At 39.1% G+C, this 121,896-nt stretch overlaps 9 protein-coding genes across 16 annotated transcripts; 4 read left to right on the plus strand and 5 right to left on the minus strand.

Moving 5' to 3' along the window:
- Positions 1-10,663: 10,663 nt before the first annotated feature.
- hpdb (4-hydroxyphenylpyruvate dioxygenase b) lies at positions 10,664-15,231 on the plus strand. The gene is made up of 14 exons (XM_061729920.1): positions 10,664-10,682; positions 10,849-10,875; positions 11,033-11,095; positions 11,429-11,533; positions 11,867-11,909; positions 12,352-12,434; positions 12,546-12,635; positions 12,743-12,846; positions 12,957-13,034; positions 13,619-13,781; positions 13,860-13,931; positions 14,017-14,139; positions 14,355-14,471; positions 14,562-15,231. The coding sequence occupies exons 1-14, from the start codon at positions 10,680-10,682 to the stop codon at positions 14,670-14,672; spliced, it is 1,182 nt and encodes a 393-aa protein (XP_061585904.1). The 5' UTR covers positions 10,664-10,679; the 3' UTR covers positions 14,673-15,231.
- A 462-nt stretch (positions 15,232-15,693) lies between these two features.
- On the minus strand, positions 15,694-24,840 carry LOC133451249 (histone-lysine N-methyltransferase SETD1B-like). The gene is made up of 18 exons (XM_061730220.1): positions 24,806-24,840; positions 24,756-24,762; positions 24,448-24,600; positions 23,942-24,040; positions 23,586-23,856; positions 23,382-23,494; positions 22,995-23,271; positions 21,492-21,664; positions 21,301-21,411; positions 20,630-20,750; positions 20,431-20,544; positions 19,217-19,940; positions 18,951-19,087; positions 18,489-18,655; positions 18,279-18,404; positions 17,964-18,083; positions 17,609-17,746; positions 15,694-16,034 (listed from the first exon to the last, which is right to left on the minus strand). The coding sequence occupies exons 1-18, from the start codon at positions 24,838-24,840 to the stop codon at positions 15,861-15,863; spliced, it is 3,060 nt and encodes a 1,019-aa protein (XP_061586204.1). The 3' UTR covers positions 15,694-15,860.
- A 1,237-nt stretch (positions 24,841-26,077) lies between these two features.
- LOC133451598 (calcium release-activated calcium channel protein 1-like) lies at positions 26,078-30,969 on the minus strand. Its single transcript, XM_061730807.1, has 2 exons — positions 30,626-30,969; positions 26,078-28,490 (listed from the first exon to the last, which is right to left on the minus strand). The coding sequence occupies exons 1-2, from the start codon at positions 30,737-30,739 to the stop codon at positions 27,942-27,944; spliced, it is 663 nt and encodes a 220-aa protein (XP_061586791.1). The 5' UTR covers positions 30,740-30,969; the 3' UTR covers positions 26,078-27,941.
- A 2,188-nt stretch (positions 30,970-33,157) lies between these two features.
- On the plus strand, positions 33,158-46,419 carry kdm2ba (lysine (K)-specific demethylase 2Ba). 4 transcript variants are annotated; one of them, XM_061730812.1, is made up of 10 exons: positions 33,158-33,303; positions 36,998-37,222; positions 37,388-37,531; positions 38,346-38,432; positions 38,783-39,070; positions 39,198-40,009; positions 40,166-40,329; positions 40,409-40,570; positions 42,700-42,918; positions 44,749-46,419. In XM_061730812.1, exons 1-10 carry the CDS (start codon positions 33,250-33,252, stop codon positions 44,811-44,813), a joined length of 2,220 nt encoding a protein of 739 aa, XP_061586796.1. In that variant the 5' UTR covers positions 33,158-33,249; the 3' UTR covers positions 44,814-46,419. The 4 variants fall into 4 exon arrangements, with proteins under 4 accessions (XP_061586796.1, XP_061586792.1, XP_061586794.1 ...); XM_061730808.1 differs by having other exon boundaries at positions 44,708-46,418; XM_061730810.1 differs by having other exon boundaries at positions 38,792-39,070; positions 44,708-46,418.
- A 4,498-nt stretch (positions 46,420-50,917) lies between these two features.
- rnf34a (ring finger protein 34a) lies at positions 50,918-61,136 on the minus strand. 2 transcript variants are annotated; one of them, XM_061730813.1, is made up of 8 exons: positions 60,962-61,136; positions 59,324-59,542; positions 55,732-56,118; positions 55,341-55,403; positions 54,443-54,644; positions 54,244-54,273; positions 53,971-54,012; positions 50,918-52,715 (listed from the first exon to the last, which is right to left on the minus strand). In XM_061730813.1, the coding sequence occupies exons 1-8, from the start codon at positions 60,965-60,967 to the stop codon at positions 52,528-52,530; spliced, it is 1,137 nt and encodes a 378-aa protein (XP_061586797.1). In that variant the 5' UTR covers positions 60,968-61,136; the 3' UTR covers positions 50,918-52,527. The 2 variants fall into 2 exon arrangements, with proteins under 2 accessions (XP_061586797.1, XP_061586798.1); XM_061730814.1 differs by lacking the exon at positions 53,971-54,012.
- Positions 61,137-66,350: 5,214 nt separating this feature from the next.
- On the plus strand, positions 66,351-70,536 carry c9h5orf34 (chromosome 9 C5orf34 homolog). The gene is made up of 11 exons (XM_061729921.1): positions 66,351-66,619; positions 67,425-67,514; positions 67,594-67,929; positions 67,999-68,255; positions 68,339-68,431; positions 68,660-68,780; positions 68,881-68,972; positions 69,079-69,148; positions 69,258-69,355; positions 69,433-69,491; positions 69,624-70,536. Exons 1-11 carry the CDS (start codon positions 66,410-66,412, stop codon positions 69,803-69,805), a joined length of 1,608 nt encoding a protein of 535 aa, XP_061585905.1. The 5' UTR covers positions 66,351-66,409; the 3' UTR covers positions 69,806-70,536.
- A 2,323-nt stretch (positions 70,537-72,859) lies between these two features.
- On the plus strand, positions 72,860-100,674 carry LOC133451601 (rapamycin-insensitive companion of mTOR-like). Of its 4 annotated transcripts, none has more exons than XM_061730815.1 (38): positions 72,860-72,915; positions 73,041-73,088; positions 75,451-75,548; positions 78,871-78,935; positions 79,198-79,329; positions 79,501-79,564; positions 80,085-80,211; positions 82,170-82,339; positions 84,637-84,704; positions 85,108-85,175; positions 85,273-85,355; positions 85,646-85,733; positions 85,894-85,984; positions 86,078-86,144; positions 86,336-86,416; positions 86,614-86,714; positions 88,254-88,419; positions 88,787-88,888; positions 88,976-89,022; positions 89,117-89,252; positions 89,346-89,545; positions 89,685-89,811; positions 90,909-91,073; positions 91,287-91,363; positions 91,479-91,557; positions 91,672-91,781; positions 91,862-91,949; positions 92,060-92,152; positions 92,247-92,353; positions 92,473-92,702; positions 93,307-94,405; positions 95,055-95,135; positions 95,693-96,000; positions 96,098-96,304; positions 96,394-96,546; positions 98,442-98,565; positions 98,735-98,873; positions 98,971-100,674. In XM_061730815.1, the coding sequence occupies exons 1-38, from the start codon at positions 72,867-72,869 to the stop codon at positions 99,049-99,051; spliced, it is 5,319 nt and encodes a 1,772-aa protein (XP_061586799.1). In that variant the 5' UTR covers positions 72,860-72,866; the 3' UTR covers positions 99,052-100,674. The 4 variants fall into 4 exon arrangements, with proteins under 4 accessions (XP_061586799.1, XP_061586801.1, XP_061586802.1 ...); XM_061730817.1 differs by having other exon boundaries at positions 95,741-96,000; XM_061730818.1 differs by lacking the exon at positions 95,055-95,135.
- A 798-nt stretch (positions 100,675-101,472) lies between these two features.
- npc1l1 (NPC1-like 1) lies at positions 101,473-112,628 on the minus strand. Its single transcript, XM_061730823.1, has 21 exons — positions 112,421-112,628; positions 111,104-111,265; positions 110,041-110,952; positions 109,615-109,908; positions 109,288-109,511; positions 109,086-109,186; positions 108,538-108,710; positions 108,085-108,213; positions 107,585-107,767; positions 107,370-107,484; positions 106,977-107,242; positions 106,802-106,891; positions 106,521-106,711; positions 104,835-104,962; positions 104,585-104,714; positions 104,434-104,489; positions 104,190-104,340; positions 103,780-104,011; positions 103,405-103,518; positions 103,078-103,240; positions 101,473-102,971 (listed from the first exon to the last, which is right to left on the minus strand). The coding sequence occupies exons 1-21, from the start codon at positions 112,460-112,462 to the stop codon at positions 102,766-102,768; spliced, it is 4,062 nt and encodes a 1,353-aa protein (XP_061586807.1). The 5' UTR covers positions 112,463-112,628; the 3' UTR covers positions 101,473-102,765.
- A 2,822-nt stretch (positions 112,629-115,450) lies between these two features.
- Positions 115,451-121,385, minus strand: nono (non-POU domain containing, octamer-binding). The gene is made up of 2 exons (XM_061730824.1): positions 120,894-121,385; positions 115,451-118,357 (listed from the first exon to the last, which is right to left on the minus strand). Exons 1-2 carry the CDS (start codon positions 121,268-121,270, stop codon positions 117,415-117,417), a joined length of 1,320 nt encoding a protein of 439 aa, XP_061586808.1. The 5' UTR covers positions 121,271-121,385; the 3' UTR covers positions 115,451-117,414.
- Between the last annotated feature and the right edge of the window lie 511 nt (positions 121,386-121,896).

Below are 121,896 nucleotides of genomic sequence, written 5' to 3' on the forward strand. Positions count from 1 at the left end.
AAACACCCACAGATATTCTACTAATGTTGATATTTCAATGTACCTACACTATTGTTTTCAGGATAGTATTTGGTTTCCTTTATGAACATTTATATAAAGAGCCTTTATTTATGGACTCTTTTCCACGAGGATGCCAGTTTCTTGGACGAATTAAGAAAAACATGGCGAGAACTGGCAGGATTATTAATGAGGAACTCTGTTTTGATGCCCAGTAAGAGACTGACAGCTTTGTGATAAGAAACTGTACAGAGGATTAAGGCTTACTATGTACTGTTAATGACATGAAGTGTCTGGGTGCGAGTAGGAGCCCAGCAACAGTCTAGACAATAGAGCCTCTGATCCATCAAAACAAGTCAGTCCACCCTGACACAGAAACCTGGAAAGAAGCCGTTTTCCCATTGCCAAAAGTGCCCTCCCTCACCCCACCCCCTCCCACTAATGCCATGTTTCAGTACATGCCTGCAGCCCGCATACCTTTGCGTCAATCTTTTCTTTCTCACTAAAAAACACCTCCCATCTCCTAAAGTATGAGATCCTTTCAGAGATCCTTATACCATACTTACTGAATCAAACATTCTTTTACAAAGATGGATATTTTGAAGCGTACTGTCCCTAAAATTGGATTGATTATTATTGGTGCCAGCTATAATATGAGAATAGCACCAAGAATGGGCATGGTCTATAACTTATAAGAAGTTTCAGGAAAAAATACTGCTATTCCCTCTAGAGGCCGAATGTTATCAACAGTCACTTACAAATACTGTGATATTACATGTCTGATCGTACCTTACAGAGGCCCAGGGGGATGCAATAAACACCAACTCTGCAGACTCCCTCCTTAGCCTTTACCCCATATGATGACTGTAAATTGCTACCATGTTAAGGATCACCACTAAAATCAGCTTGTCTCAGTAATCTGTCTAGCTGAACCTGGAAGTGGCCCCTCGCGAAAAACTGTCCTGACCTTGAAAACAATGGCACCAGAATATTAAGGTAACCGCATGAGCTGAGCATTTCCACTGTAATACTGTTATCTTTTGGCACATTTCAGGAGGTGATTAGGAAATCAGGGCTTTCAAATGGATTTCCTCAATAGTGCCTCAATGTTGTTCATTATTGGTGCACCTCACCTGTTACTGTGGTTCTACATCTATTAATCCACAATCAAGCAAATTGTAAAATAAATGAAAGTATATCTTCTTTGACAACGGCAAAAATAATGATAATAATAATGCCAATCTCAACATCAGTTGAACAACATGTGGCAACAATACAGTATTGTAAATCACTGCGTGATGCAGAACCATCTTCAGGAGCAATAACTCACTGAATCTTTCCTTTTTATGCATGACTGTTAGCCTCTTACATCACTGAGGAGGAATGTACAATGTTTCTTCAGTTCATTGAGATTTATGTGCATTTGTTTCTACACAGCTCTCTCAAAGTCTGAAAACAAGAGTTCAGCCAGGCGGAGGTCTGGATGTTGGCCTGGGTCATTTCAGCACTTCAGTTCTTTTCTTTCTCTGTTGTGCATTTGCTGTTGTGCTTTGCATGACCCTTTTTTTGACTAAGCTTTAGTTGTCCAACAGATGGCCTCACATTTGATAACTGTGTACTCTGTTATACAGAGGAGTTGTCCAGGTCGCCTCTGCGCCTGTAAGCCGCCCAGGCCTTGTGGCTGCAGAAAAAGTCCAAATCACCAATCCTCCACCGTTGTGTTTGACACTTGGATTATTCTGATGCACTGTGTGTGGCTTTTACCAAAAGTGGTGCTGTGCACTATAGAGACACAATGTCCACTTTGGTCTTGTTTGTCCATCGAACGTTGTTCTGGAGGTCTCATCGATGTTGCCACGTTGTTTCACAGGACAGAGGAGTCTTTTTCCTGGAAACTCTTCCAGAAAAGACATACTAGTGCACTCTTTTTATATTTTTCTCCTTTTTTTCTAATTGTTTGATGTCTTTCCTCTTTAGGATTATGTTCAACACACACGAATTCTCCAGACCAGCATTATTTTCCAGAGGTGATTACACTTGCTGCCAGTAATCAATTAATCAAATACATTTACACTAGCACCTGGCCGCACCTTTCACTTGTTATTCAAATGGAGGGAATAAAGGTGTACTTAGTTTTTCACTCATTGCACTTGAAGGTTGACTAAGTTTTTGTTGAGAATTAATTTAAAATGACACAGTGTAATATGTCATGTGATGTAGTTAATCTGACATTGTATTTACCTACTCATGAGCCTATCTATCAATCTGTCAACTCAACTTAACTCAAACTTTATTTATAGAGCAGTTTAAAACAACTGAGGTTGACCAAAGTGCTGCACAGTTTAAAAACCCATATAACCCATATATATAACCCATATAAAAAGGCACAAATTACATAGATAAAATAAATAAAAAAATAAGATGAGTAAAAAAATAAAAGAATACAATGAGATAAAAAATAAGAGTAAGATAATAAAAAATTTGAACTAAAATAATAAAATAGAAATAATAAGAAATAAGAAATAAAATTTTGCCAAAATCCACTAAAACTAATCGAAAGCCAGGGAGAAAAAGTGTGTTTTTAGAGCTGATTTAAAAACGATCCTGCAGATCGAAGGTGAAAGGGCAGGTTATTCCCAAGTCAAGTGCAGCCTAGGGGGGTAAGGGGAGGGAGCTAAGATGAAAAAAACAAAGTTATATAAATACACAAAAAGACATTAAAACACAATACAAAAGATAAAACAGTTAATCAAGTAAAACAGTCAGTATGCATGAAGGAGGACTAGAGGCAAGTCCAGGAGTCGGTTGTACTTAATAAAAGATGTAGTTTGAAGGTGGAGATGGAAGTGAGAACAGAAAGTTTAAGGGTTTTATGTAAGGTGTTCCAATCAGAGGCTGCAGCGAACCAGAAGGCATTGCGCCCAAAGGTGGTGCGGACTTTGGGGATGGAGAGACTGATGAAGGCGCTGGACCTTAGAGTGCGGGCAGGTTGTGAGAGGTGCAGAAAAGAGGAGAGGTAGGGAGGAGTAATGCCGAGGATAGTTTTATAGATGAGCAGGCAGCTGCGCTTGGTACCAGCTGTAGGCCGTGCAAGAGTGGTCCAGGTCAAAATAAAGAGAGTTACAGTAATCCAGTCTGATGTGAATAAAAGCATGGACTACAGTCCCAAGATCTTTTTGTGGGAAGTATCCTTTTACTATTGATAAAATCCTTAAATGATTAAAACAGTTTTTTATGACTGAGCTGATTTGCCGATCATATTTTAGCCTATCATCAAAGATTCTTTACAGAAGAATTAATGTTCTATCCATCTCTATCTATCTGGATTATACCAACCGTTGGTGAATATTGGTAGGAAGGGCCAAGGTCCTTCTCTATGGTGTTTACTAATGAGCCCTGCTGCTGCTGGATATCGTTAGGCGAGGGATGCTGCTTCCGAGGATGGCTTGGTTTGGCCAGACCTGAATGTGCTGCGTGGGCCTTCACCCCCCCTCCGGATATGGTTGCTCAGGGCTCATCATCCCCTCTACACAAAGGTTCTCTTCACAACCTTCTCTATCCCGTCCATTGTGCGAGGCCTGCTTTAAGGCACATGGCTCCTGTGACTGTTTCAGGCCTAAATACATCTCCTGTCACTGGCTGCTCCCAGTGCCAGTTCAGCTGCCGAAGGCACTCAGGTGTTCATCTCAGGACCAAAACAAGCTCTACCTATACCCAGAAGAGTCAACCTCTCCTGAACACTGGACATTTTGTTTTTCAGTCTTCACCCCTTTCTCACTTTCACTAGAATCAAAACAAAAAACTAGTAAAGAAATATTTTATTTTAAATGACCACGTTTTTGCATAAAAGAACTGAACAAATAAACATTTAGACTCTTCATATTAGCAAATAAGATAAGTTGAAGGTAAAAGCATGACAGCAAAATCATTGTAAAATTGCTCACTTTCACAGTAAGTAATTTCATCACTATGTTATTCAGTTATGCCGTAACAGAACCTGCACAGAGTAGTACTCACTGGAGAGATACAACACTGCAGATATTTTGAAAGCGGACACCCTCCTCTGACTTTCAGACTGCTGAAACTCAGGTGATCCATCCTCTCCCATTAGTGATATTGTGTAATTTCATCAGTGGCCAGGGCATTAACACGTCTTCAGTGATTAAAGTTGGATTAACACATGGCAGAAAATTGGAATGTGTGAATCAACAAAGGATAAAAAAAAAACACATCTGTACATAAAAAATAAGTATAAATTGGACTGTTGTGTCGTTGCTGCTCTTGCACAGCTGCAAGTGTTTGTCAGACGTGAAACTGCTTTATCATTTGTGGGCTGGAGCCCTTTTAAACCCATATAACGAAACTCCTGCCATCTGTCGGTCAAGTTGTGTAATTACAATTTTTCTCTCAATGGTCATGGCAGTTGTACATCTTGCAGCTTAAATTTTTTTTTGATAATGATTACATAATATTTTCTCATTTGTTTGGTTCTTGTTGGAGTGTAGGTAAACTTAATCTCAAACTGACCACCAGGGATTTTATTCTTAACTTGAACAAAAACTGATTTAACAAGGTTATTACAGACTGAAGACACAAGTACAGTAAACAAAGTGTTTTCCATTTCACACCTGAGCATGTAAATAATGCATTTAGGTCGATTAAAATGGTAGCACTTTACAACAATTCATAAAATGTTGCATAATTACAGACTAAAAACAAAAGTCAGATTTTCTTTTAATTAAATTTGGTAGCAATAAAAAAACAAAATATTTTCCTCCAAATGTAATCAGATTTGCACTTAACTTGTTGTTTGATGCAGTAAGACTCTGATGCAGTAAGAAAGTAATGTAATAACTTAACCAATAATGCTTTAAAAAGAAGCCTGGTCTGTTATTGTTTTGTTTTTTGACAATAACCGGTTACACATGAAGCCAATCACCCAGATTTCACGAAACATTTACACAACTAGAACTGGAAATTCTTCCCTGAAAACCCATCTCATTAGATTATTATTATTTTATACAATGAAAACTGGTAGACATAACAACCTCACTGCTCTGTGTTGTTGTCAAAATAGTCAGTTTGTAATGTCCAGTCAAAGTTATCTGTAAAACACATATACATTAGACATTTTTCTTGCACTAAATAAGTTGTAACTAAAGCTGTAAAATGAATGTACTGAGGAAAAGCATGCAAGGTAACTGAGTTGTGGTACAGTACAAGTAGAAAGCGACATATTTCTAGTATACACAAGTGTCCCAGATGTCTACTGAAGAAAACATTTGCCATCAAGGACTTACAAGATGCTTCATTATATAATATATATATAATTATACTCTATCTTCAATTATAAGTGCAGTTAACCAGAATAGTTATTATTGGTAAAATATGCATTGGTACAGAAAACATAAGTAACATGAAAGAAGCAAAAAGATTTTCTTTGATCGATGTGTCAACGTTGGTTTGTGGACCTGTTTTTTTCCCAGGTTACTTTAAAAAACTTCTGCCCATCAAAGTCATTTTCCTGTTTTAACTTTTGCCTGGACTGGCTTCTTGCGCTGATGCAGTGGGGGGCGAGCTGGGGGGAGAGGATTGCGACTCTGAGAAGACTTGTTCTCTGGTAGGGAGAGCACATGACCTCTCAGCTGGAATCGACAGCTTTCACCTTTCCAGGAGCTCAGTGTTTCAGATTTGGCTCGCGGGCCCGTGATGATGGGAACACAGGTCTTGGGAAGGATGGTGGTCATGGACCGAGTCAGGATCTTTCCTCTTCTGGAGGCCAGAGAAGATGCAGCCGAAGAGTTTGGTTTCTTTTCTGCAGTTATGCTTTCTCGTTGTTTATGAGATTGTGTCTTGAGACTGCTGGACTGGCAGCTCTGCATTTTACACTCCATGTCTTTCAGGGCTTGGTCCGTGTAGGCCTGCATTTCCTTATGTACAACAGTAATCTTAGCTTCAAACTCATCCTTTAACGCTTTATTACTCACCTCAAGCTTTTCCTCAAAAATTGCAAGCAGCGCCTCCAAAGTCAGATTCATTTCACTTTTGTTGTCATCCTCCAGCATGTCTGCTTCTTTCTCCTCTTCTGCTTTGGCATTTTGGTTCTCAGTTCCAGTGGCCACCTGCAAAATCTCTGTCTCCCTTTCTTTGATTTTTTGCACAAGCTCCAGAAAGCTGCTCTTAGGTACACACACTTGTGACCTGATCTGCTTACGTACCTGGTGGAAAACAGATTGCATCCTTGCTTGCGTCTCTTTTTCAGTCTTGCCGCTGTCCTCCAAACTTTCATCCTGCAGTCTGACAGAAGAGATTTGCTCTTGTACAGCTGCAGCATTACCCTGTTTCTCACCATTCACCAGTATTTCTGGGCCTGTTTTAGAGGAGGCTGTGTTCATTTTTGCTTTTCGTCTTGTCAGCTCTTTTGTTGCCTGAGTGTGAGCTACTACGATTATGCAAGTAGTGGAAGCAAGGGACAGACCCAACTGACTAGGGGGGGGTGGCTGCAGAGGCTGAATACCAGGGGAACACCAGGCTTGCAGTTGCGTAAAGCATCATAATAACATACACTGTAGTGAAAAAAACATTGCGAGTTAAGCCAGTTAAGTAAAGATAATATACCAGCATACAGGGATTTTCTAATTAAAACAAATTAAACACTGGAGAAATGCTCCAGCAGAGCAGTGCAGCACTGGAGTGTCTACTCCTCAAGTTCTCATACACATGGACAAAATTGTAATGGGCAGTTGAAGAAAAGAAGTCCACAATGGTCACTGAAATAATTTGAAGCTCACAAAAGTAATCATAAATGATAATTTACTGAAAATTGGCTCATGAATCAGACATTGCTTTTGAAAAGTTGGTTCAACAGAATCATTTGAACAGAACAAACTGATGTAACTGTTCTGGACGAAGATGACGGGACCTTCAACTTGATATTTTGTTGCACAAGCTTTTGAGAATTAATGCAAATTTCTGTAACTCAATGAGGCTTGTGCATCCGTAGTCATGTATTTTGGTCCACTCCTCATGAGAAAACTGTTTCAGCTGTTTCAGACTGCATATTTGAACTCTTTCTTCCGATGTTCAATAGAATTTAGATCAGGATGGTCAAATTATTTTCATTTTTTTTTCTAGAGGTATACCAACTAATTTACACAGGCTATTTTCATTAGTTAGTTTTATTTAAATGGTTCTTTGCAGTACAATTCAAAAGCAATGTCTGATTTTCATTAGTCGGTGTACAGGTATTTATTATTATTAATAATTTGTTCATTTCAAGTAATTTCAGTGACCATTGCCAGGTATTCCTCCTTTAATCTGTGGTACCAACAAATGTGTCCATGTGTGTATCTAGCTGTGTAAGGCTGATGTAATTAATGTGATCCACCGTACTGTGCTCATCTGTCTGCATGTGTATCGTTGCATCCAATGACAACAGTGAGCCGGGTGGTAACAGCTTGAAAAACAAAGCTCTCCGGGGACGTCTGCAATGGGAGCGCTGAAGGGGAGGGCTTCAAACTCTCAAGAGTGATTAGTGAGCTGCTTTTGGAATGCTACAACACTGGACCGCTTTACACACAGCTAACTATGGCTTTAATGGAGGACACAAATGAATCATTATTTACTAATATACTCTTACTTATATTAAGTAACAATGAGTAGTAAATAGTTTAATAAATATCAAATGTTCATGGAACAAATCTGAGACAAATATTTGATTAATCAATACCTACTAATGAAAAAACAACAAATGTGGTGACAAAGGTGACAATTAAGTAATGATTTAGTAATGATAGAGTTGTTAATTATTTAGGTTCTTTGTAACTCTTTTTAACTCAAATCAATACATCACAAACCAGTTGTTAGATGGACAGAAGGCAGCACCTCTCCCTCACCATTCAAATATAAACCAAAACAAATCATTTCTTGATCCTACATTAAATAAGGATAGTGTAATCTGTAATCTGCTTTTATTATTTACTCTGTGGTTATTTGCTATAATAATAATAATAATAATAATAATAATAATAATAATAATAATAATAATAATAATAATAATAATCATAATCATAATAATAATCATAATAATCATAATAATCATAATAATCATAATAATCACAATAATCATAATAATCATAATAATAAATAACAAAAACTGGCTACCTGAATATGTTGATGTCATCTTTGTTGATGTCCCATATATTTAATTGTTACCTGAAAATGCATAAAACAATTACTTTTAGAGGTAAATAGGATAGGTTTAGTCTCAAACGTTGTGTCTGAGGGGTGGGGTTTACTGCACAAGGTCTTGGCAGACATAATATGCTTGCATATGTGCTTGTATCCATGGACACATTTAGTTTCATCTTAAACATCTACAGGTTGTTCACATTGCTAACTTGGAAAAGATTATTACAGAAACAACAGTTTTTGAATGAAATTGCAGTCTAACTGCTTTACCTTGCTCTTTGGGTCACAGAGTTTTCTGTTTGCTTACACGCTAAATTGATGGGTATACATTTAATATTTACAACATTTACAACATTTTGTCACACATGCTGCTGCTAACAGTTAACTCAGCTATCAAACTGCACTTTAATGTTACTACTGTAAACTGGTCAAATGTGACCAAACAAAACTAAATACAAAAGATCACATCACTATAGCATGACTTGCGATCTCAAAGTTTACATTCCTGACAAAGGACCACTAGATATTTATGCTTCTTACCGACAGGCCTGGTTCACTGCAAACGCAAGCTGCTGTCATCTCTATCTTAGAAAACTGGACAGGTTGCGCACCCCTTCCTCTACCAGCAGCCATCTTATCTGATGTCCTCCTGTGGCTGATGGTGGCTGGGTTTGTTTTTTTTTTAATCCACATCTTCCCATTCCCTAAATAGTATCATTTTGTAGGTGTGCTCTCCATGTAGTATGAGTTCTTCTTCATCAATGCTTCTCCACTCTTTTGGAGAGGCTGCTGTTCACCTTCTCTAAGTCTCTGGAGTTTAGAACCTCCTCAACGATGTTGTTACAACATATTTAAGGCATATTTCTGTGTAGCAGCTGTTGATCCAGATGTAGGTCCAGGTGTACTGTAGGCGGCGTGGAGTGGGGGTGCAGGGATGGAGTGGAGGGATTCTAATATTAGAGGGATAGCTAATATTCTGGATCATCATTAACACATTTCTGCTCCATCTTCCTCATCTTGAACCATGTCAGCAGCCAATCTGCAAACAGCCGTACTCGGGAAAAGCCGAAGCACAATAACATTTTCAGATGCACATCAGTATGCATACACATACATACAAACTTATTTTAGGGCCTTGGCTAAGTCCTCTAACTATGATAGAAACAGATACCTAAAATAGAATATGTCAACGGCTTGCTGGCTATTAATAATTAGTTATTATCTTTTTATGAAATACCCATGAATACACAAAAACTAAAACATTTGCTGTACATTTGGAATATTAAATGACAACATACATTTATTTTAAAGATATATCATAGAAATGGATGAAATATTTGAAATAACATAGACAGTGGCTGTGGATTGCACTTCTGAGGAGTTGTGATACAAAAAGGATTTTCATTAAAAAAGCAAGAAAAGAAAAAAATAAATAAGCATGCATGATGATAAAAAAAACCCAAGTCAATTGAAAAGTACCTGGATTCCTGAATGATGGTATTAATTTATTGTAAAGATACAGAACATAAAAACTCAGTGAGGTCACTTTTGACTCATGCTGTGCATCAAAGGGTTAAGACTTTAAAACATGGGTTTTACTGTGTGGATACTTTTTGGTGCTACAGTGGTGCTTCTGAAGACATATCAGTGTACTTGATCTCCTCCGTACGAGGTGCATCAGCAGGTAATTGAGCCTGTATGTGACTCAGGCTGTGATGAAACAGATATAATATCAGCTAGTATAGAAGCACACTGTGTCTGTAATTTCTATTTGTTAAGACAGTGGTCTCCTTCAGATTTATTGTTGTCTAGTACAGAAACTACACTGCAACTTTTAACACCACTTGTATTTTTGATACACCACTACTCAAGATACCAAGTGAAGATGACGGAATGATGATGAATTAATTCTCCACTCACTGGAACGCGATCTGTGGTACAGCATTGATGAGATGGGGGCATTTCAAGGCATGTGAGGGTCTGCTCAGCCTAATCCAAAGAGCCAATGGGAGACCAGCACCAGTGACCCTCCTCTTGCCACTAAACAGTAACATATGGACCCAAACTTTTCTAGAAAAATGACTCTATAGCTCTGTGTGCAGACAGATTTTCTGTTTTCATCTGCAATGTATTTTGAATTTATTAATAATTACATCTTATTATTGATAAACCACAATGAAGTTAAACAAAATCACCAATTAAGTCTTCTTTATGACCAAAATAAAACTTAAAGCAGGTTAGTAGTAGTAGTTAGTAGTATCACGCTGACAGTGAAGGACATGATGATAAATTCAATTAAACCAATGATGAGCAGATGTGTTTTTCAAGTAATCATTGTATAACAGCAAACGTGCACTCAGCATCAATACTTGCTCCCCAACCAATACCAGCTCCTCATTGGTGGGAGTGGATCTAAAGACTTCCACCTCTGCGTTTAAATTCAGAGGTTCACTGTAGGCTTCATCCTGACAGTCAGGTCAGATCACTGCAACATGGTGAGTTATGCTTCACTTATGAACTGGATTTAATGTCATCTTTTATCATTTTTACCTGTCACGTCAGGACTAGGGAGGGCATATTCATGCCTGGATTACAGTGAGGATGTTTTTGTTTTTAGTGCTTTTATTTCTTGACTTATGATGATGTGATTTTTGATTACAGACTACATACACAGACAAAGGAGAAAAGGTAAATAACTGAGTCATATGTGTTATTATTGTGTAATTGAGCAAGATCAAAAATAGGTTTTAATGTTTATTTTGTTTATTTCATTTTTGTTTATTTTCAATATCTTTTCAACAAAATTGTCAATTAGTGATCCACTTTTTGTTCTTTTTCTGTTTAGCACGAGCAGGGCAGGTTTCTCTGCTTTGATCATCTAACCTTCTGGGTTGGAAATGCAAAGCAGGTAAGTTCACTCAGGACGGCTCAGTGTTCTCATTTTTAGCCAGATACTTCATCGTTGTACTCAGGAATGTTGTTGATTCTCCAGGGGGGGGTTACAACAGAGGTACAACACCAAACCACCACAGACTAGTTTCCCAGATCCGGTGACCACAGCACAAGCTGCATCAGAACCAGTCACCAGGAGATGGTGCTACTAGACAGATAGATAACCCCCAGTTTTGTTTTGTTTTTTTGTTTTTTTGCCAACAGTGTTAACTTAGCTGTTTGTAACATGTAATGTAATTAGCCATTTCATGCTGCTCTCCTATTTAATGATAATCAATGTCTCCAACAGGCCGCATCATATTACTGTAACAAGCTTGGATTCGAGCCACTGGCTTACCAGGGTTTGGAGACTGGTAGCCGAGAAGTGGTGTCCCATGCCATCAAACAAGGCAAGGTAAAGAGCCCCACAGAGAAGACAGACAGCAAAGGTCATCTCTGAAACAAGAAGAGTGATGGGATCAACAGAAATATCACGTTTTACCAGAGCAACAACGAAGCAAACACATAAAAGATTGTTTTTCACAAGATTGACAGTGACTTTAAGGACTTCACCTCATTAAATTGGTTCATTCATTCATTTATTTAGCTAATTTATAGATAATACGCTTTTACGTAACGTCCATCAAACTCAACTGGCAGCTTTGCACAAACACAGTGAGGTGTAAATTAATGACAATGGAAACAGCAGATGTTTTCATCATATTCCTGTGTCCGCTGTCCTTCACAGATCATCTACGTGTTGTCATCTGCCCTCAATCCTGGAAATAAAGGTACAGTATTGATCAGCATCTGCAGTCTTAACATGGTTGAAGCTGAAATAGTGACTTTCTTTCTCAATAAATGCTGTGTACATGATCTATGATGTATCAGTTCCCCATAATTAAATGCATTAGTTTGAGATGGCAATGGGGGGCAAGTATTTCCTAGAAGGCATATCACAACATTTGGTTGTATCATTTATTATATTTATATTTATATTTATATTTATATGTATATAACTTTGTATTATTATGACTTACTTGTGAATTCAGATTTATAGCGTTAGTGTCAAGAGAAATGTTACATTTTAAAGGATTTGTGGTAGGAGCATGAATTAGCATAACTTTGTAACAACTTGAAATATAAATGCTATTTTCTATCTGTGTTACAAGTTAAAAACTAAGATTAAATATAAAGGCAGACTGTGATGCTAAAGAAAGCATCTTTTCTCAGAGATGGGGGATCACTTGGTGAAGCATGGGGATGGAGTGAAAGATATCGCTTTCACAGTGGAGGACTGTGACTTCCTGGTTGAGGTAGTGATACAGTTTTTATGTTGCAGCTAACTATAACATTTACATTTAATTACCATTTAATTTTTTTTTTGCACGTATGAATGGTGTTGCTTTCATATGTTCCACTCACAGAAAGCCAGAGAGAGGGGGGCAGTTATTATAAAGGAGCCTCACACTCTGGAGGACAAGTATGGCAAAGTCAGGCTGGCTGTGCTTCAGACGGTATGAGCCATTCTTCACAAGAAATATTTGAGTTGCTATTTTGTTTTCAATTGTGGAATAAATTGCCCTAAACCACAGGATTGTGTATTTGTTGTTATGTGCTACAGTATGGCGACACCACACATACATTGGTGGAGAGAAGGGGCTACAGCGGGTTGTTTCTGCCAGGTTTCTGTCCTCCTCTGTACAAGGATCCCTTTCTAGTAAAACTGTGAGTAAAAACCTTATTTTATTAGTTCAACAATTACATGCCTTTTTCTCAATTATGGCTGATCTTTTTTTTTTTCCTTTTTGTGGAATTGCACTCATCTCTCCATGCAGGCCGAGTGGAAAATTAGACTTCATTGATCATGTTGTGGGAAATCAACCAGATAATGAGATGGTTCCAGTGGTCGAATGGTAATGGATTCTTTAATTCTAGTTTTTGTACAAACCGATAATAATCTGTCGAGGCCATTGTGTTGGGCTGTGGTCTGCAGAAGTCTTGTCAAGGAGTGGGCGGTGGGGGGAGTTTAAGTGTGTGTGCATGTGTGAGTCTTACATAACCTTTTGGCACGAGTTATGAGTCAGCATGACTATGCAGTTTTAAGACAGTCTTTGTGGTTCTCCACATCTGGATCGCGTTACTAGCACAATGTAGCAAACAAGACATAAAAAGGTTAACTAAGGCAGTTTTCTAAAAGAGCAATTCATAATCCTGGAAAAACAGAATAAATATTTAAAGCTGTGAAAAATGTATTTCAATTTTTCATATTTCAATAATGGGTTTTATTTCCGACATAAATGGAAATTAATAATAATTGGACGTGAAATTATTCAGAACACCATATTTATAGAATATGTATTCATTTCAAGCCCAGTATAAAGGGACATAGGATTATTTTTTGTCAAGTGGCACTCTAGGAATTATATTCAAATTTTGTATGAGATTTTAATTCACGTTATTGTCACTCGTAATCTATCGGTGGTTCATTATTTGACAGGTATCAGAGGAACCTACTGTTTCACCGTTTCTGGTCAGTGGATGACAAGCAGCTTAAGACAGAGTTCAGTGCTCTGCGCTCCATCGTTATAACAAACTACGAGGAGACAGTGAAGATGCCCATCAATGAGCCCGCCATAGGGAAGAGAATGTCTCAGATCCAGGCATGTGCTGATCAAACTGATTAAATTAAAAGACGTCTGGAGAGGCAAAAATATATAAAAAGTTTTGTTTACTTAAAGGAATATGTGGAGTACTACGGCGGTCCAGGAGTGCAGCATATTGCCATGAACACATCAGACATCATAACTGCTGTAAGATCATCAAACACAGTGTTGGGGTTTTTTAAAATAAGGCATTACAAAGATACTAAAATGATTATGTTTTCCTCGTTTGCAGATTCGGAATCTTAAGGAGCGTGGGATGGAGTTCATGGCAGTGCCAGACACCTACTACGAGCAGCTGAGAGAGAAGTTGAAACACTCAAAGGTCAAGATCTCAGAGGATCTGGATGTACTGCAGGTCAGATCTACTAAAGCATTTGAACAAAGCTGGTGCACTAACATTCCAGAAAGTAATAACAATCTTCATAAGAATTAAGTATCATGTTAACTCAGTCCAAGCCTCATTAACACAGTTTGAGGCAAAATGTGCAGATATTAGCAACTTAATAAACAGAACAGCAACACAGCTCTCTTAACTCATACATTTTACCTTCTGACTTTACCCTGATCCAGGAACTAAAGATCTTAATGGACTATGATGACAACGGCTATTTACTTCAGATCTTCACCAAACCAGTCCAGGACCGGCCAACTGTGTTCATGGAAGTCATTCAGAGACACAATCACCAGGTAGTTCAACTTATGAATATACAATCTGTTGCATATCGATACTTTAATTTTCTGCCAATACAGTCGTGTGAGTTCATGTTGTATTTACAGGGTTTTGGTGCAGGAAACTTCAAGGCTCTCTTTCAAGCTATTGAAGCAGAACAGCATACCAGAGGGAATCTGATTGTCCTGACACCAAATGGCGTTTCAAAGGACATGTGAACTCATCGATATATATTCACTTCACAGCGCTCAAACAGTTCAACAATGATTTACGACCAAAAGTACAGTCTGCTCAGGGTCCCGTATCAGTGTGCTAAACATTGATATTGAGATGTATACAGTAAGAACACACTAAGTATGACAAGTTAAATGATTTTTTTTTTCAGTTGCATTAATCATTTCCTTTGTGTAACCTTATCTTATTATGTCTTCTGGCAGTCATGATATTATGATATTGTTTGAGTTTGTATCAACTATCAAGAGAATATCACAGTTTCCCCACAAGATTAACAGGAAAAACATCATTACAAGCTTGACTCAAGCAAAACATCATTGAACCTTTCATCAATGAAAACATTTCACTAACTTTTGGAGACTGAAGTCATCATTCTGTTCCTCATACTGGAATAAATACTTTAAATTGTGCTGGTTGGTTGTCTCTTTAACTTTGATGTATGAGCAACTGTAGTATTTTGTAATGTTTTATGTTTAACCAGGCTTTACAGGTGGTACTGTACATTATTATTTCATAACCAACCTCCATATATTAAATAATATCCACACCTATGTAAAGTGTAATTTATTTTTATTTCTTAAATGTTTTATTCCAATTTTTTTCCCATTTTATCACCCAGTGCTTCTACCTAAGCCAGTCCTGGGTATTGCTCTCCCTCTGCCAACCCCGGGAGGCCCTGCACTGAGCTCAGGTCTCCTTCTTATCCTGAGGAGTGAGCAGGCCGCTTCTTTTCAGGGTGGGTCTTCTCCGGCCGGACATAGCGTGTGGAAGGATCACGTTATTCCGGCCAGATCCTCCCCACCCCATCAGAGGGGGCAGTGTATAGCCCAGGACTGTGTGCATGTTTTTATGAGGGTAGCTCACATTAGCTACCGAAGGCAACATGGGGAAGTAAACCCACCCTCAGCACCCACAGCGTCCCCGGCGACCTTCTAGCTGTGAGACGGCTGCACTACCAGCTGCGCCACTGTGCCCCGTAAAGTGTCATTTATTACAGTTTATCAAGCTATGATCTTTTGAGTGACACCAATGTGTCTGCAGTTCTATCCTGAGCTCCTGCAGGGCTTCCAGTTATTGACGGTACAGTTTTGATCAGTACCAAAGAATATTTAGTTCAGAGTGCACCTCAGGCCTCTTTGGCTGTTGAAATGATTAAGGCATTTGATGTGATATCAGTTCAAGGATCCTCTGCAACTGTTTGCACCGCACAGACAAGGAATCTTTGTGTCCTCAATGGGAAATTTGTAGTCATATGTAATCTCTTCATTGACGCTTATTGGCTGCCGGGAGTAGATCACTATTTTCTTCTGGGACTCCACAGTGATGATCTTTGCGTAGCAGTTAGGCTGTAAGACAAAAATATACAAATGTGTCATTTTTATATGAGAAAGTAAAAGTATACAGCATTTATTGATCATATTCAGAAATAAATCTAACTACAAATGCATGGAGTGCTGCTGGGTGTGAGAAACAAAAAAAGTATACTCCAGGTGCTCTTTAGCATTGGGATCAAAAAGATTGAAAAAAAAAAATTTAGAAGGCCTACATGGCCGAAACATGTTGTCATTTTTTTACTTTTACAAAGCCATGATTAAATAAAGGCTTTTTATATTTTTCTATCTTCTTGAGTGCCTCGGTTTTTTTAAATCATATTCAGAAATAATTTAACCCCTTTTAGACGCTGCTGTTCATAAATTAGACAACAACTGAATGCCTTAATGTCAGGTTTTGATGTCACTCCGGGTGCTTTTCATTAACTTTTTGTGTTGGCAATCTGTCAACATTAGTCAACATTAGTCAACATTAGTCTGCCTTTGTCAGTCATTACTTGGTCCACATAAAAAGTCTTTCTGATAGGACCCACCCCTGAGATTGAAGCGCAGCATAGGAGAGAACCGGTGCAAATCATGGCCATGCTACTCACTAGGTGATTAAAAAGCTTTCCAGGAAGTGGTTAGGATACATTAACACGTTTTTCAAGTTGTGGAGATGAATGCATGCTGTATCTGTCTACTTGTCAGTAAAAAGAAAAACTCTTATTATTAAGAGTTATTAGACTCCTCTAGGATATGCAGGTGTACATGTACATGTCTTCAGGCTGTGTAGGGAATTTGACATGCTTCTGGAGAGAGAGGCACAAATCTATACAGCTGATTGCTTCAAAAGAACAATTTACTGTAAAAGTAAAAAAAACATCACGTTAATACTGTTTTTTAAATTCAGCTGTTAAGTTACTGGAGACCACCAACACAAAATGCTTTCTCCTTTATGCCTCAATATGTCTTTAAACTCAGTGTACAGTGTAAGAAAGTGGGGCATCGCCAAAAACCATCTTCCCCTCTGACTTCCTCAGCCTTGTTTGTAATAGAATTCATTGAGGAAGTGTCACAATGCACTGCACACAAGTTATTTTCTTGAGTGGACAAAACTACACACGGATGATCTTGCACAGATTTCCTTGCACTGCACAACATAAAGAAATGAATGGGTTCCACAGTTGAGCGCATCGCCCACCGCATCCTGTCTCAAAGGCCCTTTACTCTGTGAACGCAACCTCAGTTTGGTTTTTAAATGATATTTTTAAACTAAAGTGAGACAGCCACATGAGCGTTTCAACTCCATGTCAGAATTAGTTGCACACGTGATGCACGCCTGAAAATGAAAGAAATAACCTTTGTTACAGATTACTGTCATAATGACTGACCTAATACACATCTAGGTATTTAAGGTGCGGTAGGTAGGTATTTAAGACTTTAGCTGCATAAAAGCTGATACCAATGACAACAAAGACAGCGTTGCTTGCTGTTCCATCTCTGTCAGTGAAATATGATTGTATGTTATTGCTTTAATGGAAAAATTATAGTATTAATGCTTTGTATCTCATGTATGAAAACCATTTCTTGGTACAGTAAATACTCACATTACAGCTGTGATTGATAAACCTGGATAAATTCCCACATTTAGTGGCATCAATGATGGTGTCTTGATCAATACGAAACAAATAGCTGCTTCCAATGCCCTCCTCTTCATACCTCTGCTCCCTCATGTCAGCAATGACCTGAGGAGAAAGAAGATCACTCAGCGTTTTCATGGAAAGTGTCATCAACACCACTACATTCACACTTGGAAAATACCAATAAACACCATACACCTCTAGAGAGAAACAATCAGAGGAGAGCAGTTTGTTTAAAAGATCATCTATGGCATCTGTTGTCAGAGGAGCTTAGATTATTAGTGTAATAATTGTCGTTTTTATAACTTTATGTTTGTTATACCTGTCTGATGATTTGGCCCACATATTCAATCACCATTTCATCTGCCGATATCGGCTCCATAGCAAACAGGCCCCACTCGTGGATGTGACTCCTGCTGAAGCGTATCCTCTTTTTCCGAAACTAACAAAAGGACATATAAAAAGATTTAAGCCACACTGAGACGTACCGATTTTCAAACACAACTTTCGGTCAAGTACTACAAATGTTTGAAGACAACTGGCTTTTTTACTTTATCCTAATATAGTAAAAACAAAAAATGGATTCACTGGACCCTTTACAGCTGAGTGTGCTTATCTTCAGTAGAGCCTTTCTTACCTTCAGCTGGTTGAACTTCACCAAGTCACTATCACAGTTAAAAGAGGACAGCAGGCGGCGCTGTTCAGACCTAAAGTCAGATCCTGCTCTCAGTGAGGATGGTTGTTGCACTGGAATACACATTCCCTGCTGACACATAAGTTGACACTGAATGAAATAAACTGAACAGTGACATCATAACATTTTCCCCTCTTCTTCTTGTCCTTCTACCTGAGCACTTGTAGATGGAATTTCAGTGGAAAGCTTTGTGTAATTGAGGAGCTTCATTTTATCCTTCCTGCTGATTTTGTAGAACCCTTCGCTGCGAGCAGAGCCAGTCCTGTGGACGAGCTGCCAGAAAGCGTGCTCTTCCCTCCTCTCTGCCGGGACCTTAGTCAGTGGTAATTATTAAGGAAGTCAAGCATAAAATATGATAAACAGTGCTGTGCTTTGCTCAACTGAGATTGTTAACATTGTGGCTTATGTGTAAATAAATTTTGAATTGCAAACTTCTTACAATTTCTGGTAGTTAACCTTTTTCAACCTTTTTGATCCTCATACTATATGCATGATGCAGCATTACAGACGAAAAGAACCGAATCACTTTTTTTCTTTATTAGTTACTAAATTTACTTACTATGAACTCACTTTGAGCTAACTACATTTTAACATAAATCTTGCAAAAAAAGATATGAGGGTGAGGTATCCAGCGGGTGTCACTGAGCCAGCCAACAACATCATCCCCTTCTTGGAGCCTTTCATAAGTAGACTTCAGAAACCTGGCATCTTCTTCATCCAGGCCCTCCTTCCAAACGCTGTGAAGGATTCTCCTGTTCTCGCAAAGTGAACACCACCTGTGAGGACAACTTCTAGACACGAGGCAGGGCCTGTTTTTTTTAAATGACCTCTGCCGGTGGCAGGCTCTCCTTCTGTGTTTTAACCTTCTCCACATTTTTTGCCTCAGTAATGATTTCTCTTCATCCAAAAGACCTGGCATATTCTCCAGTCCCTGCAGGGGCTTTGCTCTCACACCTGAACTGATGGACACACCACTCCCATCAGCAGAGTCAGATGAAGATTCAGAGAGGCTGCGTGGAGAGGATACTGTGATGGGAGAACTTCTGTGAAAGTTATGTAACGTGGTTTTCCTCCTGTGGACTTCGGCTCTTCGGGGTAAGATAACGTCTCTTCCAGGTGTCTTTGGAGGTGTGATGTACGGGACGCTTGAAGGTGGCGGAACATGTGAGGGACACAGTGTGTTATCTTCTGACACGGGTCCTCTGCCAGGGGTTGTTGGAGCTCTCCCTGAACTGTAATTGATCAATAAACTCTGTTCTTCCCTCCCCGGAGTTCTAGGCATTTCCTCATCTAATAGGTATGAAGCAGGCAGGAGATCAGAGTTGGCGGGAAGAAGTTCACTATTTGCTGAGGAGGGGGAGAAGACTTCATTGACTTCATCTGACTCTGCACTTGCCAGCTCAACCACCATTCCTTTGCCTGGTGTCGGTGGCCGCTCCACTTCCTCTGAACTTGGAGATGTGGGTTTGCTTTTAATAAGAATATCAGGATCACTGTCCACCAAGTAGCCAGTAGGAGTGGGAGGCCTCAGGTTGTCTCTGTTCACCAAAAACTCTGCTGTCCACTTAGGGCTCCCCATTTCTACATCAAGTTCTGGCTCCAGTGCTACAACAATTAAAAGAAACAACAAATACATTAATAAAGTAAAACATATATACATAATAACAGATCTATTAATAAACTCTTTGAAGAGACTACAGGAATAATCAACAGTTTAATGCATTCTGCTTACATCCAACAATAGCCATGAATGCCAAATTTGGGGAAAAAAACCTTCTTTTATACAAGAAGCTGAGCAAATTACCTGAAAACCCCACAGGTGACCCAGGTGGTAGGCCCCAAGTTTCAAGTGGTTGGAGCGCCATTAAAGCAATGGTGTCGCAGGGGTCGTGCTGACAGGATGTATGGTTGTCTTCTGTTTGCCCACTATGACATTTGTCTAACCAGTTTTGCAAATCTTGATCCAACTGAGCACCAGGGGTTAAAGGAGCTGAGGGGGTTACAGGGGGCTCAAGCTCCAATGAGTCTTCGTCTGATGATATCAAAATACACTCTTCAGTCCTTTCATCTCTCGCCACTTCCTCATCTTCAGTACCGAGGTCAGAGGCGGTGTCCTCATAGCTCCCAGAGTAGAACGAACTGGAAGATTCAAAGTCTGACGAGTAATCACTTTCCTCTGAAGAGCTGCTCTCTGAAAAAACCTCTGTTGCTTGAAAAAGAAAGTGTTTTTTCCTATTAAGTATGCGAATAATCGTTACTGTTTAATGTTGCCATTGTATGAATATTTAACATACCAATATTTAAGGACTGCTCTATATCAGTTGTTTGACGGATTACAGTCTCTTGATCCTTCGACTGTTCTTGTGTCACCATTTCTTCGCCTTGCTGATTATCATCGTCGTCATCTCCGTCAGACTAATAAGAGCAGCAATTATATTATTCATACTCCAAAAATGTCAAGTGGGAAATCTGTAATATTCATTATTAACCCTCTTGAGTACTCAATAGATGACTGATCAACATTAAAAAGCCCAAACTGCAGTCGTGGCTTAATAGTCTCTACCTGGTTTAACATGAGAGTGTATTCTTGAAGAGCATTATCTTCTTCTTTCTCTTCACTGTCATCATCACTTTCCAGCTGAAGTGGTCTTGCATGCCTGCGTTTGGCCTTCTCAGGTGCAGATATCACTGTATCATCTTCATGCTTTACATCTTAGACGAGAAGGAGAAAGCCACCCCACAGTTTAAGTCTACATAACTAAGTTAATGTATTGTGGAAAATTGTGAAATACATCAAAAGCACCAACCAAGACTTTTGTGAACAGAAGCAGACTCCTTTTCTATCTCCTCTGATCTTTTTCTTTTTACCTGCATAACGATGGATTATTTACATGTCATGAAATCTGGATTCACTCAGCCGCAAAATGATTGCATGTGTTAAGTGCCAGTCAAGAGAATATTTTACCCTGAAGGATGGCAGTGGAGGTTTAGTGTACTGCCCACTGATGCGATTGAGAGGATTCATGAGTTTGAGCTTGTCTTCCACACTTGTAACTCCACTTTTCAAAGGAGAAACCTGTATTTTAAAGAAATACATCATATATTTCAACCAAGTTTACTTCTATGATATAACCACAAGACAAAACCTTAACTCACCTTTGCTTTGTTCTCCTGACAGTCCCACCAGACCTCATAAGCCTTAAACGCAACCCCTTCAATCATTCTACGTATAATGTCCTTCTTAATGATAGATTTTAGTTCGTCCATGAGGATTTCCAAAACTTTTTCTACTGTGATGCTATGAAGATTCCCCCGAGCAGGAGGGTAGTCTGGTGGTGGAACAAAAGGGTTCATCCTGAGGAAAGGTGGGGCAGGCCATGGTGGATGAGGGAATGAGAAAGGTGCACTTGTATGCCTTACAGAAATCTCCTTATCTTTGGACCCTGCAAGTTGCACTGGTAAATGGTACATGTGCACAGGAGGCAGAACAGGCGGTGGTACCATTAAAGGAGGAGGGGGCAGCAGAAAAGTTGGCGGAGGAAGAATGGAAGGAGGTGGTGGAATGGGAATGCCTGGACATGGTATCCAGCCTGGTGGTGGGATGGGGATCCTGCCATTTGGTAGGCGAAGTGGGACTGGTAGAAGAGGTGGGGGAAAGGAAGGAATTGAAAAAGTTGCTCCTGGAGGTTGTGAGCATCCAACTGTAAGTGCAGGAGGAGCTGGGGGTTTAATGCTTTGAGCGGTGCTACTGAAAGAAGAAATGGACTGAAGGTCAGAGACAGAGGATATGTTTTTGGTTGGTGTTAGAGATCTGGAATGTCTGCTACTGAAGCTCCCCCTATCCTCATCCACTCCATGAGACACCTGAGAAAAAAAAAAAATTTAACAAATATTTGTATGTAGGACAAGATGATAGCATGATGATCATCATCACAATCTCACCATGGTGTCTCAGACAAATATAACTAAAGAAATCTGGAAGAATTACCTTTGAACACGATAAATGAAACCTTTCTGCATCTTCTTCATTGCTGGGAGACTTGGAGTTTGTTGTATTGAACAAACTATTTTGATTAGTTTCATCCTCTTCATTTTCAACGAGCAACCCTGGATCGGTGCCCACCACGTCACTGCAGGAGCGTTTCCGGCTGCTTACAACTGAAGATGTGCAAGACTCATCTGAGATAGTGCCATTGAGAGAGGGGCAAGGTGAGGCCGGACTGTCCTGAGAGTGTGTATCAGGCTCTAAAGTCTCTCTGTCCAAGTGTGGGAACTTAGAAGTCTGACTATCTGTAAACAAACTTTCAATGCGAGCATCCAAACTCTCTACCTCTCGCTGGTCTTCAGGGTGCGGAAAGGTTGCTATAGTCTGCCGATCACCTGTGAAATTAATGCTAACAATGCTGAAAGAGTTGTACTTTTGAGGTAAAGTAACAGAAGTAGAGTTATCCGCATCTCCAGATGCTTGCAAGGGTGAAGCAATGCTTGGGGAAGGCTCTTTGTTTACAGAAGATTTTGCGTTATGAATCCATAACCCAAGCTGATGACTGTTTGTTTCTTTTTCAGTCAAGAGGTGTGAAGAATGTGGCTGGCAATGATTCGAAATTAGGCTAACATTGGAAGCGTGCCTAGATCTCCTTTTAAGCCTTGCAGGTTTACGACGAAAGAAGTCTTGTCTTAAAGGTTTTTGAACACTAAACGTAGAAGGCTCCCCCTGGAGAACTGGAGTCGCTTGAAGACTGGAGTAACAAGAGTCCTGGGAGAGGGGAGTTCCACAATAGAGAGGAGTGTGGGGGGTTCCCTGAGACTGTGGCGTAAGCCCCAAGCTGCAAGGCGTATCCTGCCAAATACTGGAGTAGGCTGTGTCCAGAGAGAGGGGTGTAGAAATGCTGGCGGGGCTACAGACACTCCCCTGTCGCTGCGTGGCTGAGCCACCCTATAAAGGATGGATAGCACAGGTAAAAAGAGAGAATCACTTAAACCAAAAACCTTCAGTCAGTAGCAGAATGATAGATAGATTTAAGACTTTCATAAACTGAAGTTTACCATCAAACTGTCAACTAAGCTTTGAAGAGCCTGGTCACTGCTTGTCACTGGTAACGTCCATGGTGTATACAGGCCACTAAGGAGGAGTTGGAGATACCGTGCCCTGTTTTCACCTGAAAAGTTACATTATTAAGCTTGAAAGCACCTAATTCAAGAGCATCAATATTTATATCCCAGTAAATAAAATGACAATTCCACTTTTACCTTTAGGATCTATTTTCACATGAATGATATTTCCCATCACGGAAACCTGATGCAGATGCTGCACAGCGTCTTTTGCGGCCCTCACTGTGTCAAAGACAACCTTTGCAATCCCCCAGTGCTTCTTGTTCCTTGGATTGTAAAATATTTCCACCTCTTCGATGTTCCCATATTTCTTGCACATATCAGTCAGAAAGGTCTCCCTCACATTATCATTCAACTTCAAAAATGTCACTTCCCTGGGAGGAACAGGGCCCACATACCATTCATCGATCTGGAAAGAAAAACACAGATAAACAACATGTATTAGTGTTTCTTGACATCTTAATAGAAATTACATTTATAATTATAAAACTCACCTTAAATTTAGGAACCAAAAGTTCAGTCTTGTTGTGCTTACTCCACAGACGGCAGATGCGTGGATCTCTGACGACGTCCACAGGAAACAGTCCTAAATCCTCCACCTGGTAAAGGAAAACCCCTCATAATATAGTATTTATTTTATTTATTTATTATTTATTGGATCCCCATTAGTCCGCATAAATATGAAGACTATTCTTCCTGGGGTCCACATTAAATCATACAATTAATCAACAATACAGCATTTGTACAAAGAATTACATAGATCAATTAACCTGAAAATATTAACATAAATTTCTCAGTGCATATGAACAAATACTAATAATAATAATAATATGAACATTGAAAAATTAACATGAATGGATTCCTTTAACGTAGTTTTCTAATAGACTATTGAATAGTAATAATAATATAGTATGATCATAATATCATAATATAGTATGAAGTTGTGAAGAGGGGATGTATGACCTGTTATCGATGAAGCAATAATAAAATATTTACTCACGGGTATGTTAAAAACCTGTCCATCATATCGGCAGACTTTATACAGCCCCTTTGTCAATGCAGGATCAATAATCAACTTGCAACTTTTCCAGTCCTGAGGAAGCGGCTCTCTTTCTGCACTTTGTTTTTCGCTTTCCATTACATTCATCAAAACCTGGAATAAAAGCAAAACAATAAGGATAAGCTTTCATTTATTACCACGCTAAATACAGCTAGTCATCCATATGGATTTAACACGCCCCAACAGGTGATGGAGAGCAACACCTGTATCCTCGTCTAAAAGATTACAGGAAGCTAAACAAAACGTACCCAAATGCTAGGAAACAAAGACAAACAAAAGCAGTTCTTATTTCTCATACCATGACCGAAGTTTCATCCTTTGAAAGGGCAACATTGTGGCAAAACCGTTGAGATTATCCGTGTTGCTACACTTTTGTCGCGCAGGTTGGATGCTGAATCCATCCGCCAGCACCGCGGAGACGAAATATAGATCCTTTGACGGTGCGGAAGAACATCAAAGGTCCTAAGTGAAGGGTTGGTTTATAGGTGAACCAACATTTTCTACTTAAGTTCAAGATATTAACAAAAAAAAAGACGCATTGAGCATATATGTAAAGTGATATTTAAAAAGTAAAGTAATCTAAAAAAATATTGTATTAATCCCCGAAGGGAATGGACCACCTACATGATAAATATTAATACTGGAAATAAAATCTTTCAACAGTACTAACAATATTACACACAAAATTATAGGTAATAAATTCAATTACATTTTATTTATACAGCATCTATTGCAATACGGATTGTCTCTAGGGGATTTTCAGAGACCCAGAACATGACCCCAGAGCAAGTAGGCCTATTAAAAGGAACCCTACGAATCCCTGCTATGAAGAAGATACATAATAAAAACAAGTCTCTAAGCAATTTTAGCACATACTGTACAAAGAGAGTTAAAAGAGCATAACAGGATATCCAGCAGCGAATCAACATAACTCTAGGATGGCTCAGGCTTACCCCAGCTAGTCTTAAGTATTAGTTTTGTCGAAAGCAAAAGTTTTTTAGCCAATTTTTAAAGATAAAGATGTTTTTCCCCTAAACCAAAACTGGGAGCAGTTAGGCTGAAAGCTAAGGGCTTTGCCTATAATTCTATTTCTATCATTTCACAGTTCACCATTGTCTGGAAATAAATTACATTCTAGTCCTGACTCAAGTTTCATTTGTGGTCAAATGTTTTTTTCAGTAAGTGTGAAGAGGCCAGTAAAAAATATATGCACTATCGTATTTGAAGTACTCTAAAAACAGGGATAATGTGGATGAGTTATTCAGAAAGGCAGTAAAGTGTATGCTTCTGGTTACAATTCTGCAGGGAAAAGTCAGAGAAAAGGAATGTATGTACCTTTCAGTGATGCATGCCTATGACTCACATCGTAAGCTACATTCAAGCCAAATGGTTAGGCATTATCTTTGTGGTTTTCCTTTTACTGCCACTGCTTGAAGTACTCTGTATTACATTATAGTATCGTGTTTCTACACAAATAAGTTAAATATGTCTCATTCTCAAATATAAGGAAGCATCCGGTTCACTCAAAAGATGCAGATTCAGGAGCCATGAAACACACGGAAGAAAGATGTACAATATAATATTTAATGAAAAGTTACATAAGCTGTGCTTTGACACATACAATAACATTCATTTGAATAAATAGATAAGCCACGTAAATAAACCGAAGAATCATGCCTTCACATGCATTGTTGAATCTCTGAAGACAAATGCATAGTCTGAATGTACCTTTCTGGTTTTGGTTTGTATTTTTGGTTTAGATGAGGTAATGGCCCTTTTGTTACGCATTCTTTAGACTGATCGATACTTGCATTTATGAACCTTAAATGTAATATCATTTGTTTCAATAATAATAAGGTCTGCAGGCTTGTCCCATTACCATGGTTGCATATGTTCATTGGGTGAATAAAAGATACAGAAATGACACTGCAAAAATATACCATTATGTTGATGTAAACACAGAATGTAACAACATTTAAATAAGTTGTGGCATAACAACGAGTAATTCAAAATGCCCAAATAAAAATGTTTCCTGTCAAATATTTAAATTTAATCTTGTCAAGCAACATATCTGGGGATGAACAATATACATTTAAATGTTTTTATGACATTAGCCCCTTTCACACAGAGATTCCGCAATATTGGTGTAAAGAAGTCCTGCCAATACGCCGCCTTTGTTGGTTCACATACAACGCCGGCATAACGCCGCTCCCGTCTGTAAATTCACACAGCATGCCGGCGTTCCGCAATCAGAGGCGTGACGACAGTGTCAGCGTCTAGTGGCATGCCGGCATGCCGGCTGTGTCATTCACACAGACCCCGTTTCGGCTCTGTGACTACCTCCGCTGCCGGCTTATTGGTGGGGCCACTTGGCCCCCACATTCCGCCTCCGTGACTTTCACACAGAACAGCGAGGCGGCTTAAAGGCGCAACGTTCCCGCCTCGAACTGGCTGTGTGAAAGGGGCTATTATCACATCTCCCGGAGTTGCATTAAAGACAGTAAAGAAAATAGCAGAACCCAGGTAGAAACAGTATAGTAATGTGCCTAAAAAAATAATGAAAAAAAAAAAACTTTCTACACCTAAAAAGAAAACCTATAACCTACCTGATGTGTAACCACACTCACGGCTGTAAACTACAAAATGGAGTGAAGAGTTATAAAACTTTTACACAACATTTTCAGTACTGTCATGCTTTGTAACAATTGTGCAAAAACACTTTCTTCACACATGGAACTGTCAAGAGCTTTGAGTACGTTTGAATCAGAAAGTATCGTGAAAGCGAGCCAATAGATTACTTTTTTTAAAGGAAGAAAAATAAGTCTGAAACAAACCACAAAGCCTAAAATGCTCCAAAAGAAATTCACAGTGCTTTTGATTCAAAGTGCTGCAACAGCCACCCAGAAACGCAAACTAATAAATCTAAATAAAGCTGTGAAAAAAAAAAAACTTGAAAAATTTCATACAGTGCACAACCACTAAATTTGCGTTTGTAAAATACAGACAGGCTTTTTCAAAACCATAATTTAAAGTCTGGCCTTGTTACTTACATTCAAATCATCACTGTCTCGAGTTGGTGTAATTGTTCAACTGACCAACAATTAGACACAGATATTCATTACTATACAGTAGGCAAAATTTGGCTCATTTAATAGTTGCTCTTATGGAAAAAGTAAAACAAATGGGTTAAAAAATGGCTATTAATGTCTGAGACCAAAAGATTTTTGCAAAACATCAAGTCAAAACTGGGTTTGTGAACATGCAATATCTAGAAGTGGAACAAACTGAAACATGCAATACTCATCAGATTAAACTCACATCACTGCACATCTGAGTGCATTTGCTGAAAACAAAAGATAAAAAAGCTTTTATGGGAGATTTCCCAATGGAGGCGCTACTGAACGTCCCTGCTGTTGTATCCTCACTGGTTACAATCAGGGGAAATGGACAACGGCCTTGAGGTCATCATTCTCAACCCTGTGGTCCAACTGGCTCTGAAGCCGAATGACCTGCTCCAGCTCTCGGATCTGCCGGTCCGTTTTATGACTGACAAGTGTGCGGTAAAAGTGGACAGCGAAGACAATGAACACAATTCCAAATGGCACCATGATGCAGGTGGAAGCAATGGCTGCTGCCTCGCCAGAACTTATGGTGCCGTTATTTTCTTCTGTGGTGCTTTTGAGAGGTAGGAACTTCACCCAGCACAAGAGCATCACCTCTGTCAAGAAGAGAAGGGTGCCAATAACTGTGGAGAAAGCCCAGGCAAGTTCTATGTGGCGATGCATTCGCTCATGAGGAGACTCGTTCACAGAGTTGAGGTTGTGCACGTTGCTGACAGCCTCCAGATTAGGGAGGATGCAGGTGCTGATCATCAAAGCAAAGAGATGCACTGCAACCAGAACTGTAGTACAGGCACTGAAGGCTATCAAAAGCCCTGGAGGATACTTATGATCCCGTTCCAGCTGCACCTCCACCATGGCAACCTAGAAAGACACATGACAGGACAAGTGTAAATATCTTACAATATTATTTATATTAACATTCATAAGACAATATTCCATGATCAATGAATTTGAAAAGAGATCACAGTTCTAATATAGCTCTGAAGTGAATACAATTTTCACAGGACCTTAGACAATTGTTATTATTATCATTCATTAACTTGAGAAAACAATTGAATTAATGGCATAAAGCTTTTTTCTCAGGACACTAGGTAATTATATCTCATTACACATTTTCCTTTCGGTTTTTTTAAGCATGTTAAATTAGACTGATTTTACAAGGAAAAAAAATGTCTAAAAAAATGAATACCTTATTCATTTTATGATACCTGATTTTACTGTAGCTTGCCAGATGGAGCTCAATAATTGACACTGAGTCAACTCACAAAACATGAGGTCTGTTTGCTGAAGTTATGTAATTAAATGTTCATTCTTGTGTGCAGAAAATAAAACACAATTAATGATGCAAAAAAGAAGACCATCGCTTCTCCCTAAACTAAACCCAAAACAAAGCTGTCCAGAAACTCTCCAATTAAGAGATCCCACGAATACTGTACAAAATTTCTATCCTGGACACAGATTAGACTAAATTTGAATTTTTGAGAGGCATATATATGCACAAAATATTTTTTTCTTTTTTTTTGAAAGAGAAAAAAAACACTGCAAGTCAAGACCCACATCCATGGCCACTGATGCATGGTGGAGGCAGGATCATGATTTAAGACTGCATTAACTACCTGTGACCTGATGCTTATGCATGGAGATACACAGCTTTCGCCAACAGCATACATTTAAACCATCAGCAAAATGAAAATAAAATGAAGATTTCAACTAAACTTGAGACAGGCTTTAAAAGGGGCAGTTCTTCCTGTTGAACAAGTTTTTAAAGGAGAATAAGAAAAGCTTTCTCCAGTCTGTTTTGTACATCATTTCTGTTGATGAAAATTTCAAATTTAGTTTTAGAAAATTATGCAAGTTTTGCAAAGGAAGAAATAATAAAGATTTTTTTTAAACAAATCTGTGTATAATCTCAGTCTCTATTATCATCAACATCACTCATAGTATTGCAATATCATCATAAATACTGATGTTTATCCAGCATCTCAAAAGTGGGCTCAAAATAGATTAATTTAACAAAAAAGTGACAGATTTAAAAATAAAAAAAATAAAATTTAAAAATAAAATTGCCAAGTAGTTTAACACACACAAGGAATAAATAATATTAAAAGAAAAACATGTTCAACATGTTGGTTTTAAAGTGCCGGAGTAATGAGTGATGGGGGGGGGACATGGGACAGCTGGAGTTGACGTGCAGGGTTACTTTGTATTACATACTTTGTATTTGTATTACAGTCACTGTTTAACAGGATCGACGGGTCATTTCTGTTCTCGGGTCACCTCCAAATCAAAACCAGAAAAATGTCAGAACCCTTTAACGCGTGCACGCCGCAATGCTTGAAAACAATATTCTGCGTCACAGGGGGGGTATAGGTAACTTTGACGGCCTAAAGGCTGATTTATGGTCTGCGTTACACCAACGCAGAGCCTACGGCGTAATGCTGCGTTCCATTTACCTCGGAAGTCGGAACTCGGAACTGGGAATGACATCACAGCCGAGTTATCAGCGTTCCAGTTACAAAGTAGGTAAACAGGTTTGTAGTTCTCATATACCACATGAAAAATGTAAATTACACTATAGCAGCATATATATGCCGAACAATACTTGTATACGACTGATTTAGTGTGACCAAAACTAGAATGAAGTGCTACGAATTTTTACAGAGCTCTCTTCTACTGTTTAACCGGGGCAGCCATCTTGGAATGGTAACTCGGGGGTGGTGAAGACTCTCCCACTTTCCCAGTGGGAAATCCCACTTCGAGGGGCGTTCCAGTTGAAAAATCCAACTGGGAACTGGGAAATCCCCACTTCCGAGGACAAATGGAACGCGGCATAAGTTACGCGGCGACACGCACCGTACTTTGCGCGTCGCCGCGCATCTACGCCGTAGGCTCTGCGTCAATTTAACGCAGAACCACAATTCACGCTTAAAAGTTTCGTTATGACGGCCTAACACACTGTTACCACCAACGTCCGAGTAAAAACAGAGCTGACTCACCATGGCGAAACCCGATAAGAGAGCCGATGTCCGGCTGGTGGCTTTGAGCTTGGCTCGGCTCAGATACAGCTTCCTCCACGACAGAGCCTGCAGGGAGTGCTCGTTCAAGCTCATTCCGAGAGTCCTTTCACTGCAAACAGGAGTTTTGAAAATAAACTGCTGCAAGCTGGTTCAATAAAACAGCCCGGAGGTCGACGACAAAGTAAGAGCAAGATAAATTTGATTCCAATCTGTCTCAATCTCTAAAAGACTTGAGAAATAAGTTGTGAAATTATGTCAAAACTTTCTCCGCAACAGCTGACAGTGAAACTGTGTAGAGGAAACATGACATACCCACAATCCCACACTCGTCACAGCGCTGCAGCAGTTCACTCCTTCCTGCCTGCATCCTCTAAGATTAACATATACAGTAGTTGGCGTCTTCTACTTAAAAAAAAAAAAAAGCATGATTTCTTTAGTATCCCCCCAAATAATACTAACCACTTTTTTGAAACTTTTAGGTTTCGTTTAAAGATTTATTAATTCAGGACTTATTAAATTTAAAGAAATAGTTGAGTTACAGACGTTATTAGTTATGCATAGGGGCAAAAAGAAGATTATTACCAAGTAATCTACAGCAGTTGTTTGTTTTTTCAAATCCAGAAGTTATAGATCATAGAAGGAAATATAATTTCAAACATCAGTATGCAAGGACCACTCTCAAGCAGATGTGTACATCGGTTGTGGGAGTAAAACTGTGGAACTCTCTACAAAATGATTTAAAGGAATGTACAAATTCACTTAGGTTCAAAAAAATGTATAAAGATAAAATATTTAAGTTATATGATCATGAATAGACTGGGAATTAAGCAGTATTATTAATATCTGTGGTTGGTTCTATTTAAGTGTATATTTTTGTAAATATTGGTTACATTGACTGTTCTTTTTGTTTTGGTATTTAATAAGGGGCAGCAGGTAACATAAGACTTGTCTTCATCCTGCTCCTTTTCGGTCATGGGTGTGTAGATTGACCACCATGCACGAAACGAAATAAATAAATAAATAAAAAAGAGTAAAATATTAAAAAGCCATTCAAGTGCATCGGCACAGCCAGAAGAAAAGTAATGTAAGACTAAATAAATATATTTATTTAGTTATTCACATGGATGATATACAGTACAGTAAATTTATCTATTTCACAATTTAAAGGTAAATGTAGTCCCCCAGCGTCACAGCATACGCTGAAAACAACGCACAATCATAAACAGGGTAATCAACACTGGTTTGCATTAATAATAGTGCATATGAAAAGCAAGTGTATATTATGTGTGGGGACATGTTTGTGTGCGATGTATAGCAGATACTTTTGAGCTATGTACCTCTCATTTTGTAAGCATCTATTCCAGTTGGATAAATATTGTAGAAAAGTTCAGGACAATATGTTGGACTGACTGATTATTGTGGGACACAAAATGAATACACTAGCGCTCATATAATGGGGTATGCATGCTGGGAAGTTATGAATCTGTCCTTGCACATCAATTATATATTTTCTCTTTTGAAGACTTGTGATTGCAAAAATATGTTGATGAAAATCAATAAATAATCCAAAGTGTTCACCACAAGAGGATAGTTTTACAGAGTGAACTAAGCCTTTTGCATTTTTAAACACTGGGTGGTGCTAGTGGAAATCATTATCAAAGACTACATATCATGGTATTACACAACAGACGCGCAGGAGCACACACACACACACACACACTTTTGTATGTATATATATATATATATATATATATATATATATATATATATATATATATATATATATATATATATATATATATATATATATATATATATATATATATATATATATATATATATATATATATGTGTGTGTGTATATAATGTGTGTGTGTAATACGAGCAACCATTCTTCTATTGTAAGACCGTAAGTTAATAATGTGATCCAAAATGCTTAATTGATCAAACAAACCTTTGAAAAACGTTATCTGTCACTGTGACTACCCACCTGAAAGAAAGAAAGAAAGAAAGAAAGAAAGAAAGAAAGAAAGAAAGAAAGAAAGAAAGAAAGAAAGAAAGAAAGAAAGAAAGAAAGAAAGAAAGAAAGAAAGAAAGAAAGAAAGAAAGAAAGAAAGAAAGAAAGAAAGAAAGAAAGAAAGAAAGAAAGAAAGAAAAAACGATAAAACAGTAATAACAAAGACGGACATGAATAGGGGGGATCCCTCTTGTTGCATCCATCAATATTCACTTCCTGTAACATTGATGCTGCATTCAAGTGACCCATAAAAAGCCCTTGCTAAAATTACGTTATGGCAATTCGTAATTTGTAAATTGGGTTAAAAAATATTTCAAATCTAAGTTATGCTTCACACCTTGGTAAATTTACATTAACAACCGGTTTTATATTTTTACGTCCGTCAAGTTTTTGCTTTTTTCGTACGTCTGTGTTGTAGAGGAGGGGAGGGGCGGGTGTATTTAAGTGAGTGGGATCATGGCGTTTCCCGTGGCCCCGGAAGGGAGCACGGCGAACACGGCAGCAGCTGGTGTAGCGGGGAGGAGGAGCTGAGCCGCAGCTCGTTCAGCCATGTTAGTTTCTGTTCACAAACGATGAGAGGACAGTCATGGCCTTGTCACTGAGCGGAGACGATGAGGAATATGAGTCAGAGTCGGAGCAGGTAAACGTCTTTACGCTCTATTTTGTTACATTTATGTGTTCCGGTGCATTTTCTCAAGCTGTGCTGTGGGGAATGGTCATTTTGTACACGTTTTTCCCTCCGCTTACAGTAGGTTAACGTCAACACCCGCTCTTCTGTGTTTATCAGTCAGGTTGAACGGAGATATGTGTCTTTTTACAGCTTAATTCTCAGCCTACTTGGTCATAAAACATGCATCTAGCTGTATATATAAATTCCCTGCTGGATTTTAATTTTCTGACCACACACACCGCATAATCTGCTCTTTACTCCCCAGTCATGTTAGCCACAACTGACCCATTTTGTACTGACCACCTCTTAATACTCAGGAGCCTCAGCCAATCACAGATCTAATTCTTTGCTGCGAGCAGAAACCTCGATCACCCACCAACTTGTGATAGGACTAGTCTCCAGCCTTGCACTGCTTTCATCCGTGATTTCCTCGTGTGCACTAACCTGCCATATTGAACATGCCTTTTCTTGTGATGCATTTTCTCACACTTCTCAAACTTGTCCCACCACTCTGCGCCTTTAAGACGGCTTTAGGCAAAATGTTGTTGAGGCAGGGACTGGGAGGGGGATGGGGAGAAGGAACAATGAAGTGGCTCTACTTCTGAGGTTTGGTGGTCCAGTGGCTCCCAATACAAACTGAGGTGCACAGATCCCCGCAAAGCCCCGGGCCTGAGATTAACAGTGTTTTGTCCCACTTGTTTTGTGTCAGGAGGAGCAATATCTGCTTATTTAGTTAGCTGTCAAACTAAACTCAGTGTGGTTCCTTGGAGCAAAGTTTTTATCTGTCTTGTGGGATCAGATCAGCAGCATGAATGCTATTTTATCTGCTTAATAGGATGCATTAGGTTATTAGAAACGTGGCTTTAACCGTTGAAAGAAATATGAGAAGTGCTGATGTAAGAAGAAACCACATCATTGTGATTGCACAATATTTATATCCACAACACCCACCAACAGTACATCACCAAAGATGATATTTTGCAGCCTTATGTTCAGACACATGGTTGAAGATAGTACATGCTGTTACGAGGAACACTGTAGATGAGCAGCAGATGATGAACCTTGTGACTTTCTCCCACAGAAGTCCGCACTGAAGTTGAGTCAGAGGACTGTGTCAGCATATAAGATATGTTTTTGTTCACAGGCCTCTGCAACCAATCCCAAATTCCTGACATATTGTTGCAGAGCTAATGTAACGACACGTCAACAGATAAAAGTAGTTTCTTTGGAAAACAGGTTATGCAAAGTGGCTCTGGTTAAATTGGATCTGCGGTTTTTCTATACTAGTTTTTGGTTTAGTTAGACTGAGGTATCTATTGATGTAATGACAGGTTTTTCACCTGGTGATGGCAGTTTTTTTTATCTTTTAGAAATTTCTTATATTCTGAAGACTGTCCACTTTGTGTGCCTCTGTTGTGCTCCATGCAGTTGTGTACTAATCTTTTATGAAATCCCTTTGAAGAACATCAATAGATGTGCTTGCAATGCCAAACACATACTATCATTAAGGGGACTCTTTACTTTTAGGAAAAAGAAATACCCACTCACTTTGAGGAGGTGATTTGTCTAATATATAGCACTTGTACCGTACTTCCCATATTTTCATACGGGAAGTACAAGTAAAATAAACACAGTTTCATGTATTTGGCAATTCCACACCTGGACTACAGCCTTTCCTGGCTGATGTTGGGCAAGATGAGGCATCCACCCTGGGTGTGACCACAGTCCATCACAGGGCAACATCATGGGCCAACAGGCCAATAATGCGTTCTTCATACTCAGCAATGTCAGTTATGTGTTGTGATCAAAATGTTGCACATACATAGAAATTACCTCCTTATGAACTGTGCAGTTCTGTCTTTACTTTAATAAGGAGAAGAAAAAAAACATGTCCATGCAGATCAGGAGAAGTTGCTCATGAAACCACTTGTAAAGTATCACAGCCACCATTACAGCATCTTCTCACATTTAAAAAAAAAAAAAAAAAAAAAAATTTAATACTTTTTATTTTGTCTTTTTCAAGTTACACAGAAAGGAAAGAGAAGGGAAAAAAAATTATAATAATAAAAAATGATAGGAACAATCATAACATAACTACCTGGGGGAGATGTAATATTTTGCCATTCTTTTCTTTCCCTTCTTTAAGGGCATGGCTGGGATTTCACCTTAAATGTAGATCATTTTTGCCACTTTTGAGCAAAATCCCTTCCTCTAATTCTCAAACAAAAAGTCAATTTTTCCATGGCGATCTTCTCACATTTTAATTGTCTTTGGCAGTAACAGAAAAAGATTGAACTATTTTGGTGGAATAACATAGTTTAAAAAATACATAATACTGATGATGGCATCATAATAATATGGTTTAATCCCATTCACACTTACTGTAGCAAATAATTCCCCCCGGTATGTTTATCGCGTTGTCGCTGTAAAAAACAGAAGCGCAACTACATGTTTATGGATCTGTAATGAAAGTGCTGAACTGCAAATGTGTGTAAAGAGAAATGGAGGTGCTTGTAGAAAGTAGACATGGTTAAAAAGGCGCTGCCTACCAGACTGTGAAGGCTCTCTAAACAAATAGGAAGGTGTTATAGAGATTTGTCATAAGTATTAATGATTTCTATTTGAGCTTCTTTGTCACTATCAAAACTTACACAACTGGTTTATCCTCCTATTCCTAGTAACAGTAGTAACCAAGATTGTGGTAAACGTGCTGTTTCCTGCTTTTTTTTTCCCATTGTGTTCTACCTGTTATGCCTGTCCATAGTGCTGATGCAGTTTTTGTTTTTCCCCAGAATGTGATTAAATCAAATGTTTCATAATTATGAATATGATCTGGGAGCTATATTCATTTCTTAAATGAAGACAGTCTGTTTTTCTTTTTCCTCTTTCTTTTTTAACCAGTGATGAAGTAAAAATAAATCCCACAAGGAAATTGTTCATGGCTTCAAAGAAAACTATAACGCCCCCTCCTGTGAGCTTATTTTTAACCATCTCTCGTAGTCCTATATTCAGTTGCTACCAGCAAGGCAACTGTGTTGCCAAGGTAACCTCTCCTGCTAGAACAAGAGCAAATGTGATGGTCTGTGATTTGTCTTATTCTCATATTGCTTTTTAGTCCTGCCATGGCAACAGGGAAGACTCCTAAGAATAGAAGAAATTCACAGATGTGATGTGGTTAATCAAATTCACTATACTGAACAAAATGGATTTTCTCAATCATTCCAGTTTCTCAGTTGTGAAACTCTGTGGGTATTCGACTTCATGTTTATCCCTATAAATTGATTTGCTATATTCATATTTTGACTATAAATAAAAGAAATTCATCAATTTAATTAAAGAAATTATTATAAAAATTGTTCTCAAAATTCTTTTGGAAAAAGGGAAACAGTTTCAAGTATCTAAAATGTGATTACTTACAGTTTTAGGTTGTTTTTTGTTTTTAAATATCCGTTGTGTTTGTAAGCCCATTTCTTAAGCCTTTTTTTTTTTTTTTTTTTTTTTTTTTTTTTTGTCTTTCATCCAGATTAAATTCAGCCTGTCCCCTCACTCACTAATGCATCCTTTCCCAGTAATGGCTGACACATTTGTTGCAACCAGACACAGATGTGTTGCTGTCCAGTGGCATGTCTTTTAATTTTGACAATTTTAACTGTTTGTCTTCCAGCAGCGGGCAGCCAACCGGCCAAAGCCCAAAATGGGAACGTCATCAACAGTTAAGCTGGCGTCTAACCGCAGCACGTCTGGAGCCAGGCGCAGGAGGACACGCTGCCGTAAGTGCGAGGCGTGCCTCCGGACAGAATGTGGAGAGTGTCACTTCTGTAAGGACATGAAAAAGTTTGGTGGACCAGGGCGCATGAAGCAGTCCTGCATCATGAGACAATGCATTGCGGTGAGTCCGTGGTTAAAGGATTGTAAAAAATATCCATCTTCAAAAGGTAGCATAACATAATAAAACTTTTCCTTTTTTAAAGAGCGTTTTCCACTTTTGTAAATAAATCCCAGGTTTTGTTAGAGGTTAAATAACGTGATGTTACTCTTTCACTTCTGAATGCAGCCTGTCTTGCCCCACACAGCAGTGTGTGTGGTGTGCAAAGAGGCGGGGAAGGAGGACACGCTGCAGGATGATGAGGACAAGTTCAACTTCATGCTAATGGAGTGCTCTATCTGCAATGAAATTGTCCATCCCAACTGCCTGAAGGTACAGAAAGCCAGATTGGTAACAGTTTAACAGCTCTGCTCCTTCAAGTCATTCCCACGGTGACTCACTGTGTTATTTTGCCACAAATTCCAGCTCATTGTAATGTTAGGGAAATGACTCAGGCAGTTGGACTGCAGTCAGTGAAATTAACTTGATGTGGGAATGGTGTTTATACAAAATGATGATCATAGTTATTTGATTCCTAAGTTTTAGTGGCCACTAAAATGAAACCACTAAATCTGATTAAGCCTGTAAAATGTGTATTTAAAAAAAGACAAAAATGCATCATCGGCAAGTAGACTGCACCAGTCCTGAAGGCATTTAGTTAGGGTTAATGTTTTGTTTCATCCTGCCGTAATTGTTTTGCATTGCAACAGCCAAGGATTATAATGCCATCAATATTTTCTGTCATGCTACTGTTTTGTATTATGTTAATGTGATCTATGAAACTGGATCATAGATTACAACACACACTGTGGAGGCTACTGTCTTTTGCAGGACTTTGAAGATAGTTCTTTATCACTGTTTTTTCTATTTTAATAATGCTGAAGGGATTGGTGACTTCATGCAGTACTTGTTTATTTAGGTGTTTATTTAGGCTAGGCAGAAATATTTAACTGCCAGCACGTCTCTGTTTAATAATCCATGCTGGAAGCATTAACTCTAACTGACATTCAGTTGTGCCTGACATGCACACGCCACAACAGTCACTTTCACTTCCCTCATCTTGTTTGCGTTACACACTGGGTGTGGGACTTTGTTAAAGCTTGTTGTTTTGGTTGAAATCCTGCTCATTTTCTCTTTGGTATTCCAGGTCAACGATGCATCAGGAGTGGTAAATGATGAACTACCAAACTGCTGGGAATGTCCAAAATGCAACCATGCTGGGAAGAGTGGAAAAGTGAGTTAAGATATGTGTGAAAAAGGTGGCCTGAGTTAATTTAGTGCTTCCTAAGTTATGTTGGGCATATTTCATAAAATGACACATTGGTTACTGCTGCAGGTGTTTCATTGCAGTTGTTTTCCCCTTTCTTCTGTGTTTAATATATATCTGTTTTTATATTTGATAATCGGCTTGCTGCTTCCTGTGTTTACTGTTGTTTGCAAGAGTAATTCACACATAAGTCACAGGGCAGGAAACCACTGACATAACTTATCTTTTGGTTGTTAGAGTGCACTTAGTACGCAGTTGGTTTACCCTGTCGTTATAGGCTAAAGATATAAAGTTGTCTTGCAATTTTGTCCCCTTTGGCATTAAAGCAAAAAAGGGGTCCGGGCTTCAAGTATGCCTCCAACCTCCCTGGCTCTTTGCTGAGGGAACAGAAGATTGCCAAAGAGGAGGGTGATGTTCCCTTGGCAACCAAAAAGAGACCCGACAGGGAGGAGACACCCAGGTACAGGCCGGAGGATGCTCTCCACCGACAACCACCACTGCTTTCCCCCAGCAGCCTGCCACGGCCCAGGCCTGAGGACAAACTGAGGAAGAAGAGGAAGCTGTTTGATGATGAGGAGGAAGGAGAAATTGGAGTGAAGAAGAAGGTTTGTACACACAAAAGAGTGTTTTTTTTAAATTGTCTTTAAGCAGTATGGATGAAACTGTTTGGAGTAAATTGCACTTATATCAAATTAAGATATGACAGTAATTACACTGATTCATGTCCTACAGGAAAAGACGGATGAACTGTATTTTTCCAAACTTCACCAAATCAAGACAGAGGAGGAAGAAGATGGGTATGAGGAAGATGATGACGAAAGAAGGGAGTCTCACTACCGAAACAGTGTAGACAGGAAGGTCCGGCTTGGAGAGACTGAAGAGGAAGGGGATTACAAGGACCTTAAGAGTGACTCTTTAAATCCATCCAGTAAAACCCCAGTTGGAGACAGTGACCAGTCTCATTGCAGCTCTCCACAGGCGGGACCCAGCAGCGAGGGTGGAAGCGAAACGCAGGAAAAAGGTCCCCGTCCAAAAGCTCGCCGTAAGCGGCGCTTGCCTAACAGAGACCTGAGCCGAGAACTGAGCAAAGCACTGAACCAGGAAATCCAGAAGACGGAGGACTGCCTGGCCAACGAGAACCGGCAACCTCTTAAGGTGGAACCGGAAACGGAAAACGAGGAACCTAAGAGGTTGTTCCGCAATTGTAATGAACTTGGCGATCAGAGGTCCCACCTGAAGACCAAAGAGATGAACGGAACTCCATGGGAACTCCGCCACTTCTACCCGAGTCAGATCACTCCACTGGGCTTCAACCGTAGCACCCCAACCACCCGGCCCGTGCCCCCACGATCCCCTCCCAAATGCATCCAAATGGAACGGCATGTTATTCGGCCCCCGCCGATAAGTCCACCTCCTGATAGACTGCCCCTGAAAGATGGAAAAGCACATGTCATACAGCGTGAGCTCTGGATGAAGATATTTCACCATCTCACACACCAAGAGCTCTGTGTCTGCATGAGAGTCTGCAAGACATGGAACAGATGGTAAATTGCTAGCACATGCTTAAAATGTTTACAGTTAAGATGTTCAGCATTAGATATGCAAAAGGAAATTCCTTTGGGTTTGACTTGGTATTTATAGTTAATCTGAAGTGGTCATCTTTAACTTGTTACATGATGTATGACTTTCTCTCTGGTTAGGTGTTGTGATAAGAGACTTTGGATGAAGATCGATCTGAATCGCTGCACTTCCATCACTCCACTTATGCTAAGCGGGATTGTTCGCAGACAGCCAGTTTCGTTGGACCTCAGCTGGACTAACATTTCCAAAAAACAACTAAGTTGGCTCATTAATAGATTGCCAGGTAATAACTCTGCATAAGAGAAAAATGTGTCCCTTTTTAAGAGTTGTATCAGCATTTTAAAATGCTGCTGTACTTTCAGGTCTGCGAGTATTGAGGCTCTCAGGTTGTTCCTGGGCTGCCGTATCTGCACTCTGCACCTCCAGCTGCCCCCTGCTTCGCACCCTAGACGTCCAGTGGGTGGAAGGACTCAAAGATGCACAGATGAGAGACCTCCTCTCACCTCCCACAGACAACAGACCAGGTACAGCACAAGCAAAGGTTGAATTTAATTTCTGCCCTCCATGCTTGTAATGAGTGGTCGGCTGTGTGCCTGGTGGCACCCTGAGTAGCACCACCGAAGATCAATTCAATCTAAACTCGCATTTCCATTGTACTTTCGCAAAAAAAAAAAAAAAAAACTCAACTTAACTGTTTTTTGCATAAGAGTAATTGTCATAAATCTTTTTATCTTGTCCTGTGAGACTTCTCTTCAAAACAACTAAAAAGAAAATCTCAACATTGAAGAAGATGGACAAAAACATGTTTAGTCTCTGACAAATTATTGCGATTGTCGCTACCGCTGTTGAGAAAATAGTCAGACGATGAAGGCAGCGGATGATCATTCAAATTACTACTCAGTGGCAGAGCCCTTATGTAATGCATAATGATTAAGTAGTGTTATAGCACAACTATTATAAATGAGGCCAAAAACAGCTGGAAACTAGATTTTGATTACTTTAGGTTGACCGTCAACGTCGCATCCAGCGCTGCCAGAGATGTGGAAATGAGCAAAAAGGGTTTCCATTACACTTTTGTCGATTACACCGGTTTTCTTGTTTTGGTATTTGGGTTTTGTGCAAATCTAGGGGTTATGAAAACAGAATTTAGTATTACTTCTTATAAATAGATTGCAAAACTCAGTTAAAACAAATAACTGTACATTTTCAGTCTCAGGGCTCAGCAAGTTCATAGTGGGACGAATATGGTAAGACAATGACGATAAAGTAGACAATGCTCAAATGAAACTAATCCTAACCCCAGGTGAATCTTATTGGAAAGTGAAAACGGAGGTAAAAAGGGAAATTTCAAGTCTTAGAGAGTTGCTCACCACAGCAAGAAGGCCTTAGGCACAGGAAGGTGGTCTTCTAATACTTAACTGAGTCATCCAGAGAAATGGGTATAATTATTAGTTGGCCCTGCTCAAAAGCTGCCTTAAATTCCTCTCATTGAAGTGAATTTTATTTAGGGTTGGGTGGAATGAGTCATCTAGGCTTTTCTTTTTAATGTTGTAATAAGAGATTTAAAGTGCTGCTAAATTAAAACTATTTTTTTTTTTAATAAAAATTAATTTTATTACAAGGACATTCAAGTCTTCACTTGCTGAAAAAGATTTCACATTATTATGCCTGAACATTATTTTGTTATTTTTAAGCATTGGTATTTCCCACATTCTTCAGCTTTTTATTTTTCTCAAGACTGCCAGGTTTATATATTTTGAGGCTGGAAATGCAAAAGTAGCTTCATGTTGTCAACAGTAGGAATGGGAATATATCGGTGCCACTATAGATTCTCCTTATTGATCCAATTCTTTATTGATTTGTTTATCAGTGCTAGACAGAGGTTAAATGTGGAAACAACACCTATACAAGGGGTTTCTTCTTCTTTTCCCCACCAGGCGATTTAGATAGAGGAGAATGGCCTACACGGGTTTTGAGCCTCAACAAAAACTGCTTTACTGTCTTAACTTTGAGAAAGAATACTGCCAGCAAGTCAGTAACATAATATATCTGCGTGTTAGAGCTATCTCTACTGAAACTACAACTACAGCTGAACACAAATGAGCCTGTCACAGCATTGTTGCATGTCAAAATAAGTCTTATCTTGTTTATTTGTTAAGCACGTATTCAGTACTTGTTGACACTAATAATGGAATTTGATAAGTTTAGAGATGTATGACTCAAATTCCTCATGACATTTGGATCCAGATCTGAGGTGGAACCGGTTTTTGATTCTCGCCTCAAATAAACTGCCCCCTTTTTTCTTTTTATAAATATGCAAGGGTTTTTTTTTTTTTTTTCGTTTTTTTTTTTTTTAATCTTCAAAGACTGCAAATGTTCTTCCTGTTAGAGTTTCCTGTAGGTGGTTGTAAATTGTGGATCAAACTTTTCCAGCTTATACCCAACTTCATGGACATAGTCCACTGATCAGAAAACCTACTTTAGATTTAGTGCTCACAATTAAAACTTCAAGAATAAGACTGATTAAATACTTATTTGCATATGTATGTGTGTGTATCTAAATCTTCCCTTTTTTGGAGTATGCATCTTCCTATCAATATATATATATGAACTGATTAGTGTCTTCTTTTTTTTTTTTTCCACCAACTAACAGGCCAACTGGATAACTGCTGCAAGTTGCGCAACATAGAGGACCTGCGACTGGCTGGGCTGGACATCACTGACCTGTCCTTGCGTCTCATCAGTCGACAGATGCCTTTACTCTCCAGGCTGGACCTGAGCTACTGCAACCATATCAACGACCAGTCTGTCAACCTGCTTACAGCAGCAGGGACCACGACCAGAGACTCCCTCACAGAAATCAACCTATCAGGTGAGACCTGTGGTCTGAGGAGTGGAGTAACGTAACTGCAGGCAACACAGTTATTAGATTCTACAAAAGGTAGCCCCCAAAGTCAGGAGAGTTGTCTTGGTCATGCCAGAACTGCTGGTTTTTGTTTTTCTGTTTTGTTTTGTCTTACTTTTCCACCAATTAGAAATGCTTGGTCTTCAGTGACATGGTAGACAATCCTTTTTTAGTTGTTTAACATGCCATCAAACAAAGTGTAACTGTGGTCAACACAGAGGGAGAAAATAGAATATTTTTGATGTTAATGCACTGCAGGAGATAAACTAGTTATTTAAATGTAGTGGGCTGAATATCATTCATCACGGAAATAAACATCAGCAATGCATGCAAAAGATAAGAGCTAAGAATCTGATCTCTGATCAAGGAAAGTCAAAGAACTGTATAGAAATCACATTTTTATGTAATATAAGAAATAACCTTTCAACAAGCTTTTTTTTTTTTTTTAAGACTAACCCCAAAAAACTTATTAGTATTCTTAACTGAATGAAACAGCATTTTCTTAGTAACTTGTGTGGTCAGCAGATGCATGATTTATGTGCATACAACATGCATAAGTCCAAAATGCTCAGTATTTATTACTAATTTCAGGGGTAAATTATTCAGAATTACAAAAAAAATAAATATCTAAAACAAAAAGTGAGTATGATAATTACGGGACATTCTTAGTGACTTTTGCCTATTTATAAATTCCTGAAACTGGGGAGCTAAAATTGGGGAAACTGTTATAATGGATAAAACTTTTGTACAGATGAGTGGTGCTTTAACAGAGGAAGAAGAGGGACACTTTTTTTTATTTTTTTTTATTTTTTAAATTCAGATAAAAGTCAAAATCATGTGTCGTCTAGTATTTTATTAGATATAAAATTCCCATGTGTGCAACCTTTTTGGAGAATTGGCAAATTAGTAAGAACGTTGATGGGCCAATAGCTTTTGAGCATCAGTTGGACAGAGACCAGCGCTCCAACATCTGTACATTTTAACTCCATGAAAAAGCACTGGAAGACTCTGTACTGTCTGTTTCACGGTGTTCATGCAAAAACAAACATAGATGCCCATCTGCTTTGGATTAAGCTGCCAACTTAACATTTAAAAGATCAAAAGGATGTCCAAATTTCTTCTAAAGTATATCAAAGCAACAGCGCTTTTAACTCTAACATTGCCAAAAGTTATTTAATCGCAGTCGTTATGCATTAACACAGCCTTTACTTCAGATAAGTTAGAGAGCCAGTGCAAATTTTAGCTAAAGTTAATTCTGAGGTCATCTCAAAGAGTGGAGCCATCAGACTGAACTGGACATATTTAACTCCCATTTGAATATTTTCCCAAGTAAAGTTGGTCCTTTTTTGTTCCCCAAAATGTGTAATTTGTAAAACTGTAAGCAACGCTGACAGTTTGTCTGATTTGGTAACAGTAACATAGGGGGGCGGGACTTGTCGATAAGTTAGGGTTCTTAAACTGAACTTCTGCATTAAAACAATGACCTAAGATAAAGAAAAGGAAGTCCTTCCTTTCTTTTTTTTTCTAGTTCCCAGTTGGTATAAGAATGAAACAACAAAACTGGTAGTTGTGTTAGAGCTGTCATCAAGCTGTCTTCACACCAGCTCAAGGTCTTTATTTTTTTTTTTTATTTATTTTTTTTTTTAGAAAAAATTTCTATGGAGCTGCTGCACGTTTTAAAACGGACCAAATTTGCCCTCAGGTCCAGGTTTCAATAGACTTCCATCTGATTGCTGTTCTCTTTGTTTTGTTTTAGTTTGTAATCGAGTCACAGACCATTCCTTAAACTTTTTCAAGCGCTGTGGAAGCATCTGTCAGATCGACCTTCGCTTCTGCAAGCAGGTGACCCGGACGGCCTGTGAAAGGTTTATCGCAGAGATGTCTGTGAGTGTCCCATTCAATCTGAAAGAGGACAAACTGCTGCAGAAGACAAGCTAGTTCCTAACATGACAGAAACCAGTTACAGACTTTCTTTGCACTTAATGGAACAACTGGTCCTGTGACGAGTCTCTGAATCACTGTCATAATAAACTGATGTGAGAGAAAGTTCTGGAAGCAGATCTTGGACTCTAACGTAAGGTGATGCATTTTCACGGGACGTAAAAAAAAAAAAAAATTAAAACGCCATGCATGCATTTCTGTTAAGACTGTACTTTTATAAAGATGTGGTTGTAATTGACAATTGAGTTATTTTTATTCTTTAAAAAGTTAAGAATAGTATTTTTTTACAAGCATCATTTCATAAGTTTAGTGTCTCAGGAGTTGTATACGAGAGATCAATATATAGGTGAGCCTGTCTGATATAAGAAACAAAAACTGTCCTTCATTTTGCTGTCACTTAACAGTGTCTATGTGCCAAAATCTGCATTTGACATGCCATTTCAGTATCAGACAAAAAAATTGCATGTAATCTGACTAAATTATCATAAATACTTTTTATGTAGAATGTATATCTGTGATAAAATGGTAAACTTCATAATTCTGACACACTTATGTTTTATATTGATATTTTTAAATGTGGAGTACTTTTGTTGAATAGGGTTTTCATCAATATTTCAACATAATTTATTGGGTTTTTTTTATTTTTTTTTTATTACAATTTGTATTTATTCATTTATTCAATAACTTGGCATAGGTGTTTTACGTGAGTGAAATAATGCAAATAATTTAACGGACTGCTTTGAGCCTGTTGCAGCATGCAGCCAGTGGGGTTCAACACTCAAGTCAGTAGCAGGAAGTTTGCAGTCACAACAGACCTAACACTTGACTTTTTTTAACGCAGTCAACCCCACTCATCTGGTATTCTATAGAGGCAATTAATTCTGACTTTTGCAAATATTTGCATAAATCTACAAATATGCTCCATTACATAATGTGTTGTATTTTGGGTGTTGTGCTGTAATCTATCGCCTCAGGTGAAAGTGATGTTTATACTTGTAAATCCAAAAATGAAGTGCTAATAATGCATTAAAAAGGATTTCATTTGTACCATCATTGAATCTTGGATTTTCATGTTGGTGTGAGTTGTTTTACTAATCAAGGTTAAAAGGTTGCCATCTCCTCAAATATTCAAATCCCCTACTATCCCCTTTCTAATGAGGTGCATTAATGGGAATGCTTGAAAATTATATTATCAGTTTATAAGAAGTATTTGGCAGCAACTACAAGTGTATTTGAATAGAGGAGGTAATTATTTATTATTTATCTTAGTTGTGCATTCCTGCAGTGAAGGATGCATTTCTCTGAACTGAGAGAACTATGACAACGTCAAACAAATGTACGATACTGTTGAACAGCAGTACCAAAGCAATGTCTGGTTTTCAATGTCATTTTGGTAAATGATGATCGATTACTGAATTTTTCAGTTTCCATTTGACCAATGTGGGTTTTTCCCTCTTTAATGGAGGGGTACCAACTTTATTTTTATTTTATTTTTTAACTTCTCAATGCGTGACTTTTTTTTTTTTTTTTTAAACATTTTGTTTGTTTTTTTTCCTCCCCTATTCCTTGGCTTCTTGGTATTTGCACTTTAGTCCTTTTTTTTTTTTTTATTAAATCTTGGTTCCTCAAATTTGCCTTACTGTGTCAGCTGTTGAGACAGTCATGTTAAGTCAGCAGAATTGTACTGTGGTGTGCAGAACTGCAAATATATCTGAACAAGTGTGTTGTATTATTTTTGTTTTTAGAAATGTAATCCATTAGGAACGAGCAAATCTATTTATATGCATTATATTATTGCTTGTGTTTCTTTGTGTGAAAGTCTTCTGCTTTCATGAATGGAGAAATACAATGATTCTTCAGCAAATCCGTATTTTAACATACAGCTAAGTGAAGCTTTTCCTGCTTATTCTTCCAATTAGTAGATCTACACATTCCAGATCAGGAGACTTTGGAAAACTACCCAGGTCCACAAAGGTAAATACAAAAGCACTCGTGCCAGTAAATACTGAGAAACTCGTAAATCGAAGCAGACTGATGGAAGAAGTTGGACAGCTGAACTCTGCACTAGAAAAACTAATTCCTAAGAACGTTAAAATTCCTTGTTCCAAAAAAGTAAGAAGACTATTTTGCTGATTTTTAAGAATTTTGGCCAAGAAGACATTTCCAACTGCCTTGGAAAAGATTTCTTTGCTGATAATAGGACAATTTTCCTAGATTTCACTGAACATTTCATGTATAAGATCCACTTTTGTCTGGTCTCAGAAATATTATGCAGGATTTAATTTCATGAGAAACAGGAATTTCTGTCTGTACAATTGGGAAATTTGATCAATTTCTCAGTAGATGGTGGTTGCCCTGAAAGCACTCAAGAGCATCACTCTTGTTCATGCTGATATCAACCCAGACCATAAGAAAACACACATCTGAACTCTCCTCATAGAAAGTGGCTGTTTGACAAAGAACCAGCAAGACAACTCTCTAAAAAGAAATAAAAGTGTCAAATATGGATCATATAAAGCCAAGTCCAGCAAAAAAAAAAGCAACATCAGCATCATGATTATTATTGTTCCCCCCAGTGGTATTAAAGGACCTGCCTTTGTGCAAACATTTTTTTTATAATACATGGATGATCTGCAAAATTATTCTTAAACTAGTCAGAGCAGGACATTGGTCTGGTAGTCCACATTGTCGCCTCACAGCAGGAAGATTCCCAGTTCAAATCCGAGCTGCCTGAATGGATTCTCACCTGGTGCTCCGGATTCCTCCCAAAGGTCGATCAGTGACTCCATCACTTTTCTATCATAGAGCAAAGGTATGATGATAAAAGGATGCATCTCGTGTCACCTTTTGGTGTTTCAAATAAGTGAAAATAGATGACAGAAAAAAAAAAGGGAAAGAGAAAATGCATAAAACTAAGAAACTGGTTCATGAGATCCGTGAGTTGTGGATCCCCTATAGATGGATGTATTATAGCACCACCTAGTGCCCTGCCACGGTCATTATAATGGTCACGATGGTTACATGATTCAAAATCTGTATATGTACCAGGATTCATGTTTGCAAAAAAACTATAGGCTACATACCGGTGAAATCAGACATCAACCAGTGCATTGTTGAACACATACTAATCTTTTTTATTTAAAGTAAGTGTCTTCCTCAAATCCTGGATCAAACATCACCGGAAAGAACTGTTCCACAAAAAAAAGCATGTTCATCGAGGGAGACAAGGTTTTATTATGGAGAATCCCAAAAAATCTTAAAAGATTAGAGAGAAGAAAATGAGTACAGGAAAACGCTGGAGAGCAGGTTCCAGCAGAACAATGTAACAGATGTGGGCTCAGGAATGAAGATCACAGGCTTCAAGCAAGAGGAGAATCAGACAGATGGAGGTCTGGTCAGAGCCAATGAACTGAAGACGTTCAACAGGTTCAGTTCAGAAACAAGCTCAGCATCCATCCTCCTCTGCTCCCATCTTCCCGTGAAGCAGTTTCCCAGTCACAACTCAAGTCTCTCATCTTACAATGTGGTCATTGATCTTGGTGCTGCTCCATCATCACTGTCTCCAACCACATAAGACCAGTTCCCTGTCCCACTTAAGTCGCGAGCAATCGGGTAAAGCGGCAGCAGGAGACATTAAACTGGAAAGGCTTCAGGTCTAGATGTCGTCAGCTCCAGTCTTGGAGGCCTGTGTGGACCAGCTATGTGGGATTCTGCAGCACCTCTTCAACCTCAGCCTGAGCCAGTAGAAAGTCCCAGTGCTGCGGAAGACATCCCATCTTGTTCCAGTACCAAAGAAATCTCTTGGAGTTGAAGATTGCATGAACCCAGAGGCATCTGGACAAAGCAGGCAGCACTGTAAGGATAATATTCTTTTGGTTTCACTTGTGCGTCAAATACAATTTAGTCTGTTTTACTACATGAGTAACTCCAGAAAACACAGGTGAATGCCTCCACAATCACCTGGATTATTGATTACTGACAGACAGACCACGGTTTGCAGAGGTGTCAAAAGTTTTCACATTCATTACTCAGGTAGAAGTATAGATACTAGAGTTTAAAAATACTCCTGTAGAAGTTGAAGTATCAACTCAAGTTTTTTACTCCAGTAAAAGTATAAAAGTACTGGTTTCAAAACTACTTGAAGTATAAAAGTAAAAGTAATGTAAGGGGGAAAAAAGCCATTGAATATGAATGCATCTTAGTATAATGCAAATATATTAAAGAACCATATATGTGTACTATTGAGCATTAACATGTGTTTCAGAGAGCAGGAGATATGATGACTAGTTGCCTATAATGTTGTAATGGTGCAAAAAGTCAAACTTCAGAGGCATGTTATCATTTATCCTAACCTTTATTGGAATGTACATCCAAGTTTAGTTGCAGGAATCTGATGTAAGAACAAAACTGGACAAGAACATCTGTGTCACAACCACAACCAAATTCACTCTATCCGGTTGGCGCAATTTAACTGGATAGTTTTTTTTTTTAAAGCCGAAAGTAAATAGAGTAACGAGGCTGTTTTTAAAATGTAAGGAGTAAAAAGTACAGATAATTGCGTGAAAATGTAAGGAGTAAAAGTAAAAAGTCGTCTGAAAAATAATTACTCCAGTGAAGTATAGATAACCAAAATTTCTACTTAAGTAAAGTATTTGTACTTTGTTACTTGACACCTCTGACGGTTTGTAAGTCTGAATGTTTGTGTCTGACCAGGTGGTAAGCAACATGGGAACGCCACAGAGTACTGTACTCTCACCATTCTGCTTCACACTGAACACCTCAGACTTCATGTACAAGTCAGAGTCCTGTCAACGGTAGGATTACCCATGACTGCAGCTGTGCATCGCTGCTGGATAAGAGACCGAGTAAAGAAAACTGGTGGGCTATTTTGTGGCAGGGTGTGGGAAATACTCTCATCATGAATGTAATCAAAACAAAAAATATTGTGCATTTTAAAAGGAGCTTGAGGCAAGAATGAGAAACGAGACTCATTAGCGCTACGACGACCGTTGGGGTTACTGCAGCCAACAGCAAAGCCGGCACGGGAGAACGCGCATGCAGCGTCATTTGACGTCACATCCGCAGGACAGGCAATGGAGAGATACGCTAGAGGGCTCATTCTTTTTGGTTTGGAACGCTTCATCTGACATTATTACTAGAAAACTTAAAACGTATACGCATTTTTTTCATAAATCCTGCCTCAAGCTCCTTTAAGAGGACCAGGAACAAGTTGAAAACGGTTTCCACCATGGGAGAAGTGCAGGTTATGGAGGGGAGTAGGAATCTTGGTATTCACCTGGACAAGTCTTCTCACGAAAGCTTAGATCCCTCAGTATATGCTTCATAAAAAGAAAGACACAATCAACAACCCTGTATCGTCTTCACAAGACAGTGATTCAAGGATTCAAGAATATAGTCTTCGGTCGGCGGCTTCCTCAGATCTTCTGTTACACAGATGGCTGGAGACCTTTCCTGCCCACAGCTCTGACCATCTCTCTTGAAGAAACTGTAACAGTGGCAGTTACTGCAACATGTCATTTTTCTTCAGGTATTAATAAAATGTTATTTAGGCTGAATTAACTGATTTCTTTGGACAAGTCAGGACCACAAATCAAGTCAACGTGTTTCTGGACTGTGGAAAGAAATAGAAAAAACCCTCAAAGAGAAAAAACTAAACAAAAAAAAAAACAGGAATTCCACACAAAAATGTCCAGCTGGAGGTCAAACCAGGAATTTTGTAGCTGTAAGAGCTAATCAAAGCTCATTCAATGGAAACAACTGGATAAAACATACAAAGCTGCTGGGTGCACAGACAACAGAAATTAAAGCTGGGTTTTATTAGGCCAAAAAAAAAAAAGAAAAGGCTTCTCAAATGTGAGGACTTGGACTTAAAAATGTTATTAAAAACATCTAGTTAATAGACAAAACTGATGCTATTGTGTTCAACTCCTTTCAACAACAAGCTGAGCTTTTAGTCATGCATGACAATAAATTGAAAAAAGACAGTTTATTTAAAATCTTTATTAACCAAAATAAAAAGTTTAACATTCCCAAATACAAAGAACAAACCTTGCACACAACTATAGCTTCTTTAAAAGAAAAAGTGCAAACTGCTCCGCCACTGATTGTAGAGGACTTTTTTTTTTTTTTTTACCTTGATAGCAGCAATATTAACTTTGTGGGGACATACAGAGCTCAACACTCCTACATTATAAGCAGAATGAAGAAACAAAACCATTGTCATAAAGCCTCGTCATGCTCTGGTTCAAAAAAGATAGCGAGCACAAGCAAATTAATGCAAATTAAAACACATTTCAAACCATTTACAAAGGAAAATCATACATTTGTTAAAAAATAAACCCAATTCCAGGGACATTTTAGCTATTTGGTACTTACCAATTTGAATCAAATGGAAAACAAAATATCAATATATACACATCTGATATGGATCAATATATGTAAATATACATTAGCAAGTTATTATCTCTATATACTTTCTATACCACAGGTGTCAGTAAACTCGTAATTACTTATATTACTTGAATATTTAGTTCAATACATGACTCCTACATGAGAATCATCTGAAAAGTCTTAAGACATCTCAACCCACACCCGACAACAAAACATTCAGTTTCACGTCCACAGCTCTGCTAGAAAACAGGGAAGATGTTTAGATGAGTTAGCACCAGTTTTTATAGTTTGTCTCCACTGAAGAGCTGAGACTGGACAGATGAGACGGTGGAGGTGAGCTATTGCTGTGATGACAGATCATTTGAATGTCTAAAGAATTAAAAGAAGCATGCGTAGTATAACCATATCATCAATAATTCAGTGACTGTAACAAATCCTCATGATCAATATCTATAAATTGTGAGAAGTTCTAATCTTTTTTCTTTTTTGGATAGCTCATCTCAGTCAAGCATTCAGGAACTAGTACACATTACCTCAGTCACTATTACCATTCATATTGTGCAGTGAGGTGGTGGCGTTTTAACACACAGTGCTAACAACATGCTTTCTGGTCTAAAATAAAAGTTCAACACTGTTCTTCCTCCACAGCTGAGAAAAAAAACTAAAACATGGGTGATAAGCAAAAAGACAGGACCTCAGTTATTTGGCACCAAGTTAACTCACCTCTCTCCTCTATTGAGGCTCAGTACGAGTATGCCTTATTGTTACTAAGATATGTAATCAACTTGCAGCAATTGTAAAGTGAGGTTGAGTGCCACCTATGGTCCACAAGCAGGTCTGAGGGGGTTGTGTTTAACAAGACTCCACCTGGCTCCTGCCGCACATTATTGGCTTTGAGAAACTGTCAGAGAATCAAAACGGACATTTATGAATGAAGACGGACGAAAACATATGTTTACTTGTGGACTGGCTCAACTGGAAGCTGGCGACCCTCTCTGCTAACTACCCAAACCAAATGGTCAAACTCTCAAAGAGTGGGAGGACACGCAGAAAACAAACGTTTCCCATTTATCAATGTGCACATGACATGAACCTTTAGGGAATCTGGGGAATAAAAAACATCCACGAAATGATTGTTTTGGGGATCCAGAGTTTATGAGCTGCATTGCTGAGTTAAGGTACAGTCTCAGTCTGTAACGGGTGCAGTGGTGCTGCAGTGGTGGGTTAGGATTTAAAGACATGCACAGCCCTCACAACATACTGCCTGCAGATGGGGCATTCATTCATCCTCTTGCCACACTTGGTGCAAGTGACCATGTGACCACACTCCAGGAGAACACAGTCGATCACGGCGTCCATGCAGATACGGCACAGGTTGTCGTCGTTAATAGTCAGTGGACAGTTCTCACTATCTGAAAGATACAGTAAAAAGGCAAGGGTGAGGAGAAATGTAAAGAATCTGCTTTAAATGTACGGTAGTGCAACATAATAAAAACTACACACACACTAGGGCTGGGCGATATATATCGAGATTTTAATATATATCGAGACATTTTCAAACGCGATATGGTACGAGACAATATCGTTTATATCGAGTTTAAAAAAAAATAATAATAATATTTTTTTTTTTCATGATTTTTTTAATGATTTTGATATAACTTATTTTGTGACAAATTGACTTGAATGTTTTATTTGAGATTTGCACAAATGTTTTGTTATTTGCACAACTGTCAACCTGAGTGGAAAAGTCTGCCTGTTACTGTCTACATTGTATTAATTGCACAGTGTATTTTAATTGAATTGTTATGCAGGAAAGGGATATTTGTTTTATTTTATTCAAGAAGCATTTTTATTCTATATATGCATGCAGTTTATTTTTATTTCAGTTGTTTTATACATTTTGATATTGTGCAGACCTCTGTTAATAAAGGAACCTGTGTGACATTTGGCACGAGGCTTTGTATTAAAACTGACTGTTTTTTTAAGGGTTTGCCTCAGAAAAAAAATGAAGCTAACAGAGATGCTATGCTATAATGCTTTGGGGGAAACCCCAATTATGGCACACAAAAAATATCGATATATATCAAGTATCGCCACTCAGCTAGAAAATATCGAGATATGACTTTTGGTCCATATCGCCAAGCCCTAAAACACACACAAAAACAAGTACTAATATGCTCTGTGCAATAAAACATTTCAGATACAATAAACTTTATCTGGGTTAGGTCATGCTCGCCACCTCCTGCAACATGTCTCCTGCTATGACTGTACATCAAGATGTCTCCATGACAACATTCTTTAGCAACAAAAGCATGCCGTTTAATGCCGTATAATGACCTTTACGCGATCCATGCATGAGCAGATGACTGAAGGAACCTGATCTCATGATGGTCAGATGAGATTAAATATTTAAATTGGTATTTTTAATTGCAATAACTCAAGAAGCATTTCTATCATCGATAAAGCTTCTTGTAACCATCAATGCAAATGTCATTCCACAGGAGCCCAAAAGAGATTTGACAAAGAAATAGACGGATAACAGATGAGAACAGATTCACCATGAATCCAGATGGAGCACGGACGTGACTGTGTTCATACAATGAGGAGACGAGTCACAAGTGGAACACGTGACCACGGGAATGGTGCCCATTATTCTATAAGCCTTACCTTTGATGGCACCGTTGCAGACGGGAGGGGGGAAGGCCATCACTTTAATGTTAAGAGTAAAGCAAACGAGATTCCAATATGATCCCAAGTGGAAAAAACAATATTAGAAGTAATTAAAATCACCCTTTTTGTAATTAGTGCAACGTAAAGCAGGCTAAAATTATTCTGACGTAATATTGACAGAAGAAGAGGGATTAAATTGTTAATATTAAAAACAGGATGTGGTATCTAATTCTGACAAGAGCGAGCAAGCAGAGATGAGCGTCAGCTTACCTGTGGTTACAGCACTGCTCACATTTTCCACTGCAAGAAAAATAAAGGAAACTCACTACAGCAGTTTACTTTGGCAAGCTGTATAAGGCGACAACGTATACCGTGTTCACTAATTACTACACTAATAAATAGCGAGATTTGTGTAACTGATGACAAGCACTATTTTTACTTTGAGAAAGTTATACAAGGTAATACCCACATGATTTCCTGTTTTCCTCTGTCTCTCGGTACAGTCTGCTGACACGCTCCACCAGCTCCCACTTCTCACAGCACCCTGAATAGTTGACAAAGTTTCTGGCCAGAATCTCCTTCAGCTGCCTGACAGACAGATCCTCGATGTCCTCCACACTGGAGATGTCAGAGAGGGACGCTCTGGCCCAGCGCCGTGTCTGAGGACTCACCTACAGAAGTCAGAAAATGCATATAGACTTCGCCCAAAAGATCAGAACCACATCTAGAAAGACATAGGGTCTGAGAATGATCCAGAGGGCCATCCCATTCAAAGGGCAGCACCAATTATATTTATATTAGGATATTACTACATTATTACGCTATATTTATATTATATCGTGCAACACCATTCTATATGATAATTATTAAATTGGTTTACTTATTTATTCTCAAATTAATATTCTTAATTGATGTATCTACTTTCATCATCTTATTTACACGCACAAACACACACACACCTAGATACATGTCATTGTAACTGATGTCGTCTTTTGTCGCTGTTTGCACTGTATGTTAATAAAAAAATAAATAAAAAAAACAAAGGGCAGCACCAACAGATCAAACTGCCCTTGCAGTTGGTTAGTTTTACAACCAAAGTTACATATTTGTATATGAAAATGAACCACACCTTCAAAGCATATTTAAATTTGATGGCAATTCATCTAAATTTCTAGAATACTCTAAACCTTCTGTACACAAAAATCTCTGGTTCTTTAAAAAAAATAAAAATTATTTCCTTTCCATCAAAAATGTCTTCTTAAATCTTACCTTTCCGTCGATAATTATTAATTTATAATTTCCCTTAAAATTGTCACCAATACATTTGAATGTATAATCAAGATGTTAAATAAGAAGACAAAAATTACCTCAGGAGTGTGTTCACTGGGGTCCAAATTAAGGAGAGACACTGATGTGGCATCACCTATATCCTGGAAGATGAAACAATAGTGTAAAAAATGCACCAAGGGTTGGGATTAGAAAATCTTCAATCAACCCATTGATATTAGGACAAATACCATGTACCTTCCATTTACAGAAAAGCTTATCACTCTATAAGCAGACCAAGTACAGGTATTTATAGTGGCACTTTGAAGCTAAGTTCTCTTTTAGTGTTGGTTGGAGCCCCCCTTTCCACTCCACCCCACCCAGATCCCATTTATTTTCTTGTTTATGACATTGTAGTAATAGAGTGATGCAAGATTAATATCACTGGCTCTAGCTCCATCCCGTTACTCGTGTCAGATTTGCACAACTTACCTGGTTGGTGTCGGAGCTATCACTACTGCTGAGATGTTCCTCCTGAGAGGCAACAAAGGCAGACAGCTCTGAAGCAGACTGTGTGGTGGAAGAAGTTGATGTGAACAGGGACCGTGAGTGGAGGCTGGCCGTGTCATGGTCCTCCTCCTCGTCAATCCCTTGGTGACAGAGCACCAGGTCAACCAAGTCTTCCTTTTCCCTGCAGGTATCCGTGGGTATGTTGCGCAGCAGCAGATACTGACGCAGGTCCCTCACTCGAAGGCGCATGAGCCGCGGCCGCTGAAAGGCTGTTGCCTTCAGCAAATGACAAGTGGCACAAATGCGATGATTCTCCTGAAGCACTGAGCACAGAGAGCAGAAGCTCTTCTTGCAGTCGCTGCAAATATACTACAGAAGAAACAGAATGACAAAGTAAATGCTGTTAGTAATGTAATTAGTACACACATTCTGCCATGTGCTATTGCTAAAAAAAAAGGATATTTAAAAAAAAATAAAACATCCTAAGAACATACAAATTATTTATACTCCGTAATGAGATTATGGTAATTCAAGTAACCTATTAGAACACTAGAACACTAGGATCTGATATGATGTTGATTAATGTTTTTAAAGGGATTGTGACATGAAAAACACATTTTTCTTGATTTTTTGTGTTTTGTTGGGTGTCTTGACATCAATTACACCCAAAAAACAACAAACTTTTAACATTCAGTGTATTGTGTGCTTTCTGGGATTTTCCGCATAACTATGCAAAAACGGCGCATGTGGTTTGGTGGCGGATCGTTACGTAACGATCCGCTAAATCACCGCCCCCTCCACCCAGCTCCCTGCCTCCGCTCCTCTCCAGCGCACCATAAAGGCTGATTTATGGTTCCGCGTTACACCGACGCAGAGCATACGGCGTAAGGTTACGCGGCGACGCGCACCATACGCTGAACCCTACGGCGTAGGCTCTGCGTCGATTTAACGCGGAACCATAAATGAGGCTTAACAAGGAGCTGTTTAGAGCCTCTTTTGTTCTAATCACCGGAGGAAAACTGCTAAGAAGACCCGCGGCCACTGACTGGACTTAAGATAAGGGGACAGTGCTGCTTGCATGCCTTTATTTTTATGATTGTTTGCTGTGGTTCGCCCTCCTGCTTTTCCGTGCATGCTTCGCCTGTCGCTCTCGGCTTAAGGTGCGGGTATACTTCTGCGTCACACACACGCAGAGCACACGGCGCACCCGTGACGTCGTCACGAATCCTTCTGACTTCTCCGTCTCTCCGTTTGGTCGCGGTGCAGTACCCCCCACGGCCACTAGTTAGCGATCTTTTTCTGAATGGTTTATCCGACTTTTTCCGGTCACAGTAAATCAAAGAGATAAGGACAACTATTGTGCAAAAAACAAAAACAAAAAAAAACACATATAAACGAAGAAAAGAGCCCTGGAAGTTCACTACTGATTCAAACCGGAAACCGGAAATGCTTCGCTTTCAAACGAACCAATCACAGCCCTCTCGGTCTGCGTGTGGTCGGCGTCTCCTGGACGCGTAGTTACAATTTTCAGGAGGTGCACGTCAGAGACGGCGCATGTGACGGCGTGTCCTCTGCGTGTACAAAAACCACACGCCGTAGACACGGCGTCGTTTTGACGCAGAACCATAATTCAGCCTTTACTCCGACGCCGCTGTGAGCGTATGGCTGGAGGAGGAGGAGGTTGGGAGGAGGAGCGGAGCAATGATTGACAGGAAAGGGGGAAAGGAAGCATTTTTCACGGCGCAAAAAAACACTGTAATAAAAAGCCAGGAAAAGAGTACTAGAGTGAAGTTTTTCTTGTTACACTCTTTTAGACACATTTGAGGGATGTTGGCCAAGACTTTTAATAGTGTTAAAAGCATGTTAAAAATGATGTCACAATACCTTTAATGTGTGTTTGTAACGAGATTATGGTAACTAAGTAACCTATTAGAACGCTAGGATCTGATATGATGTTGATTGTTATTCTATACCTTTCCCTTTATTTAAACTGCACTTGCTGCTTGCCTTATTATTGATGTAAAGCACTTTGAACTACAATTCTTGTATGAAAATGTGCTATACAAATAAAGTTTTATTATTATTATTATAAATTCAGGGCATTATTATTATTATTGTTGGTTTTTTTTTCTTTTAAGAACTCCATTTTACCATTTAATTACATTATCTGGGTTTATTACTCACATGGAGTTTAATGTTTTACATTTAAAAAAAAAACATTACAAAAGGTAAACAACAGAACATTCAAGGTCAGATTAGTCCAATTTACAAGTCATGACATAATGTTTTTGCTGCTTGATCTAAAAGGGAAAGCTCTGCAGACACCTCAAAACAGACATGCAAGAAAAAGTTTCTTAGATGATACAACTGATTTAAAGGTCCTTGGATACTTGTTTTCTTCTAATTGTATATGTGTTGCTGGTAAGTGACAGGAAGACTGTCACTGCACAGGGAAGAGCTACGAAGCACGGACCAAGAAGACCCATCAAGATATCAAAGATCATTCACTTAGGAATGATATCAGTATCCAATGCAGTTGTACCATAGCAACCAGTGTATTAAGCATAATTAATACTTTTTACTTTTTTAATTCTCACAAGCAGGTATATAACTCACTTAAGAATGAAATAACCTAATACTGCACTACCAGGCATGATTGGTAGAGAAGAACTTGAAGCTGCAACTACCAAAACACACTAGCAAACTAAATACAGAAGTTCTTAACATTAGCCTTAAAAGACTCGGAATAATGGCTCAACAGTGAAGGCTAAAATAAAATGAATCTATACAAGACTGTGCCTTCAAGAGCGATCGGTACCACCTGTCTGTGACTGAACTGCAGATAGGTTTGGTGCGAAAATAAAATTAGCTGTCAGGCTTTTTTTCCTCCTACCTTCGTCTTATTTTGTTGGATTTGTTTAATGAGTGCTGTTGTGAATTATCAGGGCACGTGCTTTAATTTGATAATGCACCACATTTGAGGGAGATGTATGTTTTAAAATAAATAGTGTCAAAATTTTAATTTTAATAGTTGAGCAAACAACCAATTTAAAACAATGCAACTCCTATAGAAGATATGAAAAGACTCAAGCGACTTACTCTACCTAATAAAACCACTGAACAGAGGAATGAAGACTAGAGATGCACCAATTCCAATTTTCTTTCTTAGCCTACAGGTGATGCTGTTTTAAGTGTTGGATTATGTTTTTTGTCTCAAATATTGTTGTTGTTGTTATTCTGAGTTATTATTTTTGCCTTAAAAAGGGTCAAGAAATTACTTTCTATCCCATTTTGTACTTTGTGAGAAGATTCACGAGTATCACTAGTACAGACACTTGAGAAAGGAGCTGTGAAAATGTAATCGTGTGGTTTTTTGATCTAAGTATGTCATAGCCAGGAAATTGTGTCAACTCCTTAAAAAGATATAATGGCTACTCTATGTGTCAACATTATATATATGTTAAAAAAATGAATTTGATTTCCTTATCTGCTTTAAATACGGACATATTTCCCTTCTCTCTTAGGTCCAAGAGTTAAAATGTGCTGAGACCACACAGACAGTTTGGATACCTACCTTCCTCCTGAACACTGAGAAGGCCTGGCCACAGGCCTTGCATACAGGACTGGGACTCCCTGAGCTTGTGGGCGGGTATGTGGAGTATCCTGCACTGGGGGCAAATCTGAAGGGTCCTGCACCAGCGCCGAACCCTGGTTGCTGGCCCCTGACGGCCCCTGTACCCATGACTTCATTCAGCAGACCACAGCAAGAAGCCCACATGGATGAAGCCCCTGCCTGACATTTAGAACACAGTTCTGACATCAGTATGTTATGTCTGCACATTTATCTCCATGATGCTATGGTCAATGAATACATATTAAAGAAAAGCGGTGAAACCTGCATCAATTGTAGTACGTAGTTAACATAGAAACAAACACTTTCAACGGAGATCATATATGGTTGGTAATTATAGATTAAAACCTTTAAGCACAACGCTATGTTAACACAATAAACCAAATATTAGCGCCAACATATATAAATCAGGCATGTTAGCGCTATATATATATATATAGATATTAGAGGTGGGTGCAATTCATCGATGTGTCAATGCATCGCGATGCGTCACGTGACGATTTGGAATCGATTAATTAAAAAAAAAAAAAAAAAAAATGTTTTTTTTTTTTTTATCCTATCCAGATTCCAGACTGAATACGCTGCTGAATCATTTCATTTTCAAGAATGCACATTTCTTATTGTTCACTTGAAATATGGCAGATATGTTTACACTAAATAAATTTGATGGAAGTACATATCTTGTTTACTTGGATTAATGAACTCATTAAATCAAGGGCTTGAGCGTTTTCAGTGTTTTCCGCCTATAGAGGGCGCTCTCATGCAAGTGCAGCTTTCCCTGCTCAAAGTTAAGTAAGTCAAAGAGCAAATGTTTACATAGTCATAAAATAAATTATTTTGTGTCTTTGAAAAATACATGTCAAATGTTCAAAAAACCTTGTTATGTATTAATGAGTGTTGTTAGAGGAACTGAGTTAATTGATTGGCTATTTATTTACAAATGTAGCCACAGATGAAGACAAAATCAATCTTGTATGGAAAAAAGCATTAAAAATCACAATAATCGAAGAATCGTGGCACCAATAATCGAATCGAAAATCGTTATAATCGAAGAATCGAAGCTCCAATAATCGAAATCGAATCGAAAGGTACCCTTGTTTGCACACCCATAATAGATATACACACACACATATATATATATATATATATATATATATATATATATATACACACACATACATATATATATATATATATATATATATATATATGTATATATATACACACACACACACACATACACATACACATACACACACACACACACATACACACACACACACACACACACACACACACACACACACACACACACACACACACACACACACACACACACATTAGTGCAACACAGACACATATCCCGTTTAAAGAAATAAAAACAAATAAAAATGACTGCATCCTGTCAGCGTTAACATGAGTCATGTTATGAGGCAGCTGTCACGTGACCAGGCATCGCACCAACAACTCCCGGCGTGTACGCTTTATTATTAGTGGCTAACGTTAGCTGGTGGCTGCTAGCCCCGACCTAAACACACCTACAAATTGGATTATCAGAGATTACATAAAGAAAATGTGCACCTTCATTTCAGCTCCGGCGTCGCTACTGAGAAAGAGGAGACTGCTGGTGTAATCATTATAAATGCGCAGCGAGTTAACACATTTAAAACGTCTGGATGGTCTCAGTGCGAGGGGACCGGAGACCGCGGAGCAGTGCGGCTGCCAACACTGCCACTGCTTCTCGGCATCGGTTCATCCTCCACACCGGACACCAGCGCCCCCTACTGTGTAGCCAGGAGAACTACCTTGGCACGAAAATGAGACCCGGATAACCAGAGTACTCAAGTACAAATTGTACTCAAGTAAAAGTACTGTTACTTCAGAATAATATGACTCAAGTAGAAGTAAAAAGTAGTCATCCAAATAATTACTTGAGTAAAAGTAAAAAAGTAATTTGTGAAAAAACTACTCAAGTACTGAGTAACTGTTGAGTAATGTCTGATTAATTTTTTTTTAACACAACCATTCAAACAGACAAAAGTACAAAATAATCATCTTCAGGCAAATTAAATCAATAAAATAAATTAAAATGAATAAAACATTTAAAATAGCTTAAATTAAAATAATCTTAAAGTAAATTCAAGTGCTTTAATAAATAATGAAATAAATAAATTAATAACAGAATAAAAAAATAAATTAAGCACAAGTAGCACAACATTTCCAGCCTTTGTACTTTTTTTTTTAACTAGGCAGAACTAGAACAAGCCCATGAACTCATAGAAACTCTGTGTGTGTTTGAGTCCGTGTAAATGTGACAAAACATGCAAAAACAAACATTTTTCCCAAAGAATCACTCAGTGATGTCATGATTGACGCATACGCGGATAAAAGGGATGAAAGAAAAGTAACAGCTCAACGTAGCCTAATGTAGTGGAGTAAGAGTAACAGTTTCTTCTTCACAAATCTACTCAAGTAAAAGTAAAAAGTATAGTGATTCAAAACTACTCCTAAAAGTACAAAATTCCCCAAAACTTACTCAAGTAAATGTAACGGAGTAAATGTAACTCGTTACTACCCACCTCTGGCCTTAACTCAGTGTGGGGCCCCAGGGTGACCACACTTGAAGTGCCCCCCTCCTCCCACATAAAAAAAAAAGGGAATTTTACTAATGTTATAAAGACCATAGATTTACATGAACGTATTGCTGAAGTACATGCTCAACACTCATACTACAAATGAATGTAAGACAAGCAACCAACTAAGACTAACACCACACAAGTCTACAAACGCCAAACTACACTGATGCTCCAATCAGAATGCAACTCACTTGCCAATGTAACACCACATGTTAACTATCATCATTTCCATCATATATGGCCTGTCTGAAGACTACATGCAAAACTATTACAGCATATGACTAAACAAACAATGACTGAGCTGATGTGAAGGTAGGGAACAGCATACTCACTCAAACACAATTCTTTTTATTTTGTTATTCTTATTATTATTATTATTATTGTTATTATTATTATTATTATTATTATTATTATTGTTGTTTTCGTGTATTTTTATTATATAATTGGTTACTGCTGTACCTGTTTGCTCCTCTTCCAGTAAATATATAGAGAAAATAACAAAATATGACATATATGGTCCAGTTAGTCATTTGATTTGGTGTCCCCTAAGTGGCTGGTGCCCCTGGTGCTCGCCCGGTTCAGTAAATGGATAATCCGGCCTAGGCGACAATGCAGTGCTGTGAAAACGTATTTACCTCTTTGTTTTTTGTTTTTTTTTTCTTTTGTTTTTAACACTTACATGGTTCAGATCAAACAAATCTTAATATTAGTCAAAGACAGTTTGAGTATGCATACTTCAGCTTTTAAATTATTCAGATTCAGATTCAGACGACCTTATTAATCCTTTTGGGAGGTTCCCTCGGGGAAATGGACATCTCCATCTCACTCACTCAGCACTGTCATATACAAATAACACACCCCAAAAACCAAACACCCATATAAAGATAAAAAGATAAAAAAGATACAAATAAAAAGTGCAGTGCCATAAATAGAATTATATGAACAGAAAAGAAATATGTGTTATGAAATATTGCACAAAGTTAATAAATGATTCCATTTATTAAAGAAAAATAGCTTAAACCAACTTACCTTGTGTGAAAAAGTAAACTCCACCCCCCACCCTTTGTTAAATCATGAAGTAACTGTGATTAACCACATTTTTTGGAAAGCTTAGTTCAAGTTCACTAGCCACACCTAGGCGTGATTACTGATATGTAGATCTGTAGTATCAAGACATTACTTAAATAGAACCTGAGTGACAACATGAAGGCCAAAAGATCTCACGAAACAACAACCATGGCCTGATCTAAAAAAATTAAGAACAGATAAAAACAAAGTAATTGACATGTATCCTTTTAGAAAGAGTTACAAAGTCATTTCTAAGGCTTTGGGACTTCAGCAAACCACAATGAAAGCCATTATCCACAAATGGAGAAAACATGGAACAGTGGTGAACCTTTTCAGCAGTGACTACCAAAATTACTTCAAGAGTGAGGACTCATCCAGGAGACCATGAAAGAGCCCAGAACAACATCTAAAGTATGCTGCAGGCCTCACTTGGGATCAGTGTTTATAATTCAACAATAACAAAGAGACTTAAAGTAAAAAAGATTGCATCCTTGGGAGAGATCCAAGGCCAAAACCACTGCTGACAAAAAAGAACACAAGTTTTGCAGCAGGAAAAAGATCCAGAGGCATATTAATGGGTTTTGTTCTGAAAGGCTAAAAAAAATCTCATTGAGATGCTGCGTGACCTTAAACAGGCTGCTCATGCTTGAAAACGGAAGGAAGAGTGGACCAAATTCCCTCCACATTGATGTGAAAGACTCATTGCTAGCTCTCCCGAATGCCTGATATCAGATGTTGCTGCCAAGGGTGGTTTTTAGGTTAGAGGGGCCACTACTTTTTCAATAAGGCCATGTTTGGATCCCTTTTTCCCATTACAGGAAATCATCATTTAAAAACTGCATTTTGTTCTTAGTTTATCTTTGTCTGATATCAAAATTGTCAGAACATCAGAAACATGAGTGTGACAAAAGAAGCAAAAACAAACAAAATCTGTAAAGGGGCAAATACTTTTTCACAGCACTTTAAATGTAGACTTGCTTCAGTTTGAGGTTATTTAAAAATCCAAAGTAAAGGAAGGGTTTAGGAATTATAGATTTCTTGGATGGATGGGTGAGTTCTAGAGGTTTTGCCATGCCTTTACTAAAGCATATACTTAATACTTTCACACATGAAAAAATGAAAATACCCCCAAGAACCCCATGGTAATATGCTTTTAAAGACTCCAAATATTGTATTTTATTATTACTATTGTTACTGTTAACCCTAAGATTTTCTGCATCTGATAAAGGAAAGTGTGATTTTAAAGTACAAAAATTTTGCCTGCTGTCCACTCTTTTCAGAGAACGCATGGTTATACAATTTACTCTATATCAATGCTCAATTAAATAAATGAACAGTAACAGCAGTATCACTTTGGCAGTCTACTCTTTTCACATGAACCTTCCACGCAATTTTTAAAATAAATCTTCAAAGATTGTGAATGTGTATTTGTTACAAGAGCTCACTTCTTTCTCCGCCCAGACACCGTTATAAAACAGAAAGATAACGTGCTGCAGTCAGAGCACTTCAGACAGATACCAGTGTGTTTGTTTGTGAACAGCTCTCCTTGCAAGCTAAATAAAGGTCTTTCTTTTGCTAGTATTCAAATGCAGTCATTTTGACGATTTCACATCATTTTTTAGCATTTTCTTTTCTCCCACAACATCAGAATGTCATTGAAAAATGCAAGGTAATATGCTGATCTAGACTCTTAGTCATCAAGGTCAAGCAATCCTCAAAGGTTTGAATCTTTCTTGGTTGTTGAAACAAAGAACAAGAAGTTCAGTTGCTTTGATCAAGAACATTGAGGTTTATTGAAAAGTGTGTGAAAGAGATATGTGCTTTGGAAGTTGATATTGACATGTCAGCAAGTCTAATATTTAATCCAGCAGCAGCAAGTGTATTTATGTGTATAGTGTGTGGAAGCATGTCCGAGGACATGTTTAGATATCAATGAATAAAAGGTTTTTTTTTTGTTTTTTTTATATAAAAAACTGTTATGAGCGTAAGACGTATGGTAGACCTTCTTTTTTAGTTATCCCTATTGTTGCAATTGCATGCAAATCTCTGGAACAATATTATCAATACAATCACGTCTAACATCCAATTAAAGTAAACTCTACCACGTCAAAAATTACCTAAGAAGTCATTAACGTAATGGTAGCATATACAATAAATAAGAACGTAATAAATACAATCGAAGGACTATTTGCAATATTATCTGTGATGTGGTGGTAATAAGATCATGGACAGTTAACATTACCTGTCCCATCGGCATACAGTCGTGGAGGGTTGCTAGCAGTTATGATAACGTGATTGAAACTTTTGATGGTAGGGTTATTTATTGTTATAATAATAATAATAATAATAATAATAATAATAATAATAATAATAATAATTATTATTATTATTATTATTATTATTATTATTATTATTATTATTATTATTATTATTATTATTACCCTAATAACAAATATGTGTACATTAAAAATAAAAAATAAACTCACGTGTTGAGTTTACATGTAATTTTATGTCGGTAATTTGAGGTTTGTGCCAAAAATACGCTCGCGATCGCTGTTCATATCCATTCACAAGCTTTCAATAGTACTTTAATTGTGACAAAGCTCTTAACAACTACATTGTCTGACTTCATTGTTGTAACTGCTAACCTGACACTTTATACTTCTGTTGTTCAAACCGTTATTCTAACTGTTTGAAAGGGTCGATCAGCTGTTTACTGACTCCGTGATTTTGGTGAGTGGAGGCCCCCACTGTTCATTTACAAGTCACTACTCTATTATTATTTATATTGTAGTATATTTCGGAGATGGTGCCGCTTATGTCTTTATGTGGGAATATTGCCGCGTTCCATTTGTCCTCGGAAGTCGGAATTTCCTAGTTCCCAGTCGGAATTTTCAACTGGAACGCCCCTCGAAGTGGGATTTCCTACTGGGAAAGTGGGAGAAGCTTCACCACCCCCGAGTTACCATTCCAAGATGGCTGCCATTCCCAGTTCCCAGTTCTGATTTCCGAGGTAAATGGAACGCGGCATATCTTTACTCGAAAAGGAGAAGAAAGATTAAACCCTTCCGGTCGGCCGGCTGTTTGTTTCCCGCGCTAGAGCGCGCCGCGCCAATAAAGGCTGATTTATGGTTCTGCGTTACAGCAACGCAGAGCTTACGGCGTAGGCACCGTACGGTGCGCGTCGCCGCGTACCCTACGGCGTAGACTCTGCGTCGATTTAACGCAGAACCAGGTTTACAGACGTCTCAACGTGATGACGTCGAATCCGTCTCGGCGTTCGGACTTTCATTCAGTCCGTAATAATCCCAAATTTGCTCCAATAATGGACTTTAATGTATTGTCCGGTGTTAGTTTAATGATAATGTATGAGGACGAGTCGGTGGATGTTCATTACAAAGACGGAACCCGGTTACAGCTGTCACCGTGTGGTTGTGAATTCATGTTTGTGAAAGCAGCGGACCCCAATGAACATCCTCTGCAGCCCGCCGGGAGCTGCAGACACAGGACCAGGTTCACTGTCAGCAGCTTCAAGGTAGAGACGTGGCTTTTCATTGTCAGTCACATTCAGAGGTGTCCAAAGTATTCACATTCATTACTCAGGTAGAAGTATAGATACTAGAGTTTAAAAATACTCCTGTAGAAGTTGAAGTATCAACTCAAGTTGTTTACTCAAGTAAAAGTATAAAAGTACTGGTTTCAAAACGACTTAAAGTATAAAAGTAAAAGTAATGTAAGGGGGAAAAAAGCCATTAAGGACAAAAGCCATTGAAAATAAATGCATCTTATATAATGCAAATATATATGTAGTGTACTATTGAGCATTAACATGTGTTTCAGAGAGCAGAAGATATGATGACTAGGCATGTAATCATTTATCCTAACCTTTATTGGAATGTACATCCAAGTTTAGTTGCAGGAATCTGAGGGCAACGGATGTAAGAACAAAACTGGACAAGAACATCTGAAACAACCACAACCAAATTCACTCTATCCGCATGGCGCAATTTAACTGGATAGTTTTTTTTTAATAGGCCGAAAGGATTTGATCTGTTTTTAAAATGTAAGGAGTAAAAAGTACAGGTAATTGCATGAAAATGTAAGGAGTAAAAGTAAAAAGTCATCTGAAAAATAATTACTCCAGTGAAGTATAGATAACCAAAATTTCTACTTAAGTACGTTAACGAAGTATTTGTACTTTGTTACTTGAGACCTCTGGTCACATTTTTTGGTTCCAGTATCTGTTTGTTGGAATAACTATATAAACTTTGGTGTACTTTTGCAAATCAATGTCTGTTTTTGGCAAACGTGGGACTTGAAATTCACTCCCATTTTTACAGGATCTGGTAGTTACTGCATTGGGATTTAGAAATAAGTTTGCCAGTCGCCCATATCTTCCAGAGGAACTCATCTCCACGGACCACAAGAAGGTGACTTGAGTTAAATCCCTCAGATTATGCGTGTGGGCCATGAAATCAGAATCTAAATGTTCTACATTTCCTCTGACAGCCTTTTTTCAGCATTGAATGTGGTGTTCTGTGGCCCGAGCGGTCCTCTTATGAGGCGGAGTTCCGGGCCGGAGGTGAGGTCGTTGTCAGGTCAGAGGACGGTAGAGCCTTGTTGATGCTGTCGCCCTCAGGTGAAGAGTTCTCAGTTGAGTTCATATGCAGCCTCAGTCAGTCTCAAAATCAGCACCACAGCATGCAGTGTTTAAGCAACGATCCGGATGGCAGCCCAGAAAATCAGAAACAACATCTGGATGGTCAAGTTAAAGATGTTCATCACTGGGGAGGGAGCAGAAGGAAAGAGTCTACTAGATCAACTCAGAGTGCTCCTCAGGAAAAGGTAATGCTTTGTGTTTTCTGTGTGCTCAAATATCAGGTTTGTCAGCTGGATTAACTCCTCTCTCCCCAGCCTGAGCAGATGTACCAATCCACCATAGTCAACCAGCTTCACTCTTGCTGTGCGGTTGCCCCCACATGGGTCTACCCTCTCTCTCTGGCTCGCCATCAGTGGACATCTCACCTCTCTGAAAGTGTCTTAGTAGGAAGCACAAGCAATTCTGGCCCAGCAGACAGTAGAATAAACATTTCTGACATAGCTTGTGAGGAGCGCAAGTCCCAGCTTCCTCATGCACTGCCTCTCACGTGTCCCTCGCCTCATTCACACAGGTTTGTAGGTTTATAATGGACATTTTGCACACCATGTTAGTGATGTACATATACTGATCCCATCTCCTTTTGTTTCATTTGAGGTGGAAATTTAAAGACCCCCTGGCTGGAGAGGAAGTATCAGATACACCAGGAGATGTTGCAAAAATAGTATGGTGTCAAGGACTTACCTACAGGTGTGTGTGTGTGTGTGTGTGTGTGTGTGTGTGTGTGTGTGTGTGCCACAACATACCACTATAGTGTCCTTGCCAATTGAATGAACAAACACATTTTTTTCAAATTCCACATTAAAAGCATAATACGAAGAAATAAAAAAAACAATAAATAGCTACTCAAAACTCCCATAGTATGGGCTCTTGAAGCTGTATGTAGCAAAGCAATGAATGCATTTGCCTGTTGTGTAGGATACTGGGTGGAGCAGTCCCTGTAATAGAGATTTCTCCAGGAGATGGATCAGTCATCCGATCAAATGGTGTCCTTAACTCTTATTTTACCCATTACAAACCCGAGCATCAATCAAAGCAGGTAAATATGTCTTTTATTACAAACATATTGAATCCAATCAAGGATGTGACTTTCATGAGTCTTCCTAATTGGTTGGGTCTGTAATGGTCTGTGTCTATAGGTGAAAGTTCTAACTTACCACTTAAGCAGTCTTCCACCGGATGTACTCGGACAGGTGTACTCTGTACGTGCCATTTTGAGTCGTGCAAGTAGGTAAGATATTACTTTTTTTTTTTCCCAGACTGATGAGTTAAATGACATAAAACGTTTTCAGGTCTCCAACCTTCGTGTGAGTTTGTCCTTTTATTTGCTCCTTCAGGATTTTGTCTTGCTACACCCAGGCCAAGCAGTTATTGAAGCTTCCTACCACACCGAGCTGCCTGCAAGAGGTTAAAATGATTCACTGCTTGTATTACTACATCTGTTGAAATTGATGTAGTTGAGTTTACACAGCATTCAAGCCTCTTCTATAGTAGTATTGTAAAGTTTTGTTTGCAGGACAAACATTCATCTAAATCAGCGGCATCTGAACAAAATCCATCCAACACTGTGGTTGTTGACGAGCACATGAATGCAACACGCAGAGCAGACAGTCAGTAAGTTCAACTTTTCTCATCACTTTGTTTTGAAGGGTGTGTAGTACATTGGCCTTAATTTCCACTTGACCCTCTAGGTTCAGCTTCAGGTCAGATCTTGTTGCTGCAGAACTTGAGAAGATAAAGCGATTCAACTGTATCCTTTAGCCATTACATGATGGCAACAGGCTCCCAGTATTATGTTCCAAGATGTTTTTGTGAAAGTTTTCCACTTCATTGCATTTATACTGGGGATAACTGTGTGTAGTCTTTAACATGCAATGTCCAGTTCTGCTGGAGAATAATCACCTGATTAGAAGAAAAGACGAACACGCAGACTTGGAAAGAAGCTCTGCTGAAGTCACCCATGATGAACCCATAAATGAAGACCACATTGCCGGAGCTCTTCGAAGAACCTCCAAAGCAATTCAGGACATAGATTTTCTCACATCAGCAGCCAAACTTACTTAAAGTTTATTGATATTAATTTTGAGAAGGTCCACCTATGGTAGATTTTTCTGTAAAAACAAAAGGCTACACTATAAACAATCTTTGAAATAAGGTTATGCAGGGAGATACTCTTTAGTTGTTTTATTTGAATTAAGTATGTTGTGTATAACTGCCAAATGTACAAACACAGATTCAAGAGACATGTATATTGAGAGTGTTTGTTAGTAGCTTATGTCTGTCACAACACATTGTCTTCATGTCACTATTGCAGGTAATAATGAATGAATGGATGGATGAGTAAATGATCGATCCAGGCTTGTATCTCAAGCGTTTTAAAAAGTTTTCCCATTGAGTTTTCAAACGACCAGACTGTATGTGTAAAAGAGTATACAATCTTTGCAAATGTTGCTATATTCCACAAACCATTGCTTTCATTCAAATGGACCCAACAAATGACAAACAGCACAATGTATCTTTATGATGTTCAGATTTAATAATTACTAATCTGAATTTGAAATGTTCCCAAATCAGCATTGTTCTGTTGTCAAAACACAAAGTTGATCATTATGGGTATTGTAGCCATGCCATGGCAGTAAGAATAAGGATGTTGTTAGTGGTAAGGTTGCTGGTTCAATCCTGCCTTACCCAATACGTGTCAAAGTGTCCCTATGTAAGATATTGAACTCAGGTCTCCAACCTTTGTGTAGTTTTGATATTGAACCCCATGTGTCCCTCACTTTAAATAAAAGGATCAGTTAAATTAATCGGAAGATGTACTGCTGTTTTCCTTTTACACCAGAAATCTTGCAATCAAACCTTTTTAGATTCTTTACATTTTGTCTATAGTGTACGCTGTTCATATGTAAAGACTTTAAATACACTGCATCCAGTGGTGGAGTCAGGCAGTTTTCAATGGGGTGGCCAGGGTTGGGCCAGTGGAAATTTTACGGTGGCCAAGAAACAATCATATGGAAGTGAAGATGTATTTTACCATAACGCAACTACGTAGAAAAACGTCTCCACAGACTTTCATGGGATAAAGTACAGGTCATAAGTGTGTGCATCCTTAAAATACACCCTGCTTGCACTCTGCTGCTGAAACAAAAGCCCATCGTCTGGGGTGGCCAGGAAGGTCACCACGTCACCCCCCAAATCTGCCACTGACTGCATCACTCCAAAAAGGGGAGTGGTAGCCTAGTGGCTACAGACGTGGGCTTGGGGCTGGAGGACCCAGGTAAAGTATCCAGGTTAGCAGTGAAGGTGGGCCCCTGAGCAAGGCCCATTACTCCCCAACTGCTCCCCAGGTACAGGAAAAATAGCAGCCTGCTGGTTCTAGTGTAACTAGTCATGGGTTAAAAGCAAGGGACTAATTTGATTAATAAAATGACTGATGAACAGTATCTTTAGCTTCTTCAATGAAAGATACTCATTAGAGAAGCAATGAGTGTCTTTCATTGGCATCCTGGTTTTACTCTGAGATTAAACATAGTTGTCTGGACTTTTTACCCAAATATTTACTCTGGCACATATCTTCCATAGGTTTGGGTCATGTTGACACTGTGCTCATAGTTGTGTTAATTCCTGGTTTTCTACACCCCCTTAGGATGATGACATGGGTTACAGAACAATTTCCACTTACATGTTGTAATTCAAAAGTATTTGTTTTACAATCCTTTCGTTTTAGTTTGAATAATCACAATTTCCGTTAAAACTTTCTTTTTATTTGTGCTTACTGTAAGGAGATCATTATCTCTAACATCTATAAGGAGTGTTAAATAAAAACAAAATCAAGTTCTTTGCAACTTGTGGATACACTAGAAAGATCAACAAATTCTGGACAGTTTAAAATGGTATAAATCTGAGAAAAACTGTAAACAACATTAAAACCCCATTTACTACTGAGAGTTAACTGTGAGAGCTATTTTCTCTATATTTAAATCACATTCTCATAAGAATAAGAATAAGCTTTATTGGCCAAGTATGAACATGCCAGACAGGGAATTTGTCTTCTGTTGTTTCGCTCACTGAACCCAGATTTAAATAATAACAGTAATAGACAAATGGCTCTTATCATATATACAGGACTGTCTCAGAAAATTAGAATATTGTGATAAAGTTCTTTATTTTCTGTAATGCAATAAAAAAAACAAAAATGTCATATATTCTGGATTCATTACAAATCAACTGAAATATTACAAGCCTTTTATTATTTTAATATTGCTGATTTTGATATTGTTGATTATGGTTTACAGTACAAAGATTCCCAGAATATTCAAATTTTTGGAGAAAGGATATTTTAGTTTTCTTAAGCTGTAAGCCATGATCAGCAATATTAAAATAATAAAATGCTTGCAATATTTCAGTTGATTTGTAATGAATCCAGAATGTATGACATTTTTGTTTTTGTAATTGCATTACAGAAAATCACAATATTCAAATTTTTTGAGACAGTCTTGTACTTCTTTATGTATTGTTTGTTTTCACTGAGTAAAAGCTAATGTCTCATATTTTTGCTGATCAAAAGAAAAAAGGGTAGGCACTATAAGCTACGGCTTCAGCCTACACCTTTTCGGCAAAAGAAATGTTTTTTTTTTCTTCCTTTTCATCTTGTTCTGTACAAGCCGAAATAAAGATTCATAACATAACAATAAAAAGAAGTGAAAGGTATGAGGTAGACATGGTTATTGAAAGGTGCATTATTACAGCATATGATTGTGGTGGTTATTATTATTATTACTATTATTATTAATATTATTATTATTATTATTATTATTTATTATTAATTACCGGTATTGCACAGTGATTGATTACTCTGAGACTCGGTGTGATGAAAGAAACTGTCTCTGTGTCTGTGTCTCATGGTTCTAGTTGAAACCAGCGGCTATTAAACGAGATCCTTCTTTAATGATCATAATAGTCACTAGGTCAGATTTATGTTTTGATCCCTTTTAAGATTATCGGGATTAGAGACAGTAATCTGATCTCAGGTCTGTGGAGATCCTGCCGCAACCCCACTGCCCAATGCTCCTGTATTCTCGCGAGACACCGCGAAGTTTCCGGTGTTGTGTATGTTCCTGGAAACATGGCGGCCAGCTTCCGCGGCCGTCCTATCCGGAGTCTTCGGATGCGAGGTAAGCGTGAACAACCCGAGCCGGCGATGACCGCCAGAGCGTTTTATTTCAAAAACAGATGCATTGGCGCACGCGTTGACCTTGGATCCGCTCCCTTTCACTTGCGCCTTGTGTGTTTTTTCCAGGTCGGAATGACAGCGGGGAGGAGAACGTACCGCTGGATCTGAGCAGAGGTGAGCAGCCGCCTCATCAACGAGATGGTTGTTCAAAATGGATGAGGGGGCTTTCTGCTGGGGAAACTCTCCACAGCCGCCTGCCACTTCATCTCAACTGCTCCCCCCGAACCAGTTTTCATTTGTTTAATGTAAAAATTAAAAACAATCAAAAGGGGGGAAACAAAAACACATTCCTGACGGATGATAATAGCAGGCGGCGGGGAGCTAATGCCGCGTTCCATTTGTCCTCGGAAGTGGGGATTTCCCTGTTCCCAGTCGGAATTTTCAACTGGAACGCCCATCGAAGTGGGATTTCCCACTGGGAAAGTGGGAGAGTCTTCACCACCCCCGAGTTCACATTCCAAGATGGCTGCCCCGGTTGTAAACAGTAGAAGAGAGCTCTGTAAAAATTCGTAGCACTTCATTCTAGTTTTGGTCACACTAAATCAGTCGTATACAAGTATTGTTCGGCATATATATGCTGCTATAGTGTAATTTACATTTTTCATGTGGTATATGCGAACTACAAACTTGTTTACCTACTTTGTAACTGGAACGCTGATAACTCGGCTGTAACGTCATTCCCAGTTCCGAGTTCCGACTTCCGAGGTAAATGGAACGCAGCATAAGGGACTAGCCGGGTTAGCGTTAGCTCCTAAGCAGCCATGACGACGCGCTGTTGTTTTGGTCGGTGTGAGTGGGCGACATAGCCTGTTATTTAGTCACACAGCCATTAGTGCTGCAGTCATGCACTGGACATTGCTGACAGCTTGAGAAGCCGGGTGTCTGGGCAGCTTGCTGAGCAGTGCAGTTGGGTGGTTGTGGGATGCACAGCTGTCCAGCCGGGTCAGATTTACTCCTCCAGCCACGGGAGCGCATACCAGTGTGTTTACACGGAGCAGCGGCTCCACAGTCCGGGTCCATCCTGGGTTTATTGCAGCCGCGTCTGAAAGGGACAGTTTGCACTTGAAATGCTCTATAAATAAAATCCTGCCGACATGATTCAGCCCCCCCACCCCCTCCATTAGAGAATGGAGGCGCTTAATCTGTGAGCTGTTTATCAAGGTGGATTTTCTAAATTACTAGGCAAGGCAAGGCAAATTTATTTATATAGCACAATTCAACACAAGGTAATTCAAAGTGCTTTACATTGACATTAAAAGCAGCAAGACATAATTAGACAGTAAATAACAAATAAGATTGAAAAAATTAAAAATAAGATGATAAGAAAGAAGTAAAATAATAAAAAGCACAAGCTGTTAAAAATAAGGGCAGTAGAGTACAGCAGGTAAGTTTAATTTAGGAGTACGCTTGAGTTAACAGTAATGTTTTTAACCCCGATTTAAAGGAGCTGACAGTTGGAGCAGACCTCATCAAGCAGATCAAGCATGTATTTTGGTCCAAGACCATTCAGGTCTTTGTAGACCAGCAGTAAGATTTTAAACTCTATCCTTTGACTCACTGGAAGCCAGTGTAGTTGATTGATGCACTATTGTACTATTCGTACAAGCTTTGAAAGGGTCTGTTCATGTGGAGTTTGTCATTATAAAACTAAATCATCATGAAAAGTCATTATAAGATGTTTTTATATATGTATATGACCACATGGGACTTAATGTCAAGACATCCCAAATACACTCGTAACGTATTTTCAAGGGTTTGTTTGTTTGTTTCTGCTAAAGATAAATGGTCCTATTTAGAGGTATCTATGTCTGTCAGATTAACACTTCTTCTTATTGCATTTGGCTGTAAATGTTTAAAGGCTTTTTCATTCCTTTAATTGATATCACGTATACTGCAGGAGTTACTGTCTATCATTTTCTCACGTGCACGTTTTTTTTTTTTTTACTAATAAGGACAAACAGGTTTATTGTTTGTAAAATTCTTACAGTTTTAGAAATATGGATAGGGATTGCAACTTAACTGATTGAATATAAGTTGAGGTCATCACATGGTAGACTGTGTTACTGTAGAGAAAGTATGATGTACAATTCACTGAAATTATGCGTTCATAGTGTCAGTTGTGTTTTACTGTTTATTGAAATGCTGTTTGTGGAACTGGTTTTCATGCAAGTTATGTCAAAACATCAATACCTTTTGCCAGTTGAATACTCTGTTTTGAAAGCAAGATTCCTTTTGTGAAGAAGAAATAATAATTTGTGAAGTACATTATAGGAGAAAGTGAAAATAAAACTAATTACCTGCGCAGGTTTGCTTTTTACTGCGTGGATCTTGTTTTGACTGTACACTAAATTAGTTTAACCAGCAGAGCAAACTTTCTTCCTGCAACATATCAATTGCAATACATCAGCTGATATTATGAAAATACTGCCTAATGGTGTCTATAGTTATATTGTATTTACTTTGCATTCTTCTGCAGAACCATCAGAAAACTTCCGTGAAATCCTACAAAATGTGGCCAAATCGCACGGAGTCAGTAATATGCGAAAACTGGGCCACCTGAACAACTTTATAAAGGTAAACTGTTGCAATATAGTTAACATTGTTATTTAACTAATTTCTGATAGTTGTGAAATTTTGTTAGGTCTATATATATGCATCTTTCCAAATAGGTCAATTTAGTTTAAATATATCTAAAAGCTGATCTTGTACTGCTCCTCTGAAACGTCACTGCTGACCTCTCCTTGGTCCTCTCCCCTTGGGTGCTGCTAGCTGTGCCTGTCATTGTGATGCTGACAGTTAATTTAATAGGAGCTCTCGGGATGGGAAAGCATTCTTATCTAATGTGCATCAAAGGTAGTACTTTAAAAATGGAAACTGAGATTATAAATGGACATTATTTTCGTTAACCTTAAACACCGTCAGTTTCAAAATCTCTCTTCTTGCCCAACTTCATTGTATTTTGCACTTCGTTGTGTGTCGTATGTTGGTAGTAAAATACATCTGATATGATTTGTATGAGGATATGACACATAAACAAATGTTTGTTGTCTAAACTAAAAATTAAAACAATGGATCATGGACTAGATCATGAATCACACAAGAATCTTAACATTCTTAGACTAAGCTGTATCTCAGTGTTTACTGGCTCACTCAGCTGTGTCTCATCAGATAATGGTGCACAGATTTATTGTATGCCAACATTAAAATGAATAATTGGAGATGTGGTTGTTTTCTGTAGTTTTGGAATTCCATTGCAGATTAAAACTGCTGTTTAAAAAGCAAGAATTAAAAAATTGTTTTAGAGTCTTGGGATGAACCAGTGACCTCTGGAGTGTTTTTCTGCCTTCCGCCCAAAACATACTGGAAAAGTCTGAAAGCCTTCCTGTTATTCTGAGAATAGGAGAAGAGAACTAGCTGTTTCTTGTGCTTTAAGCAACATTGTTTTGTTTTTCTTTGCTCACCATCACCTTGCTGAGAAATGTCAGTTATTTCCACACTTGGATAATTCACTAACCTTGGGCACTGATTCCTGCTGATGCTTAGACAATTGGTGATTTCCCCCTGTCCCACGCACTGCCTTTCACCACTTCTTCGTCTCCTATGGATGTATTGTAAAAAGTTGTTTGTGGCTCTGCAGCCAGTAAGAGTTGTATAGCTGGCATTGTAGCAGACTAAAGGCTGAAAGTGGGCCTGGGTTGTGTGTCTGCATCTGTACACCAAACTCTTGTTTACAACTGAATGGAGGCTAATAGTAGTGATTTGTGCGTGTGTATAGGTCTGTTGGAGCACTATCACTCTGATTCCTTATAAGGGTTCCAGGACAGCGAGGGTGACTTAATTCCCCATGGGGAGTGTCACATGACCCCTTCCCCATCTCTTCTCCCCTCCTTCTGCCTGCTTGGGCTCTGATATCACAGCTGGTTTAAAACAACCCCATAATCACCCTAACCCGTCTCACGACCAAACCCATTCTGGCCTGCTCTTGCCTCCTGCTCAGCTGAGTTGTACACTAAGCTCTGTGACCATGAGATCAGGATCTGCAGTGCTAGATAGAACATCTGGTGTGGGAATTTGTTGCTGCTGCTTGGTCGCGTTGAGGTACCTGTGATAAAGAAGGTGGCTCTAAAATGACAAGGACCTGATTGCTTTGCACATGCAGTGTTTTAAGCTGTGTTGTTAGTTTTGGCCTTTTCGCTGACTCCCACTGTCCGAATGTGGGCTCCAGTAAATGATGGAGGACTTGTGAGGGAAAGGTAGAAATTATTGATGAAAGCAGAACTACGGGCCTCCGTCTTGGGAGCGTTTTGAACATGAACAAATAGCCAGGTTATGACTACAGGAATTAAATAAAAATAGGGAACGGATTAGTTAATTCTGTTATCACCTGTTGACTTATCCAACACAGTTGTCCTTATCACTTGTACTCATAAAGAACAAAGAAAGGAGATGAAACAAGGTGACAATTCTTCCTAAAGCTTTGAATATGTTGCCACTATCACTTTTGAACTTAGAACTTCCATCTGCCTCCAGGGGCATTGCCCACAACATTACTCATTCACAATTCACCTGCTCTGAACATGTCAGCATGTCAAAAGCATACAACAAAAACACCAACTTTTGATTGACCAATGGACCAAAATAAAACTAACTAACTAACTAACTTGGGTCCTGCAGCCACATGCAGTTATGGTATATTCCTTAAGTGTTTTATATTTGTATTTTGAAGTTGATCACATATAAATGTTGATGGGAAAACAGCAAAAATATTCTTAAAACTAGTTTTGATGCACATGAGGGGGGGGGGGGTCGTTTTAGCAAGCAGTTTTGATATTGTTAAAACTTGACTCACATGGCTAACTACATGAATGATTTGATGTTTCTGCATCTTAAAGAAAAAAAATAAGAGACCTGTTCTAGCAGGCATCAAAAAAACAAAACATTCCCAACTTAACAAATGCCCTTTCTTCATATTTTCCTTGTATGCGACCAAAACTGCTGGTTTTGTTTGTCATCTTCCTTAAGTCGTTTCCCCATCAGCAAACTACTAAAACACAGTTTTTTTTGCAAGCTTCTGTCAATAAGATTATGCCTTCAATCAGTAAGTTTACGAGAATGTCAAATTATTGCCTTAGTCCGACTGATGTCGACGTTTTTAAAGCCATGTATACACCTTAGTCGGGCTGTAGTGGAGCCAAACTGGAGTTCTTGAAATCAAGGTATCAGAGCCAGATAATGTGGTTCTAAATCGAGTGATTTTGGCATGTATACACAAACCACGGTTAGCCAGGCTATTGACTGGCTGAGTCAATAGCGGAAGCGGTAATAACAACAGTCACGGCACGACAACAACAAAGTAGCAGAAGATGAAGAGGAAGTCTTTTCGTGCATCTTATGTGCAACATGATCAGGCTTAGTATGTACGAAATGGACAGAGCAGCTGCATCGTTAGCATCCATATGTTTTCATGTTGTTGTCCGCCTTCCAGTCTGTTTCAAATCAGCTGTGTTTGTTTAGTAATTGTTCTAATTAACTGGAAGAATGCCGATGTGAAAGGGCATGTAGTGTCGCAGAGTCGAATGCACCTCACTCAAAAATTCGATGTATACTCAGAATCTCCAGTTTAATCTTTAGCTCGATTATTGCCAATAGCTTGATTTTAAAATGTGGATGTAACCATACTGACAGTCTTCCGACAACATTAAGTAGACTTTTTTTTTCTTTCTTCAAACCATTATGAAGTGTTTTCTGTTTTGATATACCGTTTTAAAGTTGTTTCATATTTGTTTTGTAATTGTATAGAAATTGCAGTTGTTTTAAGTTGTTATTTAGTGGGCCACTAAATAAAGAAATGTTTATTTTCTCTTCTATAACTTTCATCTCTATATTGCTGTTATAGCTGCTTTGCAGCATTGGCCACCGCGAGGAAAACTTTGGGTTTACATATGAAGAAATCATCATTTGGTAAGCATTGTCAGCAAAACATGTTCTTACATTAACACATGCTCTGTTAATTCTTGGTATCATTACTCATGTAGCAAAGTGTTAAAAAAAAACATGTCTGTGTATTGATGTCTTGCGTATTTAGAGCATTCTTTTTCCCTTTAATTTTGAATTGACAAGAAGCAGAAATCAATGAGCTTAGAAAGTAGACCTTTCTTCTGTCATGTTGCTATTTTGGACATTTTTGTCTTTTACTAATTTTCTAATCTTTTTTTATATGTAGTCTGCGACTAGCTCTTCTAAATGAGGCCAAGGAAGTGCGGGCTGCAGGTTTGCGAGCACTTCGCTACCTCATTAGAGACACCAGCGTGTTGCAAAAGGTCCTCAGACTACAGGTGGATTATTTGATAGCCAGGTGAGAAAAGGTTTCCTTTTTTGTAAAAGACACTTAACTTAATTAACTACTTAATCTGAAACACAATTGTTAAATCATTATAGTTTTCTCATACATACGTATTAATAACTCCTGTTCTTATTGGTAAAAGAAAATATAAGGACTGACTGTTGGTCATTTTGATTGTTTTAGGTGCATTGACATACAACAGAGCAATGAGGGGGAGAGGACTCAGGCTCTGCGGCTAGTCCGAAAGGTCAGATAACTGTATTTGGTTTTCCTTATTACTTTTAATCATTGAGGGAGTTGTTGTCATGTCAATAAAGACATTTCACCTCAGTGCACAGACTTGTGCCGGCACCACACCACCAGAAGGATCCTTTGGGTCAGCAGTAGTGTCAGTGTGGATGGTTTGTATGCAGCTGCAGGCAAAGATATTTATAGCTCTTTCTGTAGTTTACTGTAAACTGTCTACACACACACACACACACACACACACACACACACACACACACACACACACACACACACACACACACACACACACACACACACACACACACTGACGGGATGTGGTTTTGAGAAGGGACTATTTGTTACACAGGCAGTAACATGGCCCCTGAGCTACAGATTTAAGGAACTTTTCAATTTGTCTGCATTTTGTTACATTTAAATCTATATATATATATATATATATATGTGTGTGTGTGTGTGTGTGTGTGTGTGTATATATTTAATCTCCTAAAATATGTCACCTCTTTTCTCCCTTTCTGTAGATAATTAGTGTCAATGCGATGCTGTTCCCCACTTCTATTGCAAATTCTCTTATTGCTGTGGGGACTGATGGACTGCAGGAGAGAGACCGCATGGTTCGTGCTGCCATCGCCATTGTATGTGAGCTAGGTGAGTTCTTGACATTTAGATGGAAATACACAACACACATGTAAGGCTTCATTTACTCTGTGAATGTTGCGTGGAACAAGTGTCATCTTGAGGTTGTGAAGTGAAGATGCAGAAACACCCTATGTATATGCTAATTCATTCAACCTTTAGTTTAAATTTTGGGAAAACATTACAATGCCTTATTTATAGTCTAGTTGAACAAAATAAACATAAGATATAGGTATAAAAAAAAAGGAACAGCCTTTTAATTAATATAATACTAGAAGTGTTTAGTTAAAATAATGAAACTTTTGCAAATAATTGGAAAAGGTTTGCATCCTGCTCCAGATTTGACGTACATAAAATGAGGCTGGGTGTCCCTAATTACTCAAACATTCAGAACATCAACATGCACAGCTTAGTCGAGCTAAATTGGACTCTTTTCTTTCTCCCAATTTATATGCATGTGCAGGAAATTGTCATGAGCCAAACCACAGACTAAAGTGTATCAAATTCTACTGCAATTTTGCTTTTAGCTTGTTTGGACTGGGCTTCTCTGGTTGACCCACTACACCACACACCAAAACAGCAGATCATTTTTTGGTTCTGTTGGCGGCAGCAAACTGTTGAAATGGCAAACAGTGACTTGGATAGACCTGCAGCACTGTACAAGTTGTACGTCTTTAACTTTTAGTTTATCACTCTGAATCAACTTCTTTCCGCAGCTCCAGGTTAAAACCTGGTGCAGGAAGTGTGGAGCAGACTTATTCCAACCTCATTGCAATGTTTGGGTGCAGGGATTAGCTTAACTTCAATTTATCTGGGTGTTTTAGTCTGACTATGAGAAATTTGCTCTAGTTCAAATTTCATTTGGATTAAGATGTTTACACATATTGTAAAACTAAAATTTCAGTGTGACTAATAAACTTAAACTTAAACTTTATTTATTTATATAGCACCAAATCATACAATATAAATGCAACACATGGTGCTTTACATGCAGAGTAAAATAACAATAAAAAACACAATTTAAAATTTAATGTGATCATTCATTGTTTTTTTCCAACACCATGTAAACGTCACTACATTTTTTTTAATCATTAATTGTGTTAAGGGTCCACATTTTAAGACGGCTTCAAAACTATAAATTGTGAAAAAAAGACCAAAATAATAAAAAGGGCCTAATTGAAAACTTGCTGTTGCTATGGTGCGCTTCCATTCTCTTTTATGTCGGCTTAAATTCTTCCAGGTATTAACTTCACAAATGGAGAAACAAAACTGCGCAAATTCCATTTCCTTCAGGTGATTTCAATCATTTGATCCCAAACACAGACTTCTTTTCAGCCCATTTGTTTTTCATCCCTTTTATTGTGTGTGTGCTTTTTTTTTTTTAGGTATATTGGTTTTTTCTTCTCCACTGTTTTTACATCTTCCTTGGTCTAACCGTATGTTTTTCTTCCATAGCTTTCCCATTTGGTTTGCTCTCACTCCAAATTTTAGAAACAGCTGTGTGGGGAAAAACAAACATTAATTGTAGGACTTTGTATTGAATTACTTTCTTGAGGGAATATGAAAATCTTTTCCAGGGTTTCAACTGAAAAGTCTGTTGTTGGGACCGTGTTTCCGGCTAGTCAGCCAAGTGTAACAGCTCGTGAGGTGTCAGGTTTGCTCTCACTAAGTCGTCTCTTTGTTTCTATGGCGAGTGATGCAGTAGCCCCACTTATTACAAACTGCAACATAAAACGAGGGCTTGGTATGAGTCGGATCGTAGGATCAGTAGTTTATAAAGCAGTTCCAACCGATTATCAGCAGAAGCTGAATGATACAAATCCCATTGTAGTCTGATATTTTACACATATAAGCTGTGGTTAGAGGAGATGACGAGAGCAAGATCTGATGTTTAATAGACCTCTTTGTCAGTACAAGTTATGTAGGCTAACGCCATATCGTTTTGTCTTATTTCTTTGTTGCGTCTTTAGCCCTGAAGAACCCAGAGGTGGTGGCCAAACGAGGAGGTCTCAGCACTATCCTTAAGAGTGTGATTGACTGTCAGCTTAGTCGCATCAACGAAGCTCTGATCACCACGGTCCTCCATCTACTGAACCACCCATGCACCCGCCAGTATGTTCGCGCTGATGTCGAGCTGGAGGTACACACAAAGACACGGGCATGAATTCAGACGGAGCTGTTGTATATAAATGAAAATGAGGTGCTGGGAAAGTTTCCAATTAAGATTAATAGCCTTTGGTTCTACTTTCATGGGACTGGTATTACCTGGGGACCTGCGGTAATTTCAAAATTACACACTGACGTCAGTGCTTAAAGCAGCACTTTTTCACACACGTAGGGAATTCTTAACAGCCTGTGTTTCACTCCAATTTACTCGGATTAATCAAAATTGAATTAAATGTATTTGGGTCATAAACTCATTCGTGTTAAATCTGATATAGGATCAAAAACTGTCCCTTATGCGTTCTGCTATGCATGTCATCCATGGCATTGTCTCTCTTCTGATGGCTCTGGGGTTCTTTTTTTTGTGTGCTTAAATGCTAACACATTTGTTGAAATCTCATGCACAAAGAAAGAAAATAAAAATGACTTCCAAGTCACTGAATTACTTACATGTGCATTTGCAATGGATAAAAAGCAGACCAGATATCTTCCTCTTCTTCTTTTCCTTTTGGCTGCTCCCTTCAGGGGTCGCCACAGCAAGTTATCCGTCTCCATCTACCCCTATCCTCTTCTCTCACACCAACCCACCTCATGTCCTCCTTTAAACATCCATATATTTCTTCTTTGGTCTTGCTCTAGGCCTCCTGCCTTGCAGTTCCCACCTTAGCATCCTCTTCTCAATAAACTCACTTTCCTTGCACCGTACATGTCCAAACCATCTCAGTCTGGCCTCTCTGACTTTATCTCCTAAATATCTAACATGTGCCAAAGTTCTGATGTACTCTTTCTTGATCCTATCCATCCAAGTCACTCCCAAAGAGAACCCCAGCATTGTCTTTTTTGCTACCTCTAGCTCTGCCTCCTGTCCTTTCCTCAGGGCCATTGTCTCTAAATCATACGTCATCACTGGTCTCACCACTGTCTTGTACACCTTTCCTTTCATTCTTGCTGATACTCTGTCACACATCACTCCTGACACTTTTCTCCACCCGTTCCAACCCGCTTGCACATTTTTCCTCACCTCTTTTCCAAACTCCCTGTTGCTTTCGACTGTTGGTTCTTAAAACCCCCCACCTTCTTTATCACTGCTCCCTTAAGGCTGAATTATGCTTCTGCGTCTAAATGGCGCCGTGCCTACGGCGTGTGGTTTGGATCGACGCAGAGGACACGCCGTCACCTGCGCCGTCTCTGACGTGCACCTCCCGAAAATTGTAACTACGTGTCGAGGAGACGCAGACCACACGCAGACCGAGAGGGCTGTGATTGGTTCGTTTGAAAGCGAAGCATTTCCGGTTTGAATCAGTAGTGAACTTCCAGGGCTCTTTTCTTCGTTTATATGTGATTTTTTTTTTTTTGTTTTTGTTTTTTGCACAATAGTTGTCCTTATCTCTTTGATTTACTGTGACCGGAAAAAGTCGGATAAACCACTCAGAAAAAGATCGCTAACTAGCGGTCGCGGGGGGTACTGCACCGCGACCAAACGGAGAGACGGAGAAGTCAGAAGGGTTCAGCACGGCGTCACGGCTGCGGCGTGTGCTCTTCGTTGGTGTGACGCAGAAGCATATTTCAGCCTTTAACCTCACTGTTCCACTTGTGTCCCTCTCATTCACACGTGTCCAGCTGCGACTAACCTCCATCCCTCTTTTTTCCAGCGCATACCTCTTCCTCTCCTGATTTTCCCTCCACCTGCTCTCACTACAGATCACAATGTCATTAGCAAACATCATGGTCCGTGGAGATTCCTGTCTGACTTCATCTGTCAGTCTGTCCGTCACCAAAGGGGTTCATGGCTGATCTCTGACGCAGTCCCACTTCCATGTTGACTTCCTCTGTCATACCTATGGCCATACATGCCCTGCTCCACTCTAACATACTTATCTACCACTCCAGATGCGATTGCTGAAATTTACGTTTGTAAATTGCAGAGAAATTTACAAGTACAGCCCATTCACACTGGACTGATACTATGGACGCCGTCCACATTTATTAGAAATTACCTCAGGTAATACCAGTACCATGGGAACAGGGTGTGAGGTTGTTTTTCCTGTTCCCATAGAGTTTTTGGTAATGAGTTGCAACATTTTGGGAAGCTTTGGGAAGTAAACATGCAGCTGTTTCAGAAACAGCTCATCACCAGCAGTAACATCTGCATGGATGTTATAAGATCAGCAGCAAATTAATTACCAACATCTATCTTTATGGAAATGTTAATGAGAACTGTGAAGGCAATTTTTTACATATCCATCATTTTGTACTCTATTCCCTGTCCTGTAGCAAATCCTTGCGCCTTTCACTGATTTCCACTATCGTCACAACGCGGACATGTCTGATTCGCAATTCAAGTAAGTGTGTGTGGGTTAAAAGAGTATCGGTGTCGCAGTAGAGGCAAAAAGATCAAGTGTCTGACATTTCCCTTTGTTGACTGTTTGTTGCGCTTCAATATTGGTGACGGCATGCGTTGGGAAAGTTCAGTTTGTACAGTGTTTTTGTAACGTGACGCTGGTTGTCGGGGCTCTTTGACTCCAGAATGATTTGCCAGAGGATGTGAAGCAGTTTCAGTCACAATGCCTCTTTGTGTCAGATCATCTTTTATTTTAAAGATCTGTTTCTTCTTTAACCATGAGTGCATTTAGATTTATTGCAAAACACTTCATAATTCTTTGTGAAAAATGCCTTAAGGAGATCACAGTGATGGTTTGTGGAAGGATGATCTAGTTCTCAATAGTTATGTTTTTGTGTTCATAGGGAAGATAGAGAGTCCCGGTTCTTGTCAAGCAGAATGGCAATAGTTGCTGCCTTCCGTTCCTGGTCTGGTAAGAACTTAAATGAAAAAAGGCCATTGTTTTAGAAAGAATTAAAGGAATCATATGAATAAATATCTTGTTTTGTCTCTGTTTACTCTTAACTCAGGGATTATCAACCTTTGCAAGGCAGGAAACTCGGGAATCCAGTCTTTAATTGGTTTACTTTGCATACCAAATATGGAAGTTAGGGTGAGTACAGAAACTGCTTTACAATTTTATGCACAGAATAAGTGCGACCAATTCAAGAGCTTGTTTTCTAACTTACTCATTTTTGTGGTTTGTCTACAAACTTAAAAAAAAAAACAATAACTTCAAAGTCAGTTAGATTCGTCCTTACACAAGATGATCAACTCCAAAGATCCAGCACAGAAAAAATGGGTCTTTCCGGTTTCTTGCAAGCCTTGAAGTCATCTTGGAATTATGGAGCTCGATTCATATCAAACATCTCTGACTGCTTTAATGTGTTTTTTTCCCTGCAGAAAGGCCTGCTGGAAGTTTTATATGAGATATTCAGGCTCCCTGTGCCCATTGCAACTCAAGATTTCACAGAGGCTCTTCAAAGTGTTGGTGAGGAGATTGTCTTTTGTATCATCTAACTTGATGTGTGTTTTTTCTATCTTGCAAAAAGCATACTTGTATACTTCAAACACCAAAATGCTTTGCATTAACAAGACCACAAATGTTACACACACAGTAGAAACTAATCTTTTCTGTGGTTTACTTTCAGATCCTGCCAGGTTCCAGGACACGTGGAGACTCTCTGATGGGTTTGTTGCTGTTGAAGCTAAAGTCATCCTGCCCCATAGGGCCCGGTCTAGGTGAGAGATGAGATACGATAAAAATATAATGGACTAATCTCAGTTTAGTGCTTAAAATAGCCATGAAATATGTTTCTCTATTTGCTTTATTAGGCCTGACCTGATGGACAACTACCTGGCATTTGTTCTTTCTGCTTTCATCACCAGTGGGCTGTTAGAGGTGAGATAGTGGTTGTTGTTTTTTTTCACACTTTTGCACCTAATGACTGATTTTTGTTGCTTAATTGTTAATAGTCGAAGCATGCTACAAAACTAGCATGCTTTGAGCGTTTAGACTGTTTCACAGCATTGTGTTACAGCAGCTATAAAGTTTTAATGTTGAATCACATCCTCATTTTTTTCTGCTTGCAGGGCCTTGTGGAAGTTGTGACGAGCAGCGATGACCAGCTTGCTATCAGATCCACAATCCTCCTGGGAGAGCTTTTACACATGGTAATACACAAATAAAACGGCATCTGAAATGCAGCATATTTTAGAAGCTGAAGAAAAGTGCAGATTCAATTTGCGTCTGCAAAGTTCTTACTGAATCAGGTGTTCTTGTCCAGAAAACCTGTCTGCTATATCTGAGTTTCCTTGATTCTAATACTAAATGCATCGGTTTTTCCGCTGCCTGCCTTTCTCTTGTTTAGGCAAACACCATTCTTCCACATTCCCACAGTCACCACCTGCACTGCCTCCCAACCCTCATCAACATGGCAGCCTCATTTGACATCCCTCAAGAGAAACGACTGTGAGTACAATCTGTCACACGCATCTGTTTTTCCTCATAAGAAAATCATTATCACTACAAACAGACCCATTACATCTGGAAACATTTGCACACAAAACAATGAGTTTCCAGTGTCTGTTTTGTCATTGGTGAGTTAAGTACACCTTGACTGGTTTGAGATATATAGAAGTACAAAAATTAAATGATAAAATGGAATGAGTTCAGAAATGGAGCAGTGAATGGAAAGGGACGCAGAATGGAAAACTATGTAATAGATTATCAAGTAATTTGATTCATTTGAAGCCAAATTGATTAAAACAGCCATAATACAATGAATAAAGAGCGGTTATTGATTATTTCTATACATAGTACATTGTTAATTCATTGTTTACGCATCAAAACCTACTCTTTATCATTTTGGGTGGCAAAAAGGGGGAAATTGGCTTTTTTGAAATCTTGAAGTTCCAAAAATTATTTTAAACTAATAGTGAAAATGATGTATGTTAATTAAAAAATGTAGGAATAAATTGACCACTCATTTGATGAACTTATCCATTGGCTAAGAGGTGTTAAAAGGATGGGCGAGAGCTTGACTCTTTGTCTTCTGTTCACATGGTCAAGTGGCATCACTCTCCAGGCAGGAATAATTTTACCAAGCTAGATGATGGTATCAGACTTTCAATAGATAACAGATTGTTGTAATTCATTATTATATTAGCAAAGTATCTGCACTGTTGATGGTTTGTGGACAGAAAAAGTAAATAAACTGTGCCTTCCTTTTTTTTTTCTCAATTCCAAAAGAAAAATGTTCAGTGTGAAAGCAGAGGGGCAGTTATATATTGACCTTTTGATGAGTCCACAGCCAACGTATTTACCAAAGAACCATTGTTTCATGTGACAATGAAATCAGCAAAGTTCATCAGCTGATGATATATCTTCCCTCACTTTAATTCACATTCTTTTCATCACTTTCGTTATCATCTGTTCAGCATTTTCCGTACATTTTTTTCAGTGCAATTATAGCTTATATTTTAATGAGTCTTGTAGCTACTTTCTTGAAATGGAAAATGATGTGTTGACAATTATGAATAAGTTGAACAATAAAGGGAATATAATGAAATGATGTCTCTGTTTAAATGTAATCAAATGTAAACTGACTCAGACCAGTGGGTTGGCTCGGCCATTACAAAATATTATAGTTCCTTTTGAAGAAAATATTAAATAATTAGACAAGATACTATTTTCTTACCTTGAATCCAATATACTTATTTAAAGAGCTGTTATTTCAAAGCAAACGCTTTAGATTGTAGTTGGTCTTGAAACTAAGTCTAATAGAATGGGCTTTGATCTCACATCCATTATGTAATTGTTAATTAAATGGATTTGTGTAAACCATGGTGTGTGTTTTTAAATCTTGAACTGCAGGTCCCTCCACAGTTCATTGCATTTCCTCTTTGTATTTTTTGACTCCCAGAAAAGTATTGATCAGTAGCGTTCAATCAACAGAGATACCGTAATTTAAATCACCCCCCCCCATCTCTGTTGTCTTCCATATTCCAGTCGAGCAAGTGCAGCGGTGAACAATTTGAAGCGTTTCCATGAGAAGAAGAAGAAAGGACTGAAACCACACAGCCTGTACCTGGACCACATCATTCGCAAGTCGGTGTCATCACATAACCGCAGAGATTCACACTCGCGTGTCCAAAGAGACATCTATGTCATAAAGGTACAGATTAGCGGGCTCATCAGATCCTGGGCTTAGTTACTTTAACATACTGTATGGTGTCAAGGCAGCTGAAATTATTTGCATTTTTATTAAGTCTTGTTTACCATCTTACCCACAGTTGACCACTATTTAATTCTGGATGTACAGTTTAGTAATGTGTTCTGTTAAACTAGCAAAAGGCTGTAATTTGGGACATGCAGGTTGGTGGTAATTGGAAAAATAGAAAGCAGCTGATCTAGATAAATGATAGAAAATAAATGAATTATTGTAGATTTTTGACTGGCTTATAATTGTTGCTATTTACTGATCTCACTGTGTCTCTTTTTTAGATGATCAAATAAATGTTTTTTCCCCCCCTTGTTTTCAGGACACAGAAGAAGCACTGATGAATAACTTAAGAGACAGTCACATTCTCAACCACAAGCAGAACTTGGAGTGGAACTGGTTGCTTATTGCCACCATCCTTAAGGTCAGGCTGATCTCATGTAGCAACACCAACTTAGGTTGTTTTCCTTCCCCTTTCTAAAAAAACCAAAAACATGTATTTCTCCCCTAGTGGCCAAATGTAAACCTCAGGAATAACAAAGACGAACAGATGCACAGGTAAGACTCTTTATGTGGCCCAGCTAGGGCAATTTAAACCAGGTATTTTTCTGACTTCTTATTTCAAATGCATGTTTGTTTCTTCTTGCTGCAGGTTTGTTCGGAGGCTGCTGTACTTCTACAAGCCCAGTAGTAAATTGTATGCTGGGTTGGCGTTGGATCACCTTAAGGCCAGACAACTCACTGTGGTTGGCTGTCAGTTTGTGGAGTTCCTCATAGACTCAGATGAGGTTAGATCAGTTTGCACAGACGCAAGTACTCCATACATTCAGCTTTGTCATTTTCTTACCTGTCTCGCGTTCTTCTCTTCATGGTGTTGACAGGATGGACATGGTTACCTGGAGGATCTAGTGCGGGACATGGTCTCATGGCTGTCCTCATCTTCTGGACTGAAGCCCGATCGCTGTCTGCAGAGTAACGGCCTGCTCACCACTCTCAGCCAGCACTACTTCCTCTTCCTGGGGACACTCTCTGCACATCCACAGGGAGTCAAACTGCTGGAGAAATGTGGCCTGTTTCAGTGGTAAGTGAGCAGAACATGTGAGCTTTTCTGACCTTTCTCTGTCTCACAGAGTCCAAGAATGTCAGATGTGTTTTTTGGGTTCATGAAACATTATACTAACTATTTGAAATGGCATCCACTTTTGTTTTGCTATTTGCAGCCTGCTGAATTTGTGCTCTGTAAAGAACCAGGATGCTGTGCTGAAACTTGCTGTATCCACACTTGACTACAGCAGAGATGGTCTGGCCAGAGTTATCCTTTCAAAGGTCCTCACTGCTGCCACTGATGTAAGTAGGCCATGATAATGATCAGAAACCTGCTCTCTCAGCATACACACAAATACACATCATGCATATAGAGTAGTAATGGGATAGCTGTCCATGTCTGTTGCAAAAATACTGTACATATATAGTATACTGCAGTGTCATTTAGGGCTGTTCGATTTTGCCCAAAAATAAAATCTCGATTTTTTTTTTTCTTCTCTCAAAATCCGATTTTCGATTACGATTACGATTATTTTGTGAATTGACAAAAGGCAAAGAAATGATTTCAAATATGCAGATTTTTTTATTGAACATTTGCCCCATTGGGCTTTAAGTGCAAACTTTGCTCTTATTAAACCAAAAATGAATGAATAAAGTGCAAAGCTCTGTAAAATAAGTTGAAAAAAAGTTTTAAAAAATATAATAAAATATAAAGTTTTATCTCTGAAAAAAAAAATCAGCAAATCAGCACTTGCAAACATACAGTAAGTTATATTTCCAATTAAATAAAACAAGACATTTTCTAATTAAACTAAACTGGGTCTTTGCATGCTAAATAATAATGCAACCCATGAAGGAGGTAGAGGTGTGTAATGTCAGTCATTACATTTGCTATTCACATTTGCAAGTTTTTTGCAAAGAACACGAGCCGGTCTACCGCATCTGGCTTGAGGGATGCCCGGTGGCATGTTACAACGCCCCCTCCTACACTAAAGAGCCTGTCCGATGGGGCACTTGTCACAGGTATTGAGAGGTATTTCCATCAATCATTAATATGGTATCAATCATTAATATGTGTGCAGACAAGGTAAAAAAAAAAAAAAAAAAAAGTGAAAAATCGATTTTACGAGTTTCACGTTTTAACATCGTTCTAATTACATAATCGCGATTACGATTTAAAATCGATTAATCGAACAGCCCTAGTGTCATTTATACAAAATCACGAGAAAACACAAATCATGTCAAAGACCTGGACCTGTAAGTGGTTTCCTCAACACAAGTTGATGAACTGATACTTTCCAAAAACGGAGTGTTTCATAAACAGTGATAAAGCATTGAATTCAGTCATTGAATTTGTTGAAAACTCATCACGACTCATCGCTTCTTGTCTTACTGAACAGACTTGCAGGCTTTATGCTACCAAGCACCTCCGCGTGCTGCTGCGTGCCGGCGTGGAATTCTTCAGTAGTTGGGGCATGGAGCTTCTGGTCACGCAGCTTCACGACCACAGCAAAGCCGTGTCCATGGAGGCTCTGGACATACTGGACGAAGCCTGTGAAGACAAGGTGATTGAAAAAAGTGCCTAGATTCTTTTACAGCACCGCAGTATTGCAGAGGGGCTGAAATGGAAAACTCAGATGATTTTTCAGTCCTTTAAGCAGGAATAAAAGTACATACTGTATTTGCTTTTATTAAGATGTTAAACTGAAAAATTAACTGAAAAATTGTTAAATCAATCTGTTTTTTTGTTGTTTTTTTTGTACTCTGACATTTCACAGGCCAACCTTCATGCTCTGATCCAGCTGAAACCAGCTGTCTCCCACCTGGGGGACAAAGGCCTCCTGCTTCTCCTCAGGTGTGTGTTGGCCACAGCACCATTACTTAATAGTAATTACTTACGATATGCAACGTGTCAGTCCATTAAAGTGCCTGGCAGCTGTCTATACCATCTTTTTTTTTGTATTGTCAAGGTTCCTGTCTATTCCTAAAGGTTTTTCCTACCTCAATGAGAGGGGCTATGTCAGCAAACAGCTGGATAAATGGCAGAAGGTATCATATGAATATTGTAATGGACTTAATGTCTGGTTTTACCGTATCCCAAGTGTTAAAAACATTCACCAACAGAAGTTGAAGTTTGATTATTTAATCCTTTCTGGATTGCAGGAGTACAACCTTAAATATGTGGACCTGATTGAGGAACAGCTGAATGAAGCACTAACAACTTACCGCAAACCTGTCGATGGAGACAACTACGTCAGACGCAGCAACCAAAGGTGAGACAACAGTATTGATTATCACTTGACTTGCTGCATTGGTGACATGATTTTATTCAGTTTATTTTTTTGTGTTTCAGGTTACAAAGACCAAATGTCTATCTCCCTGTGCACTTATACGGTCAGCTCGTCCATGATAAGACAGGCTGTCATCTGTTGGAAGCTCAGGTAAGGGCTTTATTTATTAAACTTATTTTTTCAGATGTCACACAGAACACTGCTTTTACTCATGTTTAATTTTTCTCATTCCGGTCTGGTTGTGTTTTATTTTTGTCCAGAGTGTGGTTCCCGACCTCAGCTACACAGTCCGCTCCCCGATGCTGGACACCTGGGAGGGGATTAAACAGCTGAAGGCCGCTCTCTGGGCTCTGGTCAGTAACACTATTCATTTACGGCACCTCACTTGCTCATCTAATTTGATAATCCAGCAATGTCTCCATTGATGTATCTTGTTTTGAATTTCAGGGCAACATTGGCTCTTCGAACTGGGGTTTGAATCTTCTGCAGGAGGAGAATGTTATTCCTGATATTCTTGCGCTGGCTATTCACTGTGAGGTGCTGTCTGTGCGAGGGTAAGCTATAATCTTGTTGACTTGAAATGCTGTTTAGAAAAGGAATCTTCATCTTTCATAAATTATCTCATAAATGTGTGACAGTTAAGTTGTATCCTCACTGTCATTCCCCTACACAGGACATGTGTATATGTGCTTGGTGTGATTTCCAAGACCAAGCAGGGTTGTGAGGTGCTGAAGCAGTACGGTTGGGACGCAGTCAGACACAGTCGCAGGACGCTGTGGCCTGTCACTCCCGATGAGGTTGACACACAGCTGACATCCGAGCTGTCCTCGGTACCAAGCACACTCAGTCTGAACTCAGAGTCAACCAGCTCCCGTCACAACAGCGAAAGCGAGTCACATCCAAGTACGTAGGGAATTCTTAACAGCTGATAACTGTTCCTTAAAGGAGCATGAGGCAAGAATAAGAAATGAGACTCATTAGCGCCACAACGACCGTCGGGGTTCCTGCAGCCAACAGCGAAGCCGGCACGGGAGCGCCGTTCAAATCAAGCTCTAAATATGACTTACAATGTTATCTTACCTGGTCAGTAGGAAATGAGCCATGTCAGCATCTGTTTTCAGTCCCAATTCAAGTTGAAGCTGCCTCCATGACTCAAACGCGTATCCAATGTTTACTCGTGCGCCGCCGAGAACGCGCATGCAGCGACATTTGACGTCACATCCGCAGGACAGCGCGGGAAATTCCGGTCACAATTGCAGCACATTTTGCAGCACACAGCCTGTTCAAGGCAACGGAGAGATACACTAGAGGGCTCATTCTTTTTGGTTTGGAACGCTTCATCTGACATTATTACTAGAAAACGTAAAACGTATACAAATTCTTTTCATAAATCCTGCCTCAATCCTGCCTCATGCTCCTTTAACTCCTCATACATCATCGTCAAGTATTCGTGATGAAATGTGATCATTGATTGCATTCTGATTTTGTGTTTTCTTTGTGCTCCCAGATATGTACATCCTGGACGATGACAAATGTGATATTCTGGACGGGTCAGACGATCCGTCTATTTACCCACACTCCAAACCAATCAAAGACAGAAGCCCCTTCATGATCCTGGCTTCCACGCGCTTCGTTCGCCCCCGCTTCCTTAATTCCTTGTCCCTCCCCAGCAAGAAACTCCGCTCCACCAGCGATCCCAAGACCCCATCGGGGTCTCGCACGCCTACCGACGTCATGGTGGGGAGCATGAGACGGAACAGGACAGTGACGGAGCCCTCCGTCTACAGTCCCAACCAGGGGGACGTCTTCATCTCCGTGTTTAACGGCAGAGCGATGCCAAAGAGTCCAACGGTTAGCCTGGAGACATCTTTTGTAGGTACCAGGGGAGACTCTGAAGAGCAGCTTGCAGACGGCAGGCTGGCGAGGGGAGGAGGCTCAGGCCTTGGACTCAGTGGTCTGGGCGGCCACGGAGCTGTGGAGCACCACAACCGGGAGAGGGAGCAGAGCAGTCGAGAGCGTCTGACCGGAGGGGACGGTAGCTCATCTTCTAGTGGTGGGAATGTGGTAGGAGGCGGAGGGGGTACTCAATTTAAAAGCCGCAGTCAGAGCTTTAACACGGACACGACGACCAGCGGCATCAGTTCCATGAGCTCCAGCCCCTCCCGGGAGACCGTCGGCAACCCCGAACACGCGGAGCCCGAACCCGACTCCTCCGACTGCGTGAGCCTCAACACTGTAGTTTCTGCCAAGACTGTTAAAATGCTCTCCTCCCCCACCCCCCAGGCTCAGACCAACCACATGTCCACATCTAAGTCCTCCAATGTTTCACTGGTACCGCCAGGCTCCTCGCACACTCTCCCCCGCCGAGCCCAGTCTCTCAAGTCCCCCTCAGTCACCACCATCAAAAGCCTGGCTGATTGCAGCTTCATGTACACCAGCCCAAGAGATGCACTGGGCTACGCTACGCTGAAGAGGCTGCAGCAGCAGAGGATACACCCCTCCCTGTCTCACAGTGAAGCGCTGGCTTCGCCTGCCAAAGACGTGCTGTTCACTGACACCATCACTATGAAGACAGGCAGTCTGGACTCCAGACTGACCCCTCGCAGGTTGGTCAGCCATCAATATACAGGAATGTCTCAGAAAATTAGAATATTGTGATAAAGTTCTTTATTTTCTGTAATGCAATTATAAAAACAAAAATGTCATACATTCTGGATTCATTACAAATCAACTGAAATATTGCAAGCCTTTTATTATTTTAATATTGCTGATTATGGCTTACAGTTTAAGATTAAGATTCCCAGAATATTCAAATTGTTTGAGATAGGATATTTGAGTTTTCTTAAACTGTAAGCCATGATCAGCAATATTAAAATAATAAAAGGCTTGCAATATTTCAGTTTATTTGTAATGAATCCAGAATGTATGACATTTTTGCATTACAGAAAATAAAGGACTTTATCACAATATTCTAATTTTCTGAGACAGTCCTGTAGGAGTTGCAACTAATTTTAACAACTTTCCTGGGGTTATCTTTTATGAATACATGTGCTCCTTTTTTACTTTTTAATATTTTTTTTTTGTATATGCAGAAAGATGTGTTTGCTTGTTTAAAAAAAAATAAAAAATCATGCTGCTTTTTATAGTGCTCTAGCTTAGGCAGCTGCACTTAGACAGCTATGGTTTTGGTTTCTTTTTGTAGTGGCAATGACAGGACTAAGACTGTTTTATAGCTACTTCTGCTGTGTCCGTCAGGCTGTCAGATAGGAGGCGAACCTGTCCAGAACCCACCGTCGTAAGTCCGTACCGCAGGCTGTCCAGAACACTTGTACCGCGGTGGGTGGACCCTCCCTGTGTCCTCCTTTAGTAGAGATGCCTGTTCTAGCTCTGATTGTTGCTGCTTTTACTAGAGTAGTAACAGTGCCGTGGCTACAGATGTTGCTTTGCTTTGACCCGTAGTGTGTGCAGTTCCAATGTAGATAGGTTAGATGTTTCTAGTCGGTCCATTACCCTGCCTAGTGGTGTGAATAGTACACAAGTGCAGATCTGTGCCTTGTCATAAATGTGTTCTATCTGTCAATAAATTGATGTTTTTATAACTTGCCAATGCATGTAAAAACCGCATGAGGAGAGGAAAGTTGGATAATGTGGGCAATTGTGTCCATGAGTGTGAAAAATCTCAGAAGCTCAGTGTTGCTTAGCATTCAAAGGACATTCCTTTGAGGGTACGAACATGAGGGAGAGCTTGTTTTAAAGACTCTTTCGTCGAACATTGGCCTCTGTTTTGGTGATTTTTCTATGTGTAGCTGATGATTGCATTCCTTAATCATAATTTTATCCACTTTTTATCCAACGTGTTCTCATTTACTCCCCATGTTCCTATTCTGACCCAGTCTTTCTCCCCAGATCCTCTTACGCACCTCTCCACTTGCCCTTCCTAGGTTTCTGAAAGCTCTGAGCTTTGCTTCTCTGGATAAAGAGGAACTACTCAGTCCCATCAACCAAAGCACCCTGCAACGCTGCTCCTCAGTCCGCTCAATGGTGTCTAGTGCCACCTTTGGGTGTAACGACGACTACATTGGTCTTGCACTGCCAATGAACATCAACGATATTTTCCACATCAGAGACTCGGCCTACTTTCTGCAGAGGACTAGCCCACCTTCAGAGGAGCGAAAACGCTTCCTTTTTGGTGATGGCGATGGTAAAAGTGGCTCTATGTCTTAATAAATTGTAATTCAGTCATAAGAATGAGAGGAAGACAACTTTAAAACGGGTGCTTGTTGTGTGATTACCTCTAGGGGATCGACCTCCTCTCCCATTACTGAAGCAACAGTTCAGTATCTCTGAGCTGATCGGGTACCGAGGTGACAACCCGAACCATGTGGTGGATTCAGAGGAAACTGGCCTGCAGGAGCACACTGAAGAAAACTGCCTCTACTGCGTAGGAGCCATCGTCCTCGGATACCCCACACAGCCACAAATCAACAGTACACACTCTCGAACAGGTGAGGTGCTAAACACTGATTCATTTTAGACATATCTGCTTTAAACGCGGTACAAATTTCAAGAGATCCTCTTTTATCTGTGTTACCAGACTACGTGGACTTCCAGTCATGGGGGGGGCCGAGTGGTCATCGTCTGGAAGTGATGCCTCAGTCCAAGTTTTCTGGGGTGTCAGGCTGCAGTGATGCTGCCGTGTCCCAAGGCTCGGTCGCTAGCACACCCACACCTAGTGACATTGTCCTTGGTAAGAGCACAGATCAGTATGATTAAGGCCTGTGTTGAAAAAATCGATTTCCCAATTCTAAATCGATTCTCATATTAATTCCTAAAAATCGATTCATATGTCTAAAGATCGATTTTTTTTTTTAATTTTTTTTTATTTTTTTAAATTTATTTATGTTTTTTTTTGTGTTTTTTTTTTTTTTTTTTTTATCATTACAACTTTTGGTTATTTTTTTGTTTCTCCCCAAAAAAGGAATGTTTTGTTGGACACGAGAATAACTGGTGCCATGTTTTTGCCTTTAAATATGTTTAAAGGTATGAAAACATTAAAGTGTTAGGTTATCATTGCATAAATTGTCTATTTCATTACTTTATATACTGTCTTGGGGTTACATTTGCAAAAAATGCTAATAACCAAATGCTCAAAAATTAAAAACCAAAATAGACATGGAAAATGGAACAAATGAAAACGGAATGTGGGAAAAAATAAAACCGATTTCATCCATCTCTGTTTCCTCCCTGGATCTGTTTGGTAATTCTGACCCACAAGATGTTTCTGAAAGCAGTTCTATCAGCATTCTGGGAGCTGATTGGTCCTTACAGCATCATTAGCTGCCAATACTTGCTGTTTAATCTCAATATAATACTAGTAGTAATATTCTGCATAACTACAGTCATATAATTCATGCAACAGCTCAAAAAACAGTTTTAATAACACTAACCCAAATCAATATCCGAATCGAATCGAATCAAATCTTGATAATCGATTCTGAATCTTAAGAATCGGAATCGAATCGATTCTTGACATTTGAATCGATCCCCAGCCCTAAGTATGATAGGCAAGTTTCAACTAGCAGAGGATCAGGGTAGTAGGATTCAAGCCTATGGTTGTCTCCAGTACCAGGAAAAATGCTGCAATGAGAATTTTCCGACCTATTCAGGGGTACTTCAGTGTGCCCCTGAAAACCTGCTAGTTGAGAGGTGCTAAGTGGACATGCTATGAGCAGGACATTCAGCCGTCTCAGTGTCCTCTTGAACATTATCTTCTCATTTATTCTTCCTGTATTTTAAAGTGCATGCAAACAGAAACGCAGCAACCATACCCACTCCCTCAGCAATGATCTCTTCATTACAGTTTGTTTTAATTCTTTTTTTCTTTAACAAAGGTTGTTTTGAATATATATTGATAGGTAACCTAAGCTTCATGGGTTGTAAGTGTTTTTTAGTTTTTTTTAAAAAGGGGGGCATGGGCGCATGATAGGGATGGGCGGTATGGACTAAAAAATGTATCACGATAATTTCTGGCATTTATCCTGATAACGATAAAAATGACGATAAAAAAATACCAATTCAACTCCACCTTTGTAACTATAAATCTATCTCGCTCTCAGATCTGCCATGTTTGTTACACAAAAACCTCATCAACAGGAATTTATCCTTCTTTCTTTCTTTCTTTCCGGCTCATTTCCTTCCTTCCTTCTTCCCTTCCTCTTCTCTTCTTCCCTTCCTCTTTTCTTCTTCCCTTCCTCTTTTCTCCCTTCCTTCCTTGTTTCCTTCCTTGTTTCCTTCCTTGTTTCCTTCCTTGTTTCGTTCCTTCCTTCCTTCCTTCCTTCCTTCCTTCCTTCCTTCCTTCCTTCCTTCCGCTTTACACAAAAACATCAACGGGAATTTATCGTTTTTATCGCAAGATGACAAATTCTTATCGTGAGGAATTGTTTTGACGGTATATCGTGAACGGTAAAATATCACCCATTCCTAGCGCATGACAGAAAAAGTTTGAGAATAACAAGCTTTATTCTGTGTCTTTACTAAAAAAAAGATAAACAGTAGATGAAATCTGAAAAAAGTAGGGTTTTTTAAAGGCAGATGTAGGATTCTTTCCATTGATCATGGATGTTACATATTTGTTTCCTCTAGGTGGCAAGGCGATATCCGAGGATGGCCCGGCCTCTCGAGTCTTGCTGAGGAAGGAGGTTCTTCGCCTCATCATCAACCTCAGCTCCTCCGTGGGAACCAAAGGCCATGAAACGGGACTACTGACGTAAGTTTCTTGCACACACCAGTCGGTCATAGCATGAAAACCGCATGCCTGATATACTGTAGGTCTGTCTCGTAACGTCATATCAACTCTGGTCTGCCGGTGCATAACCAAGGTCAGAAAAGGTCAGAAACTTTCTTTAAAGTGTGATAAATATCTCCTCTCTTCTCAGGATAAAGGAGAAGTTTTCATATGCGTTTGATGACATTTGCCTGTACTCCGAGGTTTCTCACCTCCTAGCCCACTGTATGTTTCGTCTGACCTCAAGACGTTTCATACAAGAACTCTTTCAAGACGTGCAATTTATGCCAGTAAGAGCTCAAACGGCCCTCACTCTACCTTTTCTGAAGATGACCATCTTTTTACACAGCAATCTAAAATGTTTAATTCTCGTTCTTCCTTTTTCAGATGTACGAGGAAGCAGAGGCAATCTTGACAAAGCTAACAAAACCCGTTGAAGATGATGGTAACCTTCCTGCAGAGTCTTGATCGCCCTGCTCGGCCCCCGTGTTCCCTGCACAGCTGCAGTCCAGGTTCCTTACGAACATGGAAAGAAAGCAAGACTGAGATTATATAAACTGAAATGGGGAATAGTTTGGCATGCTTAAAACAGAGTATCATTGCCAAGGAAAAGGAGGAAACAGTCATCACTCAAGTTTCTTCTTGGAAATATGAGCCGGACACACAACAGGCCAATATCTGTATTCAAATCTAACACAATGCTTCAACGTTTCACACTTAAGTTATTTCAGACCGAAAAAAGAAGAAGCAGTTAAGACCAATACTGTTTTCACCTGGGTTTGGCAGTTCTTATGTCACACTCAGCAGTACTTTAACATAATTATAAAGGCGAAACTCAAGTTGTGTTGTTTTTTTTTAAACAACAACTTATGTTATCACTTTACAGAGGAGGTGTTTTTCTTTGATGCAATGAATATAGCATGTTGTCTTGTCTACCAGGAAACTCTTCAGATCTTGGATAATTTTCATCAGTGAAACACTACAGAGGGATCCTGCAGTTGTTTTTGGTTTTAATCTTAACTGGAGCTTTTCTGGTTCACATTCTCACCCTGACTCGTGATCTGTTCCAGCCAGTTTTGGGGACTTCGCGCCTCTTGCCTCACCACTTCCTACAACCTGTAGCCTCCTGTCAGCACATACATCCCATGACCTTTCTCTTTCCTTTTATCTCAGACAATCAAGCATCACCAGTATTGTATTTTCTAAAGCAGTATATTTACCACCTTTACTCAGTACATAAGGAAAATAGCATGACAGTTAATGGTAGTTTATTCCATCCTTTACTTGCTTCGGATCTTATATATTTCTTTTTTCTTTTTCTTTCAAACATCGGAATGAATTTTTAGTAAGCTTCACGGAAGGTGATGCTCTGTTGTAAGTTATTGATCTAAGTTATTTGTAGAATGGTTGATTACAGATCTAATACCAAACTTCTCATAGATGTTTCCAGTACCTGCATAAACCCAGCAGTTACTCATCACAATGCCTTTTTACCTCTGTGCTTCACCTCTTCTGCATGTTCAACAAGCATGGCAAAGTTGTAAAATCACCGTAACTTATTCTTGCTTGTAAAAACTTTTTTTTTTTTAAAGAAAAAAAATAGGTTGCCATTACACTCTGCCATACATTGTAGGAATTATAATTACCCCAGGATCTCTTTCCACAATGCAATATCACTATCTGTCGGTGGGGGGGGGGGGGGTGCAGTGCGGTGTCATGACTAACGGATATGTAAAAGGTTTCCAGGGAAACAAGGCTCTCTGTTTCCATTGGCTTGTTTGTGCTCTAATGCTGCTACACAAATGGACTCATGGAGAGATGATTCATAGATCAGCTGAGTGACGTCAGATCAGATCTATTTATTGTATGTCTGTACCATAGTGAGCTCAATCAGAGAAGAAAAAAGTTATTTATATTTTTTCCTCAAGACTGTATTATAATTTAAGTTTTTTCTTTTTTTTTCTCTCCCTGAATCGTGGTTTCCCTTGTATAATGTGTACAGTATGTTTTGGGGGGCATTGATGACCTAAAGAAACATACAATCCTATTAAAGGGATGCATTGTTAATAAAAGAAAATTTGAAATACCCAAGCTCTTGACATTTAGTTCAATTTTGTTTTATTTTAATTTTTTTGCTTGGTTGTAACTATTGTTTTGCTCTTGATTTACATCAGGAACATCTCAGTCATCTAAAACTGCCGAGAGATTATTTTTAAGCATCTAACTTTAAAAGTCTTTTAGAGTGGCTATATACACATCTGAGAAAGTTTTTTAAATGAATGTGTCCCATCCAGAGCTGCATTACTGATAGAGCAGTCAATGTTTTGACACACAGTGGATCTTGATGTCTCAAACTTTAGTGCAGAGGATCTGCTGAGAGCTGTAGATAAAATAATGAGCTCTTATCATGAAATATGCTTTCACAAGTTATGGCTTCACTTTCATGTGTTATGAAAGCAGAGTCAGTGTGTAGGAAAGTGATATTCAGTGATGAATCGTGAATCAGCAGTGGACATGTGAGTGATTATTCATACCAACTCCTTGCAGAAAAAAAGCCTGTTTCCATAGTTACTGATGGCAAAGGGTTGGATATCCGGCCAAGGATCGTGGAAGTAATTTACAGGAAACACACACGTATACGTGAGTATTTTTTGAAATCTTTTTCATTCTGTCAGTGTAAAATAAATTTTAGGATGTAATTCCTGAACATTATAACTTGTCTTACCTCGGAGCAAAGAGTAAAAACTCTTCTTTAGGAAGGACATAGATGATAAAGTTGTGAAACGATAAGATGGAACTTAATTGATAAAGTATATAGTTTTTCATTGAAGTCCATGTTTCAAACAAGTCAAGTGGTCATAAAAGACAAAGGAGGCGAGACAAGGGATGAACTGTTTTTTGCGATTCGTGACCTGTAATACTTTTTTTACAATAATAAATGATTCAAGTTTCCATCTTACATGCCTAAGAATAAATTGCGAGTAATTGTATCAATTTCATTTATTTTGTTGAGGTATATATATTATTAGGCCGAAGTGTTAAAATAAGAAAATAATAAATGCTGAATGAACGTCTTCCAAGAATAATGATTCCAAAATGTTTTGCCATAAGAGAGTACGAGCTAAACACAGTAATTGCACTAATCTCTTAAAAACATAATGCTAGCATCACTTGCAATATGGATTAAAGCAGGGCTCGGAAACAGGTCCTGAGGTGCTCCAAACTTAGCAGGCAGAAGACCAGTTGCAATATTACTGGTTGTTTTTGAAGAACCCCGGGGAGACATGATGTATCTGCATAAGACTGTTTGTATTAGAGGAAAAAAAGAAACCCAGTTTAAAATGGCAGATATGAGCAGCACACAAAGGATGTTCATGCGGTATGCATGCCTCAAAGCACATCCATTTATTCTCACCTCTTAACGTTTTGCAGAATACACCCTTTATTTGTTTATTTTTATCTTATCACACTGAAAAAATACTAAATTTCTGCTATGAATCAGCCGAGCCTTAAGTACCTTTGTAATCAAGGAATAAACTGTGGCTGGAAACGTGCTTTTACCACCATAACAAAGGCTTGAAAAAGTCAATCTTAGAATAATGGAAAGGCACTTATAGATTTTGACTGACATAAAACCCGCACACACATTTGGTGTGTTTGAAAACAATAAACATATTTCATAACCTAATAAGCCTTTATGCATCATATTTGTAACTTTTAATTACCTCTCATGGCAAATATTTTCAGTCATGACAACTGTTCTCTTAAACTTATTTAACTTACTTTCTCTTAGCAATTGCATATTTTACAGTAATAGCATCACGGTGCAATCAAACAATACTTTAAAATGCTGGAGTGTGTGGTTCTGCTGCAAAACCTTCCTGACATATACAAAATAATTACATTTAGTACAAAAAAGAGAGATAAAATATACAAAATGACATTCGCAGCTCAACTTTCTGTTGAACGCCATTACAGTAGTCTTCCCCCCAAAGGTATCGCATGAGCTCATCTGTCCCAGAAGTCCTTTTCTGATTGAGGTACGTTGGTTACGTCAATGATTTCCATACAAAGCCAATACATGACTGTATGTTTGCTTTGTGCCCTTTTGTCCATCTGTGCTCCATATGGTACACAGGTATTTACTCATCAGAGCTTGATAGCAGCTTTTGTGGTTGGTTCTCAGAATCTTTCATTTCTTTCCCCATCTTCTGAACATTTGATCTCCTCGTGGGGAGCATTTTCATTGTTTGAGCCTGAGTTCTTTTGTGTTTCGTTGTCTTCATAGCTAATGTTTTCATACATCTCTCTGCAGGCTTTGTTTCTCATCTCCAGGTCCTGCTTGGCCAGCTGTTGTTGCAGCAGGACTGCTTTATTCACACTCGGACCTGAAGGAAGGGAAGAGAATGATTTAGTTTTCACTCCTTGTTTCATTAGGGTCCTCATGAGATGCACACAAGAAATATGGGAGGAAGGAGAAAATAATGCACATACCAAAGTAACTGAGCAACACAGGGAGGAATATAAGGCCATGAGCCATTCCCAACAGCGTAATGACAAGATTTAACCGAAAGAAGAAAATCTGGATTAACTGTGCTTTGGCAAACGCCAGCACGAGGATGCCTGGCAGGTTGGTCATTGCAACACCAGCAAACACCTTGAGGGTAAAAAAAGAAGTAAATACACATACCTATTTCCACCATCATGGTTCACATTCAGCTTTTTTTATAGCACCAAAATATATACTGCAAGTATTACTTTAATTTTAGCTTTAGATTTATGTTGGATTGACACTGCTGGATTGCCTCATAGTTGACTTACTGCACTGCCCATGTTGGCCGTGGCCTCCTTTGCTCTTTCCAAATGTGTGGGCTTTGTGCTGAGGGCAAACGATCTGGTCATATGGGACACAAACTCCACGGAGATGCCCACCGCCTGCAAACCACATGAACAATACAGTTTAACACTATACGGAATTGTTTCTTGGGAATATTTCACTTGTTAATTGTTTAAATAAGTGACAATTTGATCTGTTATTTTCTGAAAGAATGATTAAATAAAAAAATCTCTAAGTGACAACATATATTGCCAAAATGCATCATGTGTCAATATAATTTTGTATAATTTTTCTGTAAATAATAGACTCCAAAATTAGACAACTCTGGAAACAAGTTTCTTCACATCAAGTGTTTTTACCGTGACCAGATTGATGAGGGACACTGCGTTGTAATCAATGTTCCATAATGTCATGACTCCAACGGTGTCCACGACGATCAGGATTATGGTGAGCAAGTTGAGCAGGCCGGAGCGCAGATCCAGACCCAGCAGCAGGCAGCACACCACAAAAGTCGGCAGTAGACACAGGGAGATGTTGAAAAGTCCCTCGGACACTATGGTCAGGTATTGCTCATAAAATACATTCGTTACTCTAGAAGAAAAAGAAAATGATAAAATGATGAGAAACTCCACACTGCTTACACTTCATGGCCAATCTTTCAAAACTATTTCAAAGAGATGTCTCACTTTGCAGAGTGTTAGAAACTAGAACAACGGTACTATAAAGCAGGAAAATGTCATTAAGGAGATTTGGGAATAGAAATACACACGTGTAAGGAAACACTTCAAAGTCTGGTGAAGTTCCTGGAATTTTCTTCATTTCCATGGTGATTTTTTGGGCCAGGTCTCTGGACTTTATCAGGGCAGCAGTGAACTCCTCCGAGTTGGTCAGAGACATGTGGTAAGCCATGAACCGAGAGGCTGGGATGACCAGGACAAAAACAAAGTTGATGCGCTGGCATCACTTTTATTTCAGCGAACAGAACACTTTTCAGATGACTGCAGATGGCTTACCTAGTATTTCTCCCCCATCACCTACCACCACTGCTGTGTCATAAGCTCCTAAACCACTGTTGTAAGAGATGAAAAACAACAACAATGAAGTTGGTGTCTACATTTCGTGATGCTATTGTCTGCATTTGTACTGTATGGGTAAGATACGCACCCTTTGGAGCACTGCAGATCAGGTCTGTTACCCAGGAAGTCAGGGAGGAAGCGTTCAAACTGTGCTTTAGTGGGCCTTATGACACCATTTGGAGAAGAATTGATACACCTGCGTCCGCAGAGTAGAGAAGCTATTCAAGTATGCAAATAGAGAAGTTGTTAATAAGGTGACTGCAATGACTTATTCATGTACTGAGAATATCTGCTAACAGTCTGCTTTGATGTGTTGCTTACTACGCAGGGATTCTTACATATGTTTGCAGGACAAAACTTTCCAGCATTTGGACCAAGGGTGTAGAGGCGACAACATTTGGATCCGGGGTTCAACCAGTCGATGAAATCATCCACCCATGAGTTAGCAGGAATAGCCAAGTAGGATCTACAGATCACATCATCAGTCAGACAGAGCATCACGAACTGTAAACAATCAACAAGCAACCTTGAAGGAGGAATAATACAAAGACGGAAAGCTGAACAACTCAATGAGCGTTGTAGTTTTAAAGGAGGGTGTTTTTGTATATTTGGATGCAAATATACAGACAAACTGTTTTTATGGTTCCAGATTTTATGCAATATTAAACTAAACGCTTTAAACTAAAAGGTTAAAGCAGCAAAAGAGAACTTTTGCAATAAAATGTGCATTTGTTGTTCTTTTCTCTTCCATCATTACTGTACATTCACAGACCTCTTAATCACCTATGCCAAAGTCTGTGAGCTAACTTCATCTTATCAGTGACCATTGATGAACGAGTAATTTTGAAACCACATTGGCTAAAAGTGTGTACTGATTTTGAAAAAAAAAACATAAATTGTTGAGTGAACAATTGCACAACCTGCAGTACATGAAAATGCCAAAATTGTATTATTGTAAAATTGTAGTATTTCCAGCATGCCAGTATGATTGTATGTGCATGTGCAGTAAGCAGTTTCCAAACTAGTAAGTATTGTGATATCATGGCTTGGAGCCACTCTGGTGGTTTTTGTGAATATTTGGTGTGTGACTGAGAGAGATGGACTGTGCTTCATAAAAATGGTTAAATATTCTTTATAATTTTATTGAAGCTGAGTTTAACATTAACCAATCTGATTGCCCTCTATGTTAAAGGTTGTAACTACAATATCAGCACGTTCAAGGATATGTCAGGAAAAAATGATGATAATGTGAAGGACACGGACCGGGTCCAGTGCTGCCTCAGCCCGCCCATTTGCACGATGGACCCATCCTGACTGACTGGACAGATCCATTCTTAGCCTTTAATTTGATCTGATACAGTTAATATGGAGTGTTTTGTTTTCTATTCATTTTTTTTTCTTTGAAAGCAAAGACTACAGTTTATTAATTTAAATATACTCATTGGCCAGACCTTGTCTGCCTAATAAAGCAGCCAATGAGTGTAAATTACACGGACATAATATGCTAGCTGGAAAATATAGATGCAGTGGAGATAAGGACGGACAACTCTCCCTCATAAATATTGATAATTTCTGGTGCATTTTTCCTGGAAATAATACATGACATCTGCTGAACAAAGCCATGAATTATAAAATGCATTGTGCACCCAATCATTAAAAAATAAATTAATTTATTGCTTTTGAATAAATTAAAACCAAAATTTTAGCATTTTGAGTAATTGGATAGATCTGCAATAACAGGAAAAATAAAAATAGATTCTCTTCGGGTTTTATTTCTTATTTTTTTGTATCCACTTTTAATAAATAGAAGCTTTGTTAATACCTATTTTGTATTAAAAGGGTCAGCCAAAGGGAAGTTACTATCGATAGATCAAATATATATATATATATATATATATATATATATATATATATATATATATATATATATATATATATGATCTATCGATTTTCTATCTATCTTTTCGATCTATCGATCTATCGATTTTTTTATTTATTTATTTTTTTTTTTTTGGATGACTCACAGCTCAGGGTAGTTGGTAGCATACTGGATCTTCTGGGTCATGGAGAACTGATCACAGCCCACGCTGGAGCAGACTGCATTCATGCCCTCAACAGAGTTGAAGTTGAAGCCCCTCTTTGTTACGAAGTAAATGGGGACACCAACTTCAAAGTATTTGTAAAGGTATTTGAAATAGTCCAGCATGTAAGAGTCCTGCACAGAAAAGGGCACACTTTGTAAGCTTGCATGTTGATAAATCACTGTTCTCATTGATTAATCATGAAGAAAGTAGTGCTCACTGACCGTTGGCATAGCTAGCTCCTGATCCAGACCAACTCTCACGTTCAGCATGAGGAACAAGGAAGCACAGAACATCACGATGAAAACCAACATCTGTGGAGAATGCAGAGTTGAACGTTTCCAACAAATATCTAGATAAGACATCTTTGTGCATCATTAACTGAATTTGTAGTTTTACCACTATGATCCTTGTCCAGTTGTGCAGCAGGAAAGGGGCATAGTATTTCCTCATGAAAGGCAGAAGAAAGCCCTCGTTTGGCTTCTTGGAACGGTCTTTTGACACAGTTACACAACAGAGCAGTTCGCAGCGGTTGCTGTCTTGGCGCCGAGCATCCAGGGACAGCAGCGCCACAAAGGCCGTCATCTGGAGGACAAAGTCCATGACCACGGCCAAAGCAGCGTACAGTGCAAAAGATTTCACCGCTGGCATGGTGGTCAGGGCCCCTGGTAACGCAAGCAGAGATAAGCACATTGTATGAAATACTCTGTCCTTTTTTAAGTATGTCTCAGCAATGCCTCCAATTTCATGCAGTTTCCGCTGCTCAAATGAGAGAATCTGAGAGGTTCCTACCGAGAAAGAAGCAAACAGACTCAGAAAGACTGCACAGGAGCATGCTCGGAGCCACCTGCCCAAGGACACGGCCAATTTGCTCCTCTCGTGTCTCTTCAGGCTTCCTTTCATCCCTCTGCAAGGACAGGAGAAAGGGACATATTACTGAACATCAAGACCTAAATCTTAGACAGGCAGGAATATTGTACATTCATGGTGCACTCACACACACACACCTGGTATTCCAGAACAAAGATGAAGATGTTGTCAGCTCCTACAGCGAGCACCAAGAACGGCACAACCTGTAGGATGACCAGGGAGGACGGGACACCGATCCATGAGTAGAACCCCATGGAGGCCAGGACAGAACAACCGACCACCAGGATTCCACCCAGACCCACCAAAAACCTGGAGTCCACCTGCAGATAAAGACATAACATTTACTTCAGAGAACTTCTGCAGGAGGGTCCCCACTTATGAGCCTAAATATCTTATATTTTCTTCAAAGCAGGAAGAAGGGAGGCCCAAAAAAGTGGAGCCAGTCAGGGTACGAGTAAGAAAGTCATTAAGAGTCCTCATTTAGAGCATAATTGCTTGAGGAAAGATTTGTAGAAAAGTAGGCATTAATGGATAAGTTGTCTGGATTTCATAAAAAAAAATAAACTAAGTATAAGTAGTCCACAAAAAAGGTATGACAGCTATAATGAAGGTAAAGTATGACTCTCCAAAGACTTACCAGTATGCGTTTACATGAATTGTACTCTCCGAGAGCCACAGCAATGTAAACAAAGATCACGGCATAGCTGATCATGAAGATGGGAATATCTTCTGCCGTTGTTCGATTAATCTCATCCTCTAGAGACCTCTGAAAACACAGAAAGATCAGTGAAAAGTTAGAGAAATAAGAGAGAGCTCCACAGTCCTGTCAGAAAAACTTTAACAATAGCCCTTCGTCAGCAAGGCAACTCATTTATTCTTTGTCCTCTTTTATCTTCATTATCCTTATAATGGATATATTATATATTCGTAATATGGATTCAGACCACGGTCACCAACCTTACAAGCTTAGAGTCTGACATTTCTAGACTACCTCTTCTCCTTGCTCGTGATGCCTTCAATCAACTATTTCCATAATCACACATTTCAGTTGTGACAATCCTGTTTTCTGTGAGCCCGTAGTTTACTGTACCTCTGCCATGTATGCAAAGGTGAAGTTAGCCTGTGGATTTTTTTGGTAATCCTGGACAATTTTAAGAAACTCTGTCTCCCACTGCAAAGCCACTTTGAACTTGGGGTTGTCGCGAGCAAAGTTGTTCAGGGAAAAGGTCATGATTAAGGCCTCAGAATTGGTGTACTCCTCATCTGGAAAAAAAACAGCACATGTTTAGTTTAGTTTAGTTTGGTTTAGTTTAGTTTAGTTTATTGTTTTGCACAGTTTTTAAAAATATACAGGAAATATCAAATATAAATACTATAGGTGCAGGAAGAGGCGAAAAACCCAATGGGCTTATTTGAAGCCTCCACCGAAGATATTAAAATTTCATGTGTTATAAATAACACAAGATTAACATACAAAAACAGAAAGTATAACTACACAAAAGTGATGGCAAACTAAAAATGCAATATATAAATAATAAAGAATAAAGACAAAAAAATAAGTGTGTGTGATGTAATGTCTGTTTGCGTGTTTGTCCTTGTCTTTCATTGTGAAACATGATGGTTCTGAGAGTCACTCACTATTATAACCTCCAACAGCGAGGAAGGAGAAGACTGGAGCCCCATAATCAGCCATGCAGCTCATCCCTAAATCAGTGATGTCTTTGAAGGACAGTGGAGAACTTGAAGAGAGACAGAAAATGGTTGTGTTATTGAAGGGGAATTAATGCAGAGCTGCAAATGAATCGTAATAATAATAATAATTTTTTGGATGGATACTTACTTTAGGCAGTAGAAAACGTGGTCTCTCCAGTCCACCTCTTTGGTCACTCCCAGCTCAGTCATATTCACTTTAGCATTAATGTTGTCCAGACTATTCTGGAAGTACTGCACCAAGCTGTTCACTGCACAGTCAGTCAAGGAAGGGTTGGACGGGTTCAGGGGAGCGTAACACACATCCTTCAGCGTTGCTGTGCGGTTCAGATCATCTGACCAGAACTCTATGTTCTAGGGGGGAACAAAAAAAGCACGAGTGAGCCAAAATAATTTGCCACTGATCCTTAACTGCCACTTTTGTCAGCCATCACGTTCAATTATGTGATCTGCATACCTGTATTTTTTTCTGCAGCTCCAGCAGCTCAATGATGAGCTCTTTGGACAAAATCCCACTGAAGTTCTGTGGTCCAAAGAGCAAAGAGTCGTAAATGTGGCCCTCTCTGCCTGGTGCTGTCAAGATGAGCTGGTTGGTCCTGAAGAAGGGGGTGAAGTGTTTGTCGTGGAAGTCTTTCTCCTGACGGGCCTGACTGCTGGGAGCGGACCACAGCTCAATTGGATCTGTGGTGAGCTCAATGTCCTTGAGACCAGCGGAGAAAACAGCCACGACGACGGCGGACAAACCCAGCACCTTGAATAAAGACACAATATTTGCTACTGACAAATAACTCCTCTGCCTGGCTCACAATTCTGCTTAAAGAACAGACACAACCTGAGCAACAGTTCAGCCAAAGTTATGCATTTTTCTCTGTGGCCTGCTTACCGTGAGGGGAAAGGACGCCATGAGGGTTCCCCAGCGTTGAAACTGTAAACTCAGGAAAGTTTGAGCAACCAAGCTGGTTCTGTCAGCCCATGTCACCTCTGATGGATGAATGAGACGGGGTGGGACCTCATTACTGTTCTGGTCCTTGCTTTCATGCATCTTCTTCTTTTTCTCTTCATCCTCTCTGTTTCCAGACTTCAAACAGCATGGCACGGTGAGGTAGAGCACGAAGGCAGTAATCAGGACACAGAGTAAGATAATAGAAATCACCAGGTATCCGTCTGTGCCCAGTATTGTGAAGGGCGGAGGGGGCGTAGGGGGAGGGGGCATACTTGGACATGACTCTTGGCAGTCCTGGCAGGAGCAGCTCTCGCCGCCCGATTGGGTGGTCTCGTTACACTTCAGAACATGTCCATCGTACGGAGTTATACCTTCTGGCACACTGGCCATGTCACTGTCTTTAATCAGCAGAAAGTCAATGTCCAGGGGTGCAAGGCCGTTACTGGAGTCCCCCTGGAAGTCGTACCAGCGCTGGGGGGTGCACAGCTTGGCACCATACCGACCACACATGGTGGAGATGGCGAAGCCTCCCGTGGCCGGGATCCTCACGTTTTTACAAGACCGGAAGGATGCGTCTGCGAAGGCATTGGTGATAAAGGACTGGTAGCCCACCACGGCATCCCTGGGCTTGCCCAGGAAGGTGATGTTCATGGTCTTTGTGACGTTCACTATCTGTGCCTGGTTGGGGCTGCAGGTGTTGATGCAGTGCAGGTGGGCAAAGTTTTCGGCACAGGAAGGGCAGCGGACGAGCACGGCCTTCGACAGGGTCAGGCTCGTTTCCAAAGACGAGAGCTGTTTGAGGGAGCAGCAGGCATACGTGTTGTTCTCTCCACGGTCCAAAATGGGACACACCTGCAGCAAGGACAGGTTTTTCTTTACAACGAGACACATCTTAACAGTGGAATACATTTTTCATTAAAATTACTCCTTACAAAAAAAAAAAAGGCAAATAATACCAACTCTGTCATGTTACATTTCTGTGCCACTAAAGTAATCAGCAGACCTTTTTTAGTCTTAAGTAGTGGTTTCCTCTGAGGGCACGGGCAGGACTGTAGTCGAGGCAGGGGACCATAGGAGGAATGAGAGTGTCTCCCAGAGACGGGTTACGGCCGCACTCTTCATAGAATCTACAGAAGCCAGGTTCATCTTGGGCTTCTGAAAATATCTGTGTGGAAGACAAAGCCAAGAAAAATTATTACAGCACACTATTATATTCATTAACGTTAATAATTATGTAAAATATTTGAGTATGAGTAATTTCCTCTTAAACAATGACCCACAAATATTTTTGACACGGGGAATTTTGCACTTAACCGTCTCCTGCCTTATCTACTAAACGCCTCCTTATGGCATCTATAAAATGGAGAATTGATCAAGTATATTTCATTTGTTCAAGGTTGACTACCTCCAAACATCTGTAAAAAAAACGATAAATAAATATAGATATAAAAGGACTTTTGATGTTTTTCATGCAGATACAATTCTGTAGATGGACAATTATTTGTCCATATATTGATTAACTGAAGCTCTGGCGGCGCTGCCATTAGCTTTTTTATTGCAACTGTTCAAATGTTGTCTCAGCTGTTCATTTGTTGTATTCTGTTATATTTCTTTGTGAAAAGGTTATCTGTACACCATTTTACACAAAAATTGTACACACTAAATTGAACCGTCACTTTAGAAAAACTCTTTATGGAAGTTTATCTTATGACAGAGCACTGTTATTTATTTGGTTTATTGATTTTTTTTCCCTCATCTTTTTCTTATTTTTCACTTGTTAAATGCATTAACAAGTGTATGAAACAGAAAATACTGAAATGCTTTTAGTTACACAAAAGTTCAGACTTTCACTTGTACCTGGCTAGGTTTAAATTGGGTTGTGTGTTTTTTTGTGTGTTTTTTTTACAGAAGTAAAAGATCAGAGTACTTATTTCACCACTGTTTACTTTGTCTCCCATTTTCACTGAAAACCAGAAACAGAAAAAAGAAAACCAGATAACCAAAGATAATAAAAACCACAGATTACGTTTCATTTCAAAGCACTTGCATGTTAAATTTTGGTTTGCATTTGTGCTGCTGTTCTTCACCACATTACAAAAATAAATTAGATGAACTATATTTTTACAATAATGCCATTTCTTGTTTTTTTATTGTTCAATACTAGCAGTAGTGCATATCTTTTTAAAGACCACTAGAAGAACAGAGAATAAAGATATATATAAAGGGCCCACAGTGTACTGTAATATATTACAGAACATTACAGACTCATTAGGCCCAAGTTTGTTAACAAAGTAATAGAAAACCTCCAAGAGTTACTTACCACACAAGCCAGAAGAGTGAGCAGAGCTGTAACATGGACCATGATTCCTACGAGTGTTTCAGAAAGAGTAGAGACGCAAGATCTTCACCTAGAGTGCAACCAAGTCTCTATTATTAATCACTGGTATATTTGGAGAGACATTAGGCAAAAAAATGGTGAGAGGAACCCTCAGATGTAAGGTTGTCCTCTTTCTCCTGTCGCTTGTCTGTCCGTCTGTCTAACAGTCGGAGGGGTGGGAAGAAAAAACATCACGACATGCCCGTCATCACTCCTGTGATGTCACGGCTGTCTTATCTGGCGTGATGTGGGATTCTGCCAATCACAACTGTGGAAAACTAATTCCTCTATTCAATCATTAACGTGGGAGCAATCTTGATAGGGTTGCTGGTGTGATTCATTGCAGCTTGGTGAGACTATTTGGGGGAGAATCCGAAACAACAACCGCACCCTGTTGGTTTCTAAGGTGTATCAGATCATTTACTGTCTATGTCCCACGTGCATGTCTCACGCTTCCACTGATGACTGGCAGATGTAAAGATCTACCTCGACCTACAGAGATGAGCATGACCTTTAGACCATCTTCTTCTGTACGTGACACTACTGTATACAGATCATCCGATATTTAATGGGCTGAGTTGTTATGTCTTCCCTGAAGATGTTCTTCCTTATAACAAAATCTTTTTCAAAAAATAGTCCCCTTATTTCATCAAAGAGTTAGGTTAGAAAGTGTTATCAGTTGCAAGTTCAGCTTACAAACAAGATGGCAAATCTTTTCCTGGATCACTTTCCTCTATTTAAGATCGACTTTGTAATTAATGTTGTTATCACAACTCAAGGTCAAGGCAGAGATAAAGCTGACAATTGAGTCTTCACAGTTATACCACAGAATCATCAGAACCTTCAGGTCGAAGGTAGGCACGCGCTGAAACTTGTGATAAACAGAGATGGTGAATAAGACAAGAAGAAATGAGACCACTATGACGATGCTGATTGTTCTGATAGGCTGACAGGTCACGTTAATGTACTGAAATGTCTAACTTGAAATACTCAAATACAGTTCTGTTGCAGACTGCAGCGTGCACAACTCAAATCTAGAAGAAAATGTGAGGAATTCGTCAGCCATCGAGGAGAGGCAGTGATGTAGTGGTTACGGCTGGCTGAACTCTAAAGTGTGTCCCTGGGCGACACGCCGACCCCCCCACACTGCCTCAGTCACTACAGTGCTGGTCCCAGGCCCGGATAAATGGGGAAGGTTGTGTCCGGTTGTCTGGTAAGGGCAATCTTATGTATAAAACCCCATGCCAGAAAATAACACACAACGGGGGGTTATTAAACAAAATAAATAAACAGTACAACCACCAATTTATCCACTGTTTCTCATTTTGCATATGATTTCAGTACTGCTCATCCATCCATGCAGTGGCTGTGAAAGACCAAAGTATTAGAAATAATACTATGGTAATAAGAAGAAAGTTTTATTGACTTTTTTTTAAATCTATATTTCCAGTTTTATTTTTGTAGATTTATTTTGAAAATCTCTTTATGATTGCCTTCCTTCTGTTTTATGATGTTTTTTCACCTTTGACAGAAAATGCTTTGGCACTCTCTTCTTTATGAGGGCTATTTCCACCCATAGGAGGAACTGTCCATTGATATAATGATTATGCACAAACCAACGATCACCTCTCACGACATTTAAACACAAAACTTTCAATTTCAATTTATTCAGGCATATAAATAATTTTAAAGGCACAAATCACAAAACTTCATCAAAGAGTAAAACATATTGCTCAATAATTTCATAAATAAATGTATCACTTTAAACACAGTTGGGTAGCGGTCCTCGAAAACTGAGCACTATTAGGAAATTAAATATTACCAACTAATTGCTCCTTGAAAAGAAAATACTACATATTTACATTATTTAAAGTGAATTTGAATCTGCATTATGTAACAGTATGTAATTATGGTTTAATAATAACAATAATAATTATAAGAAGTCTATAAGAAGCTAAAACAGAGACCGCCATGCACACTTTGATGGACAAGAATCATTAATAGCAATCACTAATTAACCCAACATGTGGGAATTTCCACCACGAGAGAGACAGAAAACTGACAGAGAACCTGCACAGGCAGAGGAAAGCAGGCCGTTGAATTGCAGTTCTTTAGAGGCTGCAAGTCAACTCCTGCATGAGACTAACTGCAAAAACAAAAGTTTGCAAGAAAATAAAAAGTTCCTCTCAGATTTGAATTTTAGATCAGACAAGTTTCCTTCACCTTATCAACAAGTTCTGCTGTTTACAGAAAATGTCCTATATAGAAAAGGGGAGAATAAAAGCATACCCTCCTACAGTGCTGAAACAGTCATTTTCCTTCTAATACAACTTAGTCCTGAATCTTCTTCTTTCAGCTTTTCTCTTTAGAGGACAGAGTGAATCATCTGTTTCCATCTTACCCTCTTCTTCTGCATCTTTCTCCGTCACACTAGTGAGCTGCATATTCTCCTTCACATCTCTTCTTTGGTCCACTTTTTTTCTCCTTCCTGGCTGCTTCATCTCCAGCGTCCTTCAACCAGCGGATTCACCGTTCTCCACACCGCTCCTCCTGCTCATGTATCCAAACCATCTTCATTTTGCTTCTCAGTTCCTCTGATGTGCTTTTTTTGACAAGAAGTCTCTTGGTCAGTGCTACTGTCTCCAAACCAAACAGAAGTGCAGGTCTCACTATCGTCTTGAAAACCTTTTACGTCACTCTGCTACTTTTGAATGCTTCTCAAATTTAGAGAAATATTTCTAATCATTTATATTACAAAATGTAGTGTAAAATAAAACATGGAGGTTGTTTAAAAAAAAGACTCCTTTTTCTTATTTTTAGGACTTAAACCACTGAATAATGAAAACAGTGAGTGGATACAGAATGAAATGACTGGATGAAATTGTTTTTTTTTTTAATTTTTTGTAACTTTGCACTATCTGAATAAAACTGGATAGAGCTGAATTTAATAGTTACAATCAAAATGCAAGTTTTCAACCCACTGTAGGTAAAACAAAACACTACTTTTGATTTGTTTACTTTGAAATAAATATTTATTCAACCCTAATCCAATTTTGCTTTTTGTGTTGTATTTGACTGTCTTGTATTATTGTCCTGTACAAAACAGGAAGGTTTAATCTTGCAGTTTCTTTTTATTATTCATTCTTTAGTCATTTTAGTCATATATGCAGTATGTGAACCAGCTCAGAGAAATAAAATAAAAGTGGTGAGGTATGTTCTCATCCATTTGTTCATGTCATCACATGTACTGCATTACAATACATAAAGTTTGTAAGAGATCTTTTTTTTAAATGATAATTTTATTTAGAAGAACTGCGTTATAACTTGGACTCTATAGCACTGAGACAGAAAGTTCTACAGTCATGTAATGTGCACTTGTCAAGCAGCATAAAGAATCAGTGTGGGAATATGAATTTCATGTATGTAAACATGATCTCTTTTAACATTTTATCATGCATTCATAATTTTGCATTTTAAATTAAATTGCATGGATTGGGAGTATATATATATATATATATATATATATATATATATATATATATATCTCCCCAATAGAGGGACAGTTGTATACAAATCTTGCTTTCATAACCTCAAGGGCAGAGTGTCTCATACAGTAAAAAAAGACTATCTAGAGCATTTTAGACCTTGCAAATCTCACATTAGGATATCACGTGCCCCTTATTATCTAATCCTTATCAATCCTTTTATGGCGCTCTCAGTTGTGCTGGCTGGAAGGTGGGGTGAGCCGACCTGCTTGGTCTGACTTCTTGGACTCTGATAAGAATAAATGATGATTTCTTTCAAAAGGTCTATGTTATCAGATACAAAACTGTCTAAAAGCATTAAAGAAGATGATAAAGATAGAAGATGATCCTGATATATATCTTTAAATACAATCAGGCTCTTATAGAAGTCAAAGAAAAATGTTTTACCAACATCTGGGTGTTTGCAATTACCACTTATTTAATAAAAGTGACCCCAAATCATCCACAAGAAACTTCTGCTGAACCACTCTACAACTGCTGTTACAACCCAGAATATAAAAATGTTAACTCTTTCCACTATTACACCATTTCTGAACAGTTTCACTCAATCCTTTTATTGTTGATGTTTTATAGGCTTTCTATTTGTTTAATGATGCACACTATGAACCACTTGGCAAGAATAACATGGGGCGGTTTTATTAGGCCTCCTTCCTTGTTAATCTTTTGAGAATTAAAGAAGCAGATTTTTTTTTTATCTTGACAACAGCAGGTTGCTTGTCATGAAATGTCACACCGTAAATTTTGCTTCCTTTGCTTGCTTAGTGGCATCACGGTGCAGCCAATTCTTGGTGAACAAATTTGGCAGCAGCTAATAAAATAACCAGTCTAAAGAATACGTGAAAATAACAATCCAAACATACAGTCAGCGCACAAACCTTTATGCGGCAGCTGAAATGCACAAATGTTCAGTTTGTCCTCATTCGTCACAAATGTTTATGTCCGTTTCTGGACATGTATTGTTTTACAAACCGAACCCCAGGATTTACAGCTGGACATAATCAAATCACAGAGTTTTAGGAATTAAATCAAAATACCTAAGTGAACTAAGAAATATAAAGTATTTACTCCACCCTGGAAGATGTTTGTAAAGCTTGAGTCTGTTCTAAATAAAACAATTCTTTTTAGGGAATCAATTTATTCCAGAAAAGTTAACATATCCTGGACAAAAACGTTTTTCTAGCCCTAAATAAACAACACAGTTTGAGAATCAATGTAAAATACATGGCTCATTTGGAAAGTTTTGACATATTAGTACTAAAAGAACTCAAAGGTACAAATAAAAAAAAAAAAAAAAAAAATACAAAAACACATGCAGGTGTGAAAGTTCAAAAAATAAAACCCACTACCCTGAACTTAAAAAGTACAGTGAGTATGAAAAGTAAAGTGTGTGGTTCAAAATCTGCGCTGCTTATTGTAGTCTGCAGGCCCTGGAATACCCCTGGGGAAGCCGCCCTGGCCTCCTCCGGGCATGTTGTTGTTTCCTGATCCTGCCATCATAGGAGCGCTCTCAGAAGCCAAGCCAGCAGTACCAGCTGGACCAGAATTCCCACCCAGTGAATTTCTGTTCATGGACATCCCGTGGCCACCCATGTGCATCCTCATCTCTTGCTCTCTGTTTTCAGAGAAGTTGCCCCTGAAGCCCTCCTGCTGCCTCTTCATTATCTCCTCGTTGCGCATCCTCATCTCCTCCTCCCTCCTCCTGCGCTCCTCCTCCTGTCTGAGCTCAGCCTGCTTCCTCTTCTGCACCTCCTGACTGTGGAGCTCCTCCATCCTCCGCAGCTCCTCCTGCCGCCTCAGCAGGTCCTGCCTCATGAGCATCACCTGATGCTCGTGTCTGGCCGCCTCCATCTCCTGCTCCAGCTTCTCCTGAGCCTCCTTCATGTTGCGGTCCACCATGTCATACTGTTGCTTCTCCATCTCCATCAGGGCTTTCCAACGCATGGCGTACTCGTACTCAAAACTACCAGGCTGAGCAAACCGTGGAATCTGCTCACGCTCTTTGTGATACTGCTGGTTTTTGTTGATTATTTTCTCTGACAGCCCCTCCTCTTCGTCATACTGCTCCATGGGTTCCACGGTGATGGGTCTGGGGAAGGCGGTGAGGAGATAGGCGCTCTCATTGCACTTATCCAGAGCTTTCCTGGCCGCCGGCTTGGAGGTGAACTCCACGATGCCCTTGCCCGTGGGCCGGCCCCGGTCATCCACGATCACCACGGCTCTCTCGATCTGGCCGAACACGGCGAAGGCTTCCTCCAGCAGCTCGTTGGACACGAACTCGGGCAGGTTTTTCACAGTCAAAGCAGCTCCGTGCGTGGCGAACCTCACCCGTATGGGCCTGCCTTTAGATAGATAGAGAGATAGTTAGATAGTTAGATATATTTATAGTACCCTTGGGTAAATTTGGTTCACAGTGAGTGCCTCCTCATACAATCTCAAACCATACACTCAACAACACAGGATAATATAAAGTGACAACAGTGCTTTGGCTAAAAGAATAAAAAGGACGGCCCCAAGATAAGAATCAAGATAAGTTAAAACATCAGTAGATAAAAACAGATAAAAACCAAGCAAAGAGTGTTGTTTGCAGGGGGCCGCAGATTTGGAATAGGATTGATGATCGCCTCAAGGTGTTGCCTTCTATCTCCAACTTTAAAAGACAACTAAAAAATAATCATTAACCTATATATAATCTAAAATGCTTTTTCATGGACTGCTGGAATGTATGTGTATGTAATGTTAAGTATGTATGTTAAGTGTTTTTTTTGTGTACTTTGTATGCATTTATCCATCACCATCTCTTTACGGATGGTAACTGCTTATACCATTGACTGTACCCTCACCCTTATATGAACTATGGGCCCCCACCTATAAGCTTTCCTAGCTTCCTTGGGGGACCCATTCACTCTACCCACTTAATTCAATTGTATTATTATAACCAGTACTCGAGTTGTAAAAAAAAAAAATTAGGGGGGATGGTGGATTTTATCATATGGGGACAGATAATTTGTGCTGATTACAAATAATATAATATATTATTACAAATAATAGCACTGACCAAAACAGCTGCAGAAATACTGCAGGAATGACAATAGCAGCAGTTAAATGCAGCCTTCTGTAAGCTTTAAATATCCACTGGGCTTACATCAAATACATCAAAACACAACAATAAAAAACAGTTTTCTGAACTTATCAATATGACTCTGTCCTTCACAGGATAAGTAAAATGGATCACTGCAAAAACTCAAAATCTTAACAAGAATATTTGTCTTATTTCTAGTTAAAATGTCTCATTTTAGTAAAAAAAAAATCTCATTACACAAGACTCATCACTGGAAAAAAAACACAATTTTCACCTGTTTTAAGTAGATTTTCACTAGAAATAAGTAAAAAAAAACTGCCAGTGGAACAAGATTTTTATTTCAAGTGAAAGTTTACTTGAAACAGGTGAAAATTGTCAAATAAGTTTTTTTCTGGTGATGACTCTAAATGTTGAAATAGCAGTAAAACCACATTCATTGATGAAATGACATAAGGGATGCAGGGGCGTCAATTGGGAATGGCAAGGTATGGCAGCCGCCACACCTTGGCTTCAAGGGAAAATGTAAATGTTTGTTTTTTAAATACATTTATGGAATGACTCTGTGTCTATTTGTATTGATTATTCTATTACTTAATACATATAGAATAACTACAACTGCAAATCAGAACAACATGATCGATTTCACTAGTTATTATACACTGCATAAAACTCAAAATCTTAACAAGAATATTTGTCTTATTTCTAGTTAAAATGTCAAATTTTTAGTAAAAGAAATCTTATTACATTTAAGACAAGACTCAAAAACAACCATTTTCACCTGTTTCAAGTAAATCTTCACTTAAAATAAGTGGAAAAATCTGCCAGTGGAACAAGATTTTTTTTGCCTGTAATGAGAAGATAAATCTTGTCCCACTGGCAGATTTTCCTACTTATTTCAAGTGAAAATTTACTTGAAACCAGGGGTGGGCAAAAATATCGATACGGCAATATATCGCGATACGATATCTCCCGATACGATATCGATATTCAATGTATGTATCGCGATATATTGCCGTATCAATATTTTTGCCCAACCCTAGCTGCACTTTATTTTGTGATTTCAGTGTGGGTGAGACACTGCATTTTATTTTTGTCATTTTAAGTCAGGGGCAAGTAGCTGTACTGTATTTTTGTGATTTCAATTTCAGTGTGGGTGAGACACTGCATTTTATTTTGAGTATTTTGTATCTAAGAATAATGCAGACACTGCACTTTTCATTGTGTTTCAGTGTGTTTTTTCATGCAAATATGTTGCATAATTAAAATGGAAAGTTTGAATTACATTGTTTTGACTCAGTCTGTCCAATGCATTATCACTATCATCTGATGTACATATATACAACTTGGATTTTAAGATATGTAATGCATTTTTAAATTTTTCGGTGAACTATGTAGAATATCGCGATATATCGCATAATCGGGATATCGTGATGCGTATCGTATCGTGAGGTCCTTCCCAATACCCACCCCTACTTGAAACAGGTGAAAATTGTCAAATAAGTTATTTTTCTGGTGTTATTTTTCTGGTGATGACTCTAAATGTTGAAATAGCAGTAAAACCACATTCATTGATGGAATGACATAAGGGATGTAAAGGGGGGATGGCAGTTTTACAGGGGGGATGATTTGGACCGTTTTTATTTCAGGGGGGGATGCCATCCCCCCTCAACTCCAGTACTGATTATAACTATTATTATGGTATTGTGAATAAATTCAAACTTCAAAAGGATAAAAAAAATGTGCATTTTCCTAAAAAAACAAGATAAAGGAAACAATAAAACATAAACAGGGCCTGCCTTTGAACATGAAGTCATCCAGCTCGGCCCGGGCGATCTCGGCGATGATGCGCGTCTCCAGGCGGATGAAGCCGAACCCCCGCTCCTTGTTGATGAAGATCTCGCTGGCCTTGCCGTACTTGGCGAACAGCTTCTCCAGGTCATCCTCGCTGGCCCCGGTGGGCAGGTTCCCCACGAACAGCCTGCTGCGCTGGGTGAACGTCTTCTCCCCGGGTTTCCTGAAGCTCTGCAGGTCCAGCGTGAGGGCCGCGTTGGGGTTGGTCTGGTCCTGCTCCGGCTGCTGCCCGTTGCTGTTCCCTCCCTCCGCGTCCTTCTTGTAGTCGCCCTGGCGGCCCGGGCCGTGGTTCTGGTGGAAGCCTCTGGTTCCGTGCATACTGATCTGTAACGACTGGAACTATAATGGCGAAACTGTGCAGGGACGGAGGCGCACAAAGAGCTGCAAAAATGGCGGCGCTACGTGCTGCTGCTGCGGCGGTATTGTGACTTCATTTCAGTGCGACACGCGGACCGAGATATGTGACGTCTATTGGACGCGACGTTTTTAGGAAAACAGAAACAAGAAAATAAGAATAAGCTTTATTGGCCAAGTATGAACATGCCAGACAGGGGATTTTTTTTTTTTTTTGCTCACTGAACTCAGATTTAAATAGATACAAACAAACACCCGAACAAAAAGACTCAGGGACAGCTTCTTCCCCAAAGCTGTGAACTATCTTAACCAATAAACTACCTCATACTGTGCAATATTTTCTATTTCCTATCCATAATGTTCCAATATTCCTTACCTATCTATGTGCAATACTCTTCCATCCTTTCAATATTCCTCCACCCATTCATGTACATTTGTATCCTCCCATTCAATCTTTTTTTTTAATAATGTGTGTGTGTGTGTATATATATATATATATATATATATATATATATATATATATATATATATATATATATATATATATATATGTTTCCTGTTTCCTTTTTTTTCATTTTGTTGTTTACAGT

Source organism: Cololabis saira, chromosome 9 (genome assembly GCF_033807715.1).
Source record: "Cololabis saira isolate AMF1-May2022 chromosome 9, fColSai1.1, whole genome shotgun sequence".
Lineage (NCBI taxonomy): Eukaryota > Metazoa > Chordata > Actinopteri > Beloniformes > Belonidae > Cololabis > Cololabis saira.

Bases quoted from the DNA above. Each gene is read 5' to 3' on its own strand.
- hpdb (XM_061729920.1), top strand. The intron at 13,035-13,618 runs GTAATGGATTCT...ATTATTTGACAG, and splicing joins ATGGTTCCAGTGGTCGAATG to GTATCAGAGGAACCTACTGT. The intron at 13,932-14,016 runs GTAAGATCATCA...CCTCGTTTGCAG, and splicing joins CATCAGACATCATAACTGCT to ATTCGGAATCTTAAGGAGCG.
- LOC133451249 (XM_061730220.1), bottom strand. From the start codon at position 24,840: ATGTTGCCCTTTCAAAGGATGAAACTTCGGTCATG. The intron at 20,751-21,300 runs GTAAAATATTCT...TGCTCTTATTAG, and splicing joins CTCCACTGCCATCCTTCAGG to TCTGACGGAGATGACGACGA. The intron at 17,747-17,963 runs GTATAACAAACA...CTTTCTCCTCAG, and splicing joins TGGGCCAAATCATCAGACAG to GTCATTGCTGACATGAGGGA.
- LOC133451598 (XM_061730807.1), bottom strand. From the start codon at position 30,739: ATGAGCTTGAACGAGCACTCCCTGCAGGCTCTGTCGTGGAGGAAGCTG. The intron at 28,491-30,625 runs GTGAGTCAGCTC...GTGTCTTTCTAG, and splicing joins TCTTATCGGGTTTCGCCATG to GTTGCCATGGTGGAGGTGCA.
- kdm2ba (XM_061730808.1), top strand. From the start codon at position 33,250: ATGGCCTTGTCACTGAGCGGAGACGATGAGGAATATGAGTCAGAGTCG. The intron at 40,571-42,699 runs GTACAGCACAAG...ACCAACTAACAG, and splicing joins TCCCACAGACAACAGACCAG to GCCAACTGGATAACTGCTGC. The intron at 42,919-44,707 runs GTGAGACCTGTG...GTTTTGTTTTAG, and splicing joins CACAGAAATCAACCTATCAG to TTTGTAATCGAGTCACAGAC.
- rnf34a (XM_061730813.1), bottom strand. The intron at 56,119-59,323 runs GTAGGTATCCAA...TTTCTTCTGTAG, and splicing joins TCTCAGTGTTCAGGAGGAAG to TATATTTGCAGCGACTGCAA. The intron at 54,013-54,243 runs GTAAGCTGACGC...TTAACATTAAAG, and splicing joins GAGCAGTGCTGTAACCACAG to TGATGGCCTTCCCCCCTCCC.
- c9h5orf34 (XM_061729921.1), top strand. From the start codon at position 66,410: ATGGACTTTAATGTATTGTCCGGTGTTAGTTTAATGATAATGTATGAG. The intron at 66,620-67,424 runs GTAGAGACGTGG...CCATTTTTACAG, and splicing joins TCACTGTCAGCAGCTTCAAG to GATCTGGTAGTTACTGCATT. The intron at 69,492-69,623 runs GTATCCTTTAGC...TGCAATGTCCAG, and splicing joins GAAGATAAAGCGATTCAACT to TTCTGCTGGAGAATAATCAC.
- LOC133451601 (XM_061730815.1), top strand. From the start codon at position 72,867: ATGGCGGCCAGCTTCCGCGGCCGTCCTATCCGGAGTCTTCGGATGCGA. The intron at 89,023-89,116 runs GTAAGACTCTTT...TTCTTGCTGCAG, and splicing joins AAAGACGAACAGATGCACAG to GTTTGTTCGGAGGCTGCTGT. The intron at 89,546-89,684 runs GTAAGTGAGCAG...TGCTATTTGCAG, and splicing joins AAATGTGGCCTGTTTCAGTG to CCTGCTGAATTTGTGCTCTG.
- npc1l1 (XM_061730823.1), bottom strand. From the start codon at position 112,462: ATGGTCCATGTTACAGCTCTGCTCACTCTTCTGGCTTGTGTG. The intron at 104,012-104,189 runs GTGTGTATTTCT...TTTTTCTTCTAG, and splicing joins TTTGAAGTGTTTCCTTACAC to AGTAACGAATGTATTTTATG. The intron at 103,519-103,779 runs GTAAAAACACTT...TGTGGTTTGCAG, and splicing joins CCCTCATCAATCTGGTCACG to GCGGTGGGCATCTCCGTGGA.
- nono (XM_061730824.1), bottom strand. From the start codon at position 121,270: ATGCACGGAACCAGAGGCTTCCACCAGAACCACGGCCCGGGCCGCCAG. The intron at 118,358-120,893 runs GCCCTGTTTATG...ATCTAAAGGCAG, and splicing joins GACTTCATGTTCAAAGGCAG to GCCCATACGGGTGAGGTTCG.